Source organism: Haliotis asinina, chromosome 11, assembly GCF_037392515.1.
Source record: "Haliotis asinina isolate JCU_RB_2024 chromosome 11, JCU_Hal_asi_v2, whole genome shotgun sequence".
Lineage (NCBI taxonomy): Eukaryota > Metazoa > Mollusca > Gastropoda > Lepetellida > Haliotidae > Haliotis > Haliotis asinina.
The window spans coordinates 35431500-35575678 of record NC_090290.1 but is presented as its reverse complement, the minus strand read 5'-3'; the positions used below and the strand labels follow the sequence as shown (position 1 = coordinate 35575678).

General features: G+C 40.2%; 8 protein-coding genes across 18 annotated transcripts; 3 read left to right on the top strand and 5 right to left on the bottom strand.

Annotated features, from left to right (window-relative positions):
• Positions 1–26797: 26797 nt before the first annotated feature.
• On the bottom strand, positions 26798–65847 carry LOC137255199 (integrin beta-1-like). Its single transcript, XM_067792611.1, has 23 exons — positions 65717–65847; positions 57757–57828; positions 51387–51490; positions 50612–50725; positions 49348–49429; positions 48526–48657; positions 48156–48252; positions 47184–47283; positions 46732–46818; positions 44726–44809; positions 40923–41000; positions 40182–40367; positions 39308–39384; positions 38566–38617; positions 37806–37961; positions 36415–36557; positions 35157–35314; positions 34236–34345; positions 33509–33601; positions 32832–32958; positions 31966–32079; positions 31341–31507; positions 26798–30288 (listed from the first exon to the last, which is right to left on the bottom strand). Exons 2-23 carry the CDS (start codon positions 57818–57820, stop codon positions 30220–30222), a joined length of 2394 nt encoding a protein of 797 aa, XP_067648712.1. The 5' UTR covers positions 57821–57828; positions 65717–65847; the 3' UTR covers positions 26798–30219.
• Positions 65848–71202: 5355 nt separating this feature from the next.
• On the bottom strand, positions 71203–80392 carry LOC137256048 (dnaJ homolog subfamily C member 28-like). 3 transcript variants are annotated; one of them, XM_067793725.1, is made up of 5 exons: positions 80352–80392; positions 76393–76789; positions 75184–75467; positions 73890–74090; positions 71203–72242 (listed from the first exon to the last, which is right to left on the bottom strand). In XM_067793725.1, the coding sequence occupies exons 2-5, from the start codon at positions 76765–76767 to the stop codon at positions 71864–71866; spliced, it is 1239 nt and encodes a 412-aa protein (XP_067649826.1). In that variant the 5' UTR covers positions 76768–76789; positions 80352–80392; the 3' UTR covers positions 71203–71863. The 3 variants fall into 3 exon arrangements, with proteins under 3 accessions (XP_067649826.1, XP_067649827.1, XP_067649828.1); XM_067793726.1 differs by having other exon boundaries at positions 80273–80372; XM_067793727.1 differs by having other exon boundaries at positions 80308–80372.
• Positions 80393–82718: 2326 nt separating this feature from the next.
• LOC137256586 (uncharacterized) lies at positions 82719–83648 on the bottom strand. Its single transcript, XM_067794461.1, has 2 exons — positions 83311–83648; positions 82719–82908 (listed from the first exon to the last, which is right to left on the bottom strand). The coding sequence occupies exons 1-2, from the start codon at positions 83646–83648 to the stop codon at positions 82719–82721; spliced, it is 528 nt and encodes a 175-aa protein (XP_067650562.1).
• Positions 83649–88789: 5141 nt separating this feature from the next.
• On the top strand, positions 88790–89502 carry LOC137256354 (uncharacterized). The gene is made up of 2 exons (XM_067794142.1): positions 88790–89127; positions 89313–89502. The coding sequence occupies exons 1-2, from the start codon at positions 88790–88792 to the stop codon at positions 89500–89502; spliced, it is 528 nt and encodes a 175-aa protein (XP_067650243.1).
• Positions 89503–92686: 3184 nt separating this feature from the next.
• Positions 92687–93399, top strand: LOC137256453 (uncharacterized). Its single transcript, XM_067794295.1, has 2 exons — positions 92687–93024; positions 93210–93399. The coding sequence occupies exons 1-2, from the start codon at positions 92687–92689 to the stop codon at positions 93397–93399; spliced, it is 528 nt and encodes a 175-aa protein (XP_067650396.1).
• Positions 93400–94932: 1533 nt separating this feature from the next.
• LOC137256135 (uncharacterized) lies at positions 94933–109023 on the top strand. Its single transcript, XM_067793838.1, has 6 exons — positions 94933–95079; positions 96944–97052; positions 97489–97884; positions 100797–101150; positions 107583–107681; positions 108717–109023. The coding sequence occupies exons 2-6, from the start codon at positions 96998–97000 to the stop codon at positions 108761–108763; spliced, it is 951 nt and encodes a 316-aa protein (XP_067649939.1). The 5' UTR covers positions 94933–95079; positions 96944–96997; the 3' UTR covers positions 108764–109023.
• A 2551-nt stretch (positions 109024–111574) lies between these two features.
• On the bottom strand, positions 111575–122642 carry LOC137255812 (serine-rich adhesin for platelets-like). Of its 8 annotated transcripts, none has more exons than XM_067793360.1 (9): positions 122497–122642; positions 121666–121774; positions 120090–120485; positions 117558–117911; positions 115899–116297; positions 114603–114680; positions 114153–114224; positions 113417–113504; positions 111575–112957 (listed from the first exon to the last, which is right to left on the bottom strand). In XM_067793360.1, the coding sequence occupies exons 2-9, from the start codon at positions 121718–121720 to the stop codon at positions 112447–112449; spliced, it is 1953 nt and encodes a 650-aa protein (XP_067649461.1). In that variant the 5' UTR covers positions 121721–121774; positions 122497–122642; the 3' UTR covers positions 111575–112446. The 8 variants fall into 8 exon arrangements, with proteins under 8 accessions (XP_067649461.1, XP_067649464.1, XP_067649459.1 ...); XM_067793363.1 differs by having other exon boundaries at positions 116088–116297; positions 122497–122630; XM_067793358.1 differs by having other exon boundaries at positions 114603–114692; positions 122497–122623.
• An 8166-nt stretch (positions 122643–130808) lies between these two features.
• Positions 130809–143121, bottom strand: LOC137255813 (uncharacterized). 2 transcript variants are annotated; one of them, XM_067793367.1, is made up of 9 exons: positions 143016–143121; positions 142180–142288; positions 140759–141154; positions 138236–138589; positions 136576–136690; positions 135031–135692; positions 132064–132348; positions 131394–131481; positions 130809–130993 (listed from the first exon to the last, which is right to left on the bottom strand). In XM_067793367.1, coding segments are annotated over exons 2-6 (921 nt in total). In that variant the 5' UTR covers positions 142235–142288; positions 143016–143121; the 3' UTR covers positions 130809–130993; positions 131394–131481; positions 132064–132348; positions 135031–135691. The 2 variants fall into 2 exon arrangements, with proteins under 2 accessions (XP_067649468.1, XP_067649467.1); XM_067793366.1 differs by having other exon boundaries at positions 135462–135692.
• Positions 143122–144179: the final 1058 nt, after the last annotated feature.

Genomic DNA, 144179 nt, shown 5'->3' with positions numbered 1-144179 from the left:
GCATGTGCGACGTTGAGCAAAGATGCTAGGCATGTCCGTAGGTAATGCCGCTTGTCCGTTCCGTCGCAACGGCGCCGGTAGCGGAAGTAGACTTTCGTTCTAATTTCGTTATCCCTCATTGGATTTCTAATATCTATGATTCATTTGAAAGGTCTCTTCATGGGGTTTCTGGCGATGCATAACATGCAAGTCTGCAATGCTGTGCACAGCTGCAACCGTCTGCATATAGTGCCGCTTTTCTATCCGGCTTGACTTCCGCCGCCGACTCATGTCGACCCCACCAATAACCCCTTATAATATCTCTCTCCTTTCGAAGATCGCTATCATCTACAGTGCATGTGAAAGCCCATGCAAATGGGCTTCAAGACGATGTAAGACAAGCCCATGTGCACTGGCATGGCAAGCTACATACGTCTGCGTGTCATGCCGCGTGTCCCGTGCGTCGCCAACACCATCAGTGCGTTATTTCTTGGTTAATCATGTGTACATGTCTGATGCGACTTTCAGTATCTTATATTCATTAGAAAGAGCATTTCAATTCGCTTCTGGTGGTGTATGGCATGTGCATGTGCGACGTTGAGCAAAGATGCTAGGCATGTCCGTAGGTAATGCCGCTTGTCCGTTCCGTCGCAACGGCGCCGGTAGCGGAAGTAGACTTTCGTTCTAATTTCGTTATCCCTCATTGGATTTCTAATATCTATGATTCATTTGAAAGGTCTCTTCATGGGGTTTCTGGCGATGCATAACATGCACGTCTGCAATGCTGTGCACAGCTGCAACCGTCTGCATATAGTGCCGCTTTTCTATCCGGCTTGACTTCCGCCGCCGACTCATGTCGACCCCACCAATAACCCCTTATAATATCTCTCTCCTTTCGAAGATCCCTAACATCTATAGTGCATGTGAAAGCCCATGCAAATGGGCTTCAAGACGATGTACGACATGCCCATGTGCACTGGCATGTCAAGCTACATACGCCTGCGTGTCATGCCGCGTGTCCCGTGCGTCGCCAACACCATCAGTGCGTTATTTCTTGGTTAATCATGTGTACATGTCTGATGCGACTTTCAGTATCTTATATTCATTAGAAAGAGCATTTCAATTCGCTTCTGGTGGTGTATGGCATGTGCATGTGCGACGTTGAGCAAAGATGCTAGGCATGTCCGTAGGTAATGCCGCTTGTCCGTTCCGTCGCAACGGCGCCGGTAGCGGAAGTAGACTTTCGTTCTAATTTCGTTATCCCTCATTGGATTTCTAATATCTATGATTCATTTGAAAGGTCTCTTCATGGGGTTTCTGGCGATGCATAACATGCAAGTCTGCAATGCTGTGCACAGCTGCAACCGTCTGCATATAGTGCCGCTTTTCTATCCGGCTTGACTTCCGCCGCCGACTCATGTCGACCCCACCAATAACCCCTTATAATATCTCTCTCCTTTCGAAGATCGCTATCATCTACAGTGCATGTGAAAGCCCATGCAAATGGGCTTCAAGACGATGTAAGACAAGCCCATGTGCACTGGCATGGCAAGCTACATACGTCTGCGTGTCATGCCGCGTGTCCCGTGCGTCGCCAACACCATCAGTGCGTTATTTCTTGGTTAATCATGTGTACATGTCTGATGCGACTTTCAGTATCTTATATTCATTAGAAAGAGCATTTCAATTCGCTTCTGGTGGTGTATGGCATGTGCATGTGCGACGTTGAGCAAAGATGCTAGGCATGTCCGTAGGTAATGCCGCTTGTCCGTTCCGTCGCAACGGCGCCGGTAGCGGAAGTAGACTTTCGTTCTAATTTCGTTATCCCTCATTGGATTTCTAATATCTATGATTCATTTGAAAGGTCTCTTCATGGGGTTTCTGGCGATGCATAACATGCAAGTCTGCAATGCTGTGCACAGCTGCAACCGTCTGCATATAGTGCCGCTTTTCTATCCGGCTTGACTTCCGCCGCCGACTCATGTCGACCCCACCAATAACCCCTTATAATATCTCTCTCCTTTCGAAGATCGCTATCATCTACAGTGCATGTGAAAGCCCATGCAAATGGGCTTCAAGACGATGTAAGACAAGCCCATGTGCACTGGCATGGCAAGCTACATACGTCTGCGTGTCATGCCGCGTGTCCCGTGCGTCGCCAACACCATCAGTGCGTTATTTCTTGGTTAATCATGTGTACATGTCTGATGCGACTTTCAGTATCTTATATTCATTAGAAAGAGCATTTCAATTCGCTTCTGGTGGTGTATGGCATGTGCATGTGCGACGTTGAGCAAAGATGCTAGGCATGTCCGTAGGTAATGCCGCTTGTCCGTTCCGTCGCAACGGCGCCGGTAGCGGAAGTAGACTTTCGTTCTAATTTCGTTATCCCTCATTGGATTTCTAATATCTATGATTCATTTGAAAGGTCTCTTCATGGGGTTTCTGGCGATGCATAACATGCACGTCTGCAATGCTGTGCACAGCTGCAACCGTCTGCATATAGTGCCGCTTTTCTATCCGGCTTGACTTCCGCCGCCGACTCATGTCGACCCCACCAATAACCCCTTATAATATCTCTCTCCTTTCGAAGATCGCTATCATCTACAGTGCATGTGAAAGCCCATGCAAATGGGCTTCAAGACGATGTAAGACAAGCCCATGTGCACTGGCATGGCAAGCTACATACGTCTGCGTGTCATGCCGCGTGTCCCGTGCGTCGCCAACACCATCAGTGCGTTATTTCTTGGTTAATCATGTGTACATGTCTGATGCGACTTTCAGTATCTTATATTCATTAGAAAGAGCATTTCAATTCGCTTCTGGTGGTGTATGGCATGTGCATGTGCGACGTTGAGCAAAGATGCTAGGCATGTCCGTAGGTAATGCCGCTTGTCCGTTCCGTCGCAACGGCGCCGGTAGCGGAAGTAGACTTTCGTTCTAATTTCGTTATCCCTCATTGGATTTCTAATATCTATGATTCATTTGAAAGGTCTCTTCATGGGGTTTCTGGCGATGCATAACATGCAAGTCTGCAATGCTGTGCACAGCTGCAACCGTCTGCATATAGTGCCGCTTTTCTATCCGGCTTGACTTCCGCCGCCGACTCATGTCGACCCCACCAATAACCCCTTATAATATCTCTCTCCTTTCGAAGATCGCTATCATCTACAGTGCATGTGAAAGCCCATGCAAATGGGCTTCAAGACGATGTAAGACAAGCCCATGTGCACTGGCATGGCAAGCTACATACGTCTGCGTGTCATGCCGCGTGTCCCGTGCGTCGCCAACACCATCAGTGCGTTATTTCTTGGTTAATCATGTGTACATGTCTGATGCGACTTTCAGTATCTTATATTCATTAGAAAGAGCATTTCAATTCGCTTCTGGTGGTGTATGGCATGTGCATGTGCGACGTTGAGCAAAGATGCTAGGCATGTCCGTAGGTAATGCCGCTTGTCCGTTCCGTCGCAACGGCGCCGGTAGCGGAAGTAGACTTTCGTTCTAATTTCGTTATCCCTCATTGGATTTCTAATATCTATGATTCATTTGAAAGGTCTCTTCATGGGGTTTCTGGCGATGCATAACATGCACGTCTGCAATGCTGTGCACAGCTGCAACCGTCTGCATATAGTGCCGCTTTTCTATCCGGCTTGACTTCCGCCGCCGACTCATGTCGACCCCACCAATAACCCCTTATAATATCTCTCTCCTTTCGAAGATCGCTATCATCTACAGTGCATGTGAAAGCCCATGCAAATGGGCTTCAAGACGATGTAAGACAAGCCCATGTGCACTGGCATGGCAAGCTACATACGTCTGCGTGTCATGCCGCGTGTCCCGTGCGTCGCCAACACCATCAGTGCGTTATTTCTTGGTTAATCATGTGTACATGTCTGATGCGACTTTCAGTATCTTATATTCATTAGAAAGAGCATTTCAATTCGCTTCTGGTGGTGTATGGCATGTGCATGTGCGACGTTGAGCAAAGATGCTAGGCATGTCCGTAGGTAATGCCGCTTGTCCGTTCCGTCGCAACGGCGCCGGTAGCGGAAGTAGACTTTCGTTCTAATTTCGTTATCCCTCATTGGATTTCTAATATCTATGATTCATTTGAAAGGTCTCTTCATGGGGTTTCTGGCGATGCATAACATGCAAGTCTGCAATGCTGTGCACAGCTGCAACCGTCTGCATATAGTGCCGCTTTTCTATCCGGCTTGACTTCCGCCGCCGACTCATGTCGACCCCACCAATAACCCCTTATAATATCTCTCTCCTTTCGAAGATCGCTATCATCTACAGTGCATGTGAAAGCCCATGCAAATGGGCTTCAAGACGATGTAAGACAAGCCCATGTGCACTGGCATGGCAAGCTACATACGTCTGCGTGTCATGCCGCGTGTCCCGTGCGTCGCCAACACCATCAGTGCGTTATTTCTTGGTTAATCATGTGTACATGTCTGATGCGACTTTCAGTATCTTATATTCATTAGAAAGAGCATTTCAATTCGCTTCTGGTGGTGTATGGCATGTGCATGTGCGACGTTGAGCAAAGATGCTAGGCATGTCCGTAGGTAATGCCGCTTGTCCGTTCCGTCGCAACGGCGCCGGTAGCGGAAGTAGACTTTCGTTCTAATTTCGTTATCCCTCATTGGATTTCTAATATCTATGATTCATTTGAAAGGTCTCTTCATGGGGTTTCTGGCGATGCATAACATGCACGTCTGCAATGCCGTGCACAGCTGCAACCGTCTGCATATAGTGCCGCTTTTCTATCCGGCTTGACTTCCGCCGCCGACTCATGTCGACCCCACCAATAACCCCTTATAATATCTCTCTCCTTTCGAAGATCGCTAACATCTATAGTGCATGTGAAAGCCCATGCAAATGGGCTTCAAGACGATGTACGACATGCCCATGTGCACTGGCACGTCGCCAACACCATCAGTGCGTTATTTCTTGGTTAATCATGTGTATATGTCTGATGCGACTTTTAGTATCTTATATTCATTAGAAAGAGCATTTCAATTCGCTTCTGGTGGTGTATGGCATGTGCATGTGCGACGTTGAGCAAAGATGCTAGGCATGTCCGTAGGTAATGCCGCTTGTCCGTTCCGTCGCAACGGCGCCGGTAGCGGAAGTAGACTTTCGTTCTAATTTCGTTATCCCTCATTGGATTTCTAATATCTATGATTCATTTGAAAGGTCTCTTCATGGGGTTTCTGGCGATGCATAACATGCAAGTCTGCAATGCTGTGCACAGCTGCAACCGTCTGCATATAGTGCCGCTTTTCTATCCGGCTTGACTTCCGCCGCCGACTCATGTCGACCCCACCAATAACCCCTTATAATATCTCTCTCCTTTCGAAGATCGCTAACATCTACAGTGCATGTGAAAGCCCATGCAAATGGGCTTCAAGACGATGTAAGACAAGCCCATGTGCACTGGCATGGCAAGCTACATACGTCTGCGTGTCATGCCGCGTGTCCCGTGCGTCGCCAACACCATCAGTGCGTTATTTCTTGGTTAATCATGTGTACATGTCTGATGCGACTTTCAGTATCTTATATTCATTAGAAAGAGCATTTCAATTCGCTTCTGGTGGTGTATGGCATGTGCATGTGCGACGTTGAGCAAAGATGCTAGGCATGTCCGTAGGTAATGCCGCTTGTCCGTTCCGTCGCAACGGCGCCGGTAGCGGAAGTAGACTTTCGTTCTAATTTCGTTATCCCTCATTGGATTTCTAATATCTATGATTCATTTGAAAGGTCTCTTCATGGGGTTTCTGGCGATGCATAACATGCACGTCTGCAATGCCGTGCACAGCTGCAACCGTCTGCATATAGTGCCGCTTTTCTATCCGGCTTGACTTCCGCCGCCGACTCATGTCGACCCCACCAATAACCCCTTATAATATCTCTCTCCTTTCGAAGATCGCTAACATCTATAGTGCATGTGAAAGCCCATGCAAATGGGCTTCAAGACGATGTACGACATGCCCATGTGCACTGGCACGTCAAGCTACATACGCCTGCGTGTCATGCCGCGTGTCCCGTGCGTCGCCAACACCATCAGTGCGTTATTTCTTGGTTAATCATGTGTACGTCTGATGCGACTTTCAGTATCTTATATTCATTAGAAAGAGCATTTCAATTCGCTTCTGGTGGTGTATGGCATGTGCATGTGCGACGTTGAGCAAAGATGCTAGGCATGTCCGTAGGTAATGCCGCTTGTCCGTTCCGTCGCAACGGCGCCGGTAGCGGAAGTAGACTTTCGTTCTAATTTCGTTATCCCTCATTGGATTTCTAATATCTATGATTCATTTGAAAGGTCTCTTCATGGGGTTTCTGGCGATGCATAACATGCAAGTCTGCAATGCTGTGCACAGCTGCAACCGTCTGCATATAGTGCCGCTTTTCTATCCGGCTTGACTTCCGCCGCCGACTCATGTCGACCCCACCAATAACCCCTTATAATATCTCTCTCCTTTCGAAGATCGCTAACATCTACAGTGCATGTGAAAGCCCATGCAAATGGGCTTCAAGACGATGTAAGACAAGCCCATGTGCACTGGCATGGCAAGCTACATACGTCTGCGTGTCATGCCGCGTGTCCCGTGCGTCGCCAACACCATCAGTGCGTTATTTCTTGGTTAATCATGTGTACATGTCTGATGCGACTTTCAGTATCTTATATTCATTAGAAAGAGCATTTCAATTCGCTTCTGGTGGTGTATGGCATGTGCATGTGCGACGTTGAGCAAAGATGCTAGGCATGTCCGTAGGTAATGCCGCTTGTCCGTTCCGTCGCAACGGCGCCGGTAGCGGAAGTAGACTTTCGTTCTAATTTCGTTATCCCTCATTGGATTTCTAATATCTATGATTCATTTGAAAGGTCTCTTCATGGGGTTTCTGGCGATGCATAACATGCACGTCTGCAATGCCGTGCACAGCTGCAACCGTCTGCATATAGTGCCGCTTTTCTATCCGGCTTGACTTCCGCCGCCGACTCATGTCGACCCCACCAATAACCCCTTATAATATCTCTCTCCTTTCGAAGATCGCTAACATCTATAGTGCATGTGAAAGCCCATGCAAATGGGCTTCAAGACGATGTACGACATGCCCATGTGCACTGGCACGTCAAGCTACATACGCCTGCGTGTCATGCCGCGTGTCCCGTGCGTCGCCAACACCATCAGTGCGTTATTTCTTGGTTAATCATGTGTACGTCTGATGCGACTTTCAGTATCTTATATTCATTAGAAAGAGCATTTCAATTCGCTTCTGGTGGTGTATGGCATGTGCATGTGCGACGTTGAGCAAAGATGCTAGGCATGTCCGTAGGTAATGCCGCTTGTCCGTTCCGTCGCAGCGGCGCCGGTAGCGGAAGTAGACTTTCGTTCTAATTTCGTTATCCCTCATTGGATTTCTAATATCTATGATTCATTTGAAAGGTCTCTTCATGGGGTTTCTGGCGATGTATGACATGCACGTCTGCAATGTTGTGTATAGCTGTCCAGATTTGATGCCGCATGTTAGTTCCGTCGCAAAGGCGCCGGTAGCGGAAGTAGACTTTCGCTCTAATTTCGTTATCCCTCATTGGATTTCTTATATCTATGATTCATTTGAAAGGTCTTTCCATGGGGTTTCTAGCGATGTATAACATGTACGTCTGCAATGTTGTGTATAGCTGTCCGTATGTAATGCCGCATGTTAGTTCCGTCCCAACGGCGCCGTTAGCGGAAGTAGGCTTTCGTCCTAATCTCGTTATCCCTCATTGGATTTCTTATATCTATGATTCATTTGAAAGGCCTTTCCATGGGGTTTCTAGCGATGTATAACATGCACGTCTGCAATGTTGTGTATAGCTGTCCAGATTTGATGCCGCATGTTAGTTCCGTCGCAACGGCGCCGTTAGCGGAAGTAGACTTTCGTTCTAATTTCGTTATCCCTCATTGGATTTCTTATGTCTATGATTCATTTGAAAGGTCTTTCCATGGGGTTTCTAGCGATGTATAACATGCACGTCTGCAATGTTGTGTATAGCTGTCCGCATGTACTGCCGCATGCTATTTCCGTGTCAACGGATCGGTAATCGGAAGTTAATTTCGTTGATAATTTTTATATCGTTTTCTCGTTCCTAAATGTCCATAATGCGTATGAATGCCCTTTCAAATCTGCTTCTAACGACGTATCACATGTACATATACAATGGTTTTTGGAGAGGCTACACACGTCCGTATATACCGCCGCTTTTCGCGTCTACGGCCTTTCAATGGCGCATTTGCTCTCGTGTTGCCTTATTGCGTCTTTTTTGCTTCTAACTGCAGCACTCTAGTCTGTAGCATACATTTTTTGGTATCATTAGAAAGCTCTTCTGGTGACGGCAACAATGGTGTAAGCAGATTTCATCTATTCTGAAAATTGTAAAGTATATTGCACAATTTGTTCGAAAAAATAGTCGTTTTTTACTGTACTTTTTAAAAAAATACTATGTAACTTCTTTTCTAAAAGTCAGATGTCAAATTGGATGGTATTGCCAGAAAGCCCATTTAATGGCGGAGGTACATGCAAAATTTCGTTGCTCTATCTTTTCAAATAAAGTAAATCTAAACTTTTTAAAATGTGTACTATCGTCAGGTGAAAGTTTAACTATCCAACGTATTTACGTACTTTTCTACACAAGGGGAACCCGAGCCAGCTTGGCCACTGCTCGGAAAATGCCTACGTTCCCCGGGCACGAACGTAGACGGGACGGGAACGGAACGGCGATGCGGAAATTGCGACGCTGCCCTCTACGTCTGCCCACGGAGGTTGGAAAGTATCAAGGTTGTGCATAGGGGGATAATTCCGACCTCCACCATGATCAAGCACTTGGTTGACGTGGTGGTTAGCGTGAGCAACGGCGCGCGACGTTGTTCATACTATTCATCATTCGTTCTGCCGAAGACGCTCGATCCATAAGCGGCCATGGTGTAGCAAAACGGAAAACTATCGAGTCTTGACAGGGGGCTCAATGGCGAGTTTGCGAGAAGCAGAACGATATGCTGGTGTTGCATAGCAGGCGAGGGGACGATCCCGAGAGGAGAGTCGATGATGGTGAAACGGTAGCTGGCGCAGGCAAACCCGTTCGAGTCTTGATTTGCCCGTGAGCAAGTGTAGACTCTGCTGACTTTTGCCTACAGATGGGTGATAGTGTCGGAAGCAGATCGACATGCTGGTGTTGCATAGCAGGCGAGGGGACGATCCCGAGAGGAGAGTCGATGATGGTGAAACGGTAGCTGGCGCAGGCAAACCCGTTCGAGTCTTGATTTGCCCGTGAGCAAGTGTAGACTCTGCTGACTTTTGCCTAGAGATGGGTGATAGTGTCGGAAGCAGAGCGACATACTGGTGTTGCATAGGAGGCAAGGGAATGATCCCGAGAGGAAAAGCGATGATGGTGACAGGGTAGCTGGCGCAGCGAACCGGTTCGAGTCTTGATTCGCCCGCAAACAAGTGCATACGCCGGTGATTTTACCTAGAAGCAGGCGATGTCTCAGCCACGAAGCAGGCAAAACACTGGTGTTGCACAGAGGTTGAGGGGGCGACCTCGAGACGAGAGGCGATGATGGTAAAACGGTAGCTGGCGCAGGCAAACCCGTTCGAGTCTTGATTTGCCCGTGAGCAAGTGTAGACTCTGCTGACTTTTGCCTAGAGATGGGTGATAGTGTCGGAAGCAGATCGACAGGCTGGTGTTGCATAGCAGGCGAGGGGACGATCCCGAGAGGAGAGTCGATGATGGTGAAACGGTAGCTGGCGCAGGCAAACCCGTTCGAGTCTTGATTTGCCCGTGAGCAAGTGTAGACTCTGCTGACTTTTGCCTACAGATGGGTGATAGTGTCGGAAGCAGATCGACATGCTGGTGTTGCATAGCAGGCGAGGGGACGATCCCGAGAGGAGAGTCGATGATGGTGAAACGGTAGCTGGCGCAGGCAAACCCGTTCGAGTCTTGATTTGCCCGTGAGCAAGTGTAGACTCTGCTGACTTTTGCCTAGAGATGGGTGATAGTGTCGGAAGCAGAGCGACAGGTTGGTGTTGCATAGCAGGCGAGGGGACGATCCCGAGAGGATAGGCGATGATGGTGACAGGGTAGCTGGCACAGCGAACCGGTTCGAGTCTTGATTCGCCCGCAAACAAGTGCATACGCCGGTGATTTTACCTAGAAGCAGGCGATGTCTCAGCCACGAAGCAGGCAAAACACTGGTGTTGCACAGAGGTTGAGGGGAAGACCTCGTGACGAGAGGCGATGATGGTAAAACGGTAGCTGGCGCAGGCAAACCCGTTCGAGTCTTGATTTGCCCGTGAGCAAGTGTAGACTCTGCTGACTTTTGCCTAGAGATGGGTGATAGTGTCGGAAGCAGATCGAAAGGCTGGTGTTGCATAGCAGGCGAGGGGACGATCCCGAGAGGAGAGTCGATGATGGTGAAACGGTAGCTGGCGCAGGCAAACCCGTTCGAGTCTTGATTTGCCCGTGAGCAAGTGTAGACTCTGCTGACTTTTGCCTACAGATGGGTGATAGTGTCGGAAGCAGATCGACATGCTGGTGTTGCATAGCAGGCGAGGGGACGATCCCGAGAGGAGAGTCGATGATGGTGAAACGGTAGCTGGCGCAGGCAAACCCGTTCGAGTCTTGATTTGCCCGTGAGCAAGTGTAGACTCTGCTGACTTTTGCCTAGAGATGGGTGATAGTGTCGGAAGCAGAGCGACATACTAGTGTTGCATAGGAGGCGAGGGAATGATCCCGAGAGGATAAGCGATGATGGTGACAGGGTAGCTGGCACAGCGAACCGGTTCGAATCTTGATTCGCCCGCAAGCAAGTGCATACGCCGGTGATTTTACCTAGAAGCAGGCGATGTCTCAGCCACGAAGCAGGCAAAACACTGGTGTTGCACAGAGGTTGAGGGGGCGACCTCGAGACGAGAGGCGATGATGGTAAAACGGTAGCTGGCGCAGGCAAACCCGTTCGAGTCTTGATTTGCCCGTGAGCAAGTGTAGACTCTGCTGACTTTTGCCTAGAGATGGGTGATAGTGTCGGAAGCAGATCGACAGGCTGGTGTTGCATAGCAGGCGAGGGGACGATCCCGAGAGGAGAGTCGATGATGGTGAAACGGTAGCTGGCGCAGGCAAACCCGTTCGAGTCTTGATTTGCCCGTGAGCAAGTGTAGACTCTGCTAACTTTTGCCTAGAGATGGGTGATAGTGTCGGAAGCAGAGCGACATACTGGTGTTGCATAGCAGGCGAGGGGACGATCCCGAGAGGATAGGCGATGATGGTGACAGGGTAGCTGGCGCAGCGAACCGGTTCGAGTCTTGATTCGCCCGTGAGCAAGTGCATACGCCGGTGATTTTACCTAGAAGCAGGCGATGTCTCAGCCACGAAGCAGGCAAAACACTGGTGTTGCACAGAGGTTGAGGGGGCGACCTCGAGACGAGAGGCGATGATGGTAAAACGGTAGCTGGCGCAGGCAAACCCGTTCGAGTCTTGATTTGCCCGTGAGCAAGTGTAGACTCTGCTGACTTTTGCCTACAGATGGGTGATAGTGTCGGAAGCAGATCGACATGCTGGTGTTGCATAGCAGGCGAGGGGACGATCCCGAGAGGAGAGTCGATGATGGTGAAACGGTAGCTGGCGCAGGCAAACCCGTTCGCGTCTTGATTTGCCCGTGAGCAAGTGTAGACTCTGCTGACTTTTGCCTAGAGATGGGTGATAGTGTCGGAAGCAGATCGACATGCTGGTGTTGCATAGCAGGCGAGGGGACGATCCCGAGAGGAGAGTCGATGATGGTGAAACGGTAGCTGGCGCAGGCAAACCCGTTCGAGTCTTGATTTGCCCGTGAGCAAGTGTAGACTCTGCTGACTTTTGCCTAGAGATGGGTGATAGTGTCGGAAGCAGAGCGACATACTGGTGTTGCATAGGAGGCGAGGGAATGATCCCGAGAGGATAAGCGATGATGGTGACAGGGTAGCTGGCGCAGCGAACCGGTTCGAATCTTGATTCGCCCGCAAGCAAGTGCATACGCCGGTGATTTTACCTAGAAGCAGGCGATGTCTCAGCCACGAAGCAGGCAAAACACTGGTGTTGCACAGAGGTTGAGGGGGCGACCTCGAGACGAGAGGCGATGATGGTAAAACGGTAGCTGGCGCAGGCAAACCCGTTCGAGTCTTGATTTGCCCGTGAGCAAGTGTAGACTCTGCTGACTTTTGCCTACAGATGGGTGATAGTGTCGGAAGCAGATCGATATGCTGGTGTTGCATAGCAGGCGAGGGTCGATCCCGAGAGGAGTGCCGATGATGGTAAAACGGTAGCTGGCGCAGGCAGACCAGTTCGAGTCTTGACAGAAGATTCTAGGTCGATTTGGTGGTATTTGTTCATGATTTGCCGTGTCAAATCTTTGCGATTCCCTAAGGTGTGGCATATAGGAAATGAGCGGTTTATTGCTGTAGTGTCTACAGCTACGTGAGACATCTACTTGATGGGTAGATGCGACGGCATGACATGCCAGACGGACATTGACGTTTTGTTATGCATGTTGATGTAAAGCGTAGTGTGTGTTGTTCACGTGTAGCAGCTCAACTGCCAACAGTACTTGAAGAACCACGACCTCCTTCCTACGTCGACTCAAGTGTGCCTTCACAGCAATCAGACTTTGGAATGAAAGTTGTATCCTTCCAGGTTTCATGATTTGTATGATACATTTGTGTTAACATATTTGAGGTATCTGTCCATTATGTACGGCAATTGTATGGGTATTCAATAATTCGTGAGCTATGGTTATCATGGTGCATGCTAAATTAAAAGAACAACCTAACGCTGTTCCCTTCTAATCCAAACCATTAACCTCCAATCAAAGTAACATAAAAATAAAACGGAAAGTCCACGTCCTTCTCTCTACACCAAATCACTAACCCATTCCGAATTAACCTAAATGACATAACCTTAAAGCTAAAATCATCAATACCGACAATGTTAAAACTAATCCGCTAACCCAAACCTAAATGACATAAATTTAAAGCTAAAACCATGAATACCGCGGTGCGTATAACTGAATAATAAACACTGACAATGACAGAACGTAAAACTGGAGATAAACGCCAAACTAAAAGGACAAAAGTAACACCGCCTAAACCACTTAACCCCAAACCAAAAACATTAAATTAACGTGAAAAAATTACCAAGAGAGAGAGAAGGTGACTACGAAACTCAAACATTACCAACTCAAACCAAAAACACCTAACACCACTAATAAAAAACTAAAAGCGCGAAATAAACAAAGTAGGTGGAAAAGGGTAGATGATGTAACCCTTTGACCCAAGTGAAATGGTATACTTGCATCAAGGTCTACAAAGTCAGTCGTTCGGCCGAGGCATTGATAATATGTTACCGGGTGAAGGTGCCATATTTTCAATGCCTACAAACTGGCCCGGAAAAATTGTCTTTAATTCCAGCTGGTGTGATGCTTAGTACCGGGTTTCCATGTTTGCCGATAGTTTGATGTTGCATGGAAATGTAGCCTTGGTATTGTCTTTAGTTCCAGCTGGTGTGATCCGTACTCCCGATAGTTTGATGCTGCATGGAAGTTGTTTGATGTTGTATGGAAATGTAGCCTTGGCATTGTCTTTAATTCCAGCTGGTGTGATGCTTAGTACCGGGTTTCCATGTTTGCCGATAGTTTGATGTTGCATGGAAATGTAGCCTTGGTATTGTCTTTAGTTCCAGCTGGTGTGATCCGTACTCCCGATAGTTTGATGCTGCATGGAAGTTGTTTGATGTTGTATGGAAATGTAGCCTTGGCATTGTCTTTAATTCCAGCTGGTGTGATGCTTAATGCCGGGTTTCCATGTTTGCCGATAGTTTGATGTTGCATGGAAATGTAGCCTTGGTATTGTCTTTAGTTCCAGCTGGTGTGATCCGTACTCCCGATAGTTTGATGCTGCATGGAAGTTGTTTGATGTTGTATGGAAATGTAGCCTTGGCATTGTCTTTAATTCCAGCTGGTGTGATGCTTAATGCCGGGTTTCCATGTTTGCCGATAGTTTGATGTTGCATGGAAATGTAGCCTTGGTATTGTCTTTAGTTCCAGCTGGTGTGATCCGTACTCCCGATAGTTTGATGTTGTATGGAAGTTGTTTGATGCTGTATGGAAATGTAGCCTTGGTATTGTCTTTAATTCCAGCTGGAGAGAAAGCGAAGACACTGCCTTTGTGATTCTTAGCGTTACTACAGGTCACCCTCACACAAGACAAACACAATCACATCACATCACTACATTGTCTGGAATTGTGCCGTGACTGGTGTCATGTTTGCAGAAGCACTTGTCGGGGTGGGACACACAAGCTTGGCTCTGATGCTTTGATGGTAATGCCTAATCCGTGAGTTTCTGAGTGAGAAGCCAATCAAAGTGGCGGCAATTACGACTGAAAACACCAATCATTGACTCGTTGTTTTATCCCATAACTGAACGAGATGAGTGAGTCGTGTCAGGCTTAAGCTAACAACAGGTCTTAATCCATGAACGATTGATCCCGTGAGTTCAATGCAGAGCTCAGTACAAACACGTATCAATGACCCAGGCTATATATACTTAGCAGTCAGATACGAGCATCACGGCACTTGTGCTGATATTATTTGACACAACTCATTGTCAGAAATCGTTTTTGAAGACTAACTTCATTCAAGTCATGGCCTGCGCACTTTTTGAAGCTCCTGTTTCAAAGCCACTGCACTTTGCCATCCTGGGGCATAGTTTCGTGCGGCGACTTGTTCAAGTCTGTCCCCCTCCACATGGCATCCTCACTACCGTGCGTGGGATCGGAGGGGCGACCGTCGCTCGGATGAAAGCTGAGGTGGATGCCCTTGATGCAGCTTTTCAGGGCATTGTGTTCTTTCAAGTGGGAGAGAACGACGTGTCGGCCTCTACTGATCCTCGGGACCTGGTCGAAGACCTGCTGGATCTTCTGGACTACCTTCGGTGGAAACGGCCAGGCTTCAGGGCGGTGATAGGGAGTCTGTTTCCGAGGGTAAAACCAAGGAACATGACGGTCTCTGCCTACAAGCGGAAGGTGGAGGAGGCGAACCGGCGCTTGAAGAAGATGTTGCGACGCCGTCTGGATGCCACCCTTTGGGAACACAGCCAGCACATGAGGATGGGACCTGCGCTGCTAGCCAAGGACGGCGTACACCTGACACCAAAAGCTAATGGGCAGTTCTGGCTTTCAATTCGTAAGTGTATGTGTAGGTATGTTTAATCACTCTCACTCACTCACTCACTCACTCACTCACTCACTCACTCACTCACTCACTCACTCGCGTGATATCAAATAAGCTGTTTTGCATCCCGCCGCACGCACAGGCTTTGGCTTTGGGTGGCTTTAAGGGTGGGAAAACATAACGGCAGCCACACGTGTCGCACATGACGCGAAAGTCAAGACACAGGGCTTCCGACCCATGTCGAAGACAAAACCCTGGGGTCGATGTACGAAACATGACAAGTACCTACAGCGTGAAAAAATTGCCATAAATCGGGATAAATCGGGCTTAAAAGCGCCCCGGCGTCGAACCCGGTAAAGATTTGTCACTTCTGATGTTACCACCAGATAGCCCTGGGGACCAGCTTCACGTCGATGTGAAACCTGTCAATAGGATGTGAATATTCAACGTTCGAGTGACGTTTAAAAGATGCTCTCCGAGTAAGGCTTTTGTCTTGGTAAAATTACAGGTCTATAACAGATGGGAAAATGGGCGTGGACGCCCAACCAGGCACCCCATGTCGACCCCGTGATAACCCCAGGTGCTTCATGCACGTGGCCGAATTTTCATGTATGATATGTGTGCAGTATGTCTCTTTCTCCCGGGATGGGACAATTAGTGAACGCAGGATGCATAGATCAAACCCTGGTGATATCAAATCTGAGCTGTTTTGGCCTCCGTTACGCGCACGGGGCTTAGCTTTGGGTGGCTTTAAGTATAGGAGAAAAAACGCCTCCTCAGTTTTGGTAGAGAATGTAAACCTGAGGGGTAGGGAAATCCCGAGGGGCGTAGCCCCGAGGGATTTCCCGACCCCCGAAGGTTTACATTCTCTACCAAAACTGAGGAGAAGTTTTTTCTCTTGCTTATAAACCGTCATTTTAAATATTGCGTTATAAGGAATTAGGACCTCACTATACCGCGAACATTCGGAATGACAGCAATGTCGCAACTCTAATGCACAAGTTAGAAAACGCACGGGATTTTCACGCAGTGCACGTGTTTTTTGTGAGTGAGTCAGTTATATACCACGTGGTTACTTGAATCCGCTCATTGCTAACCATGGCAAACCAGAGCGAAGACGAAATGTTTTTAACACAGTCGCAGTTTAAGAAAGATGATGACAATGCTGCTGCTGCTGCTGATGATGATGATGATTTTCTGTTCCGTTTCGCGGCACCTTTGACTGAGGAAGATATTGAAAGGAAATTATCTCGATGTGTTCCAAGAACGACAAGGTACAAAAATGATTGGGCGAAAGGAGTATTCAGGCGATGGCAAGAAGAGCGTCGGACGAGGTCAATGGATGCAAACATCGCGCTGTCGTCGTCCGTCTTGACTGAAGACTTGCTGGATATGACTGCTAAAGATATAAATACAGCCCTAAAGTATTTCCTATTCGAGGCGAGGAAAGTGGACGGGACTTGCTACCCAGCTGTTACTGTGTATGGGCTATTCACGGCAATAGCGTCACACTTGAAAGCTAACAAATCTCCTTACAATCTGATGGAAGGCGAAGAGTTCCAGGACAGCAGACAGGCACTGGACGCATGCATGCGTGAGAGGTCCACAGCTGGTCTTGGAGCAGACGTGAGAAAACCTACAGAGGTGATAACTCGAGACGAGGAGAACACTCTGTGGGAGAAGGGGGCTCTTGGAGAAGGCACGCCGCAAAAACTCCTGGACACAGTCCTCTACTTAACTGGTGAGTTGCATTTTGCATTTGATTTCCCTGTCGAAAAGTCGGATATTAGCAATTTTGGCATTTACAATCAAACCTTCACATCGAAAATAAATGTGATTAACTGGAACAAAATGCCCGACTTCACTTTGAGGCAAACCAAACCAAACAAAGTTTGGATGGATATTTTGAATCCCGTGTTAAGACCAAAATAGATAAACATTATATAATTGTGTACGGAATTTTATTTTCCAGGACTTAACTTCGCCTTGAGAGGTGGAAAGGAACATCGGAGTTTAAGACTACACCAACAACCTCAGATTACAGGCCCACATACAGACCAGAACGGCCGCAGGTACCTGCAGTATGTGGAAGACGTCTCTAAGACAAATGCCGGGGGAGTGAAAGACAGGAAACTGCAGAAGAAAAAGGTGCGAGCGTATGAAAATACCAAGAACCCGGAACGATGTTATGTGCGCCTTTTCATGAAGTACAAGTCACTTTGGTATGTATTAGATGTTTTCTGATACATTTCTGATACATGTTATACATTCTTTAGATATACCACTCATTTAATCACATCATGCGGGTGACTTGACCCATACTGCATGTAAATTGTCTTATAATTTTACTCCCTGATGATGATTGCACGCATTGGTTTAGGGGCATATAAATGACAAATGCAAACATTTCATACTTAATTGATTCTATGTCAACACAATTTAACTTTCCAGCCTACCATCTTCAACTCGAGCAAATGCGTTTTACTTCACCCCGATGAAGAAACCTAAGGATGGAAAATGGTACCTAGAGTCGCCCATGGGCCACAACACAATCCAGACAACGGTGAAGAGAATATGTGCTGAAGCCGGAATTGAAGGAAGGAAAACGAACCACTCGCTCAGATGCACTGCTGCTACCCGTCTCTACGAGGCAAACATAAGCGAGCAACAGATTTGTGAACAAACTGGTATGTAACTCAATGAATATCTGCAAAACACGAATGAAACTTGAAGTGACTGGGCCAAATTGCAATTTGGCGATTTTAAATGCTAGAACTTGTGATGTCAACATGTGTTATGGTTAACATGCCAAGATCCGGGTTCGAATCCCAATGATGGCCCCAAGCAAAGCGATTACAATATCATATAAATTGCTTTTCAAACGGTTATGTACAATTTGAAATGACTTATCAAGATGAATTCTTTTATTGTAGGTCACAAAAGCGAGGCAGTGAGGGTTTACAAGAGAACCAGTGATCAACAACAAGCAATGGCGTCAGATGTTCTCTCATGTTCAGCTCCAAAGAAAACTCAGACGTCTGCGACAGTGTCGGTTCCTACTTCAGAGGGAGATTCCGGTACAACACAAACTGTCGCTCACGGAAGTGTTACAATGACGTTCAATTTCAATTAAAACACTGTTGTCAGAGTTTTTGTTTTTCCTTTCCTGTGAATGCAGATTTCGGTGGCTGATCGCTCCAAACCGGTACTTTCGGGACGAGGGTTTACTCCTAGTAAAACCTGGGAATAGGTTTTACTTAAATCTAGTTAAACCTATTCCCAGGTTTTACATTGGGAGTAAAACCTCTTACCGGGTATTGGTGCAAGTAGAAAGGATAATGACCATTAAAGGCAGTGATCAGAATTAGGTTTATAAGGGTGGGAAAACATGACTGCACCCGCATGTGTCGCACATGACGTGAAAGCCAAGACACAGGGCTTCCGATCCAGAGTCAAATCAAAACCCTGGGGTCGATGTACGAAACATGACAAGTACCCGCAGCGTGAAAAGCTGCCAAAAATCGAGTTACATCGGACTTTAAAGCGTCCCGACGTCGAACCTGTCGACGGCAGGTCATTTCTGATGACACCGCCAGATAGCCCTGGAAACCAGCTTTACGTCGATGTGCAACATAGGAATGGGCCGTGCATGGTCAGCGCCCAGGCGGCCGTTAAGTGACGGCACCCTACGTCTCTTGCTCCCTGATATAGGCCATGGACCAGAGTATCATTGCTAAACTAAAACAGTTCTACACTGGGATTTTCGTGAATAGCGAACTACGGATATAACGATCTAATTTCAGTGGCCCGTTCTAGTTCGTTATAAAAGTATTTTACTGTACAAACAAAAAACATTTTTCGATATAGTTTCACTGGTTATTGTCTTGTAGGGGGAAAACAACCAAAACTCTTTCCCGCATTGGTTACCAGCTTATCGTTGCAGGGTTCGGGGGGGAAATATTTGGACAAAAAATAGGAAAAGAACTCACTGCAAAGAAAAAGTGTCTCAGCAAAAAATGTGGCTATTGGGTGCCTTCTAACCTGGTGTACCGCTGCGGTCCAGAAACCCTACTATACTACTACAAGCGATGTATTTACAAAATTCACTAGCCAGTAATCTCCACAGTCACTGGCCCGGCTGAATTTTGCGGGCTAGCGGGCCAGTGGTAATTTTGCACACTGCATTGCTGAAGAATACACTGTCTCGGTTATCTTAAACTGGGCACATGACTCGACTGGGCACATGAGAGAAATTAGCTATGAACACTGGATGACTGTCCTGCGTATTCAGCTGCAAAGAATCGAGTACTTGGTGGATAGCGGAGAAGATGCCTCAAGATCTGGTCCTCCTGAAGAAGGGATTGCGAAACGAGTGGAGTGAGTATGGTTTTATGCTGCTTTCAGCAATATTCCAGCAATATGATGGCACATATAGTACCCATGTCTGGAATCGAACCCGGATCTTCCGCGTGACTAGCATGGTCCTTAACACTAGGCTATACCACCTCGCTAGAAATGTCTGGAGGTTGCCCACTGCAAGGGTAAGGTGCAGCCAATTGCTGTTGTAAGGCAGTGGGGCGGTGATTGAAGAGTTCGCTCGTCATGCCTTGGTTCGCTTTAACACACGGGTACAATGCATGAAGCCCATTTCTGAGGTATCTCACCTTGATATTGCTGGAACATTTCCAAAATGGCATAAAACCATACTCACTCACCACAATGCAGTACATGGTCCACAGTATTGGTTTGGACCACAGCACAGCATATCTCAACTGACCACATAAACGATCTGTCCGCGACACCCACAATGACAGATTGATGATGAGAGGCTGATCGACGTATCATGGAACGTTTTGACCAGTTATGAAGAGAATCCGGATAAAGTATTATGTCTTCTGGCACAAGTCCAACCATATGACTGTTTTACGGTGCTAACCCACTGACCACGCTGCAGTTGAACATGGACATCTGCATCAAAAACTTTTGCCAATAATTTATGTATGTTTGTATGATATATCAATATTTCAGCCACATGGTGGTGGTCTGTAAATACGTCTGAACCAGGCGAACCAGTGATCAAAAGCATGAGCATCGATCTACGCAACTGGAAGACGGTGATGTGTCAACCAAGTCAGCGAGTCTGACCATCTGATTCCAGGAGCCTCCTTTGACAAGGTTGGGTTACTGAAGACCAATGTTTACCCTGCTTGTTATGAATCTCCAATCGTCAAGCAGGTTAACCAAATATCAACCAGTTCATTTATTTTCAAGGATATATCCCATGGTCAGTGTGTGCCATAGAACTTTTGCCGCGGTAAACGCCGAGTCGCTCGCACACTTTTGTTTCAAATAGAGACATATTGATACGTTGATATGTAAATACGTCTACTGACAGTGCCAATAAGTGAGTGAGTGAGTTTGGCTTTAGGCCGCTTGCAGCAATATTCCAGCAACCTTGCGGCGGGGAACACTAGAAATGGGCTTCACATGAGGGGAATCGAATGTGATGAACGAACGCTTTAACCACTTGGCTACCCCACCGTCCCGACAGAGTCAATAAGTCCAAGTTCCACCTGTTATCACTAATATGACCACAACTCCCAAACACTAACACAAACCATTCCTGCAGATTTAGCACTTCATCCGTCAGTGACCGTCCGACTCACCTAATAACAAATCGGAACTGTTTATAAAACTGTTCCATATTTATTCCAGAAAGGTTCCTGAATGAGGTTAAGAAATGTCAGAATCACTTCAGACATGTGTCTACAGTCACCAGTCTCCAAAATACTCCATACACGGTTTGACTCATTAACAAAAGTGAGATTTGTTTTACGCTGCTTTTAGCAATATTCCGGCAATATCATGAAGAGGGATACGAGAAATGGGCTTCATACATTGTGCCCATTAAGGGTAATTGAACCCAGGTCATGTGCGTCATGTGCAAGCACCTTAACCACTAGGCTCCCCCACCTCAACAAAAGAAAATATTTGAAAAAATAAATCATCCTCATGCAATCCATGTAACAGCTTGTTCTACTCAAGCTTTTCTTTCAAACAAAATCTTCATTTAATGCTATAATACTGCTGAGTTTCCATTTTCCTTAAAAGGGCACAATGTAATTGGTCCCCAAATCTCACAGTAACATTTTAAATTCACATCTTTATAAAACCTTACAATTGCCACACGATTTCCAGAACAAACTATTTAGCACAGAACGTGGGAGAGGCAAATGACACCTTTAGGAGGAGGAAGGATAACAAAGTATGAAAGAAGTTAGAGAGCACGAGGAATTTTTGCTGTTTCACAATAAATTTACACATCAGCTGATATGAATATGCAAATAATGAATACAATTGTTCATTACTCCTCTTCATTAAAAGATTCTTTTCATTTGAGGGCAATATCAACTTTTAAAAATATTTTAAAATTTTGGGGGTTTATATATATTTTTATAGTGTGACTATAAAGTTATAAAATGAGAAAACAGAAATATTTTGAGATCATTTTATACTCAAGTTCAATCCTCTTTCACCACAAAGCCTTCAATTCTGTTCAAAAACAAACTGTTTTGTTTTCTACATACTAAGACCATATTAAAAGTGCCAGAAACAAAACTGTTTCTTCTCTCCATTACATTTGAAGAAGATCTAACAAACACAGATTTTGTTGTGACCTTACGCAGATCCTTTTTAATGTATGACAGTAGTTTAGTTACAAAAATCATGAAATATTAATAGCTAAATTGTCAATATGAGATAAAACATTTCTATCTAAATGAACATATTTTTACATCATAATGATAATGTAATATGTACATACTGTATATTCTTATTCCAAATTATATGTAGATACTATTTGGTTAAACAGTCTCACAAGTACACAACTGTCACAACTAACTACCATTTTCTACTTATGTAAAAGGCCATTACAGTTTATGACATTATTATACATGTAACAATTATGCTTTAATGTGTGCTGATTGTTTGGTATAGAGGACTTGATACAGTGGTAAGTCATTAAGCAAACATTCTAAACACTACTCATAGCAATGACGAATCAGACTGTTGCATTACAAACACTTTGATAAAAATTAAGCTTCTCAATTCATGAAGTTAGAAGTGAATTTAAAACAATTAGAAAATTATTTACTACGGATAAGCAAAATTTTAAGTTTTAACATTTAACTGACAAATTTTAATAACTGAATCAATCCTTATGTTAATCAACAAAACCCTTAAAACATTCAAGACTGAACCTAAAATATGTTCCAGTTCCCCCTTGCGAAATGGAACCATAATAATTTCTGGACAAAGTTTACAGACCAAGAGGAACCCATTTTTTGAACAGACAACTTAATTATTGCTACAGATGTGACCTAAAGTGAGTAAGTATGACGTAACACCATTTTAGAAATATCAAGGCAGGGGACACCAGAAATGGGCTTTCCACATTTCTGGGGAATCAAACCAAGGTCTTCAGCATGATGAGCTCGAGCCAATGCTTTAACACTAGGACTGCCCATCACCCTCTATTGCAATGAAGAAGTTGTCCATCCATAAAACGTTTTCCCTTTCATCATACCACTTAGGCGGGACCAATTATATTTCATGTTTTACAGAGTTTTGTCCTCAGAAAACCTCAGGTAGAAGAGGAAAAAAGAAAGAAAAAAACAGTCAGATTGATATTCCTTTTAAATACTCCAAGTATTTTACTTTTGGCAGATTATGAACTGTACAAAACACAATCTAAAAAAGGTTAACATTTTTGCCCCCCTCTGAAAACATATGACCAGGGGATCCATTAAACAAGAAAAAACATTGGTTTGGCCTTAATTTTACAGACTGTTTACAACATGTATTACTATGACAAAGAAGCCACAGACTTGTACCAGGCACTTCAGCAGCTCGCAACAGTTCGTAGTTCAATTGCATAGTTTTAGCCTCACGTCCAGAATATTCAGACAGCTTGGGGATGACAGGTGCTCTACCATATACAGATACAGCATAAACCTGCTGACTCAGCATGTGTAGTTTTTCCACTATATATAGCAAGCTGGCATATACACAAAGCATATAAAAATACAAAACATGCTAAATAGGCATGGATTTACACAAATACTTTGATTATTAAGTAAACAGGCTCTGACTTCAGAATTCAAACAGCTAAAGTAACCACAGTTTGGCCAGTACACTGAAAGAAAACGCATGTAATAAAATGATATAATTAATAATATCAAGCTTGAGTTAACTACCCTGTAAACATACAAAGCATAAGTAGAGTTGTTCAAGTATTAGCAACATGTAAAGTGAAAACATTTTAGCACTATCATGTGTGGCTCGACCTAGTGATTCACAACTACCCTATGCCCTATTACATTACACAACATATTAAACGTCATGCATATTGTGAAAAATAAAAATCCTGCTTATGATAAAACTTATGAATTTTCTTCCTTTTCTCCTGAAGATAAGGCCAGACCAGTTTTATTTCTTGTTTACTTTTTTTGTCCTCAAAACCTAAAGGCAGGAGACATAAATACAATTTTAATATCAACAGTAAAAATAACATTCCTTTAAATTCTAAAAGCATTTTAATTTTGGTGATTAATGAAGTGTACATGGTTAAAAAATACCAAACAAATTAGCATGTAAGTTTACATTTTGGACAATTAGATGAATAGAATTTATTTACTGAGTGGGGAAAGAAACTTTTTCTCTTATTCTCGAAAAAATAACTACAACCGGCGGATCCATAAAACAAGAAATACAATTGGCCTGGCCAAATATTTGTAAGATTACAGAGACATCAAAATGCTTAGCATGCTTAAAAAATGCTGGTGAGGTAATTTTAAAAATGTGATACCCTAGATGACACGTAATGCCCTTCACGCTTAATTACATAATACACAGAGAGGCCAACCCCCCAACTGTTCCAAATAAGAGTTTCAAGGATCTAAATTAGTACTCTGAGCATAACATTAGCAGTCAACTAAATACTTAACATCATGGATTCTGGGAAAAACAACATGACACCAATCAAGAGAGAAGCATTAATTTCATAAACATCCAAAAGCAGATTTCTAAATTATCAGCACTACACTTCTTATTATCATCTCTCTTTGGCAAAAATGTGTTTAACTGATATTTTTTCGGTCTATATATCTGAACTTTAATGATTGATTTTTTTTTCCAAATTTCATAGAATTTCTAGTGCAATTCTATTGGTGTAATTTGAGGCTAAAATTCATAATGACTACAATAAAATCATAGAGGTTGGCATCTCTGAAAATATGGTAATGTGTAAAAAAACACCATGGGCCACACCACACTTGTGTGATGTATGATGGAACACTCTCTGACGACAAAACAGCTAAAAAATGAAGTGAGGTAAGACATATTGCAAATACAGCCAACAATGATTGCTCAAGGTCATGCAAAAAACAAGAGTTGTCAGTTAATGGCGGACTTGTCGCGCACACATGCAAAGTGAGATTCCTGGAGGAAGTCACATGACCTTGCACAACATATACAAGATGAACATATGAATGAGGACAGCACTTGAAATGTTGAACGGAATATAAATAATAGAAAAAATGTTAAGACAATCTTTTTCATAGCTGTTCTAACACAGCAGCTTGCATACTATTCACCTCACAACATATTCAAATGCTGATTAATACAGTACATGAAATACAGAATTTCAGTAATAACGATAATGCTGAAGACAATTCGATCTTCTCCACTTTGTTTTTTTAGCTTACATATTGTTTACCTCACAACATATTCAAAAGTAATAATTTCCTGTTCATGTACTTGAAATATGGAACTTATTAAAACATATACTTGAGGAAAACATATGTTTTTTTGCTATTTAGCTTATTTAGTGTACATACTATTCACCACACAACACATACAAAAGCAATATTGGCTCTTACAGTACTTGAAATATTGGATTTCAATACCATAAAAAAAAAAAATTACAATTTACTCTAAAAATCAATGCACTTGGGGCAGAAGCTATGGAGCCATGTGCCATGGAGTTTAGGAACAAGGAGATGTGATAAAATATAACAGCGTTGATTTCCTACTGACATATCTCCTTTAACACAAACAGGATACAGAAGTGTCTTATCTGAACAATTTGAACGGTTTGACACTGACTTATCCGAAACTTCAGCATGGGACCATGACAACAGTCTTCAGATCTACATGCAGAGAAGAACTGTATGAGAATATCAAATAAATATTTATGTTTGACACAAATGTACATTGGCAGTAGCTGTTTCAATGCTTCAACTTTGGTAAAAAAAATCATTGTGACCAACCAACACAGAAAAAGATGGACTAGAGTTATGAATTTGCTTTTTGATTGAAGCTGAACTCAGCAATATGCCAGTGGCCTCTACAAAATTGAATCTCTACCAAACAATCCAGAAATAAATATTAGGCTGTTCAGTTTTTCCCATCAGCCTAGTGATGTGAATTTATATAATCTATTCTTATCTCTGTTTCATCCCATCACAATGGGTGAGTGAATCAGAAAGTACTGTTTTACTCGGCTTCTATTCCAGGAATATCATTTCAGTGGGATTCCAGAAATGGCCTTCATAGATAGAGGGAAATCGAACTCGGACCTTCAATGTGACAAGTAAACACTTTAACAACTAGGCTATTCCATCGGCCATGTTCCCATTGAAACATGTCCTAAAAACAAACGCTTGGTCCACAACTCATAAAAAAAACATGTCAGCCTCACCTTTCATCCACTATATATGATCAAATTTTTTTTAAACAAAAAGGAAAAAAAGAAGAATGATCAACATCACTGATTAATTTAAAAGCAACTACCATGTGATTTAAATCATAAAATAACTTACACAATTAGTGAAAAGTTTTCATAAATTTTTACGCCTTTTAATCTGCTCTCTAGAAGATGAGAAACACACGAACAAATAACAATTGTGAGTATCGATCCAGGCTGTTACAGTACACAATGTAGCAAAGTCATCATCTAACTACCTGATTCATCTGACTGCCACATAACAACCAAATCAAATTGCTGGGAACACGCTCTAACCCAAAAATCTAACTAGGCTGATATTAAAGGTGACAATTATTTTACAAAGATTCACACATATTTCAGTTAACACAGGGACTAGAAGTGCAAATCTAATTCACTTTGTCTAATTGGCACAGGTAAGAAAATCTTTAGAAAAATTACAAATTAAAATAATACTTCGAATCTTTGGTAACTGCAGAAAACACTTAAGTAGGTGTATATGTCTTGATGCAGAAAGCTACACAACAACTCACAATCAAAACTATTTCTCATTGACAAGCAAACTATGGTCATAAGGAGGTGCAAGTGTTCATGCATTCTCAAAACCTTCATTATTATCGTATCAACATTGATTGAGACTCTGATACATTTCCAAATGTTTACAATCATAAATGAGAAATGAAGTTTCTCAACATTTTTTTTAAAAGTAAAGATATTCCTGATCCCCAATGTTTGTTCAGTGTATTGACACTAAAGATCATCCCGTCTATTTAAAATTTATTCCATTTTGTAAATGTTGGCCACAAAATAGCATATCTGCCTTACACCACATGTGTCACTAAAATAAAAACAAGTTTAACTGTAATGAAAATAGCAAATATTCAACACTCAAAACTGTATTCACACCAGTGCATCTACACAAACAGATCAGTAAGAGGAACGGAATTCAACACAATGTACTGTCAGTTTTTTATAAATAACTAAATGTTTTCATTGTAAGTATGGCATTGTAAAGCAATAAATGCAAGCCCGTGAGAAGGATATTACAGACTGGAAGCCCTATGATTACTCAGCAACTTTGGTCTCTACGTCCTCTGTGGGAGGCAATACAAGCTATCAGAGTATGGTATAATGAATGGACATGTCCTCTGTACAGACGACAAAGAGCAAAAAGCTACAATAAATTAATAATAAAACAAACTTGCTCTTGAGACGGAAAAACAAAAGCAGGACTACTCAAAAGGCAAACAGTACATGGAAGTTCTAAAAAAGGCATTCAATGATCACATAGTTGGTAAAGTTGACTAGATATCATGGTACCTATGTACACCTTCAAAGAGTCACTGCAAGATTTAATACAAGATCAAATTTACTGGCAAACAAGGTGAAGCTGGACCAGCATATAGAACATGTTTAGGGGCAAAAAGTAGGACAGTGCACAGCAATGACCATCCAAACACTGACGGCATCATGTCATCAACAGTCCTATTGCTGTCATTGACAGTAGACAATTCTTTATCAGCAGTCATCTTCCCTATCTCTATAAAAAGTCACAAAACGTTACACAATGTTTAGTTTGTGAAGGGTAGAACAGATGTAGTCTAGTGCATGTGCAGCACATGGATGAAATAATTCCGCTTGCAGCTGCACACACCTTGCTCATAAGACACTGTAGCAAGCAGGTAATATACTGTACACTTGATCGTGGACAGCCTGGGGCCCACAATGGCAAGTGCGAGTGGGTGGCACTCATACATGCTATTACAGATCAACTGTCAGGTCTGTTATCAATTTATCCTTGTTTGCCAGTACATTTAAAGGGTGGTTCCACTCCAGACATTAGCCTGGCATGCCATATAATCACTACCAGTCCTTCACAACTATAAGCAATAACAGAAATCATTTTAATTTAGAATTTAGACCAAGCAATAATTCCTGCTTCAGGAGGGTGTAAGAATCTGCAAGTATCGCTAATGCAAACAAATCCAGAGTTGGTAACCATCAATTTGCATGTTATCTTCTTAACTTCACGAGTGCCAATCAAGCCCTAGTCCTGTGTAAGTACCTTGACTAATACAAATGATTGTTTTGAAAAGCTGGAAGTGTTTCAGAAATATGGCAGAGCAAAGAGACAACTCAACATGTGAGGACAGTTCATGTTGTTTTTATCAATATTCCAGCAATATCATGATGGGAACACCAGAAATGGGCCTCTTATATTGTCAGGGATGGCAACAGATAAATCGGGTGAAAACTTCATATTGTGTCATCAAATGAGGGTTAAGATAATTCACAAAAATTATCAGTTTGAAATAAAATTGGCGGAAATCATCCATATATATGCCATCCATATATTGTACGCATGGAATTAAACTTAGGTCATCAGCATGACAAAACATTTTAACCAAAGGCTACTTTCCTTTGCCCCAAATCAACACGTGACTGTCCACTGTCCAGCCATTGTGTATACAATTCCTTTCAGACCAAGTCTTGCAGTGTCCCTTAAAGACTGACAGGTGACATAAGCGATAAAATCAGTTCTGCCTGTGGTGAACACAAATTTGTTGTAGACAATGTTGAAAATACATGAAAGCTATGCAGTATAAATGATTGTAAATATGGGACTGAATGTATATGTTTGCAAAAGACAGGCATAAACATGACTAGCTATAATGCAAAAATTTTGATTCAACTGGATTTCCTGAAGAAAGAGATCAGTACATGTATATAAACAGCTAGGAGACAGATAGCGCTACATGATACAACATACTGGTCAATATATACAATAATGTCTTCCTCCAACACGTCATGTGACCATGTTACCATGGCAGCAATGCAGAAGCCACAGATACAATACATACATCTAACTGGCAGTTTAAGCAGGTGCATAGGCTTAATCACGTGACTGTCATGGATATCATATAGACACAGAATCACCATGAATTCTAATCACAAGTTCTAATCTAACCAATAGGAAAGATATACATGTATGTATAAAGATTATACAATAGCTCTGAAAAGGATATTTCCTGTCCCTTCGTCAAGCCAGTTAATGATATGCATTGTATTGGCCCACTGCGCTGTAAATGACTAACGGTTGCCATGGACACAAGACATGATGAATATAGTATTTACAATGTGGACAACTTGACTGGAAGATGAAGATTTCTACACACTAAATGCTACTGGACTTTTGAGTGTATTGTTGCACTCAAAACTGAACTCTATAGACACAGTTTCCTCCTTTAAGACATTCTGTAGTTTGTCGTTGATCGAACAAATTATTTTGTTCTCAGAGTCAATTACACATTTAACATTCACTGTAATCCACTTGTTCTACATAAGATTTCATACTTATATCCTAATATCTGACCCAGACTTCAAAATGTCGACTCTTTGAATATCCATCCAGATTACAAAGGATCCCAGCCTCTCAGATAGTCCTACCCTGGTATCAAACTGCCCTACCTTGATATCAAAGGGCCTGATATCAAAATGTCCTCAGCCTGATATCAAAATGTCCGACTCTGATATTAAAGTGTTGTATACTGATACTCAAGTGCCCTACCCTGATTTCAAAGGTTCCCACCTTGATATCAAACAGTCCCATCAAAATGTCCTATGCTGATTTCAAATGGTCCTACCCTGACAATAAAACATGACATCCTGATTGCAAACGGTCCTACGTTTTCAAAGTGTCCTACCTTGATTTCAGTGTTTCCACCTTCCATCTCCGCACTCTACCCTGACGTCTATTCAAGTCTGCCACAGTAATATCTGCCAATATGTCTATGGAGTCCAGTTTTGTGTGGAGTAATTTAATCATCATCTCCCTAAAGGCACTCATTATATAACTCTATATCCATGACAACTGATGGAATAAAGGCTGTCATGGCAACAAAACAATAAATTAACATTTAAGTTTCACCAGTAACATACATGTTTTGCAACCAATGTTTTGTCAAGGTTTCCTTCAATCAATAAATGAACAATTTTCCCAAGTAATAGTTGACCATGGGTTTCCATGAAATATACCTCCTTTCATAAACATTTCTCAAGTAGAAACTGCCTAAATTGGTATCTGCTGGTATCGATTAGTACAACCAGAAAGCACATAAAATTCGGTCTGACTTATGGCTCGATGGAACTTAAGATGGTAGTAACTACCATCACAAAGATGTTTGAGTAAGTAACAAGACTGCAGTGATCATTGTCGTCCGCCATACATCGGGTTCTTGAAAGTCGATGTTGCTTGTTTGTAGATGGGATTCTCGCCCTGAAACACAGGAAAATAGGCAATAAAAGCATTGTCTGCTTCCAGTGCTTTTGGCTTCCTTTGAAATGAGATAGGAAGTTTACCATTTTTTGTTTTTGTTTTTTTAAGACCTTGACTTGCTGATCCTGTAAAATCAAGAAGAAAAAAAAGACTTCAACGAAGTTTCATTATTACCCAAGATTGGCACCTCCCAGCATACGATTTCGTCTTTTTTTCACTAGCTATACAAGGTAGAAGCAATTAATCAGTCCACCATCCAAATACTGATGGCATCAAGTCATCAACAGTTCCGTCTTTATCAGCAGTATGAAGGGGATATTCAGAGTCGTCTTTACTATCTCCAAAAAAGATCACAAAAGGTTACCAGATGGTTAAGGATTCTTTCATTGAAGACACTAGCACTTTAATAAAGGGAAATAACTCTGCACACCAGCACCTGCAGTGATAAACCAAAATGCTATCAGTCACTGATAGCATTTTGTATATTACTGCTAGTGTGTAGAGTTATCTCCCTTAACCTAAGTGCTTGTTTCTTTGACCCAAAAATGATTTGTAGTAATTGAGTATAGTTTTATGCCACACACAGCAATAGTGCAGCCATAACGTGACTGTCTGAAATATATTAGAGCTGGTCCAGGCAATCCGGTCATCTACCATCTACCATAAATATGCACAGTTGGGAACCGTTGACATGTGTCAACCAAGTCAGCAAGCATGACCATCCATCCTCAGAGAAGCCACTGGGTTACCAATGATCAATTCTAACTTGGACCTTCATGGATCAATCTATTTTTAGTTATTTTAGGTAAAGGAATGTTTGGTGCATGTTAACAGATCTGGTTTGGTTGTGAAGAGGTAACAAGGTTGAGAGTCTAGATTTCAACAGGGTTTTACGATCTTCATTCCCACAGATATATCAGGAGTCAAATTTGATTGGTCAGCTATTCTTTGCATCGTAAATTGTACGTAGCAGGTCCAAGGCAATTGAATTGGAGGATGGAGAAGTGATGGTGATACTGGAGACAGAACCAGGCTAATTCAACAACACTTACTGTGTCCCACTTGGCATTTTGTCGCTCCTTCTCAAACTTGGCAAATTCTCTCCTATCATGAATGATGGTCAACATTTTCCATATCAAGAGCAGAGCGAGGCCTACAGCAACAATGCCGCCCACAACACCACCGACGATGGCTAACACATTCACAGACTCAGGACACACTGAAACAGAGATAGTGAGAGAGTAAGTATGGTTTTACAATGCATTTAGTACTACTCCAGCAATATCTCTGCAGGGTACAACAGAAATGGGCTTCATACACTGTACCCATGTGCGGAATCAAACCAGGGTCTTCAGCATGACAAGTAAACACTTAAACCACCAGGCTCCCACACCCAACCCCACCTTCCAGAGTAAAGACTTCTGTATCCACATATGACTTTCTGAGGTCAATGATTACTAAATTCAAATCTCAGATTTTTCTTTTAATTCATGATGGTAAATTCTGACGAAGTCGCCAACTGACATGAATAATGCCATTTTTGTTTGAAATGCCAAAATTTGTACATCTCACACCTTTCATAGTTGGATCCTTATTGACACATCACCCCAATGAATACCCTCGTCATCAGATGGAAAAAACCTGCCCAATATGTCATAAATGTATATCAGTACTGACCTTTAGTTCTCTGGACTGTGATGTGCAGCTCTCCATCCGAGTCATACTCATATGTGAAGTAAAAGTGACATTCATCCTCATCTCTATACTGGCACTTCCGCACTCCGTCTGATTCTGTATCAAAACAGTATCAGTAACATAATGATCAGACTCACCACAATCAGCTTATCTAAAATTAGTGCCACAACCCAGCAGCTCACCTTTAAATGCAGGGAACAACATGATATAATACTACAACAATACTCCAGCTATATGGAGATCTGTAGATAATCAAGTCTGGACCAGACAATCCAGAGATCATCAGCATGTGCACTGACATACACCATTTGGATAAGATGACATGTTAACAAGGCAGCGAGAATGATGAGTAAATCCAGTCAGTCGTCTCTTACGACAACCATGGGCTACTGAAGATCAATTCTAAGCCTGATCTTCATAGTTAAATTTATATATAGACAACAAAGCATCAGTCAACATGGATGTTCAAATGTATCAGCATCACCACAAAGTAAGCTTTCATGCCTCTTTCAACAATATTCCACCAATATCACAGTGTGGAACACAAGAAATGTTTTTCACACAGTGAAGGAATTGAGGAATTGAACCCAGGCTTCAGTATGACAAACAATTTAACTACTAGGTTACCCCAGGAATCACCGAAGCGTAAACATGAAAGACATGACTCCAGGAAAACATGCCCACCAATATCAAACCCTGTTTGTCTGGTGCTTTTTAGGAAAATTTACAGAGCCAAACATCCATTTTGAGTGACTTTAGCTTTATTGATGTCGTCTCCCAAAGGCTGAGAAACAAACTATCAATATGATGGACACCTTAATTATTTGTAACAACCTTATCACACTCACCCCTTATTTCATCTTTAACGACAATGTTTTTACACTCTCTTCTGCACTGTTGTGTAGTCTTGGGTCCGGTTTTGAAGGCGTAACACTGCACACACTCCTTCTGTTCCAGACACTTCCCTGGGCAGGTCTACAAACACACAACACCTCGTAAAATACCAAGATACAGATCTATGTCCACCATCCTGAAATTCTGATAATTGGGCCATTCATGGTGTATTTGTTCACTGCTGCTGTGGTAATGTTTATGGACTAAAAATAACTAGCGAATACCTACTTGAGCTGTTATGAATCATTTACAAATTTGATGAATCAAACCATATCCCTACATGAATTCAATTCATTATTTGCAACCACTACAATGAAATATTCATGTATTTTTATAATGGAATGTTTTTAAGTGAAGTTGTACTTTATTTATCAAAATGCATGCAAAAGTGAATACATCTAAGTTAGGCAGAATAACACACTGGTACACTTTGACAGTGACGTAGACACAGGCTGTGCTATATCAACACTGTCAACATGGCCATAACATGTCAAAGAAATTTTGTTTCACCGAATATCAAGAACAATACATCAACTGCCGACGTGTTATTGCATTCATTATAAGGTGTTCATAATACACTCATGTGTTATATTCACCTCAATAGTGAATTCAATGCAGTCCTAATACTCACAGGGCACTCTTCACAGGTTGGTCCGATGTATCTCTCTGTCTTGTTACACTCGCACTTGCCACAGACACATTTACCATGATTGTTACACTCCAGCTGGAACATATACAGAACAGTTTGTCATTGTGTGTTCATGGGGTGCCATAGGGTGTCATTGTTATGAATATGACCTCAGTGTTTAATTTTGCAAGAAATTGCCAAACAGTTACCATTTAAATACGCCCCAGACAACTCAAATTTAACCCTATCAGACAACTGGACTGGCTGTAGGTATGATATAAGAGAAATTGGATGTTGGTCTTCGGCATGATGAACACTTGGTAAGAATACAGAATACTTGATACCTTCTGCCATCTTTAAATGCAGTTTACTTTTGGTAAGGGTTAGGGTTAGGTTTAGGGGTAAGTCTTCGGGTTAGGGTGACATGACAGTAATGAATATGGCTAGTAGGTATCCAGTATTCTGTAAGTGTACAGAACATCTTAACCACTACTCCATCCCCACTATTCATTCTGCTCCAGGTAAGTGATGGGAATGAGTGAGTTCAGGTTTTAGCTGCTCTTAGCAAAATTCCTTTAATATCATGGCTGGGGACACAAGAAATGGGTTTCACACATTATATCCAAGTGGGGAATCAAACCCGGGTCTATGGCATAATGAACAAATACTTTAACCACTAGGCTACCCTATCACTCCATCTGACAGAAAGATACAGAACATTCACACATACCCCATTGTCAGTAAAGCACTTTGACTTGTCCATGTTGCAGTCACAACCGCTGCCGTTGTACTGGGCGTTGCAGATGCAGGTGCCACATTGACAGCGACCTCGCTCCGGACCTGGGGAACATCATCATCTTGGTTAGAGTGTCACAATATGACATAGCAACTTTGGGTATGCATGACGCAAACATAACAAAGTCCCCATTAAAAGGACTTCAGTGAGTTTGTGGAACAGGCAACTGTTGTATTTGTTATGTCTTTGCCTTGTATGATGTATCTCTTAGATTAAATTTATGACAAGTAGTGGTCCTAACTTTACATTTACAGAGTAAAGCTACATTCATAGAGTTCAGCTATACTTCCAGAACCTACCTAGACTAATAGAGCTTTTCAATACTTTCAGTCTATCTACATTTACAAAGTGTCTACATTTACAAAGTCTATCTACATTTATGGAGCGTATCTACACTTACAGAGTATACCTAAATTTACAGTCTTTCTATGTTTACAGGGTCTTTCTACATTTACAGCGTATATCTACATTTACAGAGCCTATCTACATTTACATGAACTCTCTACATTTACAATTCCTTCTTTATTTACAGAGTCTATCAACATTTCAACATTTACAATGCCTATCTTCATTTACAGAGTCGACATTTACAGAGGCTAGCTACACTTAAAGACCCTATTTATATTTAAAGCACTTATCTCCATTTAATTGTCATATCTTCAAGAGTCTTAACATATACATAGTTGATATGGATGTTAGCCTCGTATTCACAGTTTGTATATAAACTCTGTGTACAGAGGAAACAATATATATTTATATGTCCATATTTAATATGCATGCTATAATATTATATTCACAGCTTGTATTCACACTGTGGAGAGAGAAATCAATACGTCAATATGTTGAAGCACCCACCTCCACACAGTTCCCCATCGTGGTAGTCACAGGAATAGTTGTCACACTCGCAGAATGTTCCACTGTACTTCTGGGCAGAGTTGGCAGTACGGGGAAAGCACTCGCACACACCACACACACACTGGCCTCGTCCTGAACACGGCACTGTCGAGTTTGGCCTGGTAAGAGACAACATCAACTGAGATTAGAACTGACTGTATAACTTGATTCAACTAGTTCAAGGTCCCATTTTGGCAACAAAACTTCAATATCTATCGGAAGTCAATGTTAAGGCACATGAGTGCAGATCGTCGCTAAATGATGCTGGAATCAGCTGCAGGATGCAATAAACCCAAAACATAGAAAACATAATCAAACATCCTCATTACCTTGTCTCTGTAAATTATAGACATATCCTCCTGACTTTTTTACCACCTTAGCATCATCTTGGATGTGTTCATATGCTATCCATCAACAATTTCTCTACTAGCTTGGGGGACCAACTGCAAACCTTATACAGATGAACTGCATGAGGATCATATATCAACTTGCTATGAAGCATGTACACATATCGTGGTTGTGACCAGCAGCATTCTGATGTAAAGTTTTGATATGAATTTGTCGTTTTTCATGGAGTTTCATCATTTATTGAACTGATGACAACAATCTGTTCAACATTATGAATTTGTTTCAGAATACATCAGTTCATGAGTAAAAAGTACCTTTAAACAGTATGGAATATTTTGCACAATCTGGTCTGGAACAGTTGACTGAACTCAGAGGCAACATTTACACAAGTGACTCTACACTTTTGATGGGTTGCATATTTCTTATTATGAACAATTCTACAACCAGTCATAATCATGGCAACAACTCTTTTGAATTTGAAGAATTACATGCAATTTTACATGCAGCATGCAACAGAGATGGCAACTGGCGCAAAGATCAACAATTAGGGCAAATGTAGAATTTGAAATCGCAACCAGTGAACATTGACAGGTAAGACAAAGGATAACACTGGCCTGTGGATGATGGATGCTGCTGTCTGTAATATACCTACATGCCTATCAGGGCTTGACTCAGTGCTTGTTACTTGCACTGGAGCAACCCCAAATTTCTAAAATGGTTTTTATCTTAGACTGCACCTGGCGCAAGCAGGTTAACATCTATTAAATAAAGCCCGGCCTATATCGCTCAAAACTAAAAATAATTCCTGTGACTTGAACCTAAAACACGGGCAGTAGGTCTCTTTTTTCATCTGGAAACCATGGCAACTTACTTGATACATTTGGCATCAGACTCCTCACTGGAGACTTTGCTTGAGTCACACTCGCAGTTCTTTCCGTATCGTCCAGGGTTACATGTGCATTTCCCACACTCGTATGTTCCATTGCCAGATGAACACAAGGGACTGAAGGGAATCTGGAATAAATGAGTGGGTGAGTGAGTGATCGAGGTAGTGATTGAGTGATCAGAGTGAAAGGGTGAGTGATTGAGCAAGTGACTGATAGAGCGAGTGATGAATCGAGTGAGGGACTGAGTTATCAGAGAGAGACAGTGAGCGATCAAGCGAGTGAATGAGAAGTCATATCCATGTGCCTATATCTTCTCAGGACCACAGAAACCAGTGGTTGATATTAAGAATCAATTACTATGTCTTTGATGACAGTTGCCCTGTATGACAAGTGTATAGTAATGGAGAATCCCAAAATACCACAAAGTTAAATGACTGATATGTGTTCCATGCCATCTCATAATCACCGGACAACACCTGAGATGGACAGGAATCCTCCCAATATTGATAATACACCACCTGATATGGACAGGAATCCTCCCAATATTGATAATACACCACCTGATATGGACAGGAATCCTCCCAATATTGATAATACACCACCTGATATGGACAGGAATCCTCCCAATATTGATAATACACCACCTGATATGGACAGGAATCCTCCCAATATTGATAATACACCACCTGATATGGACAGGAATCCTCCCAATATTGACAATACACCACCTGATATGGACAGGAATCCTCCCAATATTGATAATACACCACCTGATATGGGCAGGAATCCTCCCAATATTGATAATACACCACCTGATATGGGCAGGAATCCTCCCAATATTGATAATACACCACCTGATATGGGCAGGAATCCTCCCAATATTGATAATACACCACCTGATATGGACAGGAATCCTCCCAATATTGATAATACACCACCTGATATGGACAGGAATCCTCCCAATATTGATAATACACCACCTGATATGGACAGGAATCCTCCCAATATTGATAATACACCACCTGATATGGGCAAGACCCCTCCCCATATCGATAGAATACCACCCGATGTGGGCAAGACCCCTCCCGATATCGATAGAATACCACCTGATGTGGGCAAGACCCCTCCCGATATCGATAGAATACCACCTGATGTGGGCAAGACCCCTCCCGATATCGATAGAATACCACCTGATGTGGGCAAGACCCCTCCTGATATCGATAGAATACCACCTGATGTGGGCAAGACCCCTCCTGATATCGATAGAATACCACCTGATGTGGGCAAGACCCCTCCCGATATCGATAGAACACCATCTGATGTGGGCAAGACCCCTCCCGATATCGACAGGACACCATGTGATTATTATCCTTACCTCCTGTCCAGGTTTTTCACAATCACATTCACAGATCAGTCGCAGGTCAAGGGTTAGCTTCTCCGATAATCCCACCGGATAAATGGTGACTGATCGATTCCATCTGCTTCTGTCACGTGGACATTCCGTCACTGTGATCTCCACTTCAAATGTCACCTGGAAACACATCAAACGCCATCCTTACACATGTACAACATCACAAGTAACTCAAAGAAACATGAACAGCTGCATACACTGTACAATCAATCTTAGCATCATCTTATTGCCAACACCTGGCATCATCACACACCAATATTTGCATCAAAAGTCTGTTACTTAAATACAGAATACCGTATAATGCAACACTCAGCAATATTCCACCTTCATGATGGTGGCCTCTACATTTGTTTGAAGTGATCGACATCATGAATAACCACAATCATCTTTGATGAAATACAATCACCTAGTGAATGCTTTACAACACAATCTACATAATCGCCTTGTACAACAAGCATATACTGACAGAATCCCCTTGAGGTCATAGAAGTGAAATAAGTCAAATCACTATTGAAACCATATACTCATATGAACAATTAAGGGAACAGATAACAGCTCCGCAAATACACAATATGAAACGACTGGGTTCTAGAAGGAAATAAGGACAATTTACAGCAAATTATTGACTATCAATAGCACAAGGGGAGCAAGTCTGGACTATCCCGATTACTTGGTGAATTTGTCCAGTGGAATTGAAAGTTGAATGGTATAACGATCAACTCACATTGGCGCCAATGGTCAACTCTTCACACTCATTGGTCTCCTTCATCTTGTCTCTGAAACAGACATAGGAAACATGTAGCAAGCAGGGTGAAACAGCAGGATACCACCAAAGCAGTGAACATAACGCCAGTCCAAATCTACATACACAATATTCAACAATGTTAATGAACTTGCATCTCAATATTCAACAGCATTATCCCCAAGAAGGGGCAGTTAGAATTTTATTTGATCATACAGTATTTAACAATATAAAAAACAACTTGCACGATTGGGTTTCTTTTCGTTTGTGAAAATGATTTATCAGTGAATTTTCCAAAAAGAAGCAAATGAGCGAGTTTAGTTTCAAGCCGCTTTTAGCAATATTAAAGCAGGATACAGCAGAAATGAACTTTGCCCATTGTGTCCATGTGAGGAATCAAACCCGGGTCTTCAACAAGGCTTTAACCACTAGGTTACCCCAACGCCGAAAAGATAAGTAAAGACTTCTATATAGACATTTCTCAGGTCAATGATCACAAAAATTCATTTTTCATGCATCTTTGAAGCCTGTTTCCCACATATAATGCATTAGAATATATTTCAGGTTACAGGCCACAGCTTAAAGAACAGTATAATACAATAGCCCAAATCAATAAACTGACTGATATTCATTTTCAACTGCACTGATATTAACCAAAGACAACATCTGCAGAAGCAATTTCCTTGATCAATACCCAAGTGTCTTCAAATTTCGATGAACTCACCCAAAACACTTGGAAAAGAACTTGACAGTCACATTCTCAGCATTCTGTGTGTTCAAAGTGACTTTGGAGGTAATTTTCTGAAAAAAATATTTCTTTGAAATAACTCTTCAGCATACTATTTCAGCGAAGGAAACAATAAAAGATAATGGTACACCTGAGTGAGTGAGTGAGTGAGTTTTGTTTTACGCACACTCAGCAGTATTCCAGCTATACACCGGTTGTCTGTAAATAATCACGTCTGAACCCGACAATCCAGTGATCAACAACATGAGCACTGATCTGCACAGTTGGGAACCAATGACAAGTGTCAGCCAAGTCAGTGAGTGTGACCCCCTGATCCCGTTACTCGCCTCATTGACAAGCATAGTCACCATTTATGGCAAGCACGGGTTGCTGAAGGCCTATTCTACCCCGGACCTTCACTGGTCTGTGTGTGTGTAGGTGCTGGAGCGTAAAAGTGGTTTGAAGAATGTTTTAAATATATCAAGTCAAGTCAGTCACCCTCAATTAGGTCTGGGACTATCAGAATCACGTCAGAGGACACCAAACACAGAGACAATTGCCATGTAGTTGGCAGACCAAAGATCATGATCAGCATCCATGTTGAATTTGTCCTAACATTCTGAAGATTTGCTATTAGGGCTGCAACGATTCACCCTGACCTGTGGTCTCTGGCTAGTAAAAACTCATCAGTACTACTAAATGATAAGTCTGCACTGACAGTTAAGTAAATCTACAAATGATATATTTGGGACCAGTGAAGTACAGACTGGACCACTAATAACTGTCCACCCACTGGTCCTGTGGTCTAGTGGAAAATATTAAAAGGTTTCTTTCTCTGTGAGTCTGGTGACACTGAGCAGGAAATGCTTACGTTATAGTTGTCTCTGATGAGATCTACGATGTTGGAAGAGTCGTTGGCAAGTTCCCCAGCTTCAGAACCTTCAATAGCTGTGCTGAGTTTCTCATACACAGGGGTCTGGTCCTTTGTTACAGCAAAGATAATGTTGACGTTCTTCTCAATGATCTTGGCTGAGATCTGACTGACTGATGGGTAATCCTGAAGAAAAAGATGTTTCAGTGCACTTAAAGTCAAATAATACTAATATGATCTCTACAGCTTAATGATCTAAATTCCAAGTTAAACGCCTTATCAGAACAATCTAAACCCCACCTTAACCTATACATTTGAACCATCTAAACCCCACTCTAAGCAACAGTAAAACCATCTAAACCCCACCCAAAACTATACAGATGAACCATCTAAACGTCACCTTAACCTATACAGATGAACCATCTAAACCCCACTCTAAGCAACAGCAAAACCATCTAAACCCCACCCAAAACAATACAGATGAACCATCTAAACCCCACCATAAACTATACAGAACACCCAATGGTGTTTACCATTCTAAGCAACAGCGAAACCATCTAAACCCCACCTTAATACAACGTCCAAACTGTACTCGACCCTAAACTCTACAATACAGTCAAAATAAACTCCACAAACATCAGTAATCTCACTCATAACCTCTCTCCCGAAACCACACACAACCTCTCTTCCCAGATCCACAAATAACCTCTCTCAGTGGATCCATGCTACTGATTCACTCACCTGATTAGAGCTCTCTGTGTAAACTCCATTTGAGTCCATGTGACAGAGTCCATCGTTGGGTTTAACAATACCCCCAAGCTGAATAACAGAATCATGCAAATGTAACTCCTCCATTATAAACTGTCAGGTAACAACAGTAGACTGACACAAGACCCCATTATCCAGTCTTCTGCCAAGTTTTACAGTACTTATCATCTATCAGATACAGATACAATAGCTAGTTTTGTCACTGCAAAAGTATATTACTACTGGGATGCTAGCCTCTTGTATGTAGGTATCTTTCTAAAAATTATTCCCCAGACAACGAACTAAATCTAAATAATTATTGTTTGTAAAACTAGTTCTCTTATGTTTCCGATGACACTCTATTCTGTAAATAAATTTTGCAATTCAAAATCACTCATGTAGATATGGTAGAGATCCAGAACAATACATAATAAAATGTCTCATTCAAGGTTAGATTCTTTCAACAGATAGCTATCTATCACACCCTGGTAATTAAACAGTATATAGAACATGATTTAACATGAGTTAACCTTTGCCTCAAGCAACACTGTAATGGGGCGGATAACTTCACCTATGGTAAACAAAAGGAAATAACAGGTGATTCCCACTGAGTCAGTAACACGGAGTTTATTTGATGTATGCAATACTCTGGCAAGTAAGTATTGATAATATACCACTGCCTTTTGAAAGAGAGAGTGAATGAGTGAGTTTAGGTTATCGTTTTGACAAAATTCCAACTGTTTGTCATGGTCTTCACACAATATACAACTGGGAGAGCCATAGGAGAACTGTGTGACCTCATTCTCTGCAGTCATATAATTTGTTTGTTTCCTTATTGACGCCCCAATATTTTAGAAATAATTAATTGCGTTTGGACCAAATAATTAAGGGATTAACATCGTGATCTTTGATCTACGCAACTGGGATACAATCACATATTTTACAACGAAAACATTTCAATACTATGACATGCCTCTTAAAATAAGCATGAGATGCTGAAGGTCAGTTCTGACCAGGATCTTCAAGGGTCCAATCCAAGAGTGAGTGAGTGAGCATGGTTTCATGCCACTGGGAGCAAAATTTTAGCATTTCCTGAGTTAAGAAATCCCTGGGTGAGTGTATACACGTTCATGTCAGTTTGCAATATTCCAGCTATATCACTGTGGAGGACAGCTCCAGAAATGGGCTATTATTATTTGGGAATCAAAAGCAAGTCTTCAGCATGTTGGTACAAGCTTAAACCACTCAGTCACCCTACTGCTGTAACCGAACTAGTCACTCTCACATGTCACAGTAACCATTTCATCACTGAGGTGAAATAACCAGCTCCCCTGAATCTGTGTGAGTCAAGTTTTACACCGCTTTTAGCAATATTCCAGCAACATCACTGTAGGGGACACCAGAAATGGGTTCCACGCATTACACCTATGTTAAGAATAAAACCTGAGCCCTCAGTGTGATAGGTGAATGCTTTAACCACTGATGTACCCCAGCGTTTCTGTTAACACTGTCAGGTACCAAAAAATGTTGCTTGAGTCAAAGGCTAGATAAAACTGTTAGATATACATACCAGCCATATCACCTTTCAAGTTAATACAATATCATGAAAAAAGCTAAAGTAACATGCAATAACTTCACTACCATGCACCTCCCGAACTACGTTATTGTTAGTAAAAGCAGTGAATAACTTGGAAAGTCAGATTTAGAAATGACCTGGAGAGCATGCTTCTACTGTAGAAACATTCAACATCAAGAAGGAAAGAGAAACTCATTATCATACTTGGCTAGGATTAATCCTAGATACTTCCAAATATCTAGGGCATTGTATGGACTGGCTTGTATGCTTTGGTTTGGAAGTATTGGAGGGTGAACGGGAGGGGAGGGCTCCAGGGTGTGGAGATTGGAATAAGGGGAGGGGGAGATTGAAGGCTCCTGGGGGTGGGGACTGGAACACGAGGAGGGTGTGTGTGAAGGGTGGGGGTGGAGAAAGGGGGTGAGGTTCCAAGGAAAGGTGGCAGGAGGGATGGGAGTGGGAAGGCTCCAGGGGAATGGGCAAGGGAGAGATTCAAGGGGTGGGGGTGGTGGAAAGGAAAGGAAGGGAGAGGGGATGGCTTCAGGGGTGGGTTGGGGGAAGGGACTCGGGGTGAAGGTTGGCTGGGTGGGAGAGGAAGGAAGAGGTTTGAATTAGTTGGTCCTTGATCAACTGCTTCACATTTGTCATCTTACTTTCTACCAAGAACGCCAAGACCTCAGCTCTTACACCAATTCAAGGAATCCATCACCTTTTCTATACAGAGACAAAACTTTCTGTCAAAATTTTAGAAATTTCAAAGACAATTTCAAAACAAAAACAGACTTTGGACAAAAATCCATTCCAAATGTGATTGTTTTTATTTCAAATTGGCATGAATTCCCTAACATAAACAAACCTCATTATATATTTCTCAATGTTCAAAATTCTGGTAAAATATCTTAACAAACATTACAGAAATTAACGGAACAAACTAATCAGAACCTGTGTCTGTCAGAGTAAATGTAAAACCCCAAACCACACAATCATCATGGACAATAGAATGAAATTGCTCTTATCGCAGAGAATCTTAAATCAACTGGCTCTCAAGTACCTGTTTTTCTTTTCGAACTCTTCTTCCCAAAGAAAAAAAATTGAAGTTCCCCACCCAAACGTCTTATGTTTGTGGGTTGTTTTGTTTGGTAAGAATCTTCTCCCTTGAGCATATCAATAATGGACAGTTCATAGGTCATAATATCGCTTTTGGTGGCAAACTATAGCTACCTCCCTTTTGGTGGGCAAGTTAGATTTACTTGCCCTTGGTTTTAACTTGGGAAAACTATCTTTACACTTAAATCACTTTCATCATAAATAGTATTTGGTTATAAAATCATATTGAAGTCATCATGTGGTGATGGGGTGTCACATTACACTCTTCAGACTAAATGGGAACAAATGAGGCTCCAGAGGAGCCGCAGAGGCTCCACGGACCTTGCCGTCCCCCGCATAATGAAAGCCGGAGTCAGTTGAGAAGATGATCATTCGCCGAGACTGGTTTCTCCAACCAATAGACGACTGAAATCAGGCACATTGTTACGACATGATGCAGAAAGTTGATATCAACAGGTGAATAAACAACCGCCTGTTTGTGGACGTTGAGGCTGCTTTTAGGACAGAGCTATCACAACCACTTCCGCTACTCAAACTCAGAAATGACTGTTAATACATGATTATGATTCAAATAATAATGATAAAAGGCATCATAATCAATAATTTAATCATGACATTTAGTCCTCTTTGACTTTCTAAACTTTTTTTAAGGAAATGAATAAGATAAAAAAATTCTGCCTGAAAAGAGTCGACATTTACTTCCTATAAAACTGAACCGAGACAGTAATTTATGCAAATAAGGGAATTCCAACAGAGGCTCAAAACACTTTGTGTCTTAATTGCTAATTAGGCAACCATACATTGTAAACCCAAATCTCACAAGATATTTCAATTTCATGTTGTGGCTCAAAGCTTTCTCATTCCTCATTACAGATAAAACACATTTCACCCTACAAATGTCCATTTTGGTATGCTAGATGTGAATATTTCTGGTCCTTCTGCAGTCAAAGTCCACAGACAGATGCTGGATGTCATATTAGAAAGAATAAACAGAAGATGTAAAAAGCAAGTTCTGCATAGAGAAATAAAGAAGGCGAAGCAACAGTGATGGAGAAATAAGACAGAGAAAAGAACCACGCAAGGTAACAGTGTAACCATTCATCCACACAAAACAAACCTTCCCATCGCCTGCGTAATGGAAACCTGCGTCTGTCGAGAATAGCAACATTCTACGGGATACCTCTCGCCAGCCTATACTTTCCTTTAATAAGACAGAATGTTGTCAACACTGATGTTGTCATTCAAACGCTTGAACAATCATAAATATACCTCTTAAAATTAAGGTCATGCATGCATTAGGGACTATGACAGTTCCACATGATAATAATTATATCATATTTTTCTTCTTTTTATCTACGTTTTTCCTGCATTTATATCTAAGTACATTTTTTTCTGGTTTGACGCCTATTCCAACCACATAGCATGTAAATACTCAAGTCTGGACCAGAATATTCAGTGAAGGATATTACCATACAATTACTGACTTCTAGACAGGTTGATCCAATGATATATCGACCTTGGATATATGATACATCACAAGGTAGGTACATCATTGGATCAACCGAACTGAATTCGATAAGTGTTTTATTTCATGACAAAATAGTGAATACTAGTACCCATTCTTCTGTGTCATCTGCGATTTTGATACAGATGCCAAATCCCAAATCTGCGATATTGGGAAGAAACGTAATCACCCAATCCTGTTAGTTGTTTTACAAAAAGAATGGGTTACGGAAATTCAATGATCTAACTCGGACCTACATGAGTCAATATAGTACAGAGTCACGATGGGTCGTAATGGTACAAGCACTTTGTGGATCTGGACCCTTATTCTCAGTTTATTGAAACAATTTCTAGTTTTTTTTCCATACAAAACTATTTGCTTGTTCTGGTGGAATACTTTTAAAACACATAGTCTTACACTAAGGCACATCCAAACAACATTTTCTAATAAAAACCAGACGAAGTCAAGGTAAAACTGTGTCTGGCTCACCTGACTAGTCATTTAGATATTCAATTAACACTGTTTGAAATCAAGTTAGTTGGTCATTTTTTTAAAAAAAATCTTGCACACCGCAGTGTATTATATCGAGTATTATACAGACCATTACTCAGCTTATATAAGTGTAAAAAAACTATAAAAGCTACACTTTAATGTCAAACATTCTTAAAAAAAATCAACGCTATGGTATACAATATTCGTAATACAAAAGAAACCAACAAGTATCACATAGTTTTGTGTTTAATAGTTAGTTCTTCTAGTATGCACAATAAACCTGGTGATAACAAAAAAAACCTGTATGGTCTAGCTGACTTAAATTCAGGTCTAGTCTACTTTAAGACCCACTAGTCCACTAGCGTAGCAGTAAAAAGGGTTTATGTCAAACCCTGATACACTCTGACCAGAAGTCAACTGAGTGCAGAAAAAAAGCTGAGGCAAGGAGGAAGGCCACACAGCAAACCAACAAACGCTACAGGGTGATAAATTGCAATGACCAACTGAACAGTGTTAAACAAAGAAACACAATGTTCATCTGTCTATTACTGTGTAGTATAAGGCCAGTGTGTGGTTTAAGAGAAAGTGTGCTATATATAGGCTATACCACAGAGAATAATCTGAAACACAATCTAGTGATTACGTCAGACAAAGTTAACAACATTTGAACATAACTATATATTATTATCATTCGAAGAAATATGTAAGTTTTAGGATAAAATTGATATTTTAAACTCTGAATCATGCTTTATAATGGCATATTTCTGTCAATATTTTGCTTGAAAGTAGTAGCTCCAATTACTATTTGTCATTATTTAACATCATGAACTAACACAATGAATTATTCATAATTAGTCCACAATGGAAATGCCAATCTAATACAGCTGAACCCCTAGTCTTGAACTCCAATACGATAACATTATCTTTAATGAATCTCATTAATCCAGTGACAATTAAGTCTTAAAGAAAGTCTCAATATGCTGTAACAAATTTTCTGCAAACTGCAGATTTAGAGTTATACAACATCCCTTACTAGTAACTACATTATCTTCTATAATTAAAAATGGAAAATGTATTTATTAGGCTGTAATGGTGAAGCAATACAGATCTCACATGACTAAACTTACATCACACGCCACAGCCTGCATGATGGCATCAAAACCTCCCTCTGGGGCATCCAGGTTACCAGAGACATTGGCAGCTCGTACTTGTTGCTGAAAAATAAAAAGTATTTCAAAACATCTCCTTGAGCTATACATCCCCCAAATCATTTTCTTTCAACTTCATGCATTAAAATATTGGTAAATTTTGGCTAAAATATTTTCTTATTAAAATACACCTGATGTAGTTAGGTTTAACTTCCTTTAACCACATTTGAAGGAATTGACAAATGACATGATGAGTGAGCATGATTTTACGCAATATATCACTTCATGGTTTTATCAACATATCACTATGGGTGAGGAGGGTACACCCCCATACCCCTGCTCTGGATCCGTCCCTGCTGTAGACATTTTCAGATCTTGGTTGGACTGCAAGCAGACTCTCCTTGTACACCCCATATCTTCCAAGTACTTACTGCAAAGAGTGTAGTGTCCAGGTCAAGTCGCAACTGGTTCTTAAAGCCATATGGAGATTCACAAGGTTGTCCGTTACGCATACGGCATGGCATGTTTAACCTGAAGAAAAAACAACTTGTTAGTCCTTTGTTTCTTTAGTCTTTGTCTAATACTGGCAAACGCAAGGATAACAACTTCAAATGCAAAACTGAATGGAAAACTAATGGATGTGCATTACATACATTTTTGCTCACCGCATAAATGCATCTACATTCAGAAAAGAGTATAAATATGGTAGAAAAGCCAATCTCATTGATAAGCCAATCTCATAAGTTGACCTTTAAAATCAGTATCAAAATGGTATCAATGACAAAATGATTTTCTATTTTTCATTCACATTAAGCAATACGATGTCCTTTCCTTCCCAGAAAAAAAATGTTTGATAAAAGTGTTACCCGTAGATAAGCTGACAGGTATGCATTCAACCGTATGCTTTCTCTGGTGTTTGTTTAAAATTTGGCTTATCTACAGTAGTATATATAGTAACACAATATACTGAGCTCCATGTGTGTGTTCTTTAACTGATATTTTTATATCCAAATCAAGATGGTCTGAAAATGAAGCTGAATTATGTTGGAAAGATGACATTTGACTAGTTCAAGAAACTACACATCCCCATTTCAAAATGGCAGTCAGACTACTCCTTTGTCACAAGCTTCTCAGGAGTGACAACAAACAGGTGTCAAAGCTGAGTGAAAGCACACTGATACAAAACCTTAAACTAAACTGGATATAGAAAAAGTACAAGTATTGTCGTTAGTAGGTGCCCATATGTATCACCTTCAGTAAGCAAAATACAGATTCAACGAGCAGATGTAAATATTTCATTGCATCCAATAGGGAGTTTGTTTGATGCTGCTTTTTTTCATATAGTGATATTGGTACAAATCCATCTGTCCTATGACTGACACAGGAAGATTAAGTTAACTTACTTTTCTGGGACTGTACTGACATATGGCATGACCACTTTATCCACGAATGAGCCAAAGCCAAGCCGGAAATTCTTTGTGATTTCTGACATTTCATCAGCTGCAAAGAAAGCACAAAGACTAAAGAGATATCATCAAGCAATATCTACTGTCATCCAGCCGTCTGCTTTTTACAGAATTACACCACCAACTTGTGTGAAATATGAGTTGGTCAAACATTATGTGAACAAGATAGGACAAACACACCTTGTTTGGTATCGGTTCCTAGGGGATCCAGTCTGCCTAAATCTGTCTAACAAACAGAGACTTAAACATGAGATTCTGGCATCCGATTCAACTACAACACCGATAGGTTGAGAGTGTGCACACTGACCAATCCGGTTTCCAAGTTCAGCCAGCTTGAGCTTGTCGTCCTCCATGGAGTTGGAGAGGTCCATCAAGTAGTAGAGATCAACAGGATAATTCTTCGCTTGTCGGAAGGTGATTGGGATCCTCATTGGCTTGTCTACAAAGGTCAAGGTCATCCATTAAGAAACCCAAACTTCAACAATACTCCTCCAAGCAAAATATGTAGACTGTGGCTCTATAAACTGATTTTGTGCTGAAGTATGGAAAATCTCATCTATTGGTGCATTCTAATGAAATCAATCAGGTGATAAAATGAAAGACAGTATCCATGGTAATACTGATGCCAAGTTATTAATCACAACTGGGAACCATGCATATGCAAGAATCAGTTTTGTTTTAACACACTTATCGCAGTATTACTGCAACATATCACGGCACAAAAGCAGTGGGGTACAGCCTTCACTTGTCACGCCGAAAACCCAGGTTCGATTCCCACATGGGTACAAAGTGTGAAGCCCATTTCTGGTGTCCCCTGCCATGATATTGATGAAGTATTGCTAAAGTCCCTTAAAACCCAACTCACTCTCTCACTATCGATTGACAATAAAAATGGGCTTCACAAATTGTACTTCCCGTCAAATATTATGCAAATCTTAGGAATACTGAGTCATAATTACAATGACAAGTCAGTAGCTGGTCTACACCACTGCACAGAACATGATATATACTTTACGAAACCTTTGTGTCGCATCGAACCCTGATCTTCAGAAGATAATTCAATTAGACAACCCTACCACCCATACCCTAAAAGTAAAATACACCCAGGTAAGTGAAACATGGGACTTGCTTGGTCTAATATTGAAGCGCACTTCTTGGGGCTGGATCTGTACAGCATCTTCAGGACGAAGACCATCTTGTACACTATTATCCTGAAAACAATTAGAAACATTTTACCTTATCTGGCATATAGCTGCTAGTAGTCTGGCATATACTTGCTGGTTTTGGCATACAAACTACGATAGAATACATCAGGATACTTAAATTGTAGTCATGAGGATATGTTGCCAAAGATTTGTACACAAATGCATTACGTTACAAATCCTGATATATGGGTGGCGATACGATATGTATCACAATACTATTAACTTGAGTTGTAACACCAATTATATAACACCTTAAGATCAAATTCAAAACAAAACCATTTTAAAGTATTTTGTCAAATTCCGCCAGCATTGTTAAATGATCATTTGGCAATGTGATAATAAAGTTTCAAAACAGACTTTGTGAATGTTAAAGCGCTCTGACACAGATCTTGACGCAAGAATTTCTGATAAAACATTTGCTTACGAAGGGAAAATAAGTAAGCATACATTTTGATCATCAAACAAAAGTAAATCTTTTTTCTTCACAGACACTGCGATTTGGCAATCTTCAGAATTAAACATTGATGTATCATCAACCATTTGAAGCATTGTATTGGGTATACAACAAAGCATCGATGTGTATTGATGAACTGTCGGACAACCGGTTGTCAGTCCTAGATAAATCCCTGTTTGGGATACATGGAAGTTTAATATACTTGACAGTAGTTATGCTCAGCATGTAACCTCAGTAATCTTATCTAACAATTCAACAGGACATCAACCCATTTCACTGAACATCAAGAACTCCGTAGTAGACACATTTCTATTTATAAAATTAGATCTGCACTGCTAATTACAATTCATTTGGCGATATCTGACTAATGAAAAACTGAGGTCAAGGTCATAAAGCCAAAGTAACAGAGCAAATGTATTGTGTTGCAACAACACAGAAAAATAATGTATTCTCTTGCATTGCAAACTCATGAATTGGTTAAAGCTCTTCAGATATACAACTTCTTTATCATTAATGTATAACTGATGTAATGTTACTAATGTAATGCATATGTCTTGAACATTTACTGTTGTTCGTCACACCAACTTCTTACTGCCACTTGAGTGGTGACCTCCACTTGAGTGGTGATCTCCACTTGAGTGGTGACCTCCACTTGAGTGGTGACCTCATGAACATGAACACCTATGCATCACTTCAATCTTTAATCCTAATGCACTTCACCAGTGCTGGCTTACCTTCACGGGATGAGTTCCATCGGCTGGGAAGATGATGCTGGAGGGATCACATCCCCCTGGTTCAGCTAGATTTTCAAACTTGTCACATCGTGCACGATTGTCTTTGTCAAAGTTCTGGAAAAAGTTTTACAACTCAGCAAAGGGTTGTTCACTGAAGCATCTATCATATTCACAACATTGTATATTGTATCATCACAGTGTATGAAATAGCATCTGCCCGGCGGTCCAATGCTAGCTTGTTTCATGGCGGGCTCACAATTTTATTTTCCACGAGTAAATATTTGACCATGTCATTAACTAAGGGAAATACATCGAAAAAAATTGACAATTGTGGTAACTAGATGTCTGTATAGTTCATGATCAATCAAACCGTAACTTCCACAGGTCAGCCTACCCTTTTGTCTAACTCTAAAAGTGACTGTCTAGAGAGTGCTTTCAGCCAATGAATTATGTCGCTCTTTTCTGCTTTTCTGATTCAGATGGCAGTGACAATATATGAATCAACAGTGACCACCAAGTTATGATTTTATTAAATTTGCTTTTACACATGTTTAAGTTTACCTCACTAAAGTAATTCATTTAGTAAAGCAATTACTTTATTTTAACACCATAATCTCAATTATTAATACAGGGTTGGTTACATGTTACCAGGGACGGCAACATTTCTTAGGTATCAGCCCTGTGGGCTTTTTGTCTTCTTGTAGGAGTTTCATACACTCATCATCATCATCATCATCATCATCATCATCATCATACACCATCTACATCATCGTACCTCCTCCAAACACCAGCCACATTCAGCTCCAGTGGCTATACAAGCTCCACACGACTTTTGTGCAGAATCACTCAAACAAGGGTTGTTCTGCTGGGACCGGCTGCCTGGAAACAAGAAACCAGGCATTAGAAGGCTGGCAGTGTTTTTCTGACAAAATATTCCCACAGTCAGAGCATAACCACAAAATCTTCATCAGGATTTTTCTAATAATTCAAGGAGATGTGTGCAGTGGTCAACCCTCATCTGAGATAAGAGAAAACCTAAATATGTTTAAGTCTGAGTCTTCGGGTGAAATTCCATGGCGTAAACAGCTCAACTTAACAACTGATTGCCATTTCAAAAGACTCCCTCCAAGTTCTGTAAATACTGAAAATATCAGGAAAGTCACGGAATGTTTGATCTCTACTGCTACTGTAGCTTCATCTTCTAGTATGTCCCAGGGATAATTTGTTTATAGTTTAATGCCACCACGGTCTGGACCAGACAATCAGCTGATTGACAAGACCATGAGCATGATGAACCAGGGAGGAGGAATACGACAACATGTGGCAACCAAATCACCAAGCATGACCAGCAGTTGTAGTTACAGCACTTGATCTTCATGGTGAGGACCTGGGTTTGATTCCAAGCACCATTACAGTGTCCCCTTCCATAATATTGCTGGAATATTGCTAAAAAATGCACAAAACCAAATTCATAATTTATTACGTTCCTTCTCCATTCACAAACTAACTCTACTGGTTCTACATGAATAGATTGATTCTAACTTTAATATATACATGTATATATCTCTAAACATTTTGCTGAGTAACATCACACTAAAAATCCTTCAGTAATCACTTCTTTTACACTGGTATTGTGTCTTCACATAACATGAATAGTTAGGCACTTAGGTGTGAGCCTGCACCTTTCACGTCCCAGGATGCACCATGATCTCATTCATAAACACCAGGAAATATGCCTCACAACACATGGCCAACTCAGCTCAGCGCCTCATTATACAGCACTCATGGGGAGACACCTCTATGACCAATATTGCATAACACCAAGCCTGTATTGCATACCACCCACTATGGTAGAGCCAAACACTGTTCAGATTGTGTTTTCAATACTCTCAGGAGATGAATTATGAGTTAGTGTAATAATGAAGGCTTTGACATGGCACTGGCCTGTATGAACAAGTGTGAAAGCATCCCAGTATAACTTGCTCCATGGTGCATGTGTGATCAAGAATGCCAAAGTTGTCAGTCTCACAGTCCTGGAACCCTACCATTTTCAGTTCCACCCAACCTGACTGCAATGAAAAACTCCTAAAGGACGCAATTTTAGATTTCCTCTGAATTTCCTAACCTCATTCAAGATAGTTTTGGAAATTGGTTGAAATTGCACAAGTGATAACTGCTTCAACTTCAATACCATTTTACAGATTTTCATATTCATGTTGTTATTGCAGATAAGCATAATCCACCTTGCTACTTCAAAGTAATGACTGATATATCATAAGCATAAACTTCCTGAAGTTTTCATAAACTATTCACTCATGACTTTCTAGTAAATGAAGAAAGTTTTCTCAGAATAAAGCGTGTTTCCGCATCCTGATAACTTCGATATGTTTCAAGTGTTTCAGGGACTATAACAAAAGTTACAAAATCGTTTGTGTTCAATTATGAGAAAATGTGATCCATGACTTGGTCACTGCAGCCCATCTTCGATTATTTTCAATGTGAATTGAGTCCTTAATTTCATGGTCTTTATCAACATTTTCATCAACATCCATCCACCCACTCAGTCATCATCCATTCCTCCACCCATCAACTCACCTCCCCATCCATTATCTCACCTATCCATCATCCATCCACCGACCCATCCAACCCCGTTATTCATTCATTCATTCATTCATTCATTCATTCATTCATTCATTCATTCCCAAATCTGTTTAGTGTTATAATGTGGCAGTTTATTGATTCATTAAGCTTGAAGTAATTGCAGCTGTTATGTTACAAGCCAGGCCAATATCATTTTGACCCATATATAACATGCAGGAGTCAATGCAATCACAGAAACAACAGCCGCTAATATTAACTGACGTGTTATTTCCACTCAGATGGGAATACAAAGGGTAATGCACAAATTCTATCATGGCTTTGACCAAGAGATGACACAGGCAATCATATTTTTTATCCGTCTTGTATTTATCCCTTAAAGAAAAACATAATCAATTACTCATTATGCTGAAGACCCAAGTTCAATTCACTTCATAGGTACAATGTGTGAAGTCCATTTCTGGTGTCCTTGCAGTGATCTTGCAGGGATATTGCTAGAAGTGATGTAAAACTAAACTCACTCACTACATGCATATGTCCCATACAACCCCATATCTGAGTGAGTTAGTAAGGTAAGTTAAACGAAATATAATCATGGAATCCAAGTCTACTTTTTACCAATACCCAGTAGAAATTTATCATGGAAAATCTTGTAAAACCAAGAAATACTAAATAACAGTCCTTATCATGATTAGTGTTCTACTTACTTCTGCAGCGAGATGACCCTTCATCATTTATTGTGACTCAACTCTTAATCCATGCTGTGTACGAGGTGAGATATAATTAGATATACGCACAACCCATATAGTTTCCTGACATCTATGTCAGCTGGCGGAAATAGATCAGAATATTTCTGGAAATAGTGTTGAAGAGTAACCACTTTCTTGATTTCACCAACGATTCTCTGTACCAGCTGTAAATTATTTCCTTGTATACTGCTCACAAAAAGTATAGATAACCTAATTACTATCAGTATGCAAGTGAGTATTGTTTTGGGCCACTTTTTGCAATCATGAGTGTTCCAAGTAAACTTGGGATGTCGCGCCAGGTAACCTTTGAGATTGACCAATCAGAGCACAGGTTACCAAATCGCGAAAGTGGACATTTGCACATACCCTTTGAACTTTCACCCATGCAAAGGTTTGTACCCACACAATTCTGAATGCTATTTTCCCTACGATCACTTCGGGGTGATGCACATGGAGCATGCTACAACAGTGAATGAAGAGTCGCTGAAAATCGTGTTTTTGGCAATACTGAAAGATGTCAGCTTGCGGAAATATTAGCTAATGGTAACCATATCAACAGAAACCAGAAAGCGTATATACTGCAGGTCAAATATCATTACTAAATACGGATTTTCGTTTGTTGAGAGATCAATGTCAGTGACCAGTGTATTTTGTCAGTCCCACCAAACCCTAAACAGCAGACCTTGTCTGATTGGTTAAATCTGTTTAGCCGTCTCGCATTTGATTGGACAGTCATAGGTCGCCCAAATGTTCCCTGACGCGACCTCTTACTAGGTCTTGTTAGACCCAATGTAGGCGTGTAACAAATAACACTGGGGATAAGTTTACTTAGACTGCAATCGTGCGTGAATGTGTGAACATATATCAAATTTAATGGTTAGTTTACTTTATTCGAGGGTGTTATACTAATACAACAAAATTCTAATCAATCAAAAATATGTTTATCGCAATTGACAATTATTTTTCATCCTTCTTTTGATTAATTTTTGACTATTTCCTATCATCAGAACACAACTACATGGAAGTATCTACTATTTAACACCACACTTTAGCAGATGTATATGAGAGCAGCCGGAGCGGTAATCTTGTCAGGATTAGACAATCCATACAGTTCTTAGAACATCCACTAAAATCAAAGATATGATTATTGCTGAAGTTTTCAATCCTTATATATCTGTTTAGGTTATATATAATATAGGTATCTCAATTGTTCTGCCAAGAATCCACTATCAAATTTGTAAATACAGGACATAAAATGGTCAATCTTCTAGTATTAATAAGAGTTTCAAGAAGATGATCAAGTATAACAGCAAAAACAAATTTTCTTTACATTGACATTCAGCTGCATTCTTCTCTTAGCTTTAACAGCCACTGTACCAAAATAACTCCACAGCTGACAAGTCTGTGATCTGCAGCAGGGTCAGCTAGACTGTCAGTGTGAGGAGCCAATAATCGTGTTACCGCAGGCCCTGATTATACTGACATGATTAACACTGCTATCTTCCTTCATCGTGTTAACCTAAAACATAGACAACTAATGCGATTACGCCTAGAAATTGATCAGTTGCCATGGCAACAATTACACAACTAACTATGATTGTCGTGGTACTGTGGATTGAATAGTTTCTAATAATGTGCTCCAGAATTCAACAAGAATATTCATGACAGACTCAAAGTATTTTTCCAACAACTTTATCGGTGTATTTAACAATGTATCGGTAAAATGTTTCTGATCATGGAATCATTACATATGGGTTTGCTGACGACTAACTCTAATCCAGTGATTGACTTTAGAAGCAATCATTACCAAGAAAGGGTTTCTAAGTGAAAGCAGCACAAAGCATTTCAGGGCTAGTTTTTGTGCTTTGTTACTGGCACTGGTGCAACTCAATATTACAAACTGCATCCTAGTTGCTAGTCTAACGTGCACCAAGTGCAATCAAATTTATGAGTGGATAAACTTCAGAATAAAACATCTAAATAATTCAGAAGCATATTTGTCTCATTAACATATTGCATGTAAGAGCAGTGCAAATGGAATTAGTCTGGTGCAACCAGGTTTTTATCTGAGGTTGCAAATGGTGCAAGTAGGTTAATATCTCTTCTGCTTCAAACCCTGCTTCTTTTTCAATCAGACCATTCAAGAATAATCACAACCATATTCTATCTGGGCCTTTTAGAATAGCACATACAAAGCTGTACTGAACTAGTGTCTTTCCAAATGGTCCACTCAGAATATATTTTCAGGAAATGACCTTGAGGATGACCATGACCTTTTACATGTCCAAATAACATCCCAAAGAGCACTCAAGGCAACAAAATACAATCAATTCAATGAATACTATACACCTGAAATGGCCAAGTACCATAAGATCTCAAAAACAAAGTGTGACAGAGATGGCAAAATTCTGACAAAATCTTAATGCAACCATATCTGCAGTTACATCATATACACCAAGATGCTTAATATGTTGTTTAAAAATTAACACTAAATTTAATACTCTGCCACTATATAGCTAGTGCTGCATTAAACAACACACAAACAGAATAAGATTCCAAAGAACAAATCTGACTAGGTCAGAAGGCACCTCAAAAGTTACCCAGAAACTCTGCAAATGAGCATTCATCCGATTCGTCCACACAATTTTACAATTAACAGGTCAATCGTTATGGTGATGGCACTCCCCACAGTCAGAGATGAAGATGATACTCTTCATATTCTCCTCCCTGGAGTGACATACGACTCCATAGCGCCCCATCAAACTTGACATGCATTACTTAAGTTAATAACAGGCTTGAGACCCCTGGAGAGAACCATGCATTATTAACACTGGATCCCCATCTGGTGCCATTTGACTCTATCTTCCTGCAACATTGTGCAAGCTAACATATCATACGTGTAATACCATTATCTTCAAATGATGCATTTATGGAGGAAGACAATGGAATGGCTACCTAAACTAACAGGATTACAACTCAAGTCTGAATTCAATACCTGCTACCATGGTAACATTCATCGCACAAGACGTATCATTCAGGACAACTTTAAATAAATCAGGATATGCATCATATCTTCAGTGTATTGTGAAATGCCTCATATCTTCAGTGTATTGTGATATCACCATATCTTCAGTAATCAGGATGTGTCTCATACCTTCAGTGTATTGTGATATGCATTATATCTTCAGTATATCACTATTATCAGGATGCACATCATATCAGTGTATTGTGATATTGTTCATATCTTCAGTGTATCAATTACAGATACACATTGTATCTTTAGTGTACCCTGAAATGCATCATTTCTTCAGTGTATTTTTGTATGCATCATATATATTCATTTACAGTATTCAAAATTTAGATCAGTCCTTAGCCCTGATGCCAACTGAAAACCACTCAGCCCCACAGTTTTTGTTTTCTGCAGGTTTTTATGGCCGGCAGCTTTCTGATTCCCAATAAAGGACATATTCATGGTTGAACATTCTGATTCAGACTATTTACTAGACGTGGATCTTGACATGGATGAGGATTTTATAGTAAACTAGTCAGTCACCAGAGTTAAATTAAACTCTCTAAATCGTTTGTTAGTCATCACACTTTTTATTTGTTGGGAATTACTTATATTGTAGATAAAATATAGGGCCTTCACATTGAGATCAGGGCCTACAACTTTTAATGGCTCTGGGTCATCAAAGCCTTCAGCTTTTCAGGCTTACGGGCAATCACTGTTTAAACAGAAAAAATGAGTCATGGTATCAGATCTTAAAAGATTGCTTAAAGCTTTTCCATATGACTTACTTTGTGCTGCAGCAACGGTAAGGCAGACAAGAAGGAACACACTGACTGTTGTCACCCTTGGCATCCTCAGCTCTGAAACAACAAGCAGATTCAGAAACTGGCCACGAAAACAGAACCATGAAGACATAGATATAGATACCTGCATTATCACATGAGAATCACATAAGGAATGATGACAATACATGGATAAGCAACATCTTTATCACACTGAAAGCAGCATTTCAGTGTAGGTTCTAACACAATTATCAAGTGTTAGCGTGAGTCTTTCACTCTGCTTCTGGCAATATTCCAGCAATATCATGGTGGGGGACTCAAGAAATGGCCTTCACATACTGTACCCATTTGGGGAATTGAACCTGAGTCTTCAGTGTGACAAGCGAACACTCTATCCACTGGGCTACCCCATTGTCTACACTGAAACATTGCTCTCACTGTCATAGAGAAGTTGCTCAGCCATACATTGCCATTCTTCCTTACTGATTCAACTTGTTAATCTCTCTCAAGTTACAGACTCAAACCCTGTTAGTCTAAGAGTAGTAAAAATGTCAGGGACTAGTTGTTTCCTACCTAAATCCAGCTAGTTTACATGGACCCCACTTAATATGAACACCTCACAAATCAGACTGGACAGACGAAGCCAACTTACTGGCAATATAAATCAAACTTTCACAGTTTCAGCAACAAATGCCTCTGAAAAGTGAACTCATATCCATCATGGTGGAGACACGTTGAGAGCCAAATGTTGGCTAACAGCGCTGTTGTTGCTGTTTGGTAATCTCTTTGTTATCGTTTATGACTAAAGGTCAGGACAATTATTTTGTTATACACTGAAGAATGCCACCCTCCACATGCAGCCGTTCATTTCATGTGTCAATATATTTCAAACACATACACAAACGTAACTTCTAAACCAGAATGTACATGAGATTCATATTTATATAAATAAACGCAAAATTTATCTGTGGTCACATGGTATTAGCACAAGTTTACTGTCACATACACAGACATGTTTGTATCTTAAAATAGTTATGATGAAACAGTGCATAGCTTAAACATTTTGAAGGTCAGTGTAAATATTAGAGATACTTTCATGAAAATTGTTGCCAATTGTTTGCATGACAAATTTACACATACCACAAATCTGCATTTGAGTAAATACACTTTGTATAACCGCCACACATAGCAAAAATGAGCCCCAGGGTAATCTTTATCCATTTTCAAAACCACTGAGATGAATCTTCACAACATTCCTAACCTTTGTAATGTCAGTTCCAAGGTACCTAACCTTGGTTCGAGCCAATGGTAGTTCTATAATTATTGAGATGCCACACAAAATCACATCATAAAAGTAAACCACATTTCTTAAGAGGTGCTAGTTTTACAAAATCATATTGCACCTCCAATTCTTTCCAACAGACTTACCTGGACAAATGCTTAGTATATATATATATAATTTTGATAGCGCTAAATAATTGCATTCAAATCAAAAAGGAGCCCTAATGAGCTCGAAGATCTGGGGAAATCTAGACTTGCTTCATTTAGGTTTAGCTTTGCAGGGAGGGCTGGGCAGTAGGGACAATAATGTGCCATTGTGGTTCAGGACTATGTATGTGAGCTGGACTTACAGTTTCTCTGCATCTCCTGTAAAGGCAATATTTATATTTCTGTTTATTATCTCACTAAGGTTCCTTTTCAAATTGACAAATGTTTAGTCTCTGAATGTATATGATTAATATTGTAACAAACAAATCCTTTCAAATTTCAAAGGAAACCCTAGGGAGAGCAGAGATACAGTCCTAGAAAATCTACACTTGCTACATTTAGGGTGGTCTGTCCTACAGACCCTGAAGTATATATATCCAAGAAAGCCCATGCAAGTCTAGAAACTGTGGCAAGTCTAGATTTCCATAGCTTCAGGATGAAAATGAAGAAAATCTCAGGACTCTATTTTATTATATTATTATTTTTTCACTATGAATGTTTTTTCAGTAAAATATGTTAATTTCAGAGACTAGCTGTTAGTCTACATTTAGGGCTTTAGCACTGCAGAAAGAGCTGGTCAACAGGGAATTTAGTGTTGTTTAGGAACTATGAGACTAAGTCTTTGCCTGCTCAGGCAGATTTATTACCCATGTAACTACCATGTTTACAAGTTTGCAGGAACAAAACTTCACAACTCACTCTAAATGATAATTTCCAGCATCACTGCTCCAGAATATTTTGAGTATTTACTGAAAATGAATGATTCACCCTGCGTATTCATATGTTCCGTTAGGCATTCAATACACTTTGCCTCCTTGCCTCCTATCTGCTGGGAATTTGTTATGAATAGGTTATAGAGTCTTGTATCATGAGCCTCCTCTCAGTACAATACTTCATTGTCGTAAAACTACACTAGTCGCATTTAGATCCCGTTTGTTCAAGCTTGTACAGAAACTCCCAAACCGTTGCAAATCTACATATGCCGGCAGATCATAATATACTTGAAGAATAACCGCACATTGTGTTTTTCATATTCAGTGGAAGCTGTCAAAACCGGCATCTGACCAATGCGGCAAGATGTCAACACCAGCATATAATCTCAGTCCTGTCCGTGGCATGTAAATTTATCATCAGCTGTATATTCTGGCATGTTGTCTAAACTGGATTATTTCTTCAGCCCTGATGAGCGCCGGTTTAGACAGCTTCTACTGTAATTGTATGTAAATTTATCAAAGTAGGGACCCATGAACATCTAGGTTAGAACTGGTCTTCAACAACCCATGCTTGTCATGAGAGGCGACTAATGTTATTGGGTGGTCAGACTATGACATGTCATAGTATCCCACTTGAGTAGATAGATGCTCATGCTGTTGATCATTGGACTGTCTGGTCCTGACTCACTTATTTAGAGACTGCCTCCATATAACTGGAATGTTGCTGAATGTGGCATTTAACAACAAACCAATCAATTAAGTAGGACCATATTATGAAGTACAGAAATTTTCTGCAGACAGTAATGCATGCTTTTTCTCTTGCATCTGATTTCAATTTTTAATCATTTACGTTGAGTATTTACCAAGCAGTATATCAAAAATGACTACTTCAGGACTCTTCCACAATGTTACTAAGCTGGGCAGCTGGCTGTCATACAGGTTTGCAGATACCAGCCCCGTCAGCTGAAGATACCAGGTCAGAAGGAGGGGGGGAGTCTATACCCCTGACCTACAGCCACTACACTCCTACCGGACAGGTGTAAACAATCTACAGCTCGTTAAAAGGAGGTGTCAAAAGCTTCCTGCACAATTTATCATTATATACAAACAGAATGGTAACCTGTCATCAGATTACAATGCATACTTTACGGCAGCGTTAGAGACTCATATTTGACCATGGCCAGGATAGGTGTGGGAGGGGTCTACAAAACTGCTGGTACTTTGGCTTGTGGCCAGCAGAAATGGAAAAATGCTGGTGATATTTAAAGGTCAGTAAATGGTTGTCATGGTATCCCTGTCCACTCTCACATAGATTGTATATATACACATACCTGTAGTTAGTGTTGGGAATTGGAAACTAGATTCACTATTGATTATCGTAGGGTTTGTGATGAACGATTCTTGATATAATTGAAATATACACGTTTTTAATGTAATCACCAGTCTTACAGGTTTTTCCATAGTTTTTGTAATTAATGTTTCTTATAGCTAATACTGTTATGCACTGAAATGCATGCATGCAAGAAAGGTACTACAATTGTAATTAACCAACAAAAGTGCTTCAGACTTAGAATATGCATAGCTTTACACTGTTGAGCAAATGCTTGTTCGTAAATCATGAATATTTGTCAAATTAAATGGTTAGCTTATATCATCCAAGTGTGTTACAATATTTTGATTAATGAAAAAAGTGTTTTTTTTCAATCAATAATCATTTTTCATCCTTCTTTCCATCGATTTATTATTATTTTTGATAATCGAAACACCCCTACCACATAAGTGACTACAGCATGAGTGAGTGAGTGACTGAGTGTGTGACCTTAGTATGATTTTAAGCCGCTTTTAGCAATATTCCATCTATGTCAGGAGAGGAGGACACCAGGAATGGGCTTCACACATTGTACCCATATGGGGAATTGAACCCAGGTCTTCGGTGTGATAAGCTAATGGTTAACTGCAAGGCTACTCACGACCTGACATCAAATATTGATCACAATCACACTAAATGGATGACCAGCTGCCACTTAAACACTACAAACTTCAACTTCAAGGATGGATAACAAGGTTAAGGATGAACAACTTCTTTATTACAGAGAAAGGAGAGTTTCAATGTAGTTTCCAACACTATTTTTGACAATTAAAGGATCAGAATCACGAGGGCCTTCTTCACATTCAACATAACATGTACTACTTGCTGGCCTACATACGTAATGAGTGAGTTCACATTTGTAACACTTTTAGCAATATTCCAGCAGCATCACGATAGGGGGAATCAGAAATGGACTTCATGCATTGTACCCATGTGGAGAATCGAACTTGTGTCTCCATGTTTAACATGTTTAAGTCCAAACCCTTCAAAAACATACTCCATGAACCAGTGGTGTAACAAAACCCTAGCATACAAATATAATGAAACACTGTGATTTTGCGCATGGCAATATAATATTTTATAAGACTACCCACTAATTAAAGAATAAGTGAGCAACTTCAGTGTCAACTTTCAGAGACTTACCATTTTATAATAGCCTAGCTTGGGAATTACCAGGGCTACGCAATCATGCCTGCCAGCAAACACTGAACCGGACTGTATAACACTACATCCTATTTTCAGATGATGAACAGGATGAGCCAAACTTAACCTTTCATCATGATAATAGCACTTAGCTAAGCTGCTTACCAGCAACTAACTCAGTAAGGAACTTGTAGAAGAAATTCAACATAGAATTTCTTGTGGAATTTTTTTAATAAGAAACATATTATAATTAACATTGGAAAGTCAACTAGACACTGGTACAGCCTAACATACAAATTTGCTTGTCCATCAGGAAAAAAACACAGGACTAGGACGTCGGACAATGGGTTATTCCCACCCCTGTTATATATATATTCCCACCCCTGTTATATATATATTTCCTCCCCTGTTATATATATATGCTCATTTCGGCACATCATGATAAAAAGCATCAAGGCAAAAAGAATGATACTGATAAGGTAAAACACCTCATCACCTTTTCAAATCCCTGCTTGTTCTAACACACACTCACCAAGGTGATCATACCATTCTGTGTGCAAACTGTTTTTGATACCAATTCATGAATGTCTACCAGTTTCCTTCTTGAATATATATCTAATACCACAAACAATTTGTACTTATGGGACGTATCTGTGTCTTTACTACCACCTTACTCATGAATAAAAGCATTATTGTCCATGAAGCCTGACGGTCCATTCGGTGCAGATGTCGGCCAGTAATGTCAGCTGAGGATTACAGCCGCTCTAGTAGCTCCTTATCTGTCCTCCTTGTAATGATACACAAACAATAGCATCACAATAGATGGCGCCTCATGTGTTCAGCCGACACAATTATACCCCTAGATCTCCATATAACAACACCCATATTTTCCAAGCAGTTGACATATTTTCTAATTAAAACTGGCCTTCTAGGTCACAAATAATCCAACATTAACTGCTTGTACCAATATAATTTTTCAAACTAGTTTTTTAATATATACATTAAAACACTACAACACATATTACCTGACCACCTCATACTTCTGTTTCTCCTACCTAGGGGCGGTGGTGTAGATCTGTGATATAAGCAATGGCTCATCACGGTGAAGATCCAGGTTTGATTCCCCACATGGGTACAATGTGTAAAGGCCATTTCTGGTGTCCCCAACCATGATGTTGATGGAATATTGCAAAAAGCAGCATAATTCCATACTCACTCACTCACTCATTCCTCTACAAAAATTAACAGTCATCAAATACTACCTGGAACCGTCATCACTGCATTCTTCGTTGTCTTTGTCACACTACGAAGTTGCAGGCAGGTGAACAAGCATGCATTTCAAAGGGTAACTTGCTATGAGTATGACTGTTGCTATTTCCGATCCTCCCATCCCAACAGTAAACAAAATGTTATACAGCACAATAACTTATTAATTCATTTAGTGTATACCATGTATCATCTAACTCAGTATATGTGCAGGGATTTGGAAAGGCAGGGGCCATTTTGCACATAAGAATGAAAAATGGCCCATTAAAATTTGGAAGTTTACGATTGATACAAGGGCAGTGGACCATTCTAGATTCAGAAAATGGCTAATAATCCTGAAAATGGCCCATTGTCAAAGTTCTCTTTCCCAATCCCTGTATGTGTGTGCTTGTGTACACTCTTCCACATCAATGACCTCTATAATTAGCAGAACAGATATTGTATGAACCAGGTACAGATATAATTGTGTATGAGCGCTGGTGGAACAGTCTCCCTAACGGAGGGGAGAAAGCTAGTAATTAAAAACCACTCGACTGGAACGGGTTGTATATTCACTATTAGACAAGTAGTCAAACTGGGAGTAGTCATAATGTGAATGAACCATATCAAAGGGTGATTTGTTATAACTGTTGCTATTTCCGATCCTACCATCCCAACAGCAAGGTGAGTTTTCCTGATGATTGTGTGTGTAATGAAATGGAATGTCTGTGAACCTGTCACAATTGCAGTTTGATTTAGGAACAATCCTCCCTGAACAAAACCACATGCATAATCCTTAACAGCGAACCTTCCCTTTTCTACCTGAGTAAACAAATAACGACTTAGAGTAGCTAAAGCTCACACCTGTGCTTAGTCATGGATGAACAAACACAGACTTATGATTGGTTGGTGTGACACACTTGTTTATGAATCATGTTTTCTCAAGTTTCATAATCAACACATTAACTCCACCAAAACGTGAAAGATAAACATGTTGAAAAAATAAGTCATAAAACTCTTGCAATAAAATTACTTTACAATGTCACAGGGCATCATTTCTTATAACAAAGTTTCACAAGTTACATCATGAGGTATTGTCAGGTAATGTAAAGTGCTGAATTCTATAGATAGACCACTAACTGTTGACATATACAAAGTGAAGTCAAAATGAGTAGTCTGCCACAACAAAAAACACATGATGCATATATGCTTTGTTATAAAATCTCTATAAAACATATTTTGAGGCTATGCAAAATAAAAGACATAATGTCTGTATTTAACCTTATCCAAAAAAATGAAACAGGACATAGTACAAATTTAGACATGTATTGTCTCACAAAATATCATTCACCGTATTGACTGAAACTAAATTCAAACATTAAAGGAATAAGAACTACCCAATATTCTATGAAAGACCAATCTCGGCCTTCATTACTAACACCCTCAGGTGAGGAGAGTTCAGTGCCCGTTTCCGGTACTTCTCGATTGCCTGTCAAATGTGATTATCAACACAATACACGAGCACCGGTCTCAGTCTCACTCTCAGCTGTTGATTTCGATCAACCACCTAAACAATCAAGAATCTTTTCACTTCTTTTTGTGATGGAAACTGCAGGTCTAGTCTAACTCCATTACTTAACCGAGAATCCAACGGAAACAGATCTAAGCAAAATTGCATGTGGCTTTTAAATAAACTTCTCCATCATCGAATATTTTCATTTGTCATATTTTTTGTGCCGGCCAAACTAATTCAAAGCTCATCTTCATAATTTAAAACCATAACAAAACTCATGAATTTGTAAGATTTGGTCGCCACCAATGCATGAATGGATAATGATTTGGATATCGGCCTGATTATTCGACTTTGCCAACGCCAAGTCACAGAATCCGAACCCAGTTGGGATGGAGCCGAAGTCTGTCAGAAATCAGTTATTTCCCTAATGGAACCTAATCGTGTACAGCTCACTTCGTCCTCATATTCCAACAAGAAAACTTCAAACATTCTTACCTATAAAGAAGCTCTTCTGCGGTAATCCTCGTGTTATCAACAAAGCTTCGAACAAAGTTATAGGATGGCGATTTCAATGATTCAACGGAGACCAAGCCCAACAGTGACTAAATATGGCGAGCGCACTAACTGATGACGTCACAGGAAACGGGGGAATTCTCTCCTGCTGCATGGTGCGCGAAATTCAACAGGAGGGGATTCCCTTGAGGAAATGCAACAGAGCGTAACGGGGAATCCCATGAAACGTTGCTGCAGAGACCATATGATATTATATGGTCTCTAATTTCGGACTGTTCACACGGAGCTGAATGTAATGTGTCATTTAAAGTGTCCAACCCTTGATGTTACACAGAACAGGATTTTACTCTAATATATATAAGACGAATATATGTGTTATAATTTAAAGAGATTTCTGGGAACAGGAATTATGAGATCCGATTATTATTATTTAAAGTATTACCAATCGTCATTGTTAGAAAAAAGAAGCACGTCAGCACAACAGACGTACACCACTGATATTCTCTGTTGTAATGTAACCTAATTGTGACCGTGTAAACCATGGTTGAAGCGATAACGCAACGATCTAACAATGAAGCATTGTGACGTCAGGAGCTCTATCCGACCATTCAGGTTAGAGAATAGCTGAATGCACAGGTCCAAAGTTATGAAAATTAGCACGATTTTGTTGTTTTAAGTTCAAAGTGCATGCATGTTTGCCAGTTCATGCACTGTACGTACCCATGTAAGCGCCGAAATAAACTTTTCTTAACGGAGGGGTCACCACTATCAACGTTGATCGAGTGTTACATAAATACTTCGATGCTCGAACGTATAAAACCTGCATCACCTCGGGCTTTCCTTCCAAACGCACTCACTCACTCACTCACTCACTCACTCACTCACTCACTCACTCACCTGAGGAAATCTAGACTTGCCATACATTCTAGATTTGCACTCACTCACTCACTTCATAAATTAACACCACCAAGATCCCATTTTCCATGTCTATGAGCTGACTGACATTATGCGCGACATTGCACTTATCACCGTAAAGAAGGAATGACCGTGTGTGAGTGTGAATATATATATATATATATATATATATATATATATATATATATATATATATATATATATATATATATATATATATATATATATATATATATATATATATATCCATGTGTAGGCGGCTATACGGAAGGATGGTTACATGATGATAACATTATTGAAACCGGAATTGATTCATGATATAAACAGACGTGGTGTGGTTCGCATTATGAGATTTTTATTACTGACAAATCATTTAAAATCCAAAAGTGTGGCCCTTGGTATTATCAGTATAGATGCAGCTACTTCTCACAAGATGTCACGCCCGTTACACAGGTTCGATTCCCTTACTACGGTACAGCGCGCGAAACCCATTTATTTCTAGTGTCCACCGCCTTGATACTGCTGAAATATTGCTAAATGCGGCGAGAAACGAAACTAAACCCACTCACTGTTAGCAGTCAGGACCGAATGGTGTTGTTCGATGCATATCATTACATGGGTGAAACATTTACTGATATTATTGAAGAATTATGACGAATGGTTGAAACAAACGAACTTATACCAGAAAGTCAAACTGGATCAAGATATCTTTGTAAATCCAAGGGTAGTTTATGCTGAAAGGCCTTAGATCCTGTGGACAGGAACAGAATGTTGACTCTATTACTGCAAAAAGGATGCCATGGAAAACTCAGTAATTGTCCTAAGAGCCTGTATTCATCTGTCAATGCGTGTGTGAAGATGCAAGGAAACGCAGCTGAAATATTCTCAACATCTGCAGGGGTTAGACAAGGCTACATTCTCAGCCCAGTGTTATCTATATTATACATATATGAACTTGTAATGGCCATGTATAGATCACGTATACATGTATTTGTAACATTCGTCACCCAGGATATTGAAGATTTGATGTTTTTTTTTGCGGATGACGTTGTGTTATTTTTCGTTTACTACAATCACCTTAAAGAGACAGCTTAACATACTGGAATCCTACTGCTCTGAATCAGGACTACAACTGAATTTTATTAAACCCAAGATTATAGTTTTTAGAAATGGTGGAAAACTACCACAGAATGAAAAATGGACTGCCTATCGAAACGGTCACCTATTACAAATACCTTGGACTTGTCTTCTCATCACGACTGGTATGGACAAAAGCATGTGACACTCTAGCACAGCAAGCTAGTAAGACATGCCTCACAATATATAGATTCACACAGAAAATATGGAAATAACATTTTCAACTGCACGTACGATATTCGACTAAAGTTTTACCAATACTCATCTTTGGAGCAGAATTGTGGGGTTGCAAGTACTCAGCTTCAACTGAAAATGTTTAGACAAACTACTTTGAACACCTTCTCAAAGTTGGAAAATTTGCTTCAGACAAGGTAATTCTTACTGACACTGGAAGACGTTTGATATTTGTATCAACATAAGTAAAGGCCATCAAGTACTGGATGAAAGATCTACGAATGACAACCGATCTCCACGCACACAAGTGTTATCGAATGCGTATATCTCTCGATGATATAGGAGAAAGAAACTGGACTTGTGATATTATATACTTCTGAATATTGTTCAAGATAGGATTTTCACATGTGTGGATCGCAGAGGATGTCGAAGGTGTAAATATTTTCTTATCATACGAGAGTCATGTATTTTTGTTTGTGATAAGTATAGTTCAGCCAGAACTCTACATTCACAGACGCTACAACCAGTCTACAGAGGCCAACTAACCATTCGAGCAATTATCATGTCGGAAAACAGTAATGTACAGCATCTAACAGCTATCTCAATGAAATATTCAAACACACAGCCACTGACACAAGTCACTATCTCGGTATGTCGGACATGTGTCTTTGTCAAATAGGTAATAAGGCGAGTGAGTTCGGTTTTACGCAGCTTTTATCAATGTTCCAGTAATATCAAGGCGGAAAACACCAGAAATAGGCTTCACACATTGTACCCACATGGGGAATCTAAGACGTCACACATTGTACCCACATGGGGAATCTAAGGCTTCACACATTGCAACCACATGGGGAATCTAAGGCTTCACACATTGTACCCACATGGGGGTCTAAGGCTTCACACATTATAACCACACTGGGAATCTAAGGCTTCACACATTGTACCCACATGGGGGTCTAAGGCTTCACACATTATAACCACACTGGGAATCTAAGGCTTCACACATTGTACCCACATGGGGGTCTAAGGCTTCACACATTATAACCACATTGGGAATCTAAGGCTTCACACATTGTACCCACATGGGGAATCTAAGGCTTCACACATTGTACCCACATGGGGAATCTAAGGCTTCACACATTGTACCCACATGGGGAATCTAAGGCTTCACACATTGTACCCATATGGGGAATCTAAGGCTTCACACATTGTACCCACATGGGGAATCTAAGACTTCACAATATTGTACCCACATGGGGAATCTAAGACTTCACAATATTGTACCCACATGGGGAATCTAAGGCTTCACACATTGTTACCACATTGGGAATCTAAGGCTTCACACATTGTACCCATATGAGGAATCTAAGGCTTCACACATTGTACCCACATGGGGAATCTTAGGCTTCACACATTGTAACCATATGGGTAATCTAACCCGGATCTTCGGCGTGACTAGCGACCGCTTTAATCACTAGACCATCCCTGGTAATGGGAAGCAACAGTGCAGTGGTAAGGCGTCTGCCTATCATACTAGAGGTCCGGATTCGATCTCGGGGTGCCTAGGTTCGGGTCCCGAGGTGACCCGTTTGCATAATATCCTTGGATAGGATACTTTGATGCCTAAGTGGTGTGTCTGTTCTGCTGGTTATCTCGACACAGCTCCACACAACACCAAGAACAACACAGGAACGTCTACCATCTTTGTTGCTTCTCATCAGCTATCTGATCAATGTCTCCCACATGTCTCACTAGCAGTTAATTTTACTTGGTCTGGCATTGTCGGCCGAATTATGCACACAAAGGTCTGTACTGTTGACAGGTACAGGCTTAAATGCACTGCATGTCGAGACAATGCGCCTCTCCTCTCCCTAGCGAAGTAAAAGTAACACAGTCCAAGAAACGAGCCAGTTGTAAGCTGGTGGACTTCGTGCGACGCCTATGGGTGGTGGGTTAGCCATATGGTTAAGGCGCTCGCTCGTCACGCCAAAGACCAAGGTTCGATTTTCCATATGGGTCATCGCTGTGATATTGTTGGAATAATACTGGAAGCGGCATAAAACTAATCTCACTCGTGCAAAACTCGTTGTCATTTTGACAAATGAGCCAAATTTTAGCGAGGTTGTGTCAACTGATCCGCCAGGGTAACGGAAGTACTTACGTCCTAATTCAGCCTTATGTGTCCATAGAGCCGTTGGTCTGCCCCTCAAAAATAAATATGAATATAAATTTATGCCGCTTAACTATCCCACTGTAATATTAGTTAATGTGTCCATAAACCTGTCTATCGATCACTGTAACATTTGTTTGTGTCCATAGACTGCCTATCTGTTTCTGTAATATGTGTTTGTGTCCATAGCCTGCCTCTCTGTCACTGTAATATTTGTTCGTGTCCATGAACCTGTCTATTTATTACTGTAATATGTGTATGTGTCCATGAACCTGCCTCTTGATCACTGTGATAATTTTTGTGTTCATAGACCTGTCTATCGATAACTGTTATATGTGTTTGTGTCCATAGACTGCCTATCTGTCACTGTAATATTTGTTCGTGTCCATGAACCTGTCTATTTATTACTGTAACATTTGTATGTGTCCATGAACCTGCCTCTTGATCACTGTAATAATTTTTGTGTTCATAGACCTGTCTATCGATAACTGTAATATTTGTTTGTGTCCATACACCTGCCTATCAAGTACTATAATATCTGTGTATGTGTCCATAAACCTGTCCATGAACTGTCCCTGTAATATTTGTTTGCGTCCATGGGCCTGCTTGTCAAACCCAGACATATATATCTCAATATGTTGACAGACCCTAACGTAGCATCTTGTTAGCTGGAATACAATCAGGGTATGAAACTCAAAAATTTCACCACAGCGTTAGATGTAAATCTTGCCAGCCTTGACCAAAACTTACCTGCCCCAAAATAACTTATATTTGACAAGCACCATATTTTATCATCCAAATGGAATTCATCAATAATTTTGTGAGTGAATTAATAATGATTTATTATCCTGAAAAATGATGAATATCTTCATATACTAGTCTCAATTGTATCCCGACCATAAGTCAGGTGAATTTGAGTATCTGGCAGTCTGTGTTGAAAATAACATAGCCCATACGGTCGAGCTCTTAAGTATTTCGAATGCTGATGTAATAGCAGCTGAAACACAACATACAATAGAGCATTAATACAGTTATGAAGTCTAAGGTCTTAAATGAGAAAATAACATAAAACTGTTTTCATAATTTATTAATATTCATAATGTTTCACATTTGCACAAGGAAACAATCACTTGCACAATAATAACTATTAACATTATTATGTGCCACTAAAAAGAAATTACAGATATCATGGCGCATTGACTAATTTGATGTTTTTTAACCTCTTTTATGTAGTTTACATTAACACATGTCAACACTGACCAGACATACAGAAATGTACAAGAGTTTTATAACACTCTCTTGTACCACTGAAGGCATACCACTTTCAATCATTTTCTATCACAGCATTGCTCATTATATCATATAAAACAAATGCATTCATTTCACATATTTTACCTACAGTTTCACTAGCTACATGTTCTTGGTTTAACATACGGATTCAATACAATATTACTAATTTAAGCATATACTTTACCCTTCTTTAAGTAGTAAATAAATAATTTCCGAATTCAATGGGAGGTAACTCTTCAAATGTCGTATATTATGCGCACGTCAGTACTGAAATATTTGTGGCAATTTTCAATATCATTCCTCAACCACAACTTTACAACTCATCATCATCATCATCATCATCATCATCATCATCATCATCATCATCATCATCATCATCACATCATCATCACCACCACCACCATCACCATCATCATCATCATCATCATCATCATCATCAAAAATCATTTGAACACAGCTCTAATGTTTCTCCAAACTTCAGCCCAGTTAATTCTCTCATGAGATACCTGATAGTGTGATTGGTGCCATTTAAAATTTGAATCATATATAACTTCTGTATCCTCTGGGGAGTCAGGAAGATATTTCTGCCAATTGTCATAAATACGGCGAATGTCCCGGTCCGCATCGTATCGCACTAGCTGTTTATCCAGGAAAGGGACAATCATGTTGAATTTGTCCACCTTGAAATTTACATCTGTGACACTGCCTCTGTGTTTAGACGTTTGCAGCTTCCACTTTTTGGCATCCTCTGCATCAAAGGGTGGACAACCCATCTTGCTTCTCAAGACAGCCAGTTTTTTCCTTGCCTCTGTGATATCTTTCCTGTAAACAGGAAAATGAATTGTGTCAGCTAAACAATCTTATCATCCCAAACAAAGATATCGCTTGTGGGAGATCAGACGATATCTCCTAGGAATCTGGACCAGAAATCCAGTGATAAACAGCATGAGCATCGATCAGTGGTCAGCAAGCCTGACCACCCAATCCCGTTACTCGCCTCTTATGACAAGCAGTGTTGTGAACAGCAAAAGAAAGACATCTCTGATTTTAAATAGAAGAAATAAACATTTCATTTTTTTGAAACTGTGTTTCTTTTTGTTGTTCAATATATATGAGTTCAAAGAGTTTCTAATATCCTATGTAAGTCAACAACAAGCTTGAAATAAAAGATTAAAACTAAATTTACAACTTGAACATGGATACACTATAATATAGTGTGAAAGCAAACTTAATTGCATAATTCAGTAGAGATACTATGTCACTGTTACTAAGATGTTTGGTTGGTTGGTTGTTTAACGCCACACTCAGCAATATTCCAGTATATGGCAGTAGTCCGTAAATAATCAAGTCTGCACCAGACCAGTGATCAACAGTATAAGCATCTATGCAAGTGGGATATAATAAAGTGTGGAAAAAGTCAGCAAGCAAGATAATTCAGTCAGTCTCATTTGGATGGAAATGAAATGTTTTTTAAGTTAATTTACACTGTTTGACATGAGAATGGATGTTTGTTTGCTTGTTGTTTAAAGGCACACTCAGAAATATTCCTGTTACATGGCAGTGATCTGTTAATAATTGAGTCTGGACCAAACAATCCAGACAGTAACAGCATGAGCACCAATGCACACAGTTGGGATACCATGACACGCATCAGCCTGGCTACCAGATCCCATTAGTCACCTCTGACAACAAACATGGATTGCTGAAGGCAAATTCTAAACAAGATTTTCACTGGATGCAAAACGAACATACTACTGAAGACATTATTTTACTTAATATAATTTAGATTTATTTGTTATTTTTTTTAAATTCTGAAATGAAACACAGGTATTCATGCATTATCAACAGACAAAATTTACATCTCAGGTTTCAACTATATGTATGAAACAGAGACTCTGGCTGTCAAATATCCTGATCAGGGGTTCCGGTCACTGTGGCTATACCACATGAAGGTGTTCAAGTGACATAAACTTAAATTTAACAGCTTTCTCACACTACAAGCTGTGGTCAAACATAATGAGTCATAAATGTTTTGCCACAGTCACAAACCTATGTCAAAACTTGAATTTCAACAACCAAAGCCAGATTGAAATTCCTTGTATTATGATAAACTGTAACCATGCCACTGGAATGGTTTAAATGAGTTACCAGTGCCTGAAAGAGCATGCATATAAATATCCTATTTTCTAATTGTTTATTGGATGGAGTCAGTGATGAATATACAGGGATGGAAATAACGCCAGATGCACATGTAAAATCACCCACCCTGAAATTTTTTCTACAATACCAGCCAATTTTCATATTCGCTTACTTAATAAAGAACGTAATTAACATTGGAAAGTCAATTGGACACTGGTACAACATAATATACAAATCTTCTTGCCCAACAGAAAAAAAACCCACTATACTGGGTTGTCAATCAATGGGTTGTTTCTGCCCCTGGAATATATTATTGAATTAAAAGTGTACCTGATCTCGCCCTGCAGTGTGATCCACTCCGGGGCATACCCGTTATTGATGAGGATCTTGTTCAGGTTGTGTGTATCTATGTCCAACAGTGGGTTGCGATTCTCATATACCAGGGGCTTCCCCTTCAAGGCCAGGTTGTCAAAGTCTCCGTTCTTCATTGAGTCAGTAATCATGTCTTCTACAAGACGTTCTATGGCATTGCTGGGTGCAGAATAAGATAAACAAAACCAAATTTCAAGGCAAAATACACTGAACAGGAATAGTTATAAATAATGGGTGTGAGTGAGTTTAATTTTACACCACTTTTAGCAATATCCCAACAATATCATAGCAGGTGACACCAAAAATGGGCTTCATACTAAAGGTGACTAAAGAGATCGGTTGGTCATGCTTGAACTTAGTTGACACGTGTTAACTTATCCCAAAGGCATAGATTGATGCTCATGCTGTTGATGACTGGTTAGTCTGGTCCAGACTTGATTATCTCAGGACTGTCATCATAAAACCTGTATATTACTCTGTGTGTGGTGCAAAACTAAACTCACTCGCTCACTCACACAAGGAAGATCATCTTCATTTACTGGAAATTTATTCACAAAGAACTGCAAGCTAAACAAACAGATCATAATGAGTATCATCATCAACAACAGGTCTCTGACTCACGCAGTCTAAGTAAACTTATCCTCAGTACTTTTCGTTACCCTCCACCACTGAGTCTAACGAAACCTTATGGGAAGTCGCGTCAGGTAACCTTTGAGATTGACCAATCAGAGCTTACCAAATCGCGAAAGTGCACATTCGCACATCCCTCGTGAACTTTTTATCTCAAAAAGGTTCGTACACGAACGACTCCAAATGCTATTTAGCATACAATCGCTTCCGGGTGATGCACACAGCGTACGTACTGCCATGACAACAGTGAGCAAACAGTCGCTGAAAATAGTGTTTTTGACAATATTCAAGGATGTTAATTTGCAGATATATTAGCAAATGGTAACCATGTCAACAGAAACCCCTAAGCGTATATACTGCAGGTCAAATAACTGTGTTACATGCGGAGTTTTGTTTGTGGAGAGATCTGTGTCGGTGACCTGAACATTTTGAAAGTCCCTCCGATCCCTAAATAGTAGCCATTGTCTGATTGGTTAAATATATTTAACCATCTCACATTTGATTGGACCGTCATTGGTAGCTCAAAGGTTACCTGATGCGACCTTCTACAAGGTTTTGTTAGACTCAGTGATGTAGTGTAACGAATACACCGAGACGAAGTTTACTTAGACTGCTGACTCACCTTATCTTAGCTTTCTTGGCTTCAATCTTGTCCTTGATGACAACAGCAGATTCTTCCTCATTGGCTAGACGCTGAACACGGTAGTCATGGACGTTGTCAGATGCCTTGGCAACACGATATTGCTGATATATTCTCTGTCTCTGTATTGGGGTTCCTGATCCTATGCCTTCAAAACTCAGATACTGACGATGTTGTGGTGCAGTGTGTTTGATATCAAAGACAATTTTGTCAATTTCCTCCTCTGTTTCTTCCCTCTCAGAATCTTCACCTTCCTTCCTTTGTTCCTTGATAAATAAGAATTTGTTGAAACATAAATAATTTGGCAGTTTCACAGCCATGACGTATTACAGACAGTGATTGAGTGAGTGAGTGAGTGAGTGAGTGAGTGAGTGAGTGAGTGAGTTTTATGCCCCTCATAGATATATTCCACTAACATCACAGGCATTCTCATTACTCATATCTTGAATATTTGTTTCACCTGGTTTATGAAAGTAGGAAGTGTGGGTGACAATTAAAGGCTGTGGGTTTTTTGGTTATTTTTTTCACTGACCAGCTAAAACAGTCTTTTCCTGTCACCATCAGTACAAAAATATTATGTTAAATATCATGTGACATGGCAGATATATTGCTGTATACTTTTTAGCAGAGATGTTTAAACAGTAAGCAGCGAGCATCATAAATTTTAATGTTCAACTTGGTTCAGATGTCGATGTATTAGATTTCAAAAGACAGTTGGGTGAGACTGTTTCCTTCTTTCTTTCAATACGCATTAAAAATTGTGACCGGTTTAGAAGTGTAAGTTACAGATACCCATGATACATACCATTTACCTCACAACATGTTACATATATTTTGAAACAGTGTCTCTGTTTATAAACAGTGAAGTAAAGGCACTGTTGAGAAATACCAATTTCCTCTGTTACAGTCACACATCCCATGAAGAAACACATAGAATATTCATGGTCGTAAATTCAGTGAGTGAGTGCGGTTTAATGCCGCTTTCAACAACACTACAGCAGCATCACAGAAGCAGACGCCTGAAATGCGCCCATGTGGAGAATCAAACCCAGGTCTTCAGCATGATAAGCTGACACTACTACCATTAGGCTACTGAAGGCACCCCTTGCAAAATTTGAGACTTAAGTACAATTATTACTATCTTGTAGTACATACTGTTGATGAAAACAGTGTAAGGGAGGTAACTCCTACCAGTATAGCCTTGTAAGCTTCCTTCACTTGTGAAAACTTCTTAGGATCTGCAGTTGTTGATCCACTGTCAGGATGGTACAGCTTGGCACATTTTATGTATGCTTCTCTCACTTCAGCTAATGTAGCATCTGCCGAAACATTCAGCAGGGAGAAGCAATCGTTTAGGTTGTTCTTCAGTTTGTACCCAACCCCAAGACTGGACGATGTCGAAAACTGACACTGGCGGATATTTCTGCCATTGTGACAGAAGATGAATGTGTCCAAGTTTCCATGGTTACATGGTCTGTTCAGCATGGAATTCACCAATGTCCAGTGTTCACCTTGCAAGAGCCTGGCATGCAAACACAGAGGGAGAGACACTGACCGGCGGAGCATTGTCCTGTACGTCACATTTCACCTGGAAAATAATTCCTCTGTTACAGCTATGAATACAAACATATCTGAAAACTCAAAGACCATGTAGCCTTGTGAAGGTGCAAAATCACATTTCATGTGTCACAGTCAGCTACAATCATAGACGGAGTGCTTGGAATTCATATAAAATATTCATAACCTAGAGTAACAACACTAACTGTGGTAAAGTCAGAATTCTTGTGTGAAGGAACTGGGAATTATGCAGTTTATAGCAGGTGGAAGCCGTTATGACTGAGTGGGTTAGATGGCTGATTTTGTGTGCAGGTGTTTAGGTGGGTGCCAGTCAAATCGCCCCAGCGACAAAATGCCCCAGGAAATTTGATCAAAATGCCCCAGATATTTGGTCAAAATCACCCCAAGGAGGTAGTCAAAACACCCCAGGGGGGTAGTCAAAATGCCCCAGTTAATTCAAACTGGTCTAAAATATGACATAAATGCTTAGTTTTTCCATACTATATTCTTCACATAATATTATGTGTTATATTATTAGATAGACATGTTTTGTGCATTGTGAAAATACATTTTTCCCTTTGTATATATCTATGCTGAGGTACATGGGTGTATTCATTAATGTAACTGAAGAATTGTGTTGACAACAACCTCAACAAAGACAAAGCTGTATGGGGGTATTTGCACACAAAACAGTTGAACATGAAGGAGGTATATGTTAGCAAGAATGGACTATGCCACACAAAGTTGTATCTGAACTCAACTCTACCATCTGACACATGCAAATTCAAGCTTTATAATGTTTACGCTTTCCCTATAGCTAGTTCCCCAGATAATTCATGCATGCAGATACTCAATAAAACTTCAGAAAAGAGGTCTGGGCTGATGGATACAAACCAACAAAGACTGTCTTTCTCTGTACCAGATACTTGATCACGATCTATAGATTTGTACCCATCGGAAATAGTCGGCCTGTAGCTAAAATTCATCTTAGACCATAAGATTAGATCACAATTCTGGCGCATTTTTAATGCATTTGTCTGAAACCACAACCTGGGATCTAGTCAAATGTGCAACAAGACAAAATGCCCGAGAAGTGCTATTACTAAGCCTATGAGCAAAAAGCTGTTTTAAGTTTTTATTTGTTCATCTATTAGATGGTGAATGAACAATCAAACAATTAACTCTCCGCTCTCATACTGACATTGACATTGACAGTGACAGTGTCACTTGTCGCACCACGACCGCTAAACACAACATAATCTAAAGGTCTGATGTATTTAAGTGACTTTTTGAAATCGCAACAAATATGAGTCTGTGTCACCACTCCCGTAAAACTGACATCATGGGATATTTAAAGGGGCACTGATGCGGAGCATTTTCCGTGGACTGGTGTAAACTTTTGTTATTGTTTTTCTCCCGTGAGTACCCGGATGATATCCCAGAATTCGTGACTGGTTCGTGACCTCTGCTGCGCAGTCCGTCAGCGCAATTGATAGTTTAATTATAGACATATAAACTGAGGTGAAGTCAATTGTACTTCATTACAAATGTATTATGAAAACAAATGAAACACTTTGAAAGTTAATCATCTGCCAGTGGTAGAAATGGTAAAAAACTATTAGGACGGAAAAATAACGAAGCCAATGTACGTCTCTATATTTTGCCTCATAACCCTAGTTAGTTTATTGTCATATTTGTATGATTCTGAAAATTAATAAAAGAACACACGATTTGCTTATACTCATAGTAAATTTCTAACATAACAGCAACATTTATACATTGTATAGATTGCCAATGTGGATCCTATTTCACACACATACGCGATCTAGTGTGTGTTTTCTGTCATACAGATTCTGCTGAATGCTACAACAAATAAATTAAAACAAAATGCAAATAATGAACGTAAAACAGACTACTTTTATAGCAACAGTGTCAGGCTACTACCTTGTTCAGGAATGTATCCATCAATATCCACGTAAAAGAAATCGTATTCCATTCATCTGCAGCTGGTAAATAATCCTGCTCTGTGTCGCGTGTCTTACAACTGTCTCATTTGCGAAAAAGTAACACATCGTTTCACGTCTTTCGTTGGTGAAAACTAGATAAACCTCTCATTGGTCTCCCAAGATAGCACACCTGGCAACTAATTGTATGATGTCCACTATTCTAAGTAATTTAGTTGACCAATATTGAGCAATCAATCAATCAACGCAAGGGTGGTTAATTCTTTGAAGGGAGGATGTTGTTTTTGCACTCACACTTTACGACAGGGTGTAGTCATCTACACACACTGCCTTTTGACAAATCCGCTAGAAGAACAAAAGTAATTAATCAATCAGTGTGTTATCGGTTAATCCTTTGATCGATGTTTGTTTTTGTAACTCAGGTGATAAACTTACATGCACATATTACATAACATACAATACATTTGCCATTACAGACCTTAATTTATAATGTTGAGTATTTACTCCAGACAGGAGAAATGCCAAATGGGAACCTTTGTTGAGTAACCGAAGTGGTGTTGCTACTAATTATACCTGTTATAAATTCATGAATTGACCATCAAGAGAATGATGACAAATAACACGTGTAGGTTTACACCATCAAACGCGAGTTACAGCAAGGAAGATGTAATCTCTGTGTCGCATGCAGCCTGAAAACACTTATGGGCTGAAACTGTTTTGAGGATACCAACGGAATTTCGTTACATAAGGAATACACACAGGCATTTGCTGTGTACTTTGGTAAATAAGTGAAATAAGTTTTTTTTACGTAAGACAATTTTCAGATTTCTCTACCAAAGCCAAGGTCATCGTTTTTTTGTTTACGAATTCAAATAAATCAACTGTGTGTTTTATTATCATAAATAATAAACCATTGTAGCTACCATAGCTACCAAACTTTACGTATGCTATTTGCTATCACAGCTCAACCAACACTCAAAACTACCTAAATATACAGCTTTGCAATCTTCCGTACTGAAACAAATGGCTTGCTACGTGCCTGTAGACATCATATTTTCATGTAACATGATTAAATATCGAGGTTAAAAACACAGAAATAGGATCAAATTGGATCAGTAAGTATACCATCCAAGCATCTGAAAAGAACTACACTGCTGGGATATATGGTTACGATCAGACAAGGAATACCATGGATATTTTTAAACAAATGGCATGTGATGGGCATCCGGCCTCCTGACTGTTTAAGTGAAGAAATTTTGCTAATATGGACAGGAGCCCAGTTCCTTTGTCCGTCACGGTCGAAGGAGTGGGCGCTGACCAATTTGCGGTCTGCTTTCGTAATTAGACCGTTAGCGAGAAGCATTATTCGCTCCGCATCAGTGCCCCTTTAACCAGGTACTGTTTAAGAGGTCAAATAGATATCATTCAAACATTCATTATCAACTTCAAGATCGCTACTCTACGGCGTACAGCTAACTTATTTCACGACATTTGACCGGAAGACATCGACGATAATGCGCATCCGTTGAAATGATAAGAGCAAAATTTACCGTTTTGAAGATACACGTGAAGATTAAACATGCACCTTTATCGCCGAAAGAAAGAATAAACAAAACAAAACTTTGGTACCTGTTTCCGGTTACAAAAGGTGAAGGTCAAGGACCCGGAAATGGAATGAGTGAAAATTTGACTGTTTGTCAAACGGAATATGAGTGATACCATGGATGTCATCGGATAAGAAGGCAGTGTATTAAGACATCACCACGTGCATGTTAACTAATAACAAATGTGCAAATTTTCAGAGGGAGTAATCGTAAAGATCAGTACAACCACTTTTCAATTTTCGGTTTGGAGTTCGTTTCCCGCACATTTCCTTCAGTAGTGTTCACACAACATGTAAAAAATCAATAAATGTGTTTCTCAATTATACACTGGGAAAAAACTTGCAATATATTGATCTTCACAGAATCACAATCAACCTCGACGTCGAGATAAACGGCGGAGCTGAAGCCTTTGATTTGCCAATTTGCGAAATATAAAACCTCGGACATAGTGCTTGTCAATCATGTGGCTAAAGATCCATGTCAAATGCTATCCCGCAGTTCCGCCTGATTACAGAGTGTGTATAAAGTTTCCTTTGGACAGCTCGCAATGTGGCCCTGGCAGGTTATCCAGCTGATTACAGAAGAGGACAACGTGTAATCGTAGCTTGATACTGTAAACTGTTTGTCGATAACTGGGCCGTAAATCTGTATTCATGGGTAAACTGAACGCCTGTAGCAGCGGCAAAAACAAAAATACATTTTAAAATTCCTTCTAAATTTGGAAATATAACAACAATGATTGTTTAATGGTTTGTTGTTCTTTAAAGCCACACTCAGCAACAGCTATATACAGCGACCGTCATAATTAACTCCTGTAAACTAAACTGTAATAGTAGCACACTGAGACCAGAAGAAGACGGCACAACAACATATTAATGTCAATCACATTGATGTTACATTTCCACATGTCGGACAGGGTTCACGGTAGACTAAAATCTTGCGTCTGAAATTAACATAAAAGTCCCTAAATTATAATCATAAAATATATTTAAACTCGAGTCCAGAGACTTAAAATTTCTCAATTTTCAGAAACTGAAACTGTGGAAATCAAGACTTGACTCATGTTCTAGTCTTGCACTGGCTTTCTAGGATACATTGTTTCACAGACTAGGTTCAAGCAACAATGTCACAAACTCACGATATAACAACGGCGAGCAGAGAAAACAACAGTGCTTCGTCTAGCAAATGGGCATAGGAAGCATGTTGAATGGCTACGGCTAAGTCACGAACGTCATTTGGAGGATTTGATACGCTGCTAATTTTGTTCAACTTCCAAGTGTCCAACTTAATAAATTAAGCTTCCCAGATCACCAGCAGTTTCTCACATTCATATTCTTCATGCAGTTTAACATACCTATGCATAAAATAGTGATGTCACGTAACACGGCCCATGTGTTAAATTCAGTTTACTAATTAATATCTTTGAGCACATATGTGCGTTTTTTATGACTAAAATATGTCCAGTGTAGCCAAACTCACACATCCAACGACATCAAAATAGGTGTAAATGTACAACTGAAAAGAGACACGTGTCACCGTATCCTTCTTGCGTAGAGCCATGCTCATGATGTTGATCACTGGATTCTCTGGTCCTCCATTGTTTACAGACCGCCCGAAGCGATAGCTGGAACTGTGTTCCAGTGACCCTGGGTTGATTGCGCCTGGAATACATCACCAGCAACAATGCCGCGCAACACATTGCATCATCACACGGAGTGATTGCACGACATCAACACCTCAGTACCACTGAACAGCAACAAGAAGGAACAATGTATTTTACTTACATTTTTTATTTCACTAACTCTTAAGTCAATAACTGTATATACAAACAATAATAAAGTATATTTTTTGGGGGAAATTACTATTATCAAAAACAAAGTGATATTTAAACTAATAAAAAGTATATATTTCATAGGTTATGCAACCTTTGATCATCATGATAAAATTGTCAACTATTTGAAAGAGGACATGCATAGCTATTAAATGATAACTGTCAATCATTATTACCTACGATGTATAACAGTTTCACATGTTTCACGAAATATGACAGTTCTTTCCTGTGTTCAGGTCTTTCGTTGTTCATTCTATAACAGAAACATGGACATCACTTTCCAATGATGCATTTTACATCTAAAAAGACTGTCTAGAAGTTGTCATCCAAAACAGAAATATTTTCATAGTTTTTGAATATCCGCCACATTTCATTATACTGATGGGCCAAGAGAAGCCATCGGGCACGCACGCGCGCGCAGACTCTCTCACACACACACGCACGCACACGCACACATGCACACACAGATGCTATGGTATCTCCCCTGGCACCCCTCCCCACCCAACGACCCGAAACCCCGGACCCGACCCTCAACCCCACCCTCACAGGCCAAACCAATGTCTATTTCTCGACTGGTTTCTTCCGCTTGGCCGCCCGTTCTTCCTCAAGCCTTTTCACCTTCTCCTCCCACACCTGTACTTGATGTTCCGCCTTCATCTTCTTGATGAACTGGCGACGCTTCTTCTCGTCCTTGACAAGTTTGTGTTTTATTTCTCTGTCCAGTTGTTTCCTTTGTACTTGCTCCACCAATCTGAGAAGAAACACAGCGTGGAACCATCTGTTTTTTGTGGTACCAGTGTTTGCAATACTTTAATTTGCGAGTTGACCATCAGGGCCTGTAGGTTTTTAAATCTATGAAATCTGCAGACCCAATTTGTTAAAGCCAAGCCAATAAAACCAAAATAGACTACACTGTACACAGTTTACAATGTTTAATTCTGTCATTGTATGTAATGACAACAAACTCCTCGTTCAGAGACAAATCATGTTGTATTGAACATGCGTTTCTCTTTGATTATATGCTGTCGCTTCTCTTTTAACCTGTCAGTATATTACAATCTAAATGCTGGGCCAGAATGTTCTTGAAACTTGATGTCACAGACAGTTTGGGGAAAGGGTGACATCTGTTTTATACCATCGTGGTAGGCTTTACCTGTCAAATCTGCGTTCATCAGCCTTCTGTCTCCTCCTCTCAGCTGTGTAGAAACATCGAACTGGGATTTGCTCCAGACGTCGGGGTGGTTTACCACGGGGAACGACTCCCTCCACACCGGGGATAGAGAAGGCCACTCCACCGCTGGACTGACGGTCGGGGACCAAGCCCTCATCTCGTAGCTGTTGAAGAATCTCCGCACTTGACAAGCGGGGTGTCGATCGTGTCACCTGACACTTGGCGTAGTACATCTCATGAGGACAGTTAATCTTGCCCGTCAGAGCCTCTTGGGTGGATGTTTGCCTGAAAGGCGTAACCTTGGTCTGTTTACATCCCATCGTAGCAGAGACACGTCTCTCGCACAGCAAGACTCTGCGACAGTGGTCAAGACAATGACGTGACGTCATAAATGCATGACGTCACAGACAATCACGAATTTTGTGAGCGTCGTCAGCTAGCGACATAAAGAAAGGGAGACCTGCGAAATAGCAGAAACATTCAAGTGAAATTTTTAAATAAATTATCCAAAAGGAAATATTGTGGGGTAAATTAAGAAACAAGACACTGAAATCTAATAGCAGATCATGTGCAATTAATGAATTACAGATATGTGGATAAAATTACTGCAAATAGACCGCAGTTTGTATGTGTAAATGGTACTCTTTCATTACGTGTTTGTACAGCTACAGGTGCTCCGCAAGGCTGCGTTATTTCACCCATTTAATCATTCTTTATACAAACAGTTGTTGTTGTATCTCTGAATCTGCCTTTACTGTTAGATTTGTGGATTATGCTGCACCGGTGGGACTAAAACGAGAATCTGAACCATTATAGAAATGAAATTAGTGACTTTTTGAAGTGGTGTAATTTAACTTCTCTATTTTCAAATGTAAACAAAACAAAGGAAATGATAATTTATTTCAGGAAAGATAAATTACCTAACACACCACTAAATATAAATGGCAAGGACATTGATGTAGTTGAGGAACAGAAATATCTCGGCACTATTTTAGCCTCAAAATTTTCAGGGAATTCTAACACCAGCAGTATATACAAAAAATGCCAGCAGCGGCTACATTTTGATTAAACACTTCAAGTCAGACCAAACCATTATGGTGCCTTTTTTTATAGAAGTTTGATCCAGTCTGTTCTAACTTTAAATTTTCTGTGCTGGTATGGGAACCTGTCTGTCCAAAACAAAAACAAACAGCTCAAAATTCTTAATACTTCATTACAATAATTGGTCTACCTTTGGAAAGTATCGGCTATTTATATATGAGCAGCAAATTATCAGAAAGACAAACAAAGTTCTAAGATACCCGACAGTTTCGGAATATTCCATTCTCCCTTCAGGTCGTGGACTGCGTGTGCCGATGTTACGAACAAAAATTCATTTATACGCCGTTCATTTATACCTTCAAGTATAAGTGAAATAAAAAGGAAAAGGAATTGCTTGTGATGTTCGATTGCTGTTCTTTGTTGCTGTTATTGTGTATAGATGTTTTTTTACGTTTAGTTTTATGTAACTAAGACCTGGTACTGTGCAATGATAATTTCCACTATATACACAATAAAGTATTATCATAACTTATCTCATCTTATCTTAAAATTATAAGGTAGACGTATTTGAGAAAATGTTACATTCAAATATAAAACTGACTCGTACGTTGATACGTTAGCATATTTGGCGTTTTCTTTTTGAAACATTTTGAGCTCCAAAAGAAAGTGAACATGATTCTTTTCAGTTTTATTTAAATCAAAGTGAAGATAGAGTAACAACGAAACATACAAAAACACAGCTGATCAAATATTGAACTCGGTGGGCACGTTTCCCAAGGATAACGGGGTACTCTACTTGATCCGGAAGTACTAATATATAGTTAAAGCTTTTTGAGGGGATAAGAAGTTCCTCGTTAATCCTGGCTGGCAAGCATATGTAGGACGACGCGTTGCATTCTTTCAGAACCCCATAAAGATACGTTTGACCAGTTTCTCACGAATTTTTGTTAATGTCTGTGGGGTTGTCAGTTATATCACCTTAGCGCTACGACTGTCAGTTATATCAACTTAGCGCTGCGACTGTCAGTTATATCACCTTAGCGCAACGACTGTCAGTTATATCACCTTAGCAGAGTTAGCAGAGGTTGCAGCGCACTTGACACTTTTTGTACTTTTATGACTGATATTTTTATGAATAAATACATCATTATTCATAATTTCAAATTTACAAATATCCCTGACAATTTGTGTCCAGGATGTGTATGTCACCTTTGAAAGAGTAGCGCTGCGACTGTCAGTTATATCCCCTCAGGTCTACGGCAGGACCAGCAGAGGTTGCTGTAAGACACTTATACGTATTTGAATTAGAAAGGAACAGTTCCCACACCTGTTAAACAGCAAACGATAAACCGGTGTCGGAAACTAAACTTTTTCTTCTGAAAAGAGTGAGTGAGTGTGTAAATTTACGTTTACGCCACATTCAGCAATATTCCAGTTATTTATGGCGACGGTCTGTAAATAATCAGATCAGGACCAGATAATCCAGTGATCAACAGCACGAGCATCCATCAACGCAACTGCGAACCGACGACGTGTCAACCAAATCAGAGAGCCTGACTACCCGATCCCGTTAGTCGGATCAGTACTAACCCGAATCTTCAAAACAAGCCGTGTTACATACAAAGTTGAATGGAGGCATAATCTAAACTACTTCTTATCAGGATGTGATTCTCTGTTTCAGTTTCAACTTTCTGTACTCAGTTTTTCCAAACATGATCACATTCTCACATATGTCTTTGTTAACTTCGTTTTGAACGTCGAAAAGTTTGAGTCGTAATTAAAGTCGCATTGTCGCGTTTCCTCATACCCCAGAGTTCTATTGGACTAAGATCGCAATGATAATAGGCGGTAAACAGTTTCATGGCCACGCGTTTTGAGATATGGGTCTACCTTATAGACTGCTATTGTTTTGTTGTTGTTTGTCATAAAAAAACAGAACATCTTGTAGCCATGCTATATATCACTTCTCCTGCCATTAGATGTTGTAGGTTTTGCAGTTAAACCTTTCTGAGGAAGTGCTCGTACCAGCTGGGTCCAATCGGTTTAAGATACTGTCCCCATTCAGTCCTCTATTGTCTCTGCATTTCGCCTTGAAGACGAGTCAACAAACGAGCAAAAACCCCCATACTTTAAAAACCAGCCAATAACACAGCGAGCCGCTCACCCTTGCCCACTCGCAGTTTCCCGTTACATGGTTCTGTCGAGCAGCTATCTACCCAGTGTGGTCTTGCGGTATGGCTGGTGTTCATCCAAAAACACTGGTACGAATACTTCTTCATGTTTTTGTCTCAAAGTATATGTTGCTGACGATATCAAAATAGCACCGACTTACCTTTCTGTAACAAAGCCGAAATTTATGACAAAGTTTCCAAGACTGATATTTGGATGGATTCAGCGAATGCAAAAGGAATCTCATTTTGCTATAGAGTCTTACTCGCTCTTTCTGAAAACAATCAAGTTTGTCAGCTTTCAAAGGTGAAGATTTCGATACGACCCTTCTTTCAAAAGTCTACCCAACTCCACACTCACCTACAGCATACACAAGGCAACACGTTTTACTTTCGCCTTTGTCAAAATCATAAACTTTGAAAATAAAGGACTTGATGTCAGAGGTACATTGTTCATGTACCTTGTCGGTAAATCGACTGGCTGGTCTTGATGTGACGTCACAGTTGCACGTTCTTCCCAGTTCTTGCAACAGTACTAGTGTTGTTTTACCCTCGTAAAAAATATTAAATAGAAAACCCTTCAAACATATGAGTGAGTGAGTGTAATTTTACCTGTAGATCGCGATATTTCATATACCATGCCGTGCCATGTTTTCGGGGGAACCAAGTTTTCGGGGTAGATCTATTTCTTTTTCCCGTAATTTCTTGCGTACAATGAGATGACAGCGCCACCTGTAAATACCGTCTCGTGTGCAGAAGATTCCGTCACTATCGGAACAGAAAATGTTTGAAATGTTCAGCTTTCACGGAAGTTGTGGCCAATTTTCTGTCAAAGTACTAAACTTCTACCATAGAACGTCGTGCACTTTGAGAACCTTTGAACAATTATGTGATCATACCTTTTGAAATAACGCTCGCAACTTGTCAAGCGGACCATCGTCTGTTCGAGTGAAAAGCCAGACATAAATATCACGTGACTCGAATGGAATGTTGCCGACGTAATAAAAAAAACAAACAAACCCTATTGAACACCGAAATGGTCATCTCTTACATAGATTTTTTTCGTGCAACAGAATTCGTACCAGGCATGTGACCCTTGGGTTCATTTAAACTACTACGGCGATGATACTTTACTGCGCATGACACGTTTTATTGTCCCTGCCATGCTGAGCCATGCAGACAAGAAGAAAGAATGTGCAAATGATTGAATAACTTAACTGTAAATATGTTAATGTTTAACAAATTTCACCAAAAACAACATGAAAATAATCACGAAAACAATACCAGTTTGCTTGGCTTATAATTAAAATGATACGTTGTAGTTGCTGATTTCTGTGGAGAAGAATGCATCACATGCGCTTCCATACAACGGCGTTACCCCGCGCAATAACGAGTAACCCAAAAACATGGTACGTCACTTCTAGCGCTCGTGCTTGCAGACAAGACACGAAATGTATGTTGCATTGGAAACCAGCGGACGACAGAACATTCTAGCAATACATTTATAAAAGGCGAGGTGATATTTATTTACGAAATTACAGTTTTGATGATCTACTTGATACGAAATAATGTTCATGATCATCTTTTGTGCTATTACCCCGAAAACACGTTACACCATGGTATATGGCGGCGTTCTGCGAATAACTGAGTCTGGACTAGACAATGCAGTGATCAACAGCATCAGCATCGATTTGGAGAAGATGATGTAACTGGTTGAATCAGGCTGACCACATGATCCCGTTTGTCACCTCTTACCAGTTCTATCCTGTATCTTCGAAAAAAAAATGATGATAGTTTTTCAAGTACTTTTTTATATTTTGGTTTTTCGTCTAATGTTTTCATTACATTCGTAGTTGAAATGAATGTTTGACCATGAACTGATTTGCAGTTAGATTGTTATTCATTTCGATCCCATGTAGGCCCAAACGTACTGCCCTTAGTCGAAAGTGAGTTTCCTGTGTTCATTCGACGTGCGAGTGGGTATTTTTTATTTGTTCATGAGAATAATGGTAACTATGAAAGTGTATGGAAATCTAAATTTCACCCTCGGCTACACAATTCGTTTCAAAGCAAAGGATGAAAGTTTGGCGAAAAACGATCATCCATGGCAGCTTGAGATGGCAACTGGTTACAGTCTCATTCTTGCATTTCGATTTCGGCATTGTCTGTGACGTCATGTATTTATGACGTCACATCATTGTCTTGGTCATTATTGCGGAGTCTTGCGGTGCGAGAGACGTATCTGTTCTGCCATGGGATGTAAACAGACCAAGGTTACGCCTTTCAGGCAAACATCCACCCAAGAGGCTCTGACGGGCAAGATTAACTGTCCTCATGAGATGTACTACGCCAAGTGTCAGGTGACACGACCCACACCCCGCTTGTCAAGTGCGGAGATTCTTCAACAGCTACGAGATGAGGGCTTGGTCCCCGACCGTCAGTCCAGCGGTGGAGTGGCCTTCTCTATCCCCGGTGTGGAGGGAGTCGTTCCCCGTGGTAAACCACCCCGACGTCTGGAGCAAATCCCAGTGCGATGTTTCTACACAGCTGAGAGGAGGAGACAGAAGGCTGATGAACGCAGATTTGACAGGTAAAACCTACCACGATGGTATAAAACAGATGTCACTCTTTCCCTCAAACTGTCTGTGACATCACGTTTCACGGATATTCCTGTCATGTATTTGGATTGTAATATATTTACAGGTTAATAGAGACCTGACAGCATGTAATCAAAGAGAAATGCATGTTCAATACAACATGATTTTTTCTTCTCAGATTGGTTGAGCAAGTACAAAGGAAACAACTGGACAGAGAAATAAAACACAAACTTGTCAAGGACGAGAAGAAGCGTCGCCAGTTCATCAAGAAGATGAAGGCGGAACATCAAGTGCAGGTCTGGGAGGAAAAGGTGAAGAGGCTGGAGGAAGAACGGACTGCGAAGCGGAAGAAACCAGTCGAGAAATAGACATTGGGGTGACCTGTAGGGATGGGGTGGGATGGGGTTGAGGGTCGGGTCGGGGGTCTGGTGTCGGGTCGTGTTCGGGGTTCGGGGATGGGGTAAAGGGGACGTGTCTGTATAAAACAAGGGGAATTCGGGTTTTATCAACTATCAGTATATTGAAAAATGGTAGATATTAATGTGGATTTGTGGATATGTTGAACCCAGTTCTACTTTTATGGGTAATAGGTCAAAGGAACGTGTTCTCAATGCTCCTGAACACGCCTCAACACGTATATTTCGTATATAAGCATGTTCCTGAGCTTGCCCGTGAAAATGACAGTTTCTAAAAGTGGTATTAATAGTAATAGTCCTCGTATAAGGCGTTCCTATCCAGACTAATTGCCTGCTCACGGTGCTACATACATCACTATCCCTGGTCATAGGACACTATCGTACTTTCCGATGTCACCTTGAATTATTGCATGGAGTTGTTAACGATTAAATGTTTAATACTTGACAAATATAATTATCAATAGATAAAAAAATAATAATAAATAAATAAATAAAAATAATGATAAACAGGATATGTATTATCAGGGTGTACTTTAACGTTGATTAAATTCCCCGTGTTTGATAAAATAAAAAGTTCATTGTATGTTTTACTGCTATTGGTCATTAGCATGACCTGTCAAATGTTGATGTAACTCAAAGATGTGCTTGTTAAATAAAGAACATAAGGCATATCATCTGTGCTTTTTCTCATGTTCTTTCAGTTTAGCAGCATGCTTTAGGTTGGATTTAGGTTAACGACTGTTGTATCATACATTTCCCTTCAGTTACATATTCGCTCCCTTCGGTTGATGACATGTTCTAGAGTCGTTGCCTCCGTATCTGTAGCCGTGATGAGCCGGTTGCAAAGATGAAGAGTACGCAGACGGCAGTCTTCCTGTGGGGCGTCACACGTTGTCTTTCTTACCGTGTCCTGTCTGGGGTGCTGCCAGTGTGCCTGTAACGCTGGAACAGCCGGATAATGGTACCGCGTGTACAGTTCAGGGCCCTTACAATATGGCTGTTCTCGCCAATGTGCCTCATACCTACGGCCCTCTCTCTCTCTTGTGCTGCAAGCCGTGGCATGATTTCCGTGGTTTTCTGTCAGTTCATACCAGTTCTCGGCAAGCCGAGATGCACGTTTTGCAATTTTTCGCAAATTCACCTGCTTCTACATAGCCAACATGCGTTTCGGCGCATTTTAGTCAGTGAGTGGCCAAACCGTCTCGACCTAAAAGGATTTTACTAAATTGAACCAATTTGGCAAAAAAAAAAATATATCAAAATTGAAAGTGTTAACGTTCTTCTGCCCATGAGTTTACTAGCAATTAATGTGCAGTTCACTCTATTTTCACTCCTAAAAAGAAGTCCTTAACTTAACAAGAACATGAAGCATATCGGTTGATCGTCACATTTCATTTTTTAAAAATTTAAATTCCTTTATTGGGACACAAAAACACATTTAATGTCGAAGTGACCCTTAAATACCATTGCACTCAACTCCTGATGACCTGGAGCCTCCAACCTGATAAAGGCCAATTTCTTATCACGACACATGACAAGATCTGAGACATCATTGGTGCTCACTCTTACTAACAAGAAGTACTCGTGCGCACTGCCGTAGCTCTTTGTTAGTCGTTCATTCATCGTGAAGTTGGATGTAGCTTGACAGCGCCACCTGTAAACACCGTCTCGTGTGCAGAAGCTTCCGTCGCAATCGGAACAGATGACTTTTGAAATGTTCAGCTTTCACGGAAGTTGTGGCCTATTTTCTGTCAAAGTACTAAACTTCTACCATAGAACGTAATGCACTTTGAGAACCTTTGAACAATTATGTGATCATACCTTTTGAAATAACGCTCGCAACTTGTCAAGCGGATCATCGTCTGCTCGAGTGAAAAGCCAAACATAAATATCACGTGACTCGAATGGAATGTTGCCGACATAATAAAAAAACATTGAACACCGAACTGGTCTTCTCTTACATAGATTTTTTTCGTGCAACAGAATTCGTACCAGGCATGTGACCCCTGGGTTCATTTAAAGTACTACTGCGATGATACTATACTGCGCATGACACGTTTTAGTGTCCCTGCCATGCTGGGCCATGTTTAACAAATTTCACAAAAAAACATGAACATAATCACGAAAAAAATCACCAGTTTGCTTGGCTTATAATTCAAATGATACGTTGTAGTTGTTGATTTCTGTGGAGAAGAATGCATCACATGCGCTTCCATTCAAGGGCCTTACCCCGCGCAATAACGAGTAACCCGAAAACATGGTACGTCACTTCTAGCGCTCGTGCTTACGGACAAGACACGAAATGTATGTTGCATTGGAAACCAGCGGACGACAGAACATTCTAGCAATACATTTATAAAAGGCGAGGTGATATTTATTTACGAAATTACAGTTTTGATGATCTACTTGATACGAAATAATGTTCATGATCATCTTTTGTGCTATTACCCCGAAAACACGTTACACCATGGTATATGGCGGCGTTCTGCGAATAACTGAGGCTGGACTAGACAATCCAGTGATGAACAGCATAAGCATCGATTTGGAAAAGATGATGTAGCTGCTTAAATCAGGCTGACCACCTGATCCCGTTTGTCACCTCTTACCACAAGCATGTGTTTCTGAAGAACAGTTCTATCCTGTATCTTCCCCCCAAAAAATGATGATAGTTTTTCAAGTACTTTTTTATATTTTGGTTTTAGGTCTAATGTTTTCATTACATTCGTCGTTGAAATGGATGTTTGACCATGAACCGATCTGCAGTTAGATTGTTATTCATCGATTCCATTTAGGCCCAGACGTACTGTCCTGAGTCGAAAGTGAGTTTGCTGACAGATCCTGTGTTCATTCGACGTGCGAGTGGGTATTTTTTATTTGTTCGTGAAAATAATGGTAACTATGAAACTGTATGGAAATCTAAATTTTCACCCTGGGCTACACAATTCGCTTCAAAGCAAAGGATGAAAGTTTGGCGAAATACGATCACCCATGGCAGCTTGAGATGACAACTGGTTACAGTCTCATTCTTGCATTTCGATTTCGGCATTGTCTGTGACGTCATGCATTTATGACGTCACATCATTGTCTTGGTCATTATTGCGGAGTCTTGCAGTGTGAAAGACGTATCTGTTCTGCCATGGGATGTAAACAGACCAAGGTTACGCCTTTCAGGCAAACATCTACCCAAGAGGCTCTGACGGGCAAGATTAACTGTCCTCATAAGATGTACTACGCCAAGTGTCAGGTGACACGATCGACACCCCGCTTGTCAAGTGCGGAGATTCTTCAACAGCTACGAGATGAGGGCTTGGTCCCCGACCGTCAGTCCAGCGGTGGAGTGGCCTTCTCTATCCCCGGTGTGGAGGGAGTCGTTCCCCGTGGTAAACCACCCCGACGTCTGGAGCAAATCCCAGTGCGATGTTTCTACACAGCTGAGAGGGGGAGACAGAAGGCTGATGAACGCAGATTTGACAGGTATAGCTTACCACGATGGTATAAAACAGATGTCATTCTTTTCCCCAAACTGTCTGTGACATCACGTTTCAAGGATATTCTTTCCCAGTGTTTATACTGTAATATATTTACAGGTTAATAGAGACCTGACAGCATGTAATCAAACAGAAATGCATGTTCAATACAACACGATTTTGTCTTCTCAGATTGGTTGAGCAAGTACAAAAGAAACAACTGGACAGAGAAATAAAGCACAAACTTGTCAAGGACGAGAAGAAACGTCGCCAGTTCATCAAGAAGATGAAGGCGGAACATCAAGCGCAGGTCTGGGAGGAAAAGGTGAAGAGGCTGGAGGAAGAACGGACTGCGAAGCGGAAGAAACCAGTCGAGAAATAGACATCGGGGTGACCTGTAGGGGTGGGGTGGGATAGGGTTGAGGGTCGGGTCGGGGGTCTGGTGTCGGGTCGTGTTCGGGGTTCGGGGATGGGGTAAAAGGGGACGTGTCTGTATAAAACAAGGGGAATTCGGGTTTTATCAACTATCAGTATATTGAAAATTGGTAGATATTAATGTGGATTTGCCTTTGTTGAAACCAGTTCTACTTTTATGGGTAATAGGTCAAAGGAAAGTGTTATCAATGTTCCCGAACACGCCTCAACACGTATATTTCGTATATAAGCATGTACCTGAGCTTGCCCGTGAAAATGACAGTTTTGTAAAAGTGGTATTAACAGCAATAGTTCTCGTATAAGGCGCTCCTATCCAGAGTTATTGCCTGCTCACGGTGCTACATACATCACTATCCCTGGTCATAGGACACTATGGTACTTTCCGTTGTCACGTTGAATTAATGCATGGAGTTGTTAACCATTAAAAGTTTAATACTTGACAAATATGATTAGCAATAAATGAAAAAAATAATAAATAAATAAATAAAAATAATGATGAACAGGACATGTATTATCAGGGTGTACTTTAACGTTGATTAAATTCCCTGTTTTTGATAAAATAAAAAGTTTATTGTATGTTTTACTGCTATTGGTCATTAGCATGATCTGTCAAATGTTGATGTAACTAAAGATGTGCTTGTTAAATAAAGAACATAAGGCATATCGTCTGTGTTTTTCTCATGTTCTTTCAGTTTAGCAGCATGCTTTAGGTTGGATTTAGTTTTACGACAGTTGTATCATACATTTCCCTTTAGTTACACATTCGCTCCCTTCCCTTTGTATATATTTCACACGAGAGAATATGCAACTTTGACTCTCAAAACACGCATGCATTTTTGACACTTCTGAAAAACGACGTACAGTCCTTGCCCACTGTGACCTACGACGGCGTCACACGTTGTCTTTCTTACCGTGTCCAGTCTTGGGTGCTGCCAGACTGACTGTAACGCTGGAACAGCCGGATAATGGTACCGCGTGTACAGTTCAGGGCCCTTGCAATATGGCTGTTGTTTTTCTCTCTCTCTCGCTGCAAGCCGTGGCATAATTTCGGTGGTTTTCTGTCAGTTCATACCAGTTCTCGGCAAGCCTTTCCGAGATGCACGTTTTGCCATTTTCTCTTGCTTCTACATAGCCAACATGTGTCTGGGCGCATGATTAGTCGGTGAGTGGACAAACCGTCTCGACCTAAAAGGATTTTACTAAATTGAACAAAGCCAAAAAATCAAAATTAAAAGTGTTAACGTTCTTCTGACCATGAGTTTACTTGCAATTAATATGCAATTCACTCTATTTTCACTCCTAAAAAGAAGTCTTTAACTTAACAAGAACATGAAGCATATCGGTTGATCGTCACATTTCATTCTTTTTTATTCCTTTATTGGGACACAAAGACACATTTAATGTCGAAGTGACCCTTAAATACCATTGCACTCAACTCCTGATGACCTGGAGCCTCCAACTTGATAAAGGCCAATTTCTTATCACGACACATGACAAGATCTGAGACATCATTGGTGCTCACTCTTACAAAGAGGAAGTACTCTTGGTCACGTGCCGTAGCTATTTGTTAGTTGTTCATTCATCGTGAATTTGGATGTAGCTTGATCGTCGTGTTGAACAGTCAGAGGTAGGATACGTTGTGACGTTATGACACTGTAGAGTGAGTTTAGTTTTACGCCGCACTCAGCAATATTCCAGCTACATGGCGAAGGTCTGTAAATAATCGAGTCTGGACCAGACAATACAGTGATCAACAAAATGAGCATCGATCTGCGCAATTGGGAACCGATGACATGTGTCAATCAAGTCAGCGAGCCTGACCACTCGATTCCGTTAGTCGCCTCTTACGACAAGCATAGTCGCCTTTTGTGGCAAGCATGGGTTGCTGAAAGCTTATTCTACCCCGGGACCTTCACGGGTGCCGGTGAACTGGAAATGCAGGGTGTATGTCGGAAATCACACTGAGTATCTATCAAAACTCGCTTAGGTTCACACAGATTGGGTTTTGTTTGTTTGTTTGTTTATTTGCTTTTAGGTTATATATACACATGAGACATGCTTAATATATAATACATGCTTAATATTTCCAAGGACTTCCAGACCCGGGCGCTCATGAGAAACAGGGTGCTTTTTGCTCTTATTGGCTATAATTACTGCAATTGTTAGTGAGCTGCTATACTCCCGGCGCTTCCAAGATAGCCAGCGCTTAGTAAAGGAGATGCGGTATATCGCAGCGGGCTACTTGACACTCATAGGAGATACATGTACCTAAATCAAGCTAACAGCACCTTGTTACAACGTTGTGGGAAGGCTGAAGATTGATAACGTCATGATACAACGTTGTAATTAACAACGTTAATATCACGTCATTTTATAACTTTATGCCAATAACAATGCTGCACATTTACGTTGAGAAAACTTTATGCTTTGGGTTCTATCATGATGGAGATTTAGTCAAACTTTTCACTTTCAGATTTTTTTCACTATTCAGCAACAGTTCCAGAAAACACACTAAGAAACAATTTTCAAACTGACGAACATACATATCGAAGTGAATTTATGGCAACGCTACATAGAACGTTACGACAACGTAAACACGTTAGAGTAAATTGACTTTAACCTTGTGGCGACGTAGAAAGGATGTATCACAACTTCAGGTCACACCATTCTGACAGCGTAACGAAAGCATAGCGTTATGACAACATGAAATTTATACGTGGGAATACACACGAGTATGCGTTATGGATATCAGTGTTCTATGTACCCAGGGCATTTGTGCTGTAAACTGGTGAGAGAGTGTTGTTTTACGCCCCTTTAAACAATATTCCCACAATATCAAGGCAGGGATACCAGAAGTCGGCATGGGTAGAATTTCTGAATTCTAAGACGGGCCTTCGGTGAGACAAGATACTCTAGAAACGTACATGTTATCAACTCTCGACTCGTGTCTTTTGTGTGTTTTTTCAGTTAAGTTAAAAGTACTGGTACACTCTTTCTACATGTGTCCGAGAAGATCCGGGTTACAATATTATTAATTTTCACTAACCCATGCTTGCAAAGAGGCCAATAACGAGAGTAGTCAGGATCGCTCATAGTCGTATCTCAATTGATCGATGCTCATAATGTTGAACACTGGATTGTCTGGTGCAGACTCGATTATTTACAGACCTCCGCATTATAACTGGAGTATTGCTGACTGCGGGGTAAAACTAATCTCACTCATTCATGCATCCAGAGTAAACGTTGTCATTCTTTGGATGTTTTACAGCAAAGCTTCGTGGTCGTCAAGGGACGGTGGGGCAGCTCATGGTGTGGTTAAAGCGTTCGCTCGTCACGCCGACGATTCGGGTTCGATTCCCCATATGGTTATGACGTGTGAAGCCCATTTCTGGTGTCCCCGATCGTGGTATTGCTGAAACATTGCTAAAACTAAACTCACTCACTCGTTGTCATCAACGGAGTTATCAAAATCATTTCTCTTCCTCTTATAGCTTCTACTAGACAACACCTGGACGAGTGTGTCTCCACACCTAAACATCACCAGAATGTGGACGATGTGGCGAAGAGCCTTCTTCTTGGTAACATGGATTTCACTTCTAGGTATTCCGCAAAATGTTTCCTTGGAAAGAATCATAGCAAATTACTTAGCATGTTTATATACAAGTTAAATACATTTGAACAAGTTAAAGTCTGAAGTTTTTAAAAGATTAAAAATAAATTCTGCAACAGTGCGTCACAAATATTGCTACGAACATAAACCTTGTCAAATGTATGAAATATGCCGTAAAATACCAATTTAAACGAAAAGTCAAGAGTCAGTCAGTTTGCATTTACAGTCTCCTATTATGACATATTTTGCATTTGACCCTTTGGTGATGTGTGTTCACATCTGGATTTATAAGCAGAAAGTGTGGTTTCGAGAGAAGGTGAGGATGTGCCAGACGTTATTCAGCTGTTGAGATAATTATGTAACAATCCGATGCCGCAGACACCAATATAAACACATATGAACTTTCAATTGGTCTTGTATTTACAGTTCCGAGTATAGTTTTCTGTGGCCTGAGAAACAAGACTGCCTGTTACAACTTCATGCTGACACTCGACCCCCCGTGTGCCGCCACCGAGATGCTTCTCCCCACAATGTTTACACTCGGGTGGCCCTCTGACGCCACATGTCACAGGGAAATAGCTGAGGATAGTTTAAGACAGAAGGGACCAGATGAAATCAGACGTTGTTGTCAGCAGTGTGAGAGTGATAAAGTGACTGAGTACTGTCTTCCTGTCATGAAGAACCAACTGACAGATCACTATTACCTGGACTTTGTGAACACCTGCACGGCCTCGTCAAAATGTCAACTGTCTTCACCTGGTGGGAAGGTGCAGCACACTAATGGTGAAGACTACGTGACCTTCACCTTCGAATGTGTACAAAGTGAGTAGTGTCCATTGTGTTTAAGCTACCTATGTATCCCTTATCACAGACAGGAAATAGGGGAACGTTTTGCCTCGTGCCTGTCTTTAACTTTATCAATAGTTTCTGTATCTGTTGCTTGGAAACTTATGTAACAACTGCACAGGTATAATGACCGTGCATGCCCCGCTACCACTGACAAAAGTAAGTAGGTACTGACTGTTATACCTTAATGTCTGCCTACATTGTGTATATGCACATATCCCCAAGAATATGTGATTTTTACCAATAAAGTACAGTACTTAATTTGCTTTTCTTGATACGCCATAAAATAATCCATCTACAGCCACATTAATCGAAAACGTCTGTAAACGTCCAATCAGTGACGACGTAAGTTAATAAGCGGGCCTTATTATCACTTTCTCAAGTGAACCAAATCAGCCCCCAACACATTTACAATGTTTTGAATATATCGAAGAAGACTGGTTCCGAGCTTGTGGAATTCGACGTCACCTCGCAATGATATATGCTGTGAGACCTGTAATTCTGTGCATCGTCATGAGTAGTACGTGCAGTATGGCGCCATGTATTGTCTTCCCGGAACGTTTCCCTCCGGTGGCCAGTATGTCCACTTGGTCTGATTTTTGTGTGAAGGATCATGCCCCGATGTCTCGAAACACATTTAATTCTGAGTCTAGACTTAAATGACATGTTTTACTCAAATTTGAAAAAAAACGCATATCCCAGAATGAACTGAAATCAATACCAACTCAAACATAGTAGACAAGAGTTTGATGAAGTTAAGTTTAGGTTGTTTGGGCTTTAATACCTTAATAATGCATTCGCAGAATATTCATTTGTTTCAAATTGTCAAACTCAGTTTGACTCTTGAGTGAAAACTTAAGTTTGCTTCGAGAAATCAGGGACTGCTGTCCTGTAAATCAACGTGAAAGTTCATGGGAGAACACACCGCCCTCCATGGTAGTGCTGAAGCGGAAAACGCGATCCATCACGAAACCAGGCCACGCCGCAGATTATCGTTGTACCGTTTAACCCGTCGACATCTTGTTCTGAGTAAAACCTCTGCCAACGATTACGCGTTTGTAGCCACACATCTCTCACAGCAGATGCGCTGTGAGAACAGTTCGTAACTAATATTGAACATGTACCTGTATGTCGCCGTACTGGACAGCAAGGCTGCCCTGAGGTCTGAACTGCAACGCTGATATCCATCCCTAGCTATGTTTGAGTTCTGGCGTTAACCATTTTCATGCAACAACATGCAAACACGTTTTAAATGTATTTAATCTCCAAGATGTTATAGATTTATCCTTTTTTGGATTCTGAGCGTCATGAATTTCAATATTTATGCTGAACATTATCTATAGTGTGTCACCATAAAAATACCGTAAGTTTAGCACGTTTCCACTGCTCATTGGAAAAGGTAGATTTATGAATATATAAAGAGGATAGATTATGTAAATATTGCAATATTAATTTTTGCTCGTATGTTCATTATATCATAAACAACGATAAAGGAAATTATTTTTGTATTATGTTCATCAATCTATAGATAATTTTGTATTCTATAACTGCAAAAACCATTAGATAATTCAGAATTTTGATACGTTTGTATGTCATGCTTTGAAACTCAGAAAAGAATAGCAACCATCGAACGTCGTGGAAACGTCATAATTGTATGAAAGGATAATATCAATATCGTACATAAAACTGTTCTATATTGTACTGTTTCATATTGTACTAAACGCCTTTTAATATTGAATAAAGATGCGAAAAGGCATGATCATGATTGTGAATTCTAATAAGGATGCGTGATATTGGTCGCTGTGAGCACCAGTGCAGTTTATTTGTTTTTCACTAGATGATATCAATATTATCCAAAGATATCAACTGCACAGGATGGAAGGAAGCCAGGGTCTACTTTGACCAACTGTTGATGAAAATATTGTACATAAGTAAATGCCAACAAAGCAAACTGACGCATTCACAATTTTTGTGAAGGTCTTTTATATGACCACTGCACCGAATCTTTCGTGCAGTGTGTTAAGAGAATGATGTATCCTTCCACTGGATGACTTAAGTGGCCTGAATATGAATCAGGTTTTCTGTTTGCTCCTCAGGACAAGTCACTTTCTACTCGTAACTGTCAACATGTGATTTTACGTAAAATGCGATATCATGATAATTATAACTGAACGCAATAAGACTGATAAACACCTTGTCAGTGGATCCCAGGTGTAGGCACAAAAGTAGAATCATTAGCAGGGCGTTCCCAAGTCCTTTTACTGAGGTCTTCGACATGCTTATTTGGACACCTGACTAGCTATTCTCGAAACGTTCGTAGCCCTACAAACTTCTTAAGCCCATTCTTAACACATTGGCTACGATAAAAGTTATGAATTCTTAGGGCTACGAACGAATGTTCTGTGATAGCGAGTCCTGGCTATCTATTCTCGAAACGTCCGTTGCCCTACGGACTTCTTATGCCCATTCTTAAGACACTGGCTACGACCAAAGTTATGAACTCTTAAGGCTACGAACGTTTCGGGAATAAGGGCCCTGGGTACATCACTGTACGACACAGACTTACGAAAGGCATAAATACTTTTTTGCTTGAAATTTAAAGTTTTTGAAAGCAACTTGAGGCAACGGAAAAATTGTGGAAGCAACAGGGCAAACATGCCGACCTCGATTTTAACATGTATCGCTTGCTAAAATACTGTACAAACCGGCGTTTAACACACTCACGTACTCACACTTGAAGGCAAAAATATGTGTAATAGCTATTTACAGCGTTTTGGTATCTGTGCAAATCTTATGAACAATTGATTGAGTTTTAAAAACTTATTCACAACGAATGCACGTACTTTTCTTCTTTGTAAGACATGAATGACTTGATCAATCATTTTCAGAGGACACCGTGCTGCACATCCAGAGCGACTCTACATACACAGGACAGGAGGTGTACCTGTACAACGACCAGCATGACGGAATGGCTAAAGCTAACTGTATAGCATACTCTCATGAGTGTGACTCTCACGTCATTATACAACTTGCTGCAACACGAGTTGTGTCCTCTGTCTGTCAGGTAGACTTCACTGATGGAGGTGTGCCCATCAGGAAGGTGGATTGTAAGAATCCACCTGCATCCAGCAACTGTTCCAGTACAATGTTTGAGAGCAAGTCCAACTATGTTAACATGTCAATATTCATGACAGTGGACCCTGGACGTCAAGAAAAAGAATTCCTGTGGATCCGAGCGAAAGGTAAATATAAGATGGACACACTAACTGATTCTTGTTAGTTCAACAAATGATTAACCTTGACATTCTTTTCGATCAGAAAATGTTCATAGATGGCACTTTCGCGACTTCCAGAGCAGAAATTCCTGCCTTTTACACAGGAAGTGCAATCCCAGATATAACATATGTAACGTGAAGCACATACAAAACATTCGTTACCACACGCGACGTAAATAAGCTTGCATGAAGTAGTGAGTGAGTGAGTGAGTTAATATTTAACGTCACATCGGCAATATTTCAGCCATATCGTGACGGGAACAAACCACTGAAAAGGAATATATGTGTCTTATAAAACCTGTCGACAAAGGACAGTAAAACAACTACAGTATCACAATTTGAATTAAAACTAGCATGGAAAGTTAAAACTAATATATCAATATTTAGACAATACAATATAAAAACAGGCTATAGATCGCCAGCAACAGAAGGTAGATCACCATACTAGTGACCATGGGGACTTACAGTACCTTTGCTACCTGCATGGACCCTAGTTGGATTTACACCATCCCTTCAGCCGCTGGCGAGTGTACAATATGCTAGCCAAAATCAAAACAACAGGAATACTAAGATTAAAAAGCCTGGTAGACTTAAATTTACATCGAATGTTTTTGGACTTACGTACCCTCTCAGGAGGACAATAATTTTACAATACTTCAACCCCCTTTGAGGGTACAGCCACTAACAATTCTAGTTACGAATCCAAACTACCAATTATTAAAATACATCTTTTTACAGAAACATATTGCTCAAAACTCAATCAAAAAATCAATTTCTTTTAAAAAACCAATAATTAAATGAAAACTAACGCTGGTAAAAAGATCCTTCATATCGTTTTAACTGTAAAATACATATCCCTTGTGATTGAGAATTCGACACAGTCAAGCAGAATATGCTTGACCGTGACTCTCTCATCACAAGGGATACAGAATGGAGGATCCTCACCTTTTAACAGGTATGCATGAGTATATCTAGTGTGGCCAATACGACATCGTCGTAGTATGACCTCTTCAAATCTGGACTGACAACCCAAGTGGGTATAACCAATGTAAGGTTTTATCTCATGTAATTTATTTCTTCCCACTTGGGTGTCCCACTTCTTCTGCATCAGATCACGGATATAAGATCTAATGGTAGCTTTATAATCAGTGTAGGGAATAAGAAGTGGTGTCGCAGATTTGTTGAGTGCTGCCTTGGCAGCAAGATCGGCCATTGCGTTACCAGAAATGCCTACATGGCTGGGTAACCAACAGAAGACGATGTCGTATTGGCCAGTAGCAAGATTATTATACAGTTCAATAATTTCAATTAAAAGTGGATGTTTACAAGAAAGATTTTTAATCGCCTGAAGGCAAGAAAGTGAGTCGGAATAGATTATATATTGTTTATGTTTAGTGTGTCTTTGAATATATTTAAGAGCAGTTAATATGGCGTTAGCTTCTGCGGTAAAAATAGAGCTGTTATCTGGAAGTCTAGAAGATATTGTTCTCGATCCAATGACAGTGGCACAAGCTACTCCGCCACCGTCCATGGACCCATCTGTAAATAAGGATTTATAATTGCTATATTTAGTTTTTAGTTGATTATATTCTTGTTTATATTGTAATTCATTAGTTTCTGATTTTTTAAATAAAGTTAATGTTAGGTCAACTTGTGGCCTAACCAACTGTCAAGGAGGAGAAGAAAGGAGACGGGAGGGAGCTATGTTTTCCAGCTCAATGCCGGCCGAAGAAAGAAAGGGTTTAATTCTGTGTCCTAGAGGTGGAACAAGAGAAGACCTCTTGTACAAATGTTCATAAAGCGGATTGAACACACAGTCATAGGCTGCGTTAGATTTATTAGAATATAATTTAGTAATGTATTGTAAAGACAATTTTATACGACGTTGTGAAAGAGATGATTCATCAGCCTCAACATAGAGACTGGCAACAGGTGAGGTTCTAAAAGATCCAAGACAAAGTCTTAGACCTTGGTGGTGGACAGAATCTAATAGCCTGAGGTTGCTTTTACAGGCTCCACCATATACAATGGAGCCATAATCAAGTTTTGACCGGATCAGTGATCGATAAAGCTGCAGGAGGGTAGCTTGATCCCCTCCCCACTTAGAATTTGAAACGACTTTCAACAAGTCAAGTGCCTTCAGGCATTTGTTTTTGAGGGATTTGATATGTGGTAGAAACGTTAAATGCGAGTCAAAAATTATTCCCAAGAACTTTGCCTCCTTTACAACTTTTATGGGAGATCCATTTAGAAACAGTTCAGGATCTTTTTTGCGGTTTATATTTTCTACAAAAGTGTATACAATTAGTTTTGGATTTAGAAAATTTAAAGCCGTTTTCAAGACACCATTTATCTATTTTATTTAAACACAGCTGCAGTTGCCGTTCAATAGTATGCATATTTTTACCACGACAAGAAATGTTAAAATCATCCACAAATAATGATCCATCAATTGAATCGTTTAAAACTTTTGACAAACTATTTATCTTGATACTAAAAAGTGTGACTGACAAAATACTGCCTTGTGGAACACCCTGATCCTGATTATAATGATCAGACAGAGTAGAACCTACGCGAACTTGAAATTGTCTGTCATTTAAAAAGTTGGCTATGAATTGAGGCAAACGACCTCGCAAACCGAAATCATGTAGATCTCTCAAAATGCCATATTTCCAGGTTGTGTCATATGCCTTTTCTAGATCAAAAAAGATAGACACAGCATGTTGTTTATGAATTAGTTTTTCACAAATGATTCCAGTCGCACTAAGTGATCGACAGTACTTCTATTTTTACGGAAACCACACTGTATATCTGTGATTAGGTTATTGGTTTCCAAGTACCAAACAAGTCGATTATTTATCATGCGTTCCATGATCTTGCAAACACAGCTAGTTAATGAAATCGGACGATAATTGGACGGATCCGTATGATCACGTCCAGGTTTAGGTATTGGTACTACTATGGCATCACGCCATGAAGAAGGAAATTTCCCGGAAGTCCAAATATCATCAAAAATAGATAAGAGCGTCTCTAAACAGGTTTCTGGTAAGTGCTTCAGGAGTTGATAATGTATGTTATCAGCTCCTGTAGCAGTGTCATGAGCTTCATCAAGAGCAGTATGGAGTTCATGAATAGAAAACGTTTCATTATAATCTTCCCCATTATCAGAATTGAAATTAATAGTTTTCTTTTCTTGTTGTTTTTGATACTGCTGAAATTTAGGTACACAATTAGAAGAGGAAGAATGTTTAGCAATATCTGATTTATCAGTAAGTAATTGATCTCCATGTTTAAGATGATGGACATAGATTTAGTACCTTTGATTTTGATTTTCTGGACCATGTTCCATACCTTGGACATGGGTGTCCGAGAATTTATTTTAGATACATACTTTTGCCAAGATTGGCGTTTGTTCTGTTTAAAAGTACGCCGTGCTTTAGCATTTTAAATTTTAAATGTATTTAAATTATGCACCATAGGATGGCGACGGAAATAATATTCTGTTTTTTTCCTTGCCTTCCTAGCTTGTCTGCACTCATCGTTGAACCATGGTTTCTTATGTGTGGAACTACAGAGGACTTTGGTATACACTCATCAGCTATGGAATTCAGTTCATCAGAAAAGCATTTAGTAGCATCGGGAACGTCAATAAAACGTTCAGGTTTAAGTTTTTCAGCACACAATGTTTCATATAAAGCCCAGTTAGCCTTTTTAAAATTTCGTCTTGATGATGGAGGAACATCGGATGGAGTTACAGCTTTTAACATAGTAGGAAAATGGTCACTTCCACAGAGGTCATCGTGGACTGACCATTCGAATTCATTTAGTAGTTCTGAAGTTGTCAATGACAAGTCAAGAGCAGAATAGGTCCCTGTCCCAGGGTGTAAATATGTGTTGGAACCATCATTATAAATACATAAGTCATTGTCAGAACAAACGTCCTCCAACAATTTCCCTTTAGTGTAGTTACACTACCCCAGAGTGGGTTGTGCCCATTTAAATCTCCCATAATAATACAGGGCTTCGGGAGCTGATCATATAGAGCTTGAAGATCAGTTTTGGCAAACGTCGTCGACGGAGAAATATAAAGAGAGCATAGCGTAAAAGCTACATGTAAAGTAATTCTCACTGCAACAGCTTGCATATTAGCATTAAGTGAAACAGGGCTTTGAATAACGTTATGTTTGACTAGAATGGATGATCCGCCAGAGGCCCGATCACCCGGATATGCAAAACAGTGATATGCATTAAACTGACGAAGGTTAAATGTATCTGTTTGTTTTAAATATGTCTCTTGGAGACATATCGCTGAAGGTATAAAATCTTGGACTAATAGTTGTAATTCATGTAAATTAGTCCTTAATCATCTGCAGTTCCACTGTACAATATTACTGGAATAAACTATCTTTTGGGGGGATTTATTGGGGATCTACCCCGCACTCTTTTGGAGGGCGACAAGCTATGTGCCCTAGAATGGACGTTTTCAGAAACGTCCATGTCTTCAAGAGACCCGTATTTATCGAACAATTGAATTTTGTTCTGTGACCCTTTAGGAGCTCTGCCACTTTGTTGTTTTGAAGCATCAGGCTTTGGCTTCGATTTATTTTTAACAGTTTGTTGACTATCAGCTGTGGATTGAGACTTTGAGTGTGACTGAGATGATGATTTGTGATCAGAAGACGACTTTGAGGTACTAGGAAGTGATTCCTCAGTCTGTGATGATATAGCTGGGTACAAAAGCTGTGGAGAATCGCAATTTACCCAAGTCAACGTAGTTTGGCAGCCTGTGGTTGATGTAGTGTTAGATTTAGATCCCGATGATGTTTTTGCTACTGTAGCATAAGTTTGTGGAAGATCAGATCTCTTTACCAGTTTTTTGGCCTCCGAAAAAGAGATATTTTGAGTAAATTTTATTTTATTGATCTCCATTTGCTCTTTCCAAATAGGACACTGTTTAGAAAAGGACGAATGGTCGCCTGAGCAATTGGTGCATTTTTTATAATCGCTGTCACAATCTTCTGTTGTGTGTGTCTTCTCACCACAGTGAGCACACACAACAGACAATGTGCAAGTATTTACACCGTGTCCATATTTCTGGCATTTAAAACACCTGAGCGGGTTGGGGATGTAGGTATCAACTTGTATGTTGCAGTAGCCTGCCTTCTCTGATTTCGGAGCATTTGGACATCAGAAAGTAAACAGATACGTATTTGTTTTGACAGTTTCGTTGTTTCTGCGAGTTGAAAAGCGCTTGACATATAGTACACCTTGATCTTTCATTTCAGATCCTATATCAAGGTCCGACATGTCATCAAACAATCGATCTCTATCTCTCACGATACCTTTACTTGTATTCAAGGTTTTGTGTGCAGAAACCGTGACGGGAATGCCCACGAAAGATTTAATATTCATCAGATTTGTTGCTTGCTGCTTTTTCACGCACTCGACTAGCAGGGCACCCAAACGTAAGCGTCTTATGTTCTTCACATCCCCAGCAATGCCTTGAATACCTTTGGATACAGCAAAGGGGTTCAATTTCAACGGTGTCTTGTCAGGAGTCTCAATCACAATGAAACGTGGCCAATACTCAATCGATGTAGACGGTCTATGGTCAGTATCATCAGGGTCAAAATCAAGTGGACGTTTGTTTTTTTTTTGTTGGAGTTTCATAAGCCATGGTAAGTGTAATACGGTTCATCATCCGAGCTCCCATCCCACCACGGAGTATCACAAGGACAATGCTAAAGCAAGCGGGCCTCCAGCTTACAGCACCAAGGATACCCGGATGATATACTCCAGCAGAAGAATTAGAAATAATTAATCTACCAGATTGGCCCATGAGCCACCGCCTTCTGGGCATAAGACTCTAGGCAAAAGTTCAGAACTTCAAAAATGCATTTTAAATTTCGAAAAGCTCAATGATCAAATAAGCCAAGACCGAAAGTAAAAATCCAAATAAAATTTGTGCAATGATATATATCCTCCATGCACAGGGCTTGGTATGACCAGCCGATTGGTCGAACCGGGCCCATTCGACCACCCGTCTAGGTGAAGTCAGGGCCAAAGTGGTGTGTTGGGCAATGGAACACAGTTAAAAGCCCCAGTGCCCTCAACCACCAGGATCCCGTCCTCCACCGACACGGGACGCAACCCACGGCAAACGGGTTGGTGGACCAAATATCCCCCCGGGTCCACTACGAGGGTGTCGGCGAGCTCTTAGCATTACCCAGCACCCACCACGAGGAGGTGGCTCGCCACGGGTGCCTTGCATGAAGTAACGCTGTTAGTCATCCTTTTAATGCTATATACGTGTATGTGTGTTAATAATGTCTAAATGTCCCATTGTTTGCGAATATAAATAAGTTTAGATTTTACTGAGCATTAACCGTATATTTGTAGCGGATACGGGTAAGAATGTCACCGTCGTCTGTGGAGCCAACATCCCTTCAGATGTGTCAGTGAACTGTGCCGCGTCTACATCAACTACAAGGACATCAGGTACTGAAACTGACACCACAGCTACACACCCTCGCTGAACATTTCCCATAAAATGAAATATAATACAAATGATGCGGTCCTGTTAAAGAAATATTTATTTATTAGAATTATATCATAATCATCATCAATATATCAGGTATGAAGTGGTAACCCAAAATAAGACAACCACTTGTTTTCATCGCCAGTTGACAACTCTCAAGGTAGAATGTCATCGTTCGCAAGAAACCTTGCCCCAAACATAACATCACATCAGCTCCCAATTCAATAAGAGAAATATCTCCCTACAACATCAAGTAATATGTTGTGTGTTTCTGATTATGATTTGTTTCAAGAAAACTGTAGTCAGAATAACTCGCAAATTGGATTATGTCTCACATGTGACTAATTTGGTTTAATATATGCAGATTGTTTTCTTTTTTTTCAGACAATGCAGTTAATAAGGAGCATTTCTTGATTTTGTTTCAGATATATTTAACTTACTGTGTTCATTCATTAACAGACACTGATATTTCGCCTTTCAGGTTTCATAAGCTTTTTAAGTAGTCGGTAGGTAAACGTTATAACTTTGTGTCCTATCTGTAATCTATACACATTTTGTAGGCACAAACCCATGTTCTTGCCTGATAAGTGTATCTGTACTGAATATACTGCACTTCATGGCATTTGTGTTTTTCACAAGGTGATAACTGGTTTCATTTGTGTATCCAGTTGTGTATTGTGATTTTTATGATTTAATGATGATCTAGGTGTAATATGCTTTTTTTCACAATATGAATGCGAGCGTAAGCGTTTGTGTGTGTTTGGCTGTGCATGTGTGTGTGCTTGTGTGTTTTCTTTCTTTTTCTTTTGATGTGTGTGTGAGTGTGTCTGTGTGTCTGTGTGTGTCTGTGTCTCTGTGTGTGTTTTGAGCATACCTGAACGTAACTGATGTGGTAGTTTTCAAAACCGAGAATGTTACATTAAATCTTTTTGCATGGACAAGAACCATTATGGACAACTAATATTGTATATTTATTGTGATATTCACTGTTACAGAGAGTCTCCCTCGCTGTACAAATACCTCGCCTGCGTCATCGTATTAGCAATACACCAGAACAATTTACTGGATGTAACATACGGCGTTACGATCAGTTCAGTATTTAGCATACGTCATAGGTTTAGTTCAATAATTTCTTATAAGAATGCATGTGTACTTGCAAGTTTAAAATGCAGTTCTACGACATGTGTTTATTATTAAGAGGCTAGCTACCAAGACAACTGCTGTGGAGCTCTTTCTGAAGCCGATGTTATTATCGTATACTGGTGAGGTTTATACAATAAATACGCATCGTACTTGCCTACTTCCTGTTGTTTTGTGTGTATTATAATGAAACTTGTTATAATAAAAATATTATTATAATACCTCACTGGAGGTTATAGATAAAGGGGTAATAGAAACCAGGTGTATCTCACTATCCAGTGGTAAATATGACGGAGTGAGTGAGGTAGGTTTACGCCGCACTCAGCAATTTTCCAGGTAAATTCGATTTTAAACCAGACAGTCCAATGATCAACCTCATAAGCATCGATCTACGTAATCGGGGTTCGATGACGTTTTCGATGACGATGACCATCGATCCTTAGTCGCCGTTTCCTTTGTTCCTAAAGATCAATTCTAACACGGATATTATTAACGAGTTCCACGGCAGGACAGTTTAATGTGGATACCTGGTGTTTTATCATATTTCATCTACTGCAATGATAGCGGGTGCAATCGGCTGTTGACATGTAAATACTTTTTACGAACACCTAGTGTTTTATGACCAGCATCTGTTATGGATTAAATTAGTATTTTAGGAGCTGGGAAGTGCACTTATAAGAAATTGCATGGATAACAGTTTTTTTTATATTTTGTGAGTGTGACGCTTTAATACAGACATATGTACCGCTGTGGGGCAAGAATGACTAGACAGTCGTACAAGAATATGTATCGGTGGTGGGGTAGCCCTGTGGGTAAGGGGTGCACCTTTTCGATTCCTCACGTTCAGATTTTCAGATTCAGTTTATTCAGTATTTAGGGTCTTGAGGCCTACAGTACAAATACAGATGCATTTTATGCTCACGTGGCATGGTTTTCATTTCTCGCATTAAAAACATGTTTTAAATACATTGCGGTCGATTTAATAACATCAGTATTTCTAGAATTCATAAGATTGGACAATGTATGTTTATCTCTAGCAGGCAGTGAGATAAACGACAGATATTTAATTCTTAAATCGGAGTACATTGTACACACAAACATTATATGGAATTCATTTTCAATATCCCCTAAATTACAATTTTTACAAATGGATACACTTAGGTCAGACAAACCCCTGATAGATTTACGTGCATGATTAACTCTAAGATCATGGAAACCTATTCTTAATTTACACAAGGTCCTCAACAGACCTTTATGTTCCAAATGCATAATAAAAAATTCAGGCTCTAACAGAGTTTTATGGGAAGAATAATGCTCTAAAAAAAAGGAGCTGTTAATTTACATTAGCCATTCTTGTAAAAAAATATCTTTAAGGCGTTACTTAAATTTACATAGAAAACTCTGTTCATTTCCAGCAGCCTGTGCTATCCACACATAAGAGAAACCAGTTGCAAAAAGTAGTTGTCTAACCTCTGATGTCCAATATAGGTTACCATTATCATCTTGCATTTTTAAGAAAATATAGCATTGCCTTGGGTATCTAAACGATTCCATTTTCAATAATTTAAGCCAGAATTATATTACTCTTATTCTACTTAATACAAATATATTACAACGCCCGGTTTCACCCAAGATGGCCTTATTGGAAGCACATTTTCCCAGATTTAGGAAATGTTTAAAAATGAAGCCTATACCTTTTCTAAGCAGTGAAAATATTTTGTTCCCAAAATTTAAACAGGATGTCTGTTTAAATTAGGGAAGTGTTCCTGGTAGTTGAATTTTACCTGACAGCTATGTCAGGTTGACCTGGGTCTTGACGTGTTTTATCGTTGACAGTGATAAGATTGCATCTCTCTGAGACAGTCAATCAGCACAAAGCAGGAAGTTACGTCAGTGAGATAAGTTGTCTAGACGTGAGACATGAGATGGGGTGCGGTGACACACGTCAAGCAAGTCAAAGAGCCTGACGACCCGATCCCTTTAGTCGCCTCTAACGACAAGCTGAAGTTCAATTCTGACCTGGATCTTAATGTGTTTAGTGATTATGCATATCAAATGTGATGAACTCATAGTGGGTTTCGAAAAGGCTGAAAAAATAAAGCTAACCACACATAACGTTTTATTAATAAAGCATTTACTTTACCAGAGACCTATCGATATGGCGGTACAAGGTTCTCCGAATACCTCCCATTCCACAGAACACTGTAATGCCTGAGCCGTTAGATTGGCATGTAGACTCACACGGGCGCGCGCACGCACAGCAATGATACTCACACACAGACGCGCACACATAAGTCATTCTCGGGCAGCAATGACAAACACATGCAAATACGCACGCATGTTTACCATACGTGCACGCACCCACAAACACTTACAATTTCGCAATGACCCGTATGTCGTTTACATCAGCTCCACAGGTCAATGTTTACGACAGTTGTTACTGATGGCCAAAGTCCACGATAAACACCATCCCTGTTATATCATTTCCATGTACAGAAGGCCTTTGTGTTATCTAATGACATCGATAACCTGTGCCACACTTAACACCCACCTTGAACACTGCCTCGTGTGAAGTGTTCTCCTTGTCAGTACTTTATGCGTATCATTTCCACGAATGCAATTGTCAATACTAATTTATCAAAACACCGATAACATACTTGATATATTCTTGGAGTTCTCCAAACAACAGACAGTAAGAACAAGAAAGAACAAGAAAGGTTGTGTGTTTATTATTTGTGATATTGTACTTGACAATAGTTCCATGCATAATCAGTATGGTTATGACTATATCAGGAGCATTGGCCGCAAAGAAAATACAAACAAATGTTGCTAACAAAATAATAAACATAATCAATAGGCAATATGCCCTCATAAAGCATGTATTACTTTAGAGTGACCAAAAGACGACAGAAGAACAAAAACGTCGAAGAGTTACAATCGAACATAATCACCATAGTTCAGAATACCTTAAATAACAATGAAATACTTCCATAAATCAGAACGGATTTCATTATTGATCAAGTATCTGTTCTTAGGAAATACGTATTTATGCGAAAGAATTGTATGTTTTGAAATGAAATATTGCATTTAAGCAAAATAATATAAAGGGGCGATGGGATGGCTTGGTGGTTAAGGCGTTCAACCGCCGATGAACCGGGTTCGATTCCTCAGATCTTTACAATGCGTGAAGCCCATTTCTGGTGTCCCAAGCCGTGATAATGCGGGAATGGTGCTAAAACCCAACTCATTCACTCACTCGATCAAAACCTCAGGTGTAGATCAATGTGAACAATCTTGGATTCTAAAGTATATTAAAATAAAACATGCATATTCACACGTATGTAGGTGCACAAGATAAGAGGGTTGAGAGACTAAATAGAAAAGAATTATCTAAAACGCACGTTGTAAAACAACATAAACGCAATTCTTTCACTGAGCTGAAGCATTCACAATTATGTAAGATGTCCGCGCATAGATAATGGCGTTCGATTCACGATATGGATACAATAGAATAGAATATTGGTAAATGTGGCGTAAAACTACAGTCATACATTCATACAGACAAGGCTGTTCACATTTGCCTAGTTACTTCTGAACCTTGGCGTACATTGCAGAGATGTCATCACTCACACCTTCACCAGCGGATGTTCTACGAACTGTCTTCCTGGACTTGTCGACTTTGGAGTACATGTCTGTCACCTGATCAATTCCCTGTGGCTTGTTCACCTTGGCATAGAGATCTGAAACTTGAACATCGCTTCTCTCTTCAGAATCTTCTCCACTGGGTTTGGCATTGAAAAGTATATCAAAATAGTCCAGTTTACTTTGCGTCACCCACGAGTTTTTTCCCAAACTGAGACTTGTACGAGCTGGTGCGGACACGGCGTAAGGAGACACATTTTCACGTCCACAGGCGTCGTCACCACAGCTCTTCCTTTGCAGCTGCTCCATCTTGTAGTCATCAGTTGACGAGTAGATTGGATTGGACATGTATCCATTGTCCTCGTCAGAGTTCCAGACACCGTCAGAGTTGTTCCCATTCTCTTGGCGTTCGTCCAGAATTTCCAGCTTTTGGTCTGTTTTCTCTGCACTGTTTCTGGAAAATGTAAATTCGGTATGTGTCTTTACACTTGCTGTTTTGTTATGTAAGCACGTGTGCAAAAACTTAATTTTGTTATATTGCATCTATCTCTTCTTCTCTCTGTCTTTCTATATTTGTATACATACACAATTGTTGTGTCGAACCCAATGGACACATTTAGTTTCGACACAAAGATGTATTATGTGTGAGTCCATTGTTACATTGACAGTTTTATATACCATGTTGAATACAGGCAGCCACATACATGGGACGTATAGGCGTTTTCATTAATATATGTCACATTTTAAACATGCCAGATCTTTGTCATCGCCTGTACACAGATCTTAGATGAACAAATTCCCACAATTAAGATGTAATGTACATGTACGTTCACGTCGGTGTTTTCATGATTATGTGCATCTGGTGGTAATGGTATTTCACGAAGGTTTATAAGCTAATCAGATATGTGCGTACCTTTTCCTTCGTCGAACGCACACTGTGATTGTCACTAGAACAGCTATCACAACAGCTCCTCCAACACTCCCGCCGATTATAAACACATCTGTAAATATAGATAGATGTTGAATATATGTTAAATGCGTGCGGTCATAGATGAAAATGTGTGTCGTTTTGATTTTTCAAAACACTTTTAGAAAACACGTTTATCCACACCTTATGATCAGCGGTTGTAAAATAAGTTCTCCAACTTTCAATTAAGGTCAGACATTTTACGATGTGTGATCATTATTATCGTGACATCAATATGGTTGTATCAAGTAAGCGGTGGTGATGCATTTCGCCAACAGCGATGACGAACCCTCGAAAGGCAAAATCGTATATGCAATCTCAAAAGTGAAATAGAGTATCGTCTCTGAGCTGGTAGAGGAGGTTGTTTTCCTTTCACGTCAAAACGGTGATAAATTCATAAAATTGTTAGCAAATGAAATGCTTTAAAAACATTTTCTTACCCATATCATTCTCGAGTAAATATATATAGAAATTCAATAGATGATCCTGCTGACGGTTTTGATCACGTAACAAAAAGAAAATAAACAACAACATTTATCAACTGAACTGAGACATTCACGGCCAGTAATCGATGTCATCGATGAAGAATTGTATTTTATACCATTGTTTCCTTGGAGACAATATTTGGTCATACACGAACGATATCTGTATTTGGATGCCCGTATTTCACCTTTTGATTTACCTTTGCTTGGTGTTGAATGTTTGGGTTCTTTTGTTGGAGTTGATATGTCAATGATCTTGGGTGAAGAGGACTCTGGCAAAACGACAAATGTATTATCTTGAGTGCATTCAGCTAGTGACGAAAACCAGTAGGCATGCAGCATGAGAAGAATGAATCACGTATAAGAATTGACCAGTTTGTGACCATGAAACCAGTATTGTTCAGTATTGTAAAATGAGGCATTATTCAACCGGAAGTGTACTCAAAAAGTGGGTACTGCTGATCCTAGCCTTCTTCTTCTAGTACTATCCTACTACTATGTGTACAACAATAATATATTTAACTACACCTACTGCTACTACAACGACGACTGTTGCTGTTATTGTTATTAATTGTTTGTTAATACAATTGCGACAAAGTCTCTGGCAGCTAGTCGATTAACTTTGCAAAACACTCCACTCGTTGACTTACCCTTGCTTGGTGTTGAAGAAATTCTTTCCTTTGTTGTTTCTGAAATTGGTATGTCATGATCCGTTGGTGAAGAGGTTTCTGTCAAAAAGACTAACATATTGTCTTGAGAACATTGAATTAGCGATGAAAATAACTGGCTGTGTAACTTTTGAATACCAGTCAATAATATTCACGCTCGATAAAAATGGAATCCTGAAAAACAGACTTGTACCAGAAAACGAAACCACCGATTGAAGGCATCTGTACAAATACACCTGTTTCTGTCCAAGCCAAGAAGACACGGTGACAATAACCCAAATCATATAAGCTGTTCACATTTAGCCATCTTCTATAGCAATAAACGGGTTACCTTGGAACTATACGAAACAGCAAAAGAAAGGCAAGTTTCGGAAAAATGAAATCTCATAAAAGTAAGCGTTCATGTTTATGTTTTCTATTTTAAAACTTGAAAAAACAGAGTTGCGTTTGTTTAGCTCTTCAGTATATTTAGATCCGGATACCTGCGGGTGGTTTGAACAAATGAATAAGCGCATATATGGCAAGGCATAATATTAGGTAGTGATGTGTAAACACTTACTATAAGCCGATTAAGAAAATCGATGATGTGCTGACATGGCCACACGCTATATTGGGAGACAATTTCACTCCGAAGTTGGCAGGGGTGGTATGAGCTGACTTAGAGAAATGTCCACATGTATTGGAACGTGTGCTGTACATTTAGGACATTTCGCTTTAAAACTGGACATGCATATTTGACACATATGACTTTCTCATTGTTGCACACCATGGGTTCAGACATCTAGACAAAAATTAGGTATGGACACCAAGTGTTCTCTCACTGTTGCGGATCTGCATATGCTTTATGTTTATGGACAGAATCTCTGCACGGTAGCCTAGTGGCGAGAGTGTTCCCAAATCGCTCCCTAAACCCGAGTTGGATTGGTTACAATACATGACGCCCACTATGCCGTGATATTGCTTGTACAGATGCGCACTATACTCAACTACAGCGATTCGTAACCATGTATGCTTACGGAAAACGAACGGTAAAAGCTGAATCAATAAACTGCAAGATTCTGACTATATACCGTTTTCGCTTATGAATGATTATGAGATTGTGTACACACCAGGGCCCCATTTCACAAAGCGGCCGTAGCGCTAAGGTGATCTTAATTCCCATACTTAAACACAAACTTACAACTGTCGTTGCGCTACGGTCGCTTTGTGAAACGGGCCCCAGGTGTTTGCCAAAAGGTGGGTGCATCAATGAACAATGGGGTTATTTGTCATATGTACCAAAAGATCCTATAGATCCACTGGGGTGTTGCGACGGGTGTGGAGAGGGAGAGTTTGACTTGGATTGGTGTGGCGGGGTGCTTTTAAAAACACCATTCTCAATGGACGCGGACAGCGTTGTGGTCCCCTTGCTGTGTACGGACGTCCTTGATGATGTTGTTATTGTGGACGGGAAAGCTTGTGATTTACCAGCTTTCTGTGTGCTGACTGTGTTGGTAGACGCCATTGCTGCTTGTTTAACAGATGTTGTAGATGTAGCAGTAGTTGTAGGAGTTGTAGTAGTAGGAGTTGTAGTAGATGTTGATGTCGTTGTAGTTGATGTAGACGTTGGGCAGTTCAGTGACACATCTGAAGGGACGCTGGCTCCACACACGACGGTGACATTCTTACCTGTATCAGCTACAAATATACGATCAATGTTCAGCACTATGTACACTCACGTTTAATCCACATCACTTAGAGTAAACATTCAGGCAATGTTCACAGTTATATCTAATATCTAATTCGCAAACATTATAGTTTTATCTGATATCTAATTTATAATAATTATAGTTATGTTTAATATGCAATGTTCAGAGTGATATCTAATATACAATGTTCACAGATATATCTAATATCTAATTTACAATATTTACAGTTCTAATATGCAATGTTTACAGTTATATCTAACATACAATGTTCATAGTCACCTGATATCGCCACCAACTACAGTGTTTGTATCTTTGTGTTTGATTTCAAAGATACTGGACTGTCGTGCCATATAAACCTTTGTTGAAACATTGGGAGGTAACTTACGACTGATGTGGTAAGTAAAACTCAAAGAATTAATTGGTAATGGGGATATTGGTGAAGACAATTGATAGAGGTTATAACTCGAATTGTTTCCTGATTTTCATATGCGCTGAATTTGCATTTAGCAATTCTTGTAGACTGTGGCCAACAGTCACTGAGCATTTGTCTGAACAACGTATCAATCACCATTAAAGAACGGGCTCAAACAAAATGTTTGTTCAGTCTTTTCCGAAGTTCTGGTGACATTCATCGAGTTTCCTGTGTTACATCATGTAACATGTCTTCTCTTATGCCACTTTTGGGCTACATCATTTAACATCTATCTTACTCCACTTTTCAGCATCAGTATTGAAATACAATGCCGTTATAAAAATCACAATTTACTTCATATAACCTTTCATATAACAGGTTATTAAGAATACATAAGTTTCCCACGGGAACCAAACAAAATAAAATGCTCGTGGTGCAAATAAGTCCAATTTCCAGTCATATTTAATGTTTAATGTAATATCTATTGATATTTGAAGTTCATAGCCTAATATTTGTGCCGTCATCAAGTTTAATGCAGTTTGGCGACACCATCGTCAAGATTTATTGATGATAAAACATACACGTATATAATAATGTAAATAGTTTTACCATAATCTATTCATGACAGAAAGGAATTGGACACAAGTTAGCCATATTACAGTGTCCCGGTCACATTCAATGGCACATCTCGTTGTAAAGTTCATATGGGCACCGTGTCACTATAAACGTATTTGACAACAAAGAAATTTCATTTAAACGTGAAAGAGAAAGACGTCTTGTAACAAACTGGTTCAGAGCCAAATCAGGAGATATACAATATTTTTAACTGAGTCTTACTCTTCGCTCGCATCCACAGAAATTCCTTTTCTTGACGTCCAGGGTCGACTGTCATGAATATTGACATGTTAACATAGCTGGACTTGCTCTCAAACATTGTACTGGAACAGTTGCTGGATGCAGGTGGATTCTTACAATCCACCTTCCTGATGGGCACACCTCCATCAGTGAAGTCTACCTGACAGGCAGAGGACACAACTCGTGTTGCAGCTAGTTGTATGATGACATGAGAGTCACACTCTTGAGAGTATGCTATACAGTTAGCTTTAGCCATTCCGTCATGTTGGTCGTTGTACAGATACACCTCCTGTCCTGTGTATGTAGAGTCGTTCTGGATGTGTAGCACGGTGTCCGCTGAAAGGGAAGACCAAAGATACTACTTACACAAAGGTACATGTGGATGTGTTCGTTCTCAATAGGTAATCACATGACTTTCATACACGTTAGAAGTTATATAGATCGGATAAATCGATGTGACCGGTGAAGGTCCGGGGTAGAATAGGAAATCAGCAGCCCATGCTTGCCACAAAAGGCGACGATGATTGTTGTAAGAGGGAACTTACGGACTATGGTGTTGAGACTCTTTGACTTGGTTGACACAAACTATCTTTTCCTGTACACTTGCCATATATTTCAACTTTAGTTCGTTGTTCGTTGTAATGTACATGTGAAGTCATTGTATGGAATCGTCCCTGTTGAAATTCGATTGAGAGGAGCAGTCTGCCGTAGGTATTTTTAATGTCGCAGTAAAGTCATCAAATACGTTTTGCATTTCTTAATGAAGGGAATGGACGTGCCCCGGTCACCTCTCATTATAACAAACACCAACAGATCGTTATTTTCACCCGGGAACTCCGACATGGGTCTGCTTTACAAGCTCCACCACTGTTTACTAATAGGTGAATCTTAGTATTTCTATTGCAACTGATATTTCATTTGATAATGTCATTGTAATTGTAATGCTACTGAGCTGTACAGTCTCCGTCGTAATTCCTATGTTGTAGTTACGTTTATAAGACAAGAGATAAGAATTTGATTGATACAGTAACATATACTAGGCACATGAAGAAACTGTGTACACAAAAACTTGTGTAGACACATAATGATTTAAACTCATAGAATAGTGTCATGTATGCACGTACCATGTTCCGTGACGTGTGGTTTCGTCCTTGAGACATGCAATACGTTGTTGCACGTGCATTCCGGGAAAGGGAAACAGAACAAATCAATTCCACACAATACTCAATCCCTGTTCCTGCGATCGTTCGAAAATTGAACGACTATTGAAACGCATAGCGTGCCACGGCTAGCGTCTGCACAATGTCATGAGGCCATTGGGATGGTCCCTGGGGAAATGTCTCAACGACAAGTGGCTGTACATTTCCACTGCCACCGGGACACCATTTCTGTACTAGTGAGACGCTACAAATGACAAATCACAAATCGATCGGCCAAGTATAACAATGAAACAACGCCAAGACAGGACAGATGGATAAGTGTGACCCATCTTTGCCACAGGTTTCAGACTGCATTGATGACTGCCAGGACCATCCAGGGATTTGCCGTATTCACCCCAACACAGTTCGACAACGTTTACGTCATCACGGGATTAGACCACGACGTCCTGCCATGCGACCTGTTCTGACACAACGTCAACGAGAAGCTCGCCGAATGTGGTACCGAAATCTTGTCTGCAGACCCTTGTTTTGGTGGAGAAATGTTGGTTTTAGAGATGATTCCAGGTTTAACATTTCCCATAGTGATTGACGTCAACGTGCCTATAGACACGTGGGAGAACATTACGCACAGGCCTGGGTACTGGCGAGGAATCGCTTTGGTGGTGGTTCTGTGATGATTTGGGGTAGATTATCAGCACGCCAAAGAATTCCTTTGGTGATTGTTCGGGGCAACTTAACTGGTGTGGGCTACAGGGTTCAGATTCTTCAACCCGTGGCAATTCCTTTTGTGCAACGTCATGGCTCTGGGTTAACATTCCAACAGGACAATACCCGCCCTCATACGACAAGGGTTGCTATGGATTTCTTTGCATCACCACAACGTTGACTTACTGCCTTGGCCTGCAAATTCACCGGATCTCTTCCCGACAGAGCATGTTTGTGACGAGATGGATCGACGTCTACGCCGTCTTCCTCATCCGCCAGATAACCTTCGTAATCTTGTAAAAGAACATGAGAGAATCTGGCGTGACATCCCACAAGCCTTCCTTGCACGTTTGATCTCTACGTCGTCGATGCACTACTCTTCTCAATGCCGAGAATGACATATTCGTTTTTGAGCTTGTGACATCGTCGTTGACCCCCGTCCCTCTCGTGGACCCGTGACGTCATTGTGATTGACTTTTCAATTGAAATTCTCCCGATTTGTTATGGTCTCATGATCCCTTCATTAAAGTTTATATGTACCTTTGACATTGTTATCGCACTTATCAACTGGGATAATAGTTTCCTTATGTGGCTATTATACTAGTATGTGTTTGTGTCTGTAGCTTAATTCAGATAAAACGTTACTCACTGTGTACACATTCAAAGGTGAAGGTCACATAGTCTTCACCATTAGTGTGCTGCACCTTCCCACCAGGTGAAGACAGTTGACATTTTGACGAGGCCGTGCAGGTGTTCACAAAGTCCAGGTAATAGTGATCTGTCAGTTGGTTCTTCATGACAGGAAGACAGTACTCAGTCACTTTATCACTCTCACGCTGCTGACAACAACGTCTGATTTCATCTGTTCCCTTCTGTCTTAAACTATCCTCAGCTATTTCCCTGTGACATGTGGCGTCAGAGGGCCACCCGAGTGTAAACATTGTGGGGAGAAGCATCTCGGTGGCGGCACACGGGGGGTCGAGTGTCAGCATGAAGTTGTAACAGGCAGTCTTGTTTCTCAGGCCACAGACAACTATACTCGGAACTGTACATACAAGACCGATTGAAACTTGACATTTGTTTATATTGATATCTACGGGTTACATATCTGAACAGTTACGTCTGGCACATCCCTACCTTCTCTACCAAACATTATGCTTATAAATCCAGATAAACGCATCACCAAAGGTTCAAATGCAAAACATGTCATATTTGGGACTACACTTTCTTAGTAAAATATGGTCACATCTTGGATTCGAAGCCACACACTCAGAATAAAACGCATTGTCGCCGGCACATAACGTCAACGATGTGAACAGCAATGTGTGTATATTTACGATTGTCGGAGGGGTACATAACGTCAACGATGTGAACAGCAACGTGTATATATTTACGATTGGGTGGTACACAAAGCGCGTGGTGTAGGCAAGGCTTCTCAAATGGAACGTGTTTAAAGGGTTTTGTCACTTCTATTTAGAAAACCACATGTTATCCCAGTTAAAGAAGAAAAGCCAAACCTCGTGTATTCTGAGGTCTTTTCGTTGCAATCTGTGCCACATGCAGCATAATCCATTCATTCTTGCTGTCTATGATGATAGACTCCCCAACACCCACCTACACCCGCACAAACACTCACACCCACACATACACCCACACCCACACCCACACATACACCCACACATACACCCACACCCACACCCACACCCACACCCACATCCACACATACACCCACACCCACACCCACACCCACACCCACACCCACACATACACCCACACCCACACCCACACCCACACCCACACCCACACCCACACCCACACCCACACCCACACCCACACCCACACCCACACCCACACATACACCCACACCCACACCCATGACTGTGATATCAGTTGCTTTACTACGTGTTAATTTGTACCTGGGTAAATTAAATTAGAAAGGTCAAGTATCATATTCTTTTATTTATAGTTTCCAAACAACGACACCTTACTTAATTGCATGGGGTGTCTGGAAACTGTTGATAGATGAGGTCGGAACTACAATATAAAAGCTAAGTTATTCACCAGCTATAGTATTAATACAAGTTCCTCTCCCAACCATTCAATCATTACCTCAAACTAAGCCCTTATCTTGGAAAGTTTAAAGAATTCGTTATCCTTTTAAGCTCATGCCACTAAATCCAGGCAAAACAATGTTTAAATTCCTTCATAAAATCATCAGAATATACCTTGAAGTAAAATCCATGTCGTCAGAGAGAGGTATCCCGGCCACTGGGTCCACATTCTTGTCCTGTTTAGGTGTTGAGACACACTCGTCCAGATGTTCGGTATCAGAGACTAGAACAAATATTGATAACTCCTGTACTGATCATACAATACCCTTATGCAAAAACTGTAGATAGTAAACTGACGTCAGCTCTCTAGTCATCATGTTGCATGATACACCTTCTCTGTAAAATACACAGGTAAAACAATTTTGTGCCAGCTTTGTTCAAGAGTGTTTCAGAAACGGATATCATTCTTTACCACATCATAACACATATATCGCTTTGCAAGTGCCTTTCTTGATTCCACATTGGGTCTGTGGAAAGTGGAATGACTATAATAAATTTTCCAAAGTACATTTGTTATACAAATCCTTTACCTTTAAGTATAAAACGCCGGTTCCACCTGGATACCCAGTTTATCACTCTCCATAGAAACAGATTCCATTTGGTGTAAAGGGCAGAAACAGATACTGAAAATCGTGATGACATCATCACGAAAAGGAGTGGATCTGCCCTGCTCTTTAATTACATTGCACAAAAAAGCACAACTATTGCTTGACATATATGTACAAAAAGGACAGGAGCCGACAAACAAATACCCGTCTGTTTCTATGGACCCGATGTCAGGTGGATAATTCCATGCTTTTGGGATCTGGGCAGATTTAGTGTCTAGGGGTTCAGTGCACGGAAATGTAGATGATTTTACTCACTACAGATAATCTGCATTACTGTTGTTCACGCGGCACTTTACTCAATCACTCCACAGTGTCTCAACTTCACAGCGTGTCTTACCTCAGGTTGTACATCACGACAATCTAGTTAGATCCAACTGCTCGATGAACGACCAACAAAGAGATTTGACAGCCAGCATCATTACTTCTCTTTTTCACATGTTTATGAATTGCCGACGCTGTGTTATAAAGGTTGTATTTTATCTTATCAGCAATAGTTCACTGTGTCATGCATGATAATCAATCGGCAACTCTGTTATGTTGTGGGGCGTCTTTGGTCCAGTTGGTCCTCTTTAACAAACTTTAGCTAACTAAAGTGTAGGACACAACGTGGATGAACCGACGACAATTTGTATAAACTGTATTTTCTAACACAGAACATTATTAACCACCCATCCGATTTTAAAAGCCTGTACGTGCTAAAGGTGTTTGTTTGTGCTCACGTTATACTGGGTAATAAAATGGCACCTAACATGTTACTAGTGTATACACATAAATAAACTGATGTTCATCTGAATCCATTAAATGAAGCATTATTTTCCTTTGCAAACGTATTAAGAAAGCAAGTTACATTTGTAAAAGAAATGGCACCATCCGCCAAGTCATATTACTGAAAACGTAGCGTCTCACATCTAGCTTGAGGGGAGGGTACTAAGGGGGGTAATGATGTGTTAGCTCCTTGATTATGCACAAGTTCGTGGATACAGGCACTTTATTAATAGCCAATGGTTTATTATTTATTATCTGGTTGAAGATATGTCCTTGCCTTCTATCAGTTGTGTGATCACTTTGATTACTACTGCTTGACAAGACCCGATAAATGACCCCAAATTACATATATGGGAACGTCCTTCGGAACATTCCGTTTTAAACAAGAGGGCAACAGGCTGTCGTCTAAACATTAAAAAGTTCAATTTCCTCGTACGAATCACATCGTGATGGTGTTTTGCTGAACTAAATCGCCCTACGAGACACGTATTAAACAGTAGCGGTATTGATTTCACACCACGATCTAATCGCCAATCTACCAGAAGCAACCAAGTGCATTCATCCAGATGACTTGCCCCTCCTGCATTTAACAAACGCGTCCACAACGCCTGCTTGTTCACTGCGCTGGCTCATCTAATACTTGTCAAGCAGCACACGTCTCTATATGTGTGGCTGGTCGAGCATTCTGATCCGTCGACTTTCTGATTTCAGAGTAGCAAAATGCATTCGATGATGACCACTTTGGTCTCAGCTATTCATTAGTTATCAAAACTTTGGATCCTAATCAGAAAGACGCAAGGGGTGTTGGATAGTTTAAAACTCTATATGTTTTTACGTTTTGTATTTATCTTTGACCACTCAGATGATATCATGATAATTTGATGCTTTAAATACTCTTGTACACATTAAAATCGATGCTGTAATAAACTACATTAACAAGGAGATATATATACACAGGAAACTATATTTATATCTGCTTCAATAAAATGACACATCATTTCATTGACAGAATTTCAGTTGCAGGAATGCTACACACGATCACCATACTTCGAGCAAGTATCTATTTACTGTGTCTTGGCTTGATTGCTTTATATCTTAAACAGGCCAGCGACCAGCATGAAAACATGCACTGACAATTCAAGTTATAGTTTCCTTTTACCTGAATTGTAGGATAAACAGATTTGGCTAAGCTGAAGGTGAGTACTTCAACTTTGGTTTGTAAAAGATTTATAAACGTCATCATGTTTGGATACTTGTATACATGTAAAGGTAAATAGCGACGTCTAAATGTCAAACTATAATAACATGACATTCATGCTCTATGTCATCATTGCAAAAACAACTTAAACGTTTTCCTAAAACTAATTTTGATTGAACCATCTTCCTTTGTCAATCATTAGTGAATGAGAAGATAATCGCAAGCGTGTCAAGGCTACTCTGTAGTGTGTAGTTTCAATTTGAGATAAATAGTTTTCCGTGGTAAGCGATGAATTCATAATGAATTATATTCCTTTTTATTTAATGGGAAGATAGGGACAAGACCTGGGACCTTGCTTCGTGTAGCCTAATCCGATAGAAGCCGACCCCTTAATTAATGAACTTAAACTCTCCCAGTGTGTTAAACACGGTCTGGCATTAACTTCGCAAAGCACTTCACTCACTGACTTACCCTTCCTTAGTGTTGGAGAGAGGTTTTTCTTTGCTGATTCTGAAGTTGATGTGTCATTATCCGTTGGTGGAGGGGTTTCTGGCAAAACAACAAACGTTCAGATTTGAACCTGAAAACGATATCGCCACTGGCAGATATCTGCACAACTACACCTGTTTCTGTCCAAGCCAAGAAGACACGTTGACATGCAGTAACCAAAACCGATTGTGCTGATCACATTCAACCATCTTCTATGGCAACAAACGGGTTACCTTAGAACTATTTAGATCCGAGTACTTACGGGTAATTAGAACAAATGATAACGAGCATGGAAAGGTATAATACTAGGTAGCGATGTGTAAACACTGCTAAAGACGGATTAAGGAAGTCGATGATGCGTTGACATGGCTACACGCTATATTGGGAGACAAAATTCACTCAAAAGTGTGCAGGGATGATATGATGACGTGTATTGCAACGTGTGCCGCACATACAGGACATTTTGCTTTAGACCTGGACATGCATATTTGACACATATAACTTTCTCATCGCTGTACGACATTTCCATAAAAACATAGTTATGGACACCAAGTGGTCTCTGACTGTTGTGGATCTACATATTCGTATTTATGCATATGCACAGAATTTCTGCACGGTAGCCTAATGGCGAGAGTGTTCTCTAATCACCCCCAAAAAACACGGGTTTGATTCGTCTCGTAGTTACAATGCTTGAAGCCCATTGCTGGCGTCCTATGCCGTGATATTGTTTGAATTCTGGCAGATGCGCACCATACTCAATGATCACAGCCATTCGTAACCAAATATGCTTAAGGAAAACGAACGGTAAAAGTTGAACAAATAAGAGTATGTCTAGATCAGAATCAGAATTCATTGTACGATTCTGACTATATCGTTTGTCCTCATGAATGATTATGAGATTGTGTAGACACCGGGTGCCAAAATGTGGGTCCATTGCATGAACAAATGGGGTTATTTGTCAAATGTACCACACGTTCCTACAAATCCACTGGGGTGTTACGAAGAGTGTGTAGAAGGAGAGTTTGACTTGGACACAGACAGCGTTGTGACGCCGTTGCTGTGTACGGATGTTGTTATTGCAGACGCCAAAACATGTTATTTACCAGCTCTCTGTGTGCTGACCGTGTTGGTAGACGCCACGGCTGCTTGTATTGTACATGTGGTAAAAGTAGCACTAGCTGTAACAGTAGGAGTAGTAGTAGTTGATGTAGACGTTTGGGTGTTCAGTGACACATCTGAAGGAACGCTGGCTCCACACACGACGGTAACATCCTTACCTGTATCAGCTACAAATATACGATCAATGTTCAGCATTATGTACACTCACGTTTAATCCACATCGCTTAGAGTAAACATTCAGGCAATGTTCACAGTTATATCTAATATCTAATATACAAAGTTTACAGGTACATCAAATATGCAATATTTACAGTTACATCTAATATTAAATTTATAATGTTTACAGTTATATCTAATATGCAATGTTTACAGTTATATCTAATATGCAATGTTTACAGTTATATCTAATATGCAATGTTTACAGTTATATCTAATATGGAATGCTCACAGTTACCTAATATCAACGACAGTGTTTGTACCTTTGCGCTTCATTTTAATTATACTGGGCTGTCGTACCACATAACGTTTTGTTTGAACATTGAAAGGTAAGTTATCACTGATGCGGTAGGCAACACTCAAAAAAAAAATGGTGGAAAAAATGCAAAAAGTTTCAGTCATATTTGGTTTCATTCTTGAGTACATCCATGCGTACTTCCGAAATTAAGAGCCAAATATTTATGACGTGATCAAGTTTAGTTCAGTACACCATCGCGAATATATACTGACGATATGACAATTATTTTATAATGTAAATATTTTTACCATAATCTATTCATGACAGGAAAGAATCGGACACAAGTTTGCTGTCTTACATTCTCCTTGTTACATTCAGTGGCATATACAGATGTAAAGTTGATATAGTTACTGTGTCGCTATAATGGTATTTAACAAAAAAATTCACAACCACAGAACATCTTCACATTTTTAAAATTGAAAAAAATGTTGCACGTTTCAGTTAAACGTGAAAGACAAAGATGTCTCGTTACAGTTCGGTGTAGAGCCAAATCAAGAGATATAAAATAATTTTAACTTACTTTTCGCTCGTATCCACATCCTTTTCTTTATGTCCAGGGTCGACTGTCAAGAATATTGAAAAATGGGAATATGTGTAGAGCATTTTCGTTGCAAAATTGGGACGTTTGCGACCGTACAGTGGTGGATATTAAGCAAGCTGTGGAACAAGGCGGTCGCGTCTCGGATCTCACAACTCAAAACTATGACGAACATGGCCACCCGGATAACCGTGTTGAATCTGATACTCGTGTTGTTGTTTTGTGCTGGAGAGAAGCTGAACCCGGGACCTACTGACCGATCAGGTGATAATCAGATCATCATAGCTCACTTCGAAGCAGTTCCGCGATCAAACAAACACTTTTGACTGATCCGAATCCAAGCAAAAGCGAAGATGCGGTATTAGACGCCATTGGAGGGTTGAAGAGGAGGTTCGATGATATCGTGAAATCAAACAACGCGTTCAATTCATAATATTCTAGTGAAAAAGACGTCAGTGCAAAAGAATACCCATTACTGACTATCCTCAGAAACATATTCCGTTAGGTGTAAAGATCAAAATTATGCAAAAGGACAATTGAAAATAAAAAAATGACAAGTGTTCTTGAAAAGGGTAAACATGTCCTGTTCCGAAAGTGAATAAATAACACAAAATACACACATATTCAATGACGTGTGTGTACAAGAAGGTTGTATTTCAGGTATGTAAGGACTCGATGTTGGAAGGCTAAAACCGCCTAATTGGGACATGGAATGTACTACTGTAAAGATGTGTCTGAGGGCTCAGTGTACCGAAGTAGCCGGTAGATGACCGTGGACCCGTTTCGTCTAAGATCTCGTAACCTTTCTCGTAGCATTGGCACCTCGTATGTTACAGTACAGGAGGTAGGGATGCCGCGGGGAAACTTACGAGATCTCGTGCTTACGAGAGCTTTGTGAAACGGGGTTCATCGCAACTCACTGCAGACAACTTACGTCGTGGTTACACTGGTATAGTATGTTCACATGGCAGTCTGTAGTCACTCACTCACTCCCATCACTCTCACTCACTCACTCAGTCACATCACTCTCACCCACTCGCTCACTCCCACCACTCACATAACTCTCTAATTCACTCACTCACTAACATCTCTCTCAGTCACTCCCATCACTCTCACTCACTCACTAGTTGTACCATGATTACCCATTCGACTACTGGTTCATTCACTGCTACCAAAAGAAATTTGCCTCAATGTTGGCTGTAGGTTCACAGTGTATCCTACCTCTGACTGAACATCAGGTCCAGCTTCGTCCAGCTTGTATAACTGTTGTCGACAGGTTGTTTCGCTGTCATATCGCGGGTCCTGTTTGGTTTTCTCACGCTACCTGGCTGTGATATTGCCGACGCGATGTCACATGTGAACTCTCTTAACTCCACTCTCCCCTCTTGCAGATTTTAATAGATAGTACATTCGAGTCAATCTCCAACAGCGCATGTAATATGTTACATATTCCAAATATTTACCAGTACAAAACATTTTCGAGTAATACGCATATTCGAGGGACGAACGGTCTTTTTATGGAAAAAGTGAAAGTTTTTTCCTCGATATGATATCACTGGAATGCATGTCATATGTTCTTCCTAAGTTGTTTAGTCCACTGATTAAAGCGTTAGCTCGACACGCCGCAGATTAAGGTTCGATTCCCCACAACGGAGAAGATCATTATTCGATTGGATCTCTCTTGCACAAGGACCACCAGTACCCGTATCTATCTATCTATCTATCTATCTATCTATCTATCTATCTATCTATCTATCTATCTATCCATCCATCCATCTATCTATCTATCTATCTATCTATCTATCTATCTATCTATCTATCTATCTATCTATCTATCTGTCTCTCTGTCTCTCTGTCTCTCTGTACATATGACAGCAATTTCCATAACCAAGAAGATGTTAGGAGCATAATGCTAAAGAATTAAATGACGAATGGCGGAGTAAATATATTTAATGGTAATAATATATTAATTAATTTTCTTTTATCTGGATTGGTTGATTTGTTGTTTTACACCGCACTCAGCAACATTCCAGCTATGTGTAGCGGTCTGTAAATAATCAGTCACACTTAACTCACATTTAGAAAGAAAGAAACATTTAATAACCATTCTTTCACGGAAGTTTGTCTTCATCAGTCAAGCCCTGTGGGATGTTCCACATGATAATAATATAGGTCACCAGCAATCCAAGGGACTAAACCGATAGCAGATAGTGAGTGAGTCAAGTTTCACGACGTTTGAAGCAATATTCCAGCAATATGTATTCCGAGTGAGGAGCGAGCACATTAACCATTAGGATACCCATCCACTCCATTTATCAATGGTGAGTGAGTTTAGTTTTACGCCGCACTCAGCAATATTACAAGTTGTATGGCGGCGGTCTGTAAATAATCGAGTCTGGACCAGACAATCCAGTCATCAATGCGCAAATTGGGAACCGATGACATGTGTCAACCAAGTCAGCGAGCCTGACCACCTGATCCCGTTAGTCGCCATTTACGACAAGCATGGTCTCCTTTCATGGCAAGCATGGGTTGCTGAAGGCCTATTCTACCCAGGACCTTCAGGGGCCCATTCATCAAAGAACTGTATACAAGTACATATATAGCATATACATCAAAAGTAAAGGCTGAGTTTGAGAATACTGGACTCATGTAGGTCCAACAACAACAGTAAAAATGTACTAACTCTTCAAAAACGTCGTCGTTGAAAGATCGTAAAGAGTAAAGTAAGAGAAACAGCATATGTTAAAAGGAAAATGCTGTGTTAAATTTTGTAAGTCTTGTTTCTTTTCTTTCTTTTTTTTCTTTTTGTTTGTTGTTGTTTGTTTGCTTTTTCGAAACATCGCACTGACATCTAGAAGTTGAGGGGTCGCAGTCTGCAGTTGCCCGACATTTCAACGTTCATCATAGCGACAGACATAACACCCTAGCCCAGGATCCAGCAACATCCGGGCTGCTCACTTGCGTCATCATCTTGCTACTTTGAATTTGACAGCACATCGGTACATCAGTGAAGTCCTTGCACGTCACATGCTTCGGATTATAGTCCGCTGCCTTGCCAATTCTAACGTCATTGACTTGCCATGGCCTTCCACTAAATCTAAACTCGATAGAGCACTACGTCAAAACACGCCTCAGACTTCCACAACTGGAAACTTCCACTATTCGCAAACTGACGTAGTAAATTCTTCCAAACGTGACCTCTGCATTATTTTTATATATAGATTTAGGCTTATCCAATGCAATAGACGCTATGCAATTTGATCATCTAACATCTATGTTTAAAGAGAGCAAGAGAGTATATGGTTCATAGTGCGGGAATATTTAGCTAATTTGTCTGAAATTATCTGAAATTCAGTGACAGTGTACAATCATACTTGAAGAATTGTGCCTCATGTAACTGTAACAGTGAACACAGCACATCAGATCCATAAAAATAGTTATCTAGGGCTGGGACGGGTAGTCCGGATACCCAGGTTGGATGGGTAATGAGTTGGATCCGGGTACCCGTCTCAATACACGGACCGTAATGACCATGTGACTTATAGATTAAACATTGTACTCTGTAATTTTTTCTTTCATGATTAAAAGATTTTACCTGTATACATGTACATTTACGGTGACTTCTACTGAATATGATATATGATTAAGATACTGAAACCTCGAAACATTAACCTCCGAGTTGAATAATATATTGCCATTTCCTTGCCATTTGATGTCAGGAATTTAAACAATAGGTGTCTGGGTAGGGTAATAGGGGGTGGTGTACCCGGATAGAAAATTTGGATCCGCCTCAGCTCTACTGTAAACATCCACGGACAATACCAAATGGCACTTTTTTCACACAAATTATTTCTTTTCATTTTCTCGTTCTTGCTATAATGTTTTCGTTATTTCAATTATAGGTTTTGAAAGCTTCATAACAGGGTGATTTAACGCCTTAGTCACCCACGAAATCAATGTCTCATGAAAATATATAATATATATCCACTGCAAAACGAATCCAAAGTTCTTAAAAACAAAAGCGAGGGCATATGTACATCTTTATTTTCATGCTATTTGGTTATTGATTGTAATATTCATAAGAGGTGTTAGCATATGTCGCCGTGCTGGCAGGACGTGCTGTACTATACGTGTGTTCTTCGTTCATAGTTGAGGTAGTGTCGTAAACATCTGCACCATTATTCCTTGCCTTCCGTTGGCAGTAACATCTGTGAACAGAGATTTCCACCACAGATGTAGACACACAATGTTACATAGATTTCACTTAATCTAGTTTTTGTATGGTGGCGAGCTAACTTAATGGTTAAAGCGCTTGCTCTCCAGAAACCTAGGTTCTATTCTCTACAGAAATCATAAACTTGTTTGTCTTTCATCAATGTTGAGTGGTGGGGTAAGCCAGTGGATACAGAGATCGCACGTAACTTCAAAGTATTCTGTGCAGAGAGGGTTTCTAGAGCTCTTGCCGTGGCATCGTTGGGCTACTTCACATGACAAATTAAGCAACAACAAAAATGAGGACTGGACATTTTCTTCCGACAAAGGAAAACAATATTTCCACCTATTTTGTGTTACACACATCTTTAGTGTCATTCTAAAGAGTAAAAGTACCTGGACATTATCCACCCCAAAACAAAGCCAATCACCAGAACTGCAGCGGACACGCCCAGTGTTGTGGGTAAGGTGCTTGATGACTCATCTGCACAAAGAAATAGACGTTGATACTACCATACGAATACCTGGATATTTCTCATATGTACTATACCGAACATGGTAATGTTGAGGTATTATGAAGCTACCTGTATTTACTGTACTACTGAGGTAAAGTGTGTAAACATAATTCTGAGAAAAAAACATAAAATATAATGATAATGTTTCCTTCAGCATGACTTGTTCATATCAATACTTATAATAGTCTATATTTGCTTCACGAACAAATGACGTTTAATACGTGAAGACGGCATCCTTATCTGTTCATAACAGAACGATCAGTTTATAAGGTTACATGATTGTATCAATACCACACTTTAAAGATGTTGGCCTTGCGAATCTCGCGTTGGAGGAAAGTTTGAATTGTCGAAACGCGGAGCCATTGTCTCCGCTGATGTCGTTTCAGAATTCTGTAGGTTTTGAGGGGTACGAGCTGATGATGTTCCCCGGATTTTCTTGTAGGCAGATATACCAGCAAATACGGCGATTGTAGCAGTTGTAGAAGTTGAAGCGGCAGTACTAGAAGAAGTAGCAATAGTAGTAGGGGTAGTATTAATAAAGCTAGTAGTACCTGCTTGTTTAGTAGTTGTGGCAGAAGCAGCAGCAGTAGCAGTGGTAGTAACAAAAGTAGTTGTCAGAGTAGTAGCAGTAGAGGTTGTAGCAGTAGTAGTAGTAGTAGCAGCAGCAGTAGTAGTAGTGTTCTGAAGGGTTTGTGATTGTGTTCACGGGCGTTGTGGTTTGATGGCATAAACGCAGCCGTTTCGGAGCATGTCATGGACTTTTTCGTGCTGCACGGGATTTTGTGCACCGTTCATCTGGGCATCTTGAACATGTGGCAGATTTTGAGTGTTGAGCGCTGGAGACAGAATAGACGAGTAGCTCTCCAGTAGTTTGTGACACAAAACAGTAAAATAGAAATAGGAATAAGATTTAGAGAGAGAGATAGATAGATAGATAGAGTAGGATTAACTAAATAGACAGGTTTGCATATTTAGTTTAATTTTCATTGCATATATTTTACATTTCATTACATTACAACGGAATTTCACTTTTAGTTGATCACAAGGGGATTTCACGTTTAGTTGTTTAAAGGGGAGTTCATGTTTAGTTAGTTAAAAGATTTGGTTTGAAAGGTAAGTCTAAATTTATATTTTAGTTTAATTTCCACTGCGTTACATTGGTAGCAGAGCGTGGTTGCTCTGACTCTGCACTAGCTACACTTAGGGATAGTAATAGTTTTTTTTATAGGTTTCATAGACACATGCTTTTATTTTGGTAGTTGTTTCATTACATTGGTTGATAAATCAACAAACATGTCTGATATAGACAAATCAGAAGATAAAGTGAAGAAGTCTGTAAAGGTTACTTGTGATGTTAACAAGCTGGAGTTAAGAATTGCCCAGCTTAAAAAACAAAAGACAGCAGCTAAGTCTGCACTGACAAAAGCTCAGAACACGATGCTGAGTTTAATTGATGGAGAGCATCTTCCCACAAAGAAAGCAGTTAGGGATGAGATAGATAAGGTGAGTTCACTGCAGGATAAGGTTGTTAGCTTATTGTATGAACTCTCCAAGGCATACGACCAAGGTAATGATTGTGATCAAGCTAAGAAAACCAGTAAAGAAATAGATGATGTACTGGAAGTTAGTGATGAGACTATACAAACCGCAAGAATTCATTTGAGCGGCAGGTCAGATGAAGGTTCATCTACTAGTTTAAGATCAGGGATGTCAAGACTGTTTTGCACAAATGACACAAAGAAACACATCACTGTTACACATGAAGCTACAGGTGTTAATGAATCTAATAAACAAGGTGTTCCATATGTAGATCAGAGAGATGATGCTTGGAAGGGAATTAATACAGCATCACAAGATGACAGAATAGGTGATGATATGCGGACAAAACTCAAACGCGTTTCAATTCCTGTGTTTCATGGCAACATCAAAGAATATGAAAGCTGGAAGGCTGCCTTCATTGCATGTGTGGACAAAGCCAATGCTACTAATGAATACAAGTTGTTACAGCTAAAACAATACTTAGCTGGAGAGGCTTCTGAGGTCATTTCAAGGTTTGGGCACACTGCAGCAGCTTATGATGTAGCTTTAGAACGACTGGAGAGAAAATATGGAGGTAAGAGAAGGCAAATCGCTTTGAAAATGGAAGAAGTTTATAACTTCAGACCAATTCGTCCAGGTAACGCCAAAGATCTAGAGAACTTCGCAGACCTTTTAGACATCACTGTTGTCAGTCTCAGAGAAGCTGATAAAATAGAAGAACTGGGTGACGGTTGTCTGTATTCCCAGCTGATGCGAAAAATGACAGGATCAATGATAACAAATTATCAAAGATGGTTGTTTGAAATCCAACGTCAGGAATCAGTGGAATGTTTAAGAGAATGGGTGCTTAAAGAATCTGAATTTCAAACAGTTGCATCTGAGGTAAAACTAGGCATCACTGAAAAGCCTAAAGAGAAGGAACATAGGTACAGTCAAAAGTCAGGGTCATTCTTTGGCAGGCCACAGGTACAGTTCTGTAACTTCTGTCATGAGAAGGGTCATCAAATAGGAATTTGTAAACGTTTCAGAGAGTTAGATATCCAAAACCGATGGACTAAAGCTAAAGAACTGAAACTGTGCTTTCGGTGTTTAGGTACGCGTCATGTTGGGAAATTATGTCGCACAAACATCCCATGTGGTATTGAAGGATGTCGGTCGACACATAATAGATTACTACATGACAGTAACTGGGTAAAATCACAGACAAGGAACTATGGAAACAGTAGCAACAACTCTGAAAATTGTAAAACAGAAAATAAACAAACAACCACAATGTCATCAACAACAAATGGATATTATGTATCTTCCCTCAGAACAGTTCCAGTTATTCTAAAGAATGGCTCGCGAAGAATAAAGGTCAATGCTCTTCTTGATGATGCTAGCACTCAGACATACATTAATGAAGACGTAGTATCAGAGTTAGGGGTACATGGTCAAAGACAGACAGTATCTGTTAATGTTCTGAACAGCAAGCAGGAAACCTTTAATAGCATGACTGTTGAAGTAGGTTTAGAAAGTGTTGATGGTTCGGTGGACATAAACATATCTGCGCTAACTACAACAAAGGTCACAGGAATGATGAAGGTTATTGACTGGCAAAAACATGCACGTGATTGGAAACACTTACATGACATTGAGTTTCCAAAATTGAGTTCCAGACCAATTGTGGACATATTGATCGGCATGGACTATTTGGAACTCCATTGTTCTCAAACAGATGTTTGCGGTCAGCCTGGTGAACCAATAGCAAGGTTAACACCATTGGGTTGGACGTGCATTGGTAAAGTGCATGACCCAGGGACAGATAACAGACAATTGACAGATGCATTCTTTATTCATGGTGGTAAAACAACAAGTGATGATAAAGAACTTGAGGCATTGGTAGATAGGTTCTGGGAGGTTGAATCCATTTCGGTATACAAACCTGTGCTGACAAGAGATGAGGAAATGGCTGTGAATGCTGTAAAAGAATCACTTACCCATGATTCACAGAGGTACACAGTTGGTGTTCCATGGAAGGAAGGTTCAAAACTTCCTGAAAGTAATTATGATATTGCTTTCAATCGCCTGAAACAAATTGAGAAAAAGTTAACAAAAGATGTGACAATTCAAACAGCATATGAGGATGTGATAACACAGTATGAGAAAAAGGGATACATAAGAAAAGTACCTGAAAAAGAAATTAAAACAAAAAAATCCTGGTACTTACCACACTTTCCTGTTGTCCGGCCGGAAAGAAATACAACTAAGGTTAGGATGGTTTTTGATGCCTCAGCGAAATGTGACAGCGTGTCCTTAAATGATGTTGTGCAACAAGGACCAAAGCTGCAGAACAATTTGGTTGAAATACTTCTAAGATTTAGAAAACATCCTATTGCAATCATATGCGACATTGCAGAAATGTACTTACAAATTCAGATTCCTAAACATGATCAGCCTTTCTTCAGATTTCTTTGGAGGTCAATGAATACGGAGAAAGAACCAGATGTGTATGAATTTTCACGGGTAGTCTTTGGAATGAATTGTTCGCCCTTTCTTGCACAGTATGTTACACAGGAACATGCTAAGTCATGTGAGAATCATCTTCCTTTAGCAGCAGAAACAGTAGCGAAATCAACATACATGGATGACACAATGGATTCTGTGGAGACAGAAGACAAAGCACTACAGCTTTATGATCAAATAAATGAACTGTGGACAACAGCTGGTATGCATGCCAGGAAGTGGGTCTCCAATTCCGTGAAGGTGCTTGAATGCATTCCAGTTGCAGACAGACTATCTGAAATTAATATTCAGATGTCCGAGCTGCCATCTGTGAAAGCTCTAGGATTACTTTGGAATGCAGAGAATGATAAATTTCAGTTCTGCTACAAAGTTACTAATGGCCACTTCAATGTGTCAAAAAGAGCTTTCTTGAGAGAAATTGCAAAGATATTTGACCCTCTAGGGCTTCTAGCTCCATTTACAATTAGGGCAAAGATTATTTTGCAACAGGTGTGGTTGTCTGGTGTAGGATGGGATGACAAGATGAGTCCTGACTTAGAGGAAAAGGTCTTACAGTGGTATATGGAACTGGCAGATTTGAAGTCATTACGTTTTCCAAGGTGGATAGAATTTAGCTCAGAGATTGCCATTCCATGTCTGCATGTGTTTGTTGATGCATCGCAAGATGCTTTTGGTGCTGTGATATACTTGGTGAGTGGTCATGGAGAGAGAATAGTTAGTCAGCTTGTTGCTTCAAAAAGCCATGTTGCTCCAATTAAAGCTGTAAGTGTTCCACGGCTTGAATTAATGGCTGCTGTTCTTGGAGTGAAACTCCTTCTGATTGTTGCAAAAGGTCTGGAAATGTCAGTTCATGATGCAAAGCTGTGGTCTGATAGCATGAATGTTTTATGGTGGATTAAGAACCACAGCAGAAGTTTTAAGCCATTTGTGGCTAATCGTGTGGGTTACATTCAGGAGATGACAAAACCTTGTCAGTGGATGCACGTACCAACAAAGCTGAATGCAGCTGACATACTTACCAAAGGAAGTAAACCTGAAACTCTGGGCACAACAGCATGGCACCATGGTCCTGAGTTCTTAGCGCACGATGAAAGTCAATGGCCAGAGCAGAAAAATGATTTCGAGAAGGTAGATCTGGAAAAGAAAACTAGATCAAACTTCAAAGTCACTATGAATGTTCAACATGATGATACGCCATGGTGTTTAGATCCATGTAGGTTTGTCCTCTGGAATATAGCAATTGAACCAGAAAGAACAAGTTACCAGTGTAAATAAAGTAGAATGTTCAAGTTTAGAACAGTGTTTGTTGTAAATAGGTTGAATATTTTAGCATTTATTTCGTTGGTTTGAGATTGCATTGCTGTTGATAGATGATGATAGACAGGAGTCTATCATGGAAGGGGGCATGTTCTGAAGGGTTTGTGATTGTGTTCACGGGCGTTGTGGTTTGATGGCATAAACGCAGCCGTTTCGGAGCATGTCATGGACTTTTTCGTGCTGCACGGGATTTTGTGCACCGTTCATCTGGGCATCTTGAACATGTGGCAGATTTTGAGTGTTGAGCGCTGGAGACAGAATAGACGAGTAGCTCTCCAGTAGTTTGTGACACAAAACAGTAAAATAGAAATAGGAATAAGATTTAGAGAGAGAGATAGATAGATAGATAGAGTAGGATTAACTAAATAGACAGGTTTGCATATTTAGTTTAATTTTCATTGCATATATTTTACATTTCATTACATTACAACGGAATTTCACTTTTAGTTGATCACAAGGGGATTTCACGTTTAGTTGTTTAAAGGGGAGTTCATGTTTAGTTAGTTAAAAGATTTGGTTTGAAAGGTAAGTCTAAATTTATATTTTAGTTTAATTTCCACTGCGTTACAAGTAGTAGTAGTTGCAGCAGTACTGGTGGGGGTAGTAGCAGTAGTAGTAGTAGTAGTAGTAGTAGTAGTAGTAGTAGTAGTAGTAGTAGTAGTAGTAGTAGTAGTAGTAGTAGTAGTAGTAGTAGTAGTAGTAGTAGTAGTAGTAGTAGTAGTAGTAGTAGTAGTAGTAGTAGTAGTAGTAGTAGTAGTAGTAGTAGTAGTAGTAGTAGTAGTAGTAGTAGTAGTAGTAGTAGTAGTAGTAGTAGTAGTAGTAGTAGTAGTAGTAGTAGTAGCAGCAGCAGTAGTAGTAGTAGATATAGAAGTGGGGCAGTTCAGTGACACATCAGAAGGGATGCTGGCTCCACACACGACTGTTACGTTCTTACCTGCATCAGCTACAAAGTAATTATCTTGTGTCAGTGACATTCAGAGTATACCTGAAATCATCTTTGATAGTAAGCACTCGTACCATGTACGTCTACAAGTATTCATGGACAAGGATAAGTAACCACTTATTGTGAATGACTGTAGTTCCTTGTACGTAATTCGTTATCCCCGTTTCTTCGTCATAAGAGTGTTTGTCATAAACTTAGTTGAATTATTCATTGCAATGAACAGGTTCATGGGGTTTTCGTTGATAGATTAACATAAGACTTAAATCACCTTTATTAAATCATATCTAAATATGAGCAAAACGATTCGGGTGGATGTGACGTGATTGAAGTACGGAACAACCCCTGTTTGGGGTCATTTGAAGTTAACACAACGTTAACAGAATCTGAATTATCAACGAAAGTGTTCATCTTATGTTTACTTTTCGCTCGGATCCACAGAAATTCTTTTTCTTGATGTCCAGGGTCGACTGTCATGAATATTGACATGTTAACATAGTTGGATGTGCTCTCAAACATTGTACTGGAACAGTTGCTGGATGCAGGTGGATTCTTACAATCCACCTTCCTGATGGGCACACCTCCATCAGTGAAGTCTACCTGACAGGCAGCGGACACAACTCGTGTTGCAGCAAGTTGTATAATGACATGAGAATCACACTCATGAGAGTATGCTATACAGTTAGCTTTAGCCATTCCGTCATGTTGGTCGTTGTACAGATACACTTCCTGTCCTGTGTATGTAGAGTCGCTCTGGATGTGTAGCACGGTGTCCGCTGAAAGGGAAGACCAAAGATACTACTTACACAAAGGTACATGTGGATGTGTTCGTTCTCAATAGGTAATCACATGACTTTCATACACGTTAGATGTTATATATATATATAGATCGGATAAATCTATGTGACCGGTGAAGGTGCGGGGTAAAATAGGAAATCAGCAGCCCATCCTTGCCACAAAAGGCGACGATGATTGTTGTAAGAGGCAACTTACGGACTATGGTGTTGAGACTCTTTGACTTGGTTGACACAAACTATCTTTTCCTGTACACTTGCCATATATTTCAACTTTAGTTCGTTGTTCGTTGTAATGTACATGTGAAGTCATTGTATGGAATCGTCCCTGTTGAAATTCGACTGAGAGAAGCAGTCAGCCGTAGGTATATTTAATTTGGGAGCGAAGTCATCAAATACTTTTTGTATTACTTAATGAAGGGAATGGACGTGCCTCTGTCACTATCTCTCATTATAACAAACACCAACAGATCGTTATTTTCACCCGGGAACTCCGACATGGGTCTGCTTTACAAGCTCCACCACTGTTTACTAATAGGTGAATCTTACTATCTTTGACATTTTTGCTATTGCAACTGATATTTCATTTGATAATGTCATTGTAATTCTAATGCCAATGAGCTGTACAGTCTCCGTCGTAATTCCTATGTTGTAGTTACGTTTATAAGACAAGAGATAAGATAAGATAGATATACAGTAAAATATACTAGACACATGAAGAAACTGTGCACACACAAATTTAAATCTAAATTTGTCAAACTTAATTTGTAGAAACATAAGGATTTAAACATAAGGATTTAGATTAGTGACATGTATGCACGTACCATGTTCCGTGACGTGAGTGGTTTCGTCCTTGAGACATGCAATACGTTGTTGCACGTGCATTCCGGGAAAGGGAAACAGAACAAATCAATGCCACAAAATACTGCAACTTTGGAAGCTCAATATTGAAACGCATAGCATGCCAAGGCTAACGTCTGCACAATGTCATGAGGCCATTGGGATGGTCCCTGGGGGAATGTCTCAACTACAAGTGGCTGTACATTTCCACTGCCACCGGAACACCATTTCTGCACTAGTGAGACGCTACTTATCACAAATGACGTCATCGATCGGCCAAGTGTAACAATGCCAAGACAGGACAGATGGATAAGTGTGACCCATCTTTGCCACAGGTTCAGACTGCATTGATGACTGCCCGGACCATCCAGGGATTTGCCGTATTCACCCCAACGAAGTTCGACAACGTTTACGTCATCACGGGATTAGACCACGACGTCCTGTCATGCGACCTGTTCTGACACAACGTCAACGAGAAGCTCGCCGAATGTGGTACCGAAATCTTGTCTGTATACCCTTGTTTTGGTGAAGAAATATTGGTTTTAGAGATGATTCCAGGTTTAACACTTCCCATAGTGATTGACGTCAACGTGCCTATAGACACGTGGGAGAACACTACGAACAGACCTGTGTACTGGCGAGGAATCGCTTTGGTGGTGGTTCCGTGATTATTTGGGGTAGAATATCAGCACGCCAAAGAATTCCTTTGGTGATTGTTCAGGGCAACTTAACTGGTGTGGGCTACAGGCTTCAGATTCTTCTTCCCGTGGCAATTCCTTTTGTGCAACGTCATGGCTCTGGGTTAACATTCCAACAGGTCAATACCCGCCCTCATACGACAAGGGTTGCTATGGATTTCTTTGCATCACCACAACGTTGACTTACTGCCTTGGCCTGCAAATTCACCGGATCTCTTCCCGACAGAGCATGTTTGTGACGAGATGGATCGACGTCTACGCCGTCTTCCTCATCCGCCAGATAACCTTCGTAATCTTGTAAAAGAACTTGAGAGAATCTGGCGTGACATCCCACAAGCCTTCCTAGCACGTTTGATCTATGCGTCGTCGATGCACTACTCCTCTCAATGCCGATGATGGACATAGTCGTTATTGAGCTTGTGACCTCTGTCCCGTTTGTCATTGTGATTGACTTTATATTCTCCCGACTTGTTATGGTCTCATGATCCCTCCATTAAAGTTCATATGTACCTTTGACATTGTTATCGTGCTTATCAACTGGGATAATAGTTTCCTTATGTGGCTAGTATATTTGTTTGTGTTTGTAGCTTAATTCAGATAAAACGCTACTCACTGTGTACACATTCAAAGGTGAAGGTGACATAGTCTTCACCATTAGTGTGCTGCACCTTCCCACCAGGTGAAGACAGTTGACATTTTGACGAGGCCGTGCAGGTGTTCACAAAGTCCAGGTAATAGTGATCTGTCAGTTGGTTCTTCATGACAGGAAGACAGTACTCAGTCACTTTATCAGTCTCACGCTGCTGACAACAACGTCTGATTTCATCTGGTCCCTTCTGTCTTAAACTATCCTCAGCTATTTCCCTGTGACATGTGGCGTCAGAGGGCCACCCGAGTGTAAACATTGTGGGGAGAAGCATCTCGGTGGCGGCACACGGGGGGTTGAGTGTCAGCATGAAGTTGTAACAGGCAGTCTTGTTTCTCAGGCCACAGACAACTATACTCGGAACTGTAAATACAAGACCGATTGAAACTTGACATTTGTTTATATTGATATCTACGGGTTACATATCTGAACAGTTACGTCTGGCACATCCCTACCTTCTCTACCAAACATTATGCTTATAAATCCAGATAAACGCATCACCAAAGGTTCAAATGCAAAACATGTCATATTTGGGACTACACTTTCTTAGTAAAATATGGTCACATCTTGGATTCGAAGCCACACACTCAGAATAAAACATTGTCGCCGGCACATAACGTCAACGATGTGAACAGCAATGTGTGTATATTTACGATTGTCGGAGGGGTACATAACGTCAACGATGTGAACAGCAACGTGTATATATTTACGATTGGGTGGTACACAAAGCGCGTGTTATAGCCAAGACTTCTCAAATGTAACGTCGTGTTTAAAGGGTTATGTCCGTTCTATTTAGAAAACCACATGTTATCCCAGTTAAAGAAGAAAAACCAAACCTCGTGTATTCTGAGGTCTTTTCGTTGCAATCTGTGCCACATGCAGCATAATCCATTCATTCTTGCTGTCTATGATGATAGACTCCCCAACACCCATCTACACCCGCACAAACACCCACACCCACACCCACACCCACACCCACACCCACACCCACACCCACACCCACACCCTTACATACACCCACACCCACACCCACACCCATGGCTGTGATATCAGTTGCTTTACTACGTGTTAATTTGTACCTGGGTAAATTAAATTAGAAAGGTCAAGTATCATATTCTTTTATTTATAGATTCCAAACAACGGCACCTTACTTAATTGCATGGGGTGTCTGGAAACTGTTGATAGATGAGGTCGGAACTACAATATAAAACCTAAGTTATTCACCAGCTACAGTATTAATACAAGTTCCTCTCCCAACCATTCAATCATTACCTCAAACTAAACCCTTATCTTGGAACGTTTAAAGAATTCCTTGTCCTTTTAAGCTCATGTCACTAAATCCAGACAAAACGATGTTTAAATTCCTTCATAAAATCATCAGAATATACCTTGAAGTAAAATCCATGTCGTCAGAGAGAGGTATCCCGGCCACTTGGTCCACATTCTTGTCCTGTTTAGGTGTTGAGACACACTCGTCCAGATGTTCGGTATCAGAGACTAGAATAAATATTGATAACACTTGTACTGATGATGCCATTCCGTTATGCAAAAACTATATATAGTAAACTGACGTCAACTCTCTACTCATCATGTTGCATGATACACCTTCTCTGTAAAATACACAGGTAAAGCAATTTTGTGCCAGCTTTGTTCAAGAGTGTTTCAGAAACGGATATCATTCTTTACCACATCATAACACATATATCGCTTTCCAAGTGCCTTTCTTGATTCCACATTGGGTCTGTGGAAAGTAGAATGACTTTAATAAATTATATTTTCCAAAGTACATTTGTTATACAAATTCTTTACCTGTAAGTATAAAACGCCGGTCCCACCTGGATGCCCACTTTATCACTCTCCATAGAAAAAGATTCCATTTGGTGTAAAGGGCAGAAACAGATACTGAAAATCGTGATGACATCATCACGAAAAGGAGTGGATCTGCCCTGCTCTTTAATTACATTGCACAAAAAAGCACAACTATTGCTTGACATATATGTACAAAAAGGACAGGAGCCGACAAACAAATACCCGTCTGTTTCTATGGACCCGATGTCAGGTGGATAATTCCATGCTTTTGGGATCTGGGCAGATTTAGTGTCTAGGGGTTCAGTGCACGGAAATGTAGATGATTTTACTCACTACAGACTATCTGCATTACTGTTGTTCACGCGGCACTTTACTCAATCACTCCACAGTGTCTCAACTTCACAGCGTGTCTTACCTCAGGTTGTACATCACGACAATCTAGTTAGATCCAACTGCTCGATGAACGACCAACAAAGAGATCTGACAGCCAGCATCATTACTTCTCTTTTTCACATGTTTATGAATTGCCGACGCTGTGTTATAAAGGTTGTATTTTATCTTATCAGCAGTTGTTAACTGTGTCATGCATGATAATCAATCGGCAACTCTGTTATGTTGTGGGGCGTCTTTGGTCCAGTTGGTCCTCTTTAAAAGAGTGTTTTACATGAACAGGTTTTATATCAAACGCTGGAAATTCAATACTAAGTCACTAAAATGAAATCAAAGCTAAATATTACTTTCGATTTAGTCATCAAAAGCGACTTTACCTGTGGTGTTTTTTTGTATTCCTAACATTTAACACAACGGAAGAACATTGGAGCAATGACTTTTTCCAAACAGGCTTGTAAAGCGACTATCACAGCTTATGACATCACTTAAATTCGACACAGTGTCATTTGTTCACTATTAGCTAATTAAAATCTAGGACACAACGTGGGTGAACCAACGACAATTTGTATAAACTGTATTTTCTAACACAGAACATTATTAACCACCCATCCGATTTTAAAGGCCTGTACGTGCTAAAGGTGTTTGTTTGTGCTCACGTTATACTGGGTAATAAAATGGCACCTAACATGTTACTAGTGTATACACATAAATAAACTGATGTAAATCTGAATCCATTAAATGAAGCATTATTTTCCTTTGCAAACGTATTAAGAAAGCAAGTTACCTTTTTAAAAGAAATGGCACCATCCGCCAAGTCATATAACTGAAAACGTAGCGTCTCACATCTAGCTTGAGGGGAGGATAGTAAGGGAAGTAATGATGTGTTAGCTCCTTGATTATGCACAAGTTCGTGGATACAGGCACTTTATTAATAGCCATTGGTTTATTATTTATTATCTGGTTGAAGATATGTCCTTGCCTACTATCAGTTGTGTGATCACTTTGATTACTACTGCTTGACAAGAATTAGATGAGTCAGGACCCGATAAATGACCCCAAATTGCATATATGGGAACGTCCTTCGGAACATTCCGTTTTAAACAAGAGGGCAACAGGTTGTCGTCTAATCATTAAAAAGTTCAATTTCCTCGTACGAATCACATCGTGATGGTGTTTTGCTGAACTAAAT

Bases quoted from the DNA above. Each gene is read 5' to 3' on its own strand.
- LOC137255199 (XM_067792611.1), bottom strand. From the start codon at position 57,820: ATGCCAAGGGTGACAACAGTCAGTGTGTTCCTTCTTGTCTGCCTTACC. The intron at 47,284-48,155 runs GTAAGTTAACTT...TTTTTTCTTCAG, and splicing joins GTCAGTACAGTCCCAGAAAA to GTTAAACATGCCATGCCGTA. The intron at 39,385-40,181 runs GTAAGCATTTCC...TATTTTTTTCAG, and splicing joins TCATCAGAGACAACTATAAC to AAAATTACCTCCAAAGTCAC.
- LOC137256048 (XM_067793725.1), bottom strand. From the start codon at position 76,767: ATGCTCCGCCGGTCAGTGTCTCTCCCTCTGTGTTTGCATGCCAGGCTC. The intron at 75,468-76,392 runs GTAGGAGTTACC...TTATTTATCAAG, and splicing joins AAGCTTACAAGGCTATACTG to GAACAAAGGAAGGAAGGTGA. The intron at 72,243-73,889 runs GTACACTTTTAA...TCCTGTTTACAG, and splicing joins ACACTGCAGGGCGAGATCAG to GAAAGATATCACAGAGGCAA.
- LOC137256586 (XM_067794461.1), bottom strand. From the start codon at position 83,648: ATGGGATGTAAACAGACCAAGGTTACGCCTTTCAGGCAAACATCCACC. The intron at 82,909-83,310 runs GTAAAGCCTACC...GTTTCTTCTCAG, and splicing joins GATGAACGCAGATTTGACAG to ATTGGTGGAGCAAGTACAAA.
- LOC137256354 (XM_067794142.1), top strand. From the start codon at position 88,790: ATGGGATGTAAACAGACCAAGGTTACGCCTTTCAGGCAAACATCCACC. The intron at 89,128-89,312 runs GTAAAACCTACC...TTTTCTTCTCAG, and splicing joins GATGAACGCAGATTTGACAG to ATTGGTTGAGCAAGTACAAA.
- LOC137256453 (XM_067794295.1), top strand. From the start codon at position 92,687: ATGGGATGTAAACAGACCAAGGTTACGCCTTTCAGGCAAACATCTACC. The intron at 93,025-93,209 runs GTATAGCTTACC...TTGTCTTCTCAG, and splicing joins GATGAACGCAGATTTGACAG to ATTGGTTGAGCAAGTACAAA.
- LOC137256135 (XM_067793838.1), top strand. From the start codon at position 96,998: ATGTGGACGATGTGGCGAAGAGCCTTCTTCTTGGTAACATGGATTTCA. The intron at 97,053-97,488 runs GTATTCCGCAAA...TTGTATTTACAG, and splicing joins AACATGGATTTCACTTCTAG to TTCCGAGTATAGTTTTCTGT. The intron at 97,885-100,796 runs GTGAGTAGTGTC...AATCATTTTCAG, and splicing joins CACCTTCGAATGTGTACAAA to AGGACACCGTGCTGCACATC.
- LOC137255812 (XM_067793358.1), bottom strand. From the start codon at position 121,720: ATGTGGACCCAGTGGCCGGGATACCTCTCTCTGACGACATGGATTTTA. The intron at 114,693-115,898 runs GTACATATGACA...ACAATATGTTAG, and splicing joins TGGATCTATAGGATCTTTTG to TCTTTTTGACAGAAACCTCT. The intron at 112,958-113,416 runs GTACGCACATAT...TACATTTTCCAG, and splicing joins TGCGTTCGACGAAGGAAAAG to AAACAGTGCAGAGAAAACAG.
- LOC137255813 (XM_067793367.1), bottom strand. From the start codon at position 142,234: ATGTGGACCAAGTGGCCGGGATACCTCTCTCTGACGACATGGATTTTA. The intron at 141,155-142,179 runs GTATATTCTGAT...TTGTATTTACAG, and splicing joins GACATGGATTTTACTTCAAG to TTCCGAGTATAGTTGTCTGT. The intron at 136,691-138,235 runs GTAAACATAAGA...TTTCTTTTCCAG, and splicing joins TCTGTGGATCCGAGCGAAAA to ATCTACCTTCTCGAAATCAT.